At 35.3% G+C, this 144,179-nt stretch overlaps 1 protein-coding gene across 3 annotated transcripts; it reads left to right on the top strand.

The window, feature by feature from the left end:
* The first annotated feature begins 68,669 nt into the window (after positions 1-68,669).
* DAB2 (DAB adaptor protein 2) lies at positions 68,670-133,745 on the top strand. Of its 3 annotated transcripts, none has more exons than XM_031964453.1 (15): positions 68,670-68,752; positions 107,263-107,453; positions 108,881-109,020; positions 109,501-109,599; positions 110,416-110,547; positions 112,934-113,017; positions 113,789-113,815; positions 114,141-114,194; positions 114,394-114,456; positions 121,786-122,442; positions 123,624-123,786; positions 128,732-129,349; positions 130,220-130,332; positions 131,369-131,436; positions 132,549-133,745. In XM_031964453.1, the coding sequence occupies exons 2-14, from the start codon at positions 107,363-107,365 to the stop codon at positions 131,429-131,431; spliced, it is 2,304 nt and encodes a 767-aa protein (XP_031820313.1). In that variant the 5' UTR covers positions 68,670-68,752; positions 107,263-107,362; the 3' UTR covers positions 131,432-131,436; positions 132,549-133,745. The 3 variants fall into 3 exon arrangements, with proteins under 3 accessions (XP_031820313.1, XP_031820294.1, XP_031820303.1); XM_031964434.1 differs by having other exon boundaries at positions 68,685-68,892; XM_031964443.1 differs by having other exon boundaries at positions 68,685-68,912.
* The last annotated feature ends 10,434 nt before the right edge of the window (positions 133,746-144,179 follow it).

Genomic DNA, 144,179 nt, shown 5'->3' with positions numbered 1-144,179 from the left:
AACAGACCAGGAAAACAGATCTAGGAGAGATAATCTAAGGATTATTGGACTCTCTGAAAACCATGATGAAAAAAGAGCCTAGACACTATTTTTCAGGAAATCATCAAAGAGAATTGCCCTGATTTCATAGACTCAAAAGGTAAAATAGCCATTGAAAGAATTTGCTGAACATCTCCTGAAAGAGACCACAAAATTAAAACTCCAAGGAATATTGTGGCTAAATTTCAGAACTATTGGACCAAGGAAAAAAATAGTACAAGCAGACAGAAAAAACAATACAAATACTAAGGAGCCACAATAAGGGTTACTCAGGATGTAGCAGCTTCCACCTTAAAATATAAAAGGGCCTGCAATATGATATTCTGAAAGGCAAAGGAACTTGAAATGAAGCCAATAATAAACTACCCAGCTAAACTGAGCGTTTTTTTCCAGGGAAGAAGATGGGCATTCAGTGAAACAGATGAATTCCATTTATTTCTGGTGAAAAAACCAGAGCTAAACAAAAAATTTGACCTCCAAATATAGGACTCAAGAGAAGCATAAAAAGGTATAAAGAACCCTTGAGAACTGTATTTCTATTATGGGCATACATAGAGAGTATGTGTATAATTTGATTTTACTGTTAAAATATTAAAAAGAAACTAGAGGTGAGGGTAGGCTAAATAGAAGGGAATACAAAAATAGTAGAGGAAAGGTATAAGAAAGAGGAAGGGATTCTAAGGGGGAAAGATTCTAAAGGGGGAGAGCTGCTTGAAGCAAGTGATACCCCTAAGTTAAATACTGGGGAGGGGGGTAAGAGGGAAAGGAAAGCTAAAAGTATAATCTGGGGATAATAAGATGCAGGAAATACAGAATTAGTAATTTTAACCATAAATGTGAATGGGGTGAACTCTCCCAAAAAGGCGGATACTAGACTGGATTAAAAGACAGAATCCTACAATATGTTGTTTACAGGAAACATATTTAAAGCACAGTGATACATACAGAGTAAAGATAAAAGACTGGAACCAAATCTATTATGCTTCAGGTGAAGTAAAAAAAAGCAGGGGTAGCCATCCTGATCTCAGGTCAAGCAAAAGCAAAAATTGATCTAATTAAAGAGATACGGAAGGAAACTATATCTTGCTAAAGGGTACCATAGATAATGAAGCAATATCAATACTAAACATATATACACTAAGTATATAGCATCTAATTTCCTAAAGGAGAAGTTAAGAGAGTAGCAAGAAGAAATAGGCAACAAAACTATAAGAGTGGGAGATCTCAACCTTACACTCTCAGAACTAGATAAATCAACCACAAAATAAATAAGAAAGAAGTTAAAGATAAATAGAATACTAGAAGTTAGGTATGATAGATCTTTGGAGAAAACTGAATGGAGACAGAAAGGAGTACACTTTCTTCTCAGCAGTTCATGGAACCTATACAAAAATTGACCATATATTAGGACTTACAGATCTCAAAATCAAATGCAGAAAAGAAGAAATAGTAAATGTGTTCTTTTCAGATTATGATGCAATAAAAACTACATTCAATAAAAAGCCAGGGGAAAATAGACCAAAAAGTAGTTGGAAACTAAATAATCTCATGCTAAAGAATGAATGAGTGAAACAGCAAATCATAAACACACTTAATAATTTCATCCAAGAGAATGACAATAATGAGACAACATACCAAAATTTGTGAGATGTAGCCGAAGCAGCAATAAGGGGAAATTTCATATCTCTAGAGGCTTGCTTGCATAAAATAAAGAAAGAGAAGATCAATGAATTGGGTTTGCAACTAAAAAAACTAGAAAAAGAGCAAATTAAAAACCCCCAATCAAATACTAAACTTCAAATTCTAAAAATAAAAGAAGAGATTAATAAAATTGAAAGTAAAAAAATTATTGAATTAATAAATAAAACTAAAATTTGGTTCTATAAAAATAACTAACAAAATAGATAAGCATTTGGTAAATTTGATTAGAAAAAGGGAAAAGGAAAATCAAATTGTTAGTCTTAAAAATGAAAAGAGAGAAGTTTCCACTAATGAAGAGGAAATTAGAGCAATAATTAGGAGTTACTCTGTTGAAATTTATGACAATAAATTTGATAACCTAATGAAATGGAAGAATACCTACAAAAATATAGGTTACCCAGATTAACATAGGAGAAAATAAATTGCTTAAATAGTCCCATTTTAGAAAAAGAAATAAAACAAGCTATTAATCAAATCCCTTAAAAAAAAAATCTCCAGGACCAGATGAATTTACATGTGAATTCTACCAAATATTTAAAGAACAATTAACCCCAATAAATTATTTGAAAAAAATATGGAATGAAGGAGTCCTACCAAATTCCTTTTATGACATAGACACAGTACTGATACCATGTCTAGATGAAAACAGAAAAAGAAAATTATAGACCAATCTTCCTAATGAATATTGATACAAAAATCTTAAATAAAATATTAGCAAAGAGATTACAGAAAATCATCCCCAGGATACTATATTATGACCAAGCAGGATTTATACCAGGAATGCAGGGCTGGTTCCATATTAGGAAAGCTATTAGCATAATTGACTATATCAATAATTATATCAATATCAAATGGTTTTTGTTAAAAACCATATAATCATCTTAATAGATGCAGAAAAAGCTTTGATAAAATCCAACATCCATTTCTAATAAAAACACTTGAGAGTATAGGAATAAATGAACTTTTCCTTAAAATAGTCAGGAGCATATATTTAAAATCCTCAGTAAGCATCATATGTAATGGGGATAAACTGGAACCTTTCCCAGTAAGATCAGGAGTGAAACAAGGCTGCCCACTATCACCATTATTATTCAATAATGTATTAGAAATGCTAGCCTTGGCAATAAGAGTCGAGAAACAGATTAAAGGAATTAGAGTAGGTAATGAGGAAACCAAATTATCACTCTTTGCAGATGATATGATGGTATAGAGAACCCCATAGATTCTATTAAAAAGCTATTAGAAATAATTTACAACTTTAGCAAAGTTGCAGGATGCAAAATAAATCCACATAAATCCTCAGCATTTTTATACATCACCAACCAAATCCAACAGAGATACAAAGAAAAATTCCATTCAAAATAACTGTTGATAGCATAAAATATTTGGGAATCTATCTACCAAAGGAAAGTCAGGAATTATGTGAGCAAAATTACAAAATACTTTCCACACAGTCAGATTTAAATAACTGGAAAAATATTAAGTGCTCTTGGATAGGCTGAGAGAATATAATAAAGATGACAGTACTCCCTGAACTAATCTACTTATTTATTGCTATACCAATCAGATTCCCAAGAAACTATTTTAATGACCTAGAAAAAATAACAACAAAATTCATATGAAAGAACAAAAGATCAAGTATTTCAAGGGAACTAATGAAAAAAAAAATCAAATGAAGGTGGCCTAGCTGTGCCAGCTCTAAAACTATATTATAAAGCAGCAGTCATCAAAACTATTTGGTACTGGCTAAGAAATAAACTAGTGGATCAGTGGAATAGCTTAGGTTCACAACACAAAATAGTCAATAACTATAGCAATCTAGTGTTTGACAAACCCAAAGACCCCAGGTTTTGGGATAAGAATTCACTATTTGACAAAAACTGCTGGGAAAATTGGAAACTAGTATGGCAGAAACTAGACATTGACCCACACCTAACATTGTATATCAAGATAAGTTTAAAATGGGTTCATAATCTAGACATAAAGAATGCTATTATAAAGAAATTAGAACATAGGATAGTTTATCTCTCAGACCTGTAGAAGAGAAGGAATTTGTGACCAAAGAAGAACTAGAGATCATTATTGATCACAAAATAGAAAATTTTGATTATATTAATTAAAAAAATTTTATACAAAAAAAATAATGCAGACAAGATTAGAAGGGAAACAATAAACTGGGAAAACATTTTTACATTCAAAGGTTCTGATAAAGACCTTATTTCTAAAGTATATAGAAAATTAACTCGTTTATAAGAATTCAAGCTATTCTCCAATTGATAAATGGTCAAAGAATTTGAACAAACAATTTTCAGATGAAGAAACTGAAACTATTTCTAGGATATGAAAAGGTGCTCCAAATCACTATTGGTCAGAGAAATGCAAATTAAGACAACTCTGAAAAACCACTACATATCTTTCAGATTAGCTAAGATGAAAGCAAAAGATAATGCTGAATGTTGGAGGGGATGTGGGAAAACTGGGACACTGATACATTGCTGGTGGAATTGTGAACGAATCCAACAATTCTGGAGAGCAATTTAGAACTCTGCTCAAAAAGTTATCAAACTGTGCATACCCTTTGATCCAGCAGTATTACTATTGGGCTTATATCCCAAAGAGGTCTTAAAGAAGGGAAAGGGACCAAAATGTGCAAAAATGTTTGTGGCAGCCTTTTTTGCAGTGACTAGAAACTGGAAACTGAGTGGATGCCCATCAGTTAGAGAATGGCTGAATAAATTGTAGTATATCAGTATTATGGAATATTATTGTTCTGTAAGAAATGACCAACAGGATGATTTCAGAAAGACTCCATAGAATGATGACACATCAGAAAAAGGAAGTAAATTTGAACTCTTAGAAATTATGTCAATGAATACAACTCTCAGTGTAGTTTAATAAGGAGGAAATACTATATGTACAGCCCAATAATGCAGTTCCTATCTGGGGTGGTTTGTAGGTGTAGTGAGGAGTACAAAAATGGACTTTTTAAAGTAATCCAAAAAGAAAATTCTCCCTTAGTCATCTGAGAAACCCTGGATTCAGAAATGTATTTTTGATCTGTACCATACTCCATAAAAGTCAACTGCTAAAAATCTAATTGCCTTGGGAAAGTGAGAACCATCTTTACGTGAGATGGAGTTAAAGTGGATCCATAGAAAGTCAAGTGATAGGTGCTGGATGTTTGTAAAGGTTAGCTAAAAAGAAGTACAATGCTAAGATTTAATCCACAGAATATGATCATAGAGGATACCTAACAGAACTTGAAAACAACAGTCACTACTTGTGGGGTTCTGAAGTCATTTCCTTATCTTTATCAAAAAAAAAAAAAAAGAAAGAAAGAAAGAAAGAAATCCTTCCTGCTTCTAAACTTTCCCATTACTATCAAAGTCAGTAGTTTACTCCTACTCCCCCAGGTTCACAATGCAGAAGTCATCCTGGATTTCTTACTATCACTCCCCATAGCCAAGTTAAGTGACTTCTTGAAGAACAGATCAGAACATGCCTTTTCCCCACTTTGTACCTAATAAGCTCCAGAAGTTCCCTAACTCTGCCAAGAATAAATTTAAAATCCTCTATTTGGCATTCAAAGTTTTTATAATTTAGTTCTTCTCCCTACCTTGCCTTCATTTTATACTTTGCATTACCACCACTTCTTCCCTTCATGTGTTTTTTCTCTAAGCAAAATATTCTTGGGTCTTGGGATTTTCTCTGGCTGTTTTCCATGTCTATAAAACTTCCATTTCTCATATCCCCCTCCTACATTCATTGGTTTCCTTCAAGTTTTACATAAAATCTGAGCTTCTATAGGAAGCCTTTACTGATCCTTCTTGTTTCTAGTGCTTTCCCTCTGTTGATCATTTCTTATTTGTCCTGTACATAGTTTTGTTCTTTCATATTTTCTTTCTTCTTGTCTCCCTGCTGTGGTGAGTAAAAGATGAAAAGACTGAGGAAATGAAAGTTCACTCTTCCAAGCATATTGATTTATTAAGCAATGTATGGCAAATGCCTAACAAAGTAGGACCCATCTTCCTCATCTTAGATTCGATCTTGAATAAAAGGGGAGATGAATATTCTATACATTAAAAATAATTGATCAGATAAGGCCAACTAATTTTTAAAATACAATATAGCACTAGATTATCTTATTTCTAATTGGATGAAAAATTAGGGATTTTCCAAGTAGGATGTGGAAGAGCAAACAGGTACAATTTCTTGATATAAAAAAAGAAAGTATCCAATTCCCCAAAGTTTCTATAGACAATCAAAGAAAGTGGAAACAAGAACTGATTGATCATTCTGGGGCCAATTTTCAGATAAGACATATAAATTGTTTGAGAGGTACAATTGTGAGGAAACCCCTTGCACCAATCTTTAGGTCTGATGGGGTTTCTGGTCAGCATAATCTAGGTCTTTAGTTAAGAGTTTATAAGCAGCAGAAAGAGCTAGTCCAGATTCCTTTCTTAGGACTAGGTTCATATAAGTAAAGCTTTTTCCCAGTTCCCAAAATTAATAAAATTTTCTCACAAGACAGAGAAAGCTGGACTAGATCCATAATTGAATAGAAAGAGAATTGAGCTATCTCCAGAATTGAATCATAGATGGAGTCAGTATGGTTTTCTCACTTTTCACAATTAACCAGTTGCTGTTTTAATCTCCTCAATTCCCTTCATAATAAATATGCATAATCAAATGAAACAAATTGCCACAATTTGTATATCTTATTTGCATATTTGGTACATTGATTATCATCTGGAGGTAGATTGTGGGCTTGATCATTAAAAGTAAAATAAAATTAATAATTTAATAATTATTAATCATAAATGTTGATAATAAATTACAATAAATTAAATTTAATGAATTAAAATTTATTCTTGGAGTTAGTCATTTATTTTTTTTAAAAAGAAGACCATTCTTTGCCTTATTTCTTACCGAGCTTTAATCCCTGAATTAGTGGTTATTTCATCAAACTGAGACCTGTTAAAGACCTTGGTTTTAAAAAAGCCAAGGTCTCTCACTTCATCCAGGGTCATCTCCAGCCCTCCTGATCTATATCTTGGCACTACACTCAGGGGGCTCTGGAGGAGAAAGTGAAGTTTATGATTTTGCACAACCTTCTTTTACTTCAATCCAATTCACTTACATTTCATGGTATCAGCTACTTGATGTGATGATCCTCTTCGAGAATGAAGGACAAATAACAACTTGTAGTGAGAAAAAGTTTTTGAAGAAATAGTTCACTTTTCAGTATGAATATAAGAGGGTTTGCAGATTGGTATTTTATTTATTATGATCAGTGGCTCCCGCTTCCTTAAACTGGGGTTTTCTCATGGGGTACATAAACAATAGGAATCAAGGGGATATGTTATTTAGAATCTTTTAAGCCTTTCATAAAGTTTGCATTGAGGACTCATATTATAAGTTACATGTATATGTGTGTATGCTTAATTTAGTCATCATAAAATTAAAAATAATTTTTTAATGGATAGGAGATTGGTTCAGGGAAAAGAGACAAAGGATGGAGACAAATAGGCACGTTTCTAGATGGAGAAGTATATATAAATAGTGAGGTCCCTCAGAGATTAGTGCTAGAACAGGTCTTACTTAGCATTTTTATAAATGATCTGGAAGGAGAAATACATGGTGAAATTGTAGGCTCTGCATAAATATTTGCTGAGTGAATGAACTCTGCAAGTATGTAGATAATACTAAGCTATTTTTAATGAAGTGTCAAGGCAAAAGGGATAAACTCCTACATGCTAGAAGATCAAATGAGTCACTGGGTAGATGTGGACCAAAAAAACCAATGCATTTAGGGGAAAATAAACTATACCATATATGTGTGTGTATACACATATATGTATGTATATAAGTGTATATAGACATACACACATATATTATATGTATTGTGAATATGTTGTTGTTCAGTCATTTCAGTCATGTCTGGCTCTCTGTGATCCCATTTGGGGTTTTTCTGGCAAAGATACTGGAGTAGTTTTCCATTTTCTTCTCTAACTGATTTTACAAATGAAGAAACTGAGGCAAACAAAGTTAAGTAATTTGCCCAGGATCACACAACTAATAAATGTCTGAGATCAGATTTGAACTTGAGATGAGTCATCCTGACTTCAGACTCAACACTCCATCCACTGTGCCATCTAGCTGCTCTTTCTGTGGGTATGTATATATATATATATATATATGCACATGTGTAGATGATAGATAGATAGAGAGAGAGAGAGAGAGAGAGATAGATAACTGTGTGTTTCAGAGAGAGAGAACTGTGGAAAGACAGAGAGAGGGGGGAGGAGAGAGGGAAGGAGGGAGGGAGAAGGGAGAGAAGGAGGGAGGGAGAGAGAGAGACACTCAGGCAGAGAAACATAGGCATAGAGAGAAAGAGAAAAAACTGAGAGACAGACACAGATACAGAGATAAAGAGAGAGAGAGAAATACTTAGAGAAAGAAAAAAAAGAGAGAAAAACAGAAAAAGAGAACAACACTAAGAGAGAGACAGAGACAGAGACTGAGCAACCAGTTATGACATTCATTTTCATTAGTTTCATTAGTTACTATACATGTTCTCCTAAAAATATTGGATCAGTTTACTGCTACAGTTAAAAATAGCAACAAAACACTAGATATCATCAAAGATTATATTAGAAATCAAAGGGAACATATAATCTCCACCTACTACCAAGTCTTGCTGCATTTGTATCTGGAACACTGAGTGCACTTCTGGTCACTATCACTATAGAAGGACACAATGGAATTGGAAAAGATCCAGTGAAGTTTCACTATAATGGTAAAAGGTATAAAGGGGTTACCATGTGAGGCAGATCAAAACATTCAGGATACTTCAGGACAGAAAAAAAAAATTAAGGTTGCAAGCAGAAGGGATTAAAGTCTCCAGAAACTTATGAAGAAGGAATCCCCAACTCTTGGAAGTCAAAACAACATCAATTTACAATGAAGAACAACAGTATCATTCTACAGAGTAGATAATAAAATAGTGGTACCTGTCATCCCAATAGATAGAACAAGAAGAAAACAGTAGAATGTGAATCCTCTCTGAAGATATAGTCCTACAAATCTCCTCACTTTTACAGATTTGTAGAGGGGTGTGAAATAAAAGGAAAGTCATTGCTTCCACTTTTTTCTAAGTCACTAATTTTTCCATCCCTTGAAATTTGGTTTCCATGTCCATCACTTTGCTAAAAACTGTTTCCCCTTAATCATCAACAATCTCTTAATTGTAAATCCCATGATCTTTTCTTAAATCCTCACATTCTTCTTTACATCTCTCTCCAGCATTTGATACTATTAACTCCTTTATTCCTGAAGACTCTCCCTCCTTGGATTTTCATGACACTGCTCTCTTGATTACCTTCCTACCTGTCTTTCTTGGAGCTCTCTTTCCTGGTATTCTCTAATTTCCCCAAAATTCCATTAACATCTCCATGAAGATGACTCTCAGATCTACATAGACAACTTGATTTATTTTTCTGAGGTACAATTCCACATCACCAAGTGCCAGCTGGACACCTCTGACCAAATGTCCCATAGTCAGCCAAACTCAAAAATGACCATAATGGAAATGAATATCCTTCCTCTTCACCTCTTCTCTTTAATTTCCCTAGGGAGGAAAAATGATACCACCATCCTTCCAAACATCCAGGATTATAATCTCAAAATCTTCTGCAATTCTTCATGTCCCTCACTAATCACATACCCCTCCTCATCCAGTCAATTGCCAACTCTTTACCTCTTCAATTTTCCTCACATCTGTTCTCTTCTCTCCACTCATATAGCTAACACTCTGAAATCCCCACCATCTTTTTACTGGTCTCTTACAATAAACTATTGTAGTAGCCTTTGAATTAGTCTATCTCCTCTCTCACTCCTCTTATTGATCGATCAGATAGGCATTTATTTTTTTTTATTTTTCTTAATTTAATAGCCTTTTATTTACAGGATATATGCATGGGTAACTTTACAGCATTAACAATTGCCAAACCTCTTGTTCCAATTTTTCACCTCTTACCCCCCCACCCCCTCCCCCAGATGGCAGGATAACCAGTAGATGTTAAATACATTAAAATATAAATTAGATACACAATAAGTATACATGACCAAAACGTTATTTTGCTGTACAAAAAAAATCAGACTCTGAAATATTGTACAATTAGCTTGTGAAGGAAATCAAAAATGCAGGTGGGCATAAATATAGGGATTGGGAATTCAATGTAATGGTTTTTAGTCATCTCCCAGAGTTCTTTCTCTGGGCGTAGCTGGTTCAGTTCATTACTGCTCCATTGGAAATGATTTGGTTGATCTCATTGCTGAGGATGGCCAGGTCCATCAGATAGGCATTTAATTGATTATCCTAATGCACTGGCTTGATCATGTCATTCACTTGCTCAAAAATTTTCAGTGACTCCTAGCTGTCTCCAAAACAAAATAAAAGTTCTTCTGTTTGACATAAAAAGTCCTTCATAGTCTGCCTCTAACCTATCTTTGTAGATTGATTTTCTATTGATCTTTCTTATGCACGTTATATTCTAGTCTGTCATACCTATTTGCTCTTCCACATGCAAATTTATTGTTCCATTCTTGCCTTTACAAAAACTATACACAAAAACACTTCCTCTCACTCTGCCATGTTGGATCCACCGACACTGATGATTCCTGCCTCTTCACTGACTTCCAGTCTCCCATGTCTGCCTGTCTTTCTGACATCTCAGAATGGATGTCCAGCAGGCCCCTGACCCTCAGTAGGCCCAATATAGAACTCGTTCTCTTTCCCCACCAGTCTCCCTTTCAATTCTTGTAGTACCTGGATTTTTTTCAGAGCTCAGCTAAATGCAGCCTTTCCTAATCCTCCTAGTTATTGGTGTTTTTCCTCTCCCTACAAATTATTTTCCTATTTACTTATTTATGTACATATTATTTCTCATAATCCTGCCCCAAAGTTAGGTCCTTGAGGGCAGGGACTATTTAGCTTTCATTATTGTATCCCTGGCCTCTAGCACAGTGCCTAGCACATAGAGATATTTAATAAGAACTCATTATATTGAACTGAAATATTTTGATGACAAAACTATCTTTTTTTGAAAAAATCTGCCTTCCATTTCTTGTACATGGTAGGCATTTAATATTTGTTTAATTGAATTTTTGAATTTAAATAAGGTTTAGATCCTTTTCATTCAGAGATGAAAGACATTTATTGATTATTTGGAGAAATCAGAATATTGTGGGGTAAGCTTTTGAACTGATTTCATGTAGATCAACCCTGTCTAATCACAAAAAAATTTCTTGTTATAGAGCCAGACAGGGAATGTCTCTATTCATATTTCCTATTTGGAAACATGAATTTGACCCTCTATGGTAAGTCATAGTTTCTAATGATTATTATTTGTCTTTGGCCTTTTTCATAATCTCCAGAAGTCCAGTGAAAATTGGCCATTTTTGTACATGGATTCCAAGCTTCCTAGGGGCATGGTTAAAGCCTTGGGCAAAGGAGATGGAAGGTGAAAGAGCCTTGGTCTTCTTCCTTTGAAATTAGAACAGTCACGTTGTTCTTCTCTAAAGAAGGAGAGTTATAAGTATCTCAAAAATTGTATCTGGAAGGAGAATTTTAAGTGCCAGAACAGAGGGCTCCTAGAAAAATAAGAGGAAAAGAATGGGAAGGACATTAACCTCTCCTGTCCCCTCTACTTTAGAATTGTTTAGGTTGATTTTAGAAAGGCTAGAAAACTTTCCTACTTAAACAGGATATCCTTGGCTGTTTTGATTTAAGATTCCTCATTTCAGAGACCTTTCTTTCCCTACACTGTCTCCCACAAGCTCTTCTAAATTCCATAGTAACAAAAGTTCAACAAAATTAATGTAGTTATTGACATCAGTAAGGCTATAGCTGGACAATTAAATGTATAATGGATAAGTATTCACTCAATTCATTTCTGTTCAATTAAATTAAACATGTATTTATTGAGAGCCAAATGGGTCCAGTGCTGCACTAAGAGGAGTTGGGGAATAGGGAGGGGAAGAATCATAAGAGATAGTTTCTGACTTCAAGGAGGTCATTGGGAAAAAAATACTTATAACAGTATCCACGCTAATGAGCTGAAGGGACACTAAGCATAGAGAGAAATTAACGTGGACTTCAGTTCATACCAAAAGAATGCTGCACTTTAGGTGGTAAGACTTAAATTGGCTCTTGAAGGAGGAATAGGATATGTACTGAGTGGGGAGAAGAAGGGCATTCCAACAATGGAGGATAACCTGAGTAAAGCACACAAGAAATAGAAGTCAGTACAAAGCATATGCATGATGTTGAGACCAGTCTGCCTGAATCAGGAAGAGTTCATGTGGAAGAGCTAAGAAGCTAAGGTGGTCAAGTGTGGTTAGAACTAAATTCCATAGGAAATTGAATATCAGGATGAGGAGTTTGAACTTGAAGCTAAAGACAAGGGGGTCCACTTAAGGTGAATAGCATGATGAAAGTGGTATTTTTCTGGTGGTCATGGTGAGTGGGATGAACTGGAGGTAGAGGGACCAGTTAGAAGACAATTAACATAATTTAGGTATATAGTAATGTGTGCTCAGATCAGGAGCATAGAGAGACTAAAAAGTGTAAAATAAGCCATTGAGAAGGGGAATCAAAAAACTTAGTTTCTGCATAATAGAAGATAAAGGGGGGGAAAGACACTAATTATCTCACTAGTTCATTCATATCATTCCTATGACTTGAGGAAAACATTTTCAACAAATTATAAAATACTAAATACTTTTTTAGTTTGGGGGAATGAGAAAAGTAGACTTGGTTTTTCATTCACTTAGGTAACTCCCAGGATGGAAATTTCCTTTATCAATGCAAAGCCACATCTACTTGACATCTTGAGAATTTTAGAGGGGAGCCTAGAGTTGAGGGTCAGTTGTTGTTATTATTATTGTTGGTCCCTTATTCTCCAAGTGATCCAATAATATCACAAGATTGGTTCTTTTCAAGATGAGACAAACAATGACAACCCAAAGCCAGTACTAGAAGAGGTAGGAAATAAAATCAACTAAGGCCAGCTCACTATTTTCTCTGTTGTGCTGCCTCTTGGCGAGGCATAGTCATGAATAAATGATAGAATTTAGAACTAATAAGAATCTTATAGATCTAGTCTAAGCCCTCATTTTTAAATATGAAGAAACAGAAGCCCAGAAGGCTATGATGCATGTAGTACCATGTAATTACTAAGCAACAGAGCCAAGGATTGAACCCAAGTCCATTGATTTCAGATTCAGCATTGCTCACCCCATGTGGGCTCCAAAAGTAATGACAGAGTTAAAATCCAGGAGATCTGGAAATACAGGCAAAAATGAAGTCATTTCAGTATTTTGATAATGTCAAAAATTAATAATCATAAAAATAGTTCTGCCTACAAATTAAATGAAATGTCTTGGGACATTTTCAGACTTGATAATACCTATATTCTTCTGTTTTAAACTTCTGTCTTAATTTATATGTGACCTTGGGAAAGTTATTTAGCTTTAGTTTCTTAATCTATAAAAATTAATTGATAGACTAGATGATTTCTAATATCCTTTCTAGCTCTTAAATTTTATCATTCAATAAAATTCAACTCCCTCATCAGAGTGACTGCAGGCTCTATTTATTTTAATCCAAAAATTCATTGTGTGGAATGGGCACGGTTGTGATATGACTGTAACCTGAATATTTTAATAAATTAGTACTCATTTGATCCATCTCAATTATTGAACACAATATTGTCCCATACATGAACTTATTTAAATTATTTTTTCTACTTCTCAAATTTCACACAATTGTCTCTTAGATATTATTAGCTTTTCTTGGTATCTTCTAATTCAAAATAATTTGGTTTTGAAATAGAAAAATTTGTACAATGTTTCTCCATGTTGCTGAGTTTATGATATGAAACAGTAATCTTAATAGAAATTACCTATTAAAAATGCATATCTTACAGAATATAAAGCTATTGCAACTTTCTATTTTATGCAGTGATGCCCTGCATATATGCCTATATGCCTTGATGGCATAACCTAGGGTCCAAGAACATAGTTTTTCATCTTTTAATTAGCGTCTTTCACATTTCTCTGGATTTTATTTTATCCATCTGAAAACATTATTCTAGGAAGGGGTCCATAGGCTTCAGCAGAATGTTGAAGATATTCATGATATAAAAAAAGTTTTTGAATTTTTCTTTAAAGGCAGAGACTTTGTTATTTTTTGGTTTATTTATTTCATCTCCCAGCAGAATGACATCCAGAGTACTAGAGGCCTTCCTCTAGTTCTTTTCATCTCTGCAGGGTACTAATGAAGCGCTCTATTGAGGTTATCTAGTTATTTGATCTTTCTCTGTTAGCAACCAATCTTTTTTTTTTTTTTTTTTTTTTTTTTTTTATCAAACATGTCCTCAATGATATCTTTCACACCTCTCCTTACACATAAATCACAGCAGAATATTCCACAGCCCAATCATATCTACCATGAGTATTCCCAGGATCTTTTTGGCCACTTGTAAATTTCATTATTTCAGAGTCATAGGCTCATAAATTTATAGCCAGAAAGGGAACTTGGAGGTCATCTGATATAATATGATTTTTCAGATGATGAAACCAAAGGATAGAAAAGCTAAATAATTTGCTCAGAGGTAGAAAGTTCAAAACTCAAGTGGTTAACTCAGGTTCTTCAAATCTATTATTCTTCTCACCATGGCACACATTAACTTTAAGAACAACTTTACAAACAAACAACAAAGCAAAAAACCAAAAACAATAATGCATTTATATTGTGGGTTGAGTTCTTCAAAGCAATTTACTTCAACGGTCATCTTCTGAGATCAAGGTGTTCTTTGATTCTTGGCCACAGAACATTTCTAGGGAACATTAGCATTAAAAGATTAGACTTTCATAGCAGGTAAGCATGAAAAGCAATGTATTTGCCAAATTGCAATTCAGTTCTCCTACTCAATGTTGGAATTTGCTTGCTTATCCATCTATGGATCCCACAATAAATATTTAGAGGAGTGCATGAATTAAATGGATCAATAAATCAAAGGCATCATGGAATCTAATATTCTCTAGACCTTTCATCCAAATAGTTCTGGGACCATAAAAAATGTCCTATTATAGAATTTTTTCTTTGGAAGCCAACTTGTTCCCTTCTCATGATTTATTGTTTGTTTTGTTTTTAATCAGGAATGTCCTTGATGACTATGAAGATCATAAGATAATAGATTTGGAGCTAAAAGGGACTTCAGAAACCATCCGATCATATGTGTGAAAAATATAGTTTAAAAATCAGGAAACTTATGAATTGAAAAGGCTATTAAATACTAGACTAGGATAATGAAATCTGTCCTTCTCCAGTAGTTTTTATAGTATAGATAATTTAGAATAAATCTTGCTTTCACTGTAGGAAAGAAAGGTGAACTTCATTATTTCATTAATGTACTTTCAATCCTGTGATTCTATAATTATCAGTCTGATGACTCTGCTCCTGATTCTCCAGACTTTTCCACCTTTTCGCAGCAGCCTTCTGACTCTAGAGATACCTTCATCCCTGTGGCCTCTTCTTCTGACTGAGTTTCCATTCAGGATTGCCATTTTTAAAAGTGTTTAGGCCAGCTATGCTCACTTCTCTTCTTGATCAACTCCTGATAGTCCAGGCTCCTACCAACCTTCCCAACTTCCTTTCATGTATTGTAATGTAATCATTGAAATGTAAGTTTCCTGCTTATATCCCAAAGAGATTTTAAAGAAGGGAAAGGGACCTGTATGTGCAAGAATGTTTGTGGCAGCCCTCTTTGTAGTGACCAGAAACTGGAAACTGAGTGGATGCCCATCAATTGGAGAATGGCTAAATAAATTGTGTTTTATGAATATTATGGAATATTACTGTTCTGTAAGAAATGACCAGCAGGATGATTTCAGAAAGGCCTGGAGAGACTTACATGAACTGATGTTGAGTGAAATGAGCAGGACCAGGAGATGATTATATACTTCAACAACGATACTGTATGATGATCAATTCTGATGGATGTGGTCCTCTTCAACAATGAAATGAACCAAATCAATTCCAATAGAACAGTAATGAACTGAACCAGCTACACCCAGCAAAAGAATTCTGGCAGTTGACTATGAACCACTACATAAAACTTCCAAATACTCTATTTTTGTCTGCCTGCATTTTTGATTCCCTGCACAGGCTAATTGAACACTATTTCAAAGTCTGATTCTTTTTGTACAGCAAAATAATGGTTTGGACATGTAGACTTATTTTGTATTTAATTTATACTTTAACATATTTAATATGAATTGATCATCCTGCCATCTAGGGGAGAGGGTTGGGGGAAGGAGGGGAAAAATTGGAACGAAAAGTTTGGCATTTGCCAATGCTGTAAAATTACCCATGCATATAACTTGTAAATAAAAAGCTATTAAAAATTTTTTTTAAAAGAATGAATGCTGAAAACTATTTTTGCATGGATTTTGAAAAATAAAAAGCTATTATAAAGAGAAAAAAATAAAATTCAGATCAAGTTTCTTTTTTAATAACTCCTATAACCTTCTCTTCTCTTCTCAGCCAATAAGACAACTCTCATCTGTTCTCATCTTAATGCCAGTAAGTTTCTCTTTTAAAGTCAATCAAAAAGCATTTATTAAGCATCAACTATGATGTCAGACAAAGGTTATAGCTTATCAATGAAAAATTTTTTACAAGAATGAAAAATGTTCTACTTCTAAGAAGTTTATAAGTAATTTTAATCAGAGAAGCAAATACATAAATATATATGGAATAAACAAAAAGAATCAATACAAAGTAGTTAAATAGAAGGTAGATTTGGAGAGAAGGGAAAGCTAGGTGGAACATGGATAAAGTGTCAAGCCTGGACTCAAGAAGACTTGTGTTCCTGAGTTAAAAATCCAGCCTTACTAGCTCTGTGAAACTGAGCAAGTTACTTAACTTTGCCATCCTCAGTTTTCTTATATGAAAAAGGAGTTGGAGAAGGAAATAACAAACCACTCCAATGTATTTGTGAAAAAAAATTCCAAATGGGATCACGAAGAGTAGGATATGACTGAAAACAACTGAACAAGATTGGGAAAGAAGGCACTACCAACTGGGAAGCTCAAAACAGGCTTCATGCAGAAGGTAATAACTGCATTTAATCTTGAAGGAAAGTATTGTGAGTTTAGAGAAAAAATCTGCCCAGAATAAAAGGAGGAGTAAGGGACAGAGGAAAGGGAAGGAAAGAAAAGAGAGAAGAAAAAGGGAGGGGAATGAGAGGGAAGGAGAGAGAGAGAGAGAAGGAAGGGGAAAATACAGAGGAAAAGAAAGACAGAGAGACAGAAACAGAGAGACAGAGAGAGAGAGAGAGAGAGAGAGAGAGAGAGAGAGAGAGTGTAAGTTTTGGGCTAGCTCCCTGGAGGCCTCAGAACCAGCCAGAATCAGGATAAGCAAAAGTCAGTAGTTAGTAAGTCAACCCTGTTGACTTAACTTAGTAAGTTAGTAAGTTAAGTAGTAACTTACTTAGTAAGTTAGTAAGTCAGTAGTTAGTAAGTAGTAAGTAGCAAATACAGTAAGTAGTTAAATATGTATTTTTTAAATTATTTTAGCAATTGTGCTCCTCATTTAATACTGGCTTGTATTTTTTTTTTTTATAAAAATCAGAATTGACTAGTTCACATGTTCAGACTATCTGAGGAGCAAGGAACTGAGAAGCCATGTACTAGAGGGGTAAACAAGCACCATTGTTTTTGCTAGCAAATAGCAATTACTTGAATGGTAGGCATAGTGTTCCCAGCAGGCATGAGGCAGCTTCTATGGAATATGTCATGCAAAATCAAGTCTATTAAGCAATGGAAAATATCAGACTATGTAATCTCCTTCTGCCAGTCTTCCAGCTGACTCACTTTTCTTTTGTCATCGCAATGAATTTTAAAATGCTATCTCCTTCATGATACATTTCCTGATTGAGAGAAAAAGGAGTAAAAGACTTATTTTCATGGCATTTTAACTCTAGATTTTGACTTGAATGTTTAGATATCTTTCTTTTTATGTATCACAACTTAAAATGTAACACAGCTTGTTGCGAGTATAATAACCCAAGATTAGGCCAAAATGAAGAAGATTCTGGATTCAATCCCTGTCTCTGCTCTTGATTAGCTGAGTGATGCTAAATTGCCTACCCTCTTTGGGCCTCAGTTTCTAAGCTGAAAAATATGAATAAGAACAGTGGATTGCTGATGTGAGAAGTAACAGAGAAATTCAACAAGTATGCTTGGCTCCTAAAAGAACATAAGAAAAGTAAATTAACCTCTTGAAAATTTCTAGATGAGGCTGATCAAAGCAGAAATGCCTGTAAAGTCCTACATAGTAAAATCTCAAGCAAAGGGATACCCCATTTGTGGAAGGAAAAGCTAGATGTGCATATTGATCAAGCTGGAAAAGTCTTGAAACTGTCCTGCTACCTCTGTCCCATCCCCCATTTCCGCTAAACATGACCATGAATAAGTTAATTCTTTTCTGTCTTCAGGCTGACATTAGAGTTATAGAAGAATGAATTAACAGTCTTATGTGGCTTTATAGTGTCAGAGAAAATTATTCCTCACCCCAAACTTAGATATAAGGCATTTACATTCTTTGGACTACACTTGGATAACCCTCCCAACTTTTAAGGATCTCCTTAAAAGATAATATAAGCATGTGTGGGCTTGTGTAGAAAGGCCAGGTGGGAAGAAAGCAAGGGTTAGGAAGGATTCTATTTCTATGGCAATTCCATAATGTAGGCTATAACTACTATCTCAGTACCTTCACTGTAAAGACTGTCAATTTAAGGATTAAAGGTATTTCTCTCACTTTCAAATTAATATGCATTCAATTCATTTCAAATATTTATTAAACATATTTTGAGTGTTTAACTCTCTAGGAATTGAGGGAGATTCATCAATGAATCAGATAGAGTCTTTCCCCTCGTGGAGTTTATAGCCTTAATGGAAGGATATCATATAATGTTCTATTCTCTAAAATATAATCGTTCTCTGGGAGCAGGGTTCTTGGGGAGCTTCTGGATGCAGCCTTAGTTTCAGTTCAGTTCAATAATCACCTCAAATACAGTCAGCTATTAAAGTCCAAATCCTTTATTTTCTCTTTCCTTCACTTGGAGCTCGGCTCTTTCTGGAGGCCTTTCAGATCTTGGTTTCAGTGTTCTCCTCAGGACAGCCTGCCACCTCTTCTCTGTCTTCCTTCGTTCTGCCCAACTGAATCCTGGCTTCTCAATTTCCCAAAGTGCTCTTTGGCCCTGAGAGCTTCTTGCTTATATGCTGCATACTGAGTATACTCCAATCATTACATCACTAGGAAACCATTATTTGTTGTAGGATTAAATCAATGCTAAATTAGATTTAACCATTGTCTCCTCAATTCCACTGACTTAGCACCTTGTAAAAATTCTAACAATATCACACAGAAGAAAAGAACTATAAATCAAAGAATATGATGCAACTACAATATCAAAATAAAGGGAGATATAAAGCAAGATAGACATTGAATAAATAGACTAATTCGGTAAAATTGCCATTTTAAAAATTGTATTGGTGTCAGATAGGTGGAGCAGTGGAAAGAATACCAGCCTTGAAGTCAGGATGACCAGAGTTCAAATCTGGTCTCAGACATTTAACACTTTCCTAGTTGTGTGACCCTGGGCAAGTCACTTAATCCCAATTGCCTCAGCAAAATAAATAAATAAATAATTGTATTGACTTTGCCTACCCATGAACAATAAATATTACTTCAATTAGTTAGATATGAGTTTACTTGTATAAAAATTGTTTTTATGTTTATGTTCATATAGTTCCTGTATCTGTTTTAGCAAGTAAAAACTCAGGTATTTTATATTGTCTTAAATTTTTTAAATGATTTAAAATTAAATAATATTGCTGACACATAGTGTAGTTTCTCTGTTTTTTTTCACTTTTGACTAAATCTATTTAAAGTTTAACTTTATCTGAGATCATGATTACATCCCTACTTTTTTACATGATAAATTCTACTCCTGCCCTTTATTTTATCTTTGTGTATATCTCTCATTTTTACAATTTCCTGAAAGCAAATATTGTTGAATTAAAATTTTTAATCTACTATCATTTCCATTTTATGGGTAAATTCATCCCATTCATATTCTATGCTATATTTACTTGTGTATTTTCCTCCTTCCTCTTTTTCCTCACTGTCTTTCTCACCCTACTTACTCTATATCTCCTCATTAATTTTCTTTACTTCTACCCATTATCATGCTCTACTATTCCTTTTTTTTTTTTATAATAACTTTTTATTGACAGAACCCATGCCAGGGTAATTTTTTTACAACATTATCCCTTGCACTCACTTCTGTTCCGATTTTTCCCTCCCACCCTCCACCCCCTCCCCTAGATGGCAAGCAGTCCTATATATATTGAATATGTCGTAGTATATCCTAGATACTATGTATGTGTGCAGAACCTAACAGTTTTCTTGTTACATGGGGAGAATTGGATTCAGAAGGTAAAAATAACCCGGGAAGAAAAACAAAAATGCAAATGCTCTACTATTCCTTAACTTACCCATCATTCTAAAATTCTCTTCCTTCTCTCCCTGAACCCCATCTCCTTGCTTTTTTATTTCTTTCTGAATTTAGAAGACTTGTATATGTATATATATATATATATGCAAATGTATACATATATATTTCTTTAACCCATTCCTGTTAAAAGTAAGAATCCAGCACTAACCACCCTTCCCCTCCAGTTTATTCTGTATTCATGTTTTTCTTAAAAAAAAAAAAAAAAAAAGAAAGAAAAGAAAGAAAGAAAGAAAACCTTATTTGTATGAGATAATTGTTCCTTTTTATCTCTTCCTACGCAGTTTTATTTATTTATTTATTTATTTTTAGGATCACCCTGTCATAGCTTTAGGAAAGGAAGAAAAGCTATGATTCATTATCATCAACATTAGTACCTTGTGAGTGCTGTGGTGCAAAGCATTCTGCTCTAAAGGCTTCTCAACAGTGAGGGAGTTGTATAGTACAAAGAGGGATAAAGTTAAGAAATGTGAGTTCTAATTTTGGCTCTGCCTCAAAACAATCCAAACAAAGTCCTTCCTTTTTTCATCTCTCAAATGAAGACTATTCAACAGAAATAAATCTAAAGATCTATCCAACTTTAGAATTCTTAAAACTCACTTATGTGGTAGGAAGTTGGGAGACCATATAATCGAATAGGAGATAAAAAAAAGATAAAGGTATAGATAGGAAGGGTATGAGAAGAGCATGTTAGAATTGTAAACTACCTCTGAATAATTATTCCTTTATTCCTTGTTTTTAAATTCCCAGCACCTAGCACAGTGCCTGGCATATAACAAGTGTATAATAAATGTGTATTGTTTGATTACTTGTTAACATATACTATACTAAATTTTAAAAATACTAGTCTTAGAACCAAAAAGACCTGAATTTAAGTTAAGGCTCTACTATTTATAAATTTTGTGATTATGGGGAAGGCAATTAAATTGAAGGTCTGTTGCCTTGCCAACACATTAATGACAATAATCTTTGGACCATTCTTGTCTGAGGATTGTATTCAGAATAAAATGAAATAATGAATGTGGAACACCTTTATAAGGTGCTATACTAATAGAAGTTATGATAGTAATAACACATTCATTTACTTCACATGGGCTGCAGCAATTATGAAATTACTTTCTAAGTCAACACAACTCTATTTAACACTAAGGGAACTGACAATTAATTGTCTAAGCTACTTAATTTAGACCACGAGGTCCCTACTTTCAAGATTACATCTTGGGTAGCTAGGTGATACAGTGGATAGAGCACCAGCACCGGAATCAGGAGGACCTAAATTTAAATCTGGCCTTAGAAACTACTAGTTTTATGAATTTAGGCAAATGACTTAACCTTGGTTGCCTACTTCCAATCCTCAAAAAGAGGCTTTGTGGCACAGTGGAAAGAGTGATGAATTGAGTCAGAGGATGTGGCTTCAGATCCCAGCTCTGCTACTTCTGGTTTATATATATTTGGCAAAGTTGCTTAATTTCTCAGGATCATAGCATCTCCAGTTTCCTGGCCTATAAAATGAGGAGATTGGATCAGATGACCTGGAAGTTTCCTTTCAGCCTCAAATTTGTGATATAAATAACTCCCCACCCCACTCATTTATATCTAGATCTAAAGAGATGGCCATAGGAAAAAAAATCTCAAATTTTGTGATACTCTGTAGATGGATATTATTATTACTATAAATGCTTGGTATAAATAAATGTCACTTTGTGACCTTGTGTGTGTCACCATAGCAACTTTATTGCACTTTAATTTTCACAAAAGCAATATATACTAGAATCATTGTCACATGATTTCAAATATTAAATCCAGCTGCTAAGAGTACTGAGCTTGGAGTAGTGAAATACATGACTATAAATTCTGTCTCTTCTAACTAACTGTGCAACATTAAACAAATTCCTTAAACTCTCCAAGACCAAACTTTTTTCATCTACAAACTGTACTACCTACATGCCAGAGTTGAGAGTAAAGCTATTGATAAGGTTTAATTCTATATAATATATCCATAAAAGTAATTATTTCTTTTTTCTTTTCATTTTGGTTTTAGAGGCAATCAGCATTAAGTGGTTTAGCCAAGATTAAACACCTAGTAAGTGGTTGAGGTCAAATTTGAACTCGGGTCCTTCTGATTCCAGGATCAGTACTCTATTTATTGATTCATCTAGCTGCCCCACTTTTCTCTTTTTAATGATGATGACACTGAAATGGTAGATTAAATATTTCATTTTCCTTGAATTGTGATAATTCCACCATATTTTGCCCTGCTCAGACTATATCTGGAGTATGAAAATTCTGGCTACTGCATTTTAAAAAAGACATTGATAAACTGACATAGATACTGAGGAAGGTGACTAGGATGATGAGAGGACTGGAAGCCATGTCATGCCACAAAACTTTAGATGAAAAAAAGAAGTAACTTAAGGTTGAGGAGGACAAAGTCAAGGATTTGAAGGGGGTGTTTATATATCATGACATTCATTTAGGCATCAATGAGATCTCATGTAGAAAAGAGCTTCAATTTAATTGTTTGGCCCTAAAAAGCAGAATCAATGCTAGTACTTGGAAGTAGTGATGGGGAACCTGTAATGATCCAGACATCTCTGTCTCTGTCTCTCTGTCTTTCTGTCTCTCTGTCTTTCTCTCTCTATCTATCTTTCTCTTTCTCTGTCTCTCTCTGTCTCTCTCTCTCTCTCGCTGTCTCTCTCTGTGTGTCTCTGTTGCTCTCTCTCTGTCTTTCTGTATCTGTCTATCTGTCTCTGTCTCCATCTCTCTCTCGCCCGAGATGAATATACAAAGAATTCATCAAGCATATATTTTAAAAGAGGTATTTCAGGAAATAGAAATAAAAGAAGATAATTATAGTGAATGCAGAAGAGGGGCATAGTCTTATGACAGCAGTATCAGGAGCATGAAAGTTCTGATCAACCAACCACTTGGAGAGCAATGGAACTATATATACCCAAAAGGCTATAAACTGTGCATATCCTTTGATCCAGCAGTGTCCCCATTGGATCTATATCCGAAAAAGTTCATACAAAAGAGAAACCACATGTACAAAAAGGTTTGTAGCAGCTCTTTTTATAGTGACAAGGAACTGGAAATTGAATGGATGCCCATCAGTCAGAGAACAGCTGAATAAGTTATGGTATAGGAATGTAATGGAATATTATTATTCTGTTGGAAATGATCAGCATGTTGATGTCAGAAAGTCCTAGAGAGACTTATATGAACTGATGCTAAGTGAAATGAATAGAACCAAGAAAACATTGTACCCAGCAACAACAATATTATGAGATGATCAACTGTGATGGATTTGATTATTTTCAATAATGAGGTAATTCAGAATAATTCCAACAGTCTTATGGTGGAGAAAGCCATCTGCCCCCAGAGAGAGGACTTTAGGGATTGATGTTCACATGGATCACAACATAGTATTTTCACCTTTTTTGTTGTTGTTGTTGACTTGTTTGCTTTTTTCTTTCTTATTTTTTCCCTTTTGATCTGATTTTTCTTATGCAGCATGATAAAGGTAGAAATATATTTAGAAGAATTGCACATGTTTAACCTATATTGGATTGTTTGTTGTCTAAATGAGGAGGGAAATGGGGAGGGAAGAAGAAAAACTTGGAACACAAGATTTTTTTTCCTCAGGCAATTGTGGTTAAGTGACTTGCCCAGGGTCACACAGGTAGGAAATGTTAAGTGTCTGAGGCCAATTTTGAACTCACGTGTTCCTGACTTCAGGGATGGTGCTCTATCCACTGCCCCACCTAGCTGCCCCAGAACACAAGATTTTGTAAGAACGAATGCTGAAATTTGGAACTATGCTCAAAAAGTTATCAAACTGTGCATACCCTTTGATCCATCAGTGATACTACTGGACTTATATCCCAAAGAGATCTTAAAGAAGGGAAAGGGACCTGTATGTGCAAGAATGTTTGTGCCAGCTCTCTTTGTAGTGACCAGAAACTGGAAACTGAGTGGATGCCCATCAATTGGAGAATGGCTGAATAAATTGTGGTTTATGACTATTATGGAATATTACTGTTCTGTAAGAAATGACCAACAGGATAATTTCAGAAAGGCCTGGAGAGACTTACATGAACTGATGCTGAGTGAAATGAGCAGGACCAGGAGATGATTATATACTTCAACAACGATACTGTATGATGATCAATTCTGATGGATGTGGTCCTCTTCAACAATGAAATGAACCAAATCAATTCCAATAGAACAGTAATGAACTGAACCAGCTACACCCAGCAAAAGAATTCTGGCAGTTGACTATGAACCACTACATAAAATTTCCAAATACTCTATTTTTGTCTGCCTGCATTTTTGATTCCCTGCACAGGCTAATTGAACACTATTTCAAAGTCTGATTCTTTTTGTACAGCAAAATAATGGTTTGGACATGTAGACTTATTTTGTATTTAATTTATACTTTAACATATTTAATATGAATTGATCATCCTGCCATCTAGGGGAGAGGGTTGGGGGAAGGAGGGGAAAAATTGGAACGAAAAGTTTGGCATTTGCCAATGCTGTAAAATTACCCATGCATATAACTTGTAAATAAAAAGCTATTAAAATTTTTTTTTAAAAGAATGAATGCTGAAAACTATTTTTGCATGGATTTTGAAAAATAAAAAGCTATTATAAAGAGAAAAAAATAAAATTCAGATCAAGTTCAGACTAGCAAAGAGAATTAAAATGGTATCTTTAACTATATTAAGGAAAAGGGTAGGACTTTTTGAGATGATTTATTACAAAGAAAAAGTAGTGCTATTCAGTTTTCTTTATGTTTGTTCTACTTATATGGGTAGCATTCAGACTGGAATGGATTGCATCAAAATGGTTAATAAGAAGTCAAAACTCAAGGTAAGTAAATAGACTTTAAGAGAGCTCTATTGGAACCTCCTTCAATGAGTCCAAGTCAATGGGAACAGGAATCCTAAATTCTAAAGTACTGAAAATACTTGATGATCTGATTCCCAAGCCATTAAAAATCATCTTGTTAACAATATTGTGGAGAAAGAAAGAAGTATTCCAAGACTAGAGACTTTTAGTTCAGTAGGGGAGAGGAGTTAAAACTTTTTTTTTCAAATGAAAAACCATCAATTAATACTATCATTATTGATCTCATAATGAGAATATTTGGACAAAAGCACTATTAACTTTGAAGTATTCCTTAAATGTGAGTTATTATCAAAATCTTTGATAAGGCTTTCTTTATGTGGATGTCACATGTATGGACTATATCTCCCAAAAGATAAGAGACTCTTGTATTTTCTCTTCCCCCTCTCCTGACTTCTCATATGCCATGACTACACATATTTTCCCATGAAATGATGATTAGTCTTTCAATACTAAGTGAGTCTATGATATGGATGCTTCCTGAGACAGCTTAATTCTATACCTCTGATATGGTACTTAGCTGAAGCTATAACCCATCAACCTTAGGAATGTGTTGAGAGCCTCAGATAAAAAGGTGGGAAATATTATCCTTACTTTGATCACACCACATCTGAAGTAATATGTTCAATTTGGGGAGCCATATTTCAAGCAACATACTAGAGAATATCCAGAGGAAGGTAGTCAAGATGGTAAAAAGAGTGTGTCTATATCATTAAAAGAACTGGGAATGTTCAGCCTGTAGAACTGAAGACTTGGAAAGGTAGACATGGCAATAGTGCTTCAGGGATTTGAAGGCAGAGATTTCTTGTGCTTGAACCTAGAAGAGGATAGAATTAAAAGTAATGTATGAAAGTTGTAAGAAGAGATAATTAAACTCAATATAATGGAAAATATCCAATCAATAAAGGTTTTTAAAAATTAGAATGGGTTTCCTCAGGAAATAGGAAGTTTCACATCAGTTAAGGTCTATGAGTCTTATTGACCACTTACCAGGGACACTAATTTTTTTTTTAATTAATAAGGGAGTACTTTCTCTTCATCTCACTCCTGCCAAGGAGGGAGGAAGAGAGAGAGAGACAGAGAAAGTTACAGAAAAGTGAGGCAGCTAACATAACTATTATGTTAATAGTTTTCCATCCTTGAATTTCTGCCTAAGTCTCACTTAATCATAATGTATAATCTTTGTCGTGATCTTTTGCTAGTATTTTATTTAGGATTTTTGCATTTGTATTCATTAATAAAATTGGTCTACAATTTTCATCTCTGTTTTTACTCTTCCTGGTTTAGATATCAATACTATATTGTTTTGTGAAAGGAGTTTTTAAAAAACCCCTTCTTTGTCTATTATTCCAAATAATTTATTTGAAATTGGAATTAGTTGATCTTTAAATGTTTGATAAAATTTACTTAGAAAATCATCTAGTTCTGGTGTTTTTTTCTTAGGAAGCTCATTTATGTCTTGTTCAATTTCTTTTTTTAAAAAAAAATTCTATTCTGTCTTCTACTAATCTAGACAACTTATATTTTTGTAAGATACTCTCAGTTTGCTTAAATTGCTAAATTTATTCGTATTAATTAGGCAAAATAAGTTCATATAATTGCTTTAGTTTCATCATTGTTAGTGGTATATTCACCCTTTTCAGTTATGATATTAAGTAATTTCATTTTCTCTTTTTTAAAAAATGAATTTAAGTAATGTTTAATTCATGTTTCAAAGGTCCTTTATTAAAAATAATTTTTATTACTTTGTGATCTGAAATGGATATTTTTAATATTTCTGCTTTTCTATTTTTAACTATAAATTTTTTCTGTCCTAATATATACTTAGTCTTTGTAAAGGTACCATTAATCACTATCAAAAAGGTAATATTCCTTTCTATTCTCATTCAGTTCTCTCCAAATATCTATCATATCTACCTTATCTAAAATTTATTCACTTCCTTCAATTCTTTCTTATTTGAGGGGGCTTAGATTTATCTAGTTCTAAGAAGAAAAGATTAAAATCCCATATGCTTATAGCATTATTTTCTATCTTCACCTGTAATTTAACTTTAAAAAAATTTAGATGCTATTGTATTTGGTACATATAGGATTAATATTGATATTTACTTATTATCTATGGTACCTTTTATCAAAATGTACTTTAAGCAATACCACTTCTAGGTCTATATCCCAAAAGATTTTTTAAAAAGGAAAAGAACTTATATGTACAAAAAATATTTGTAGCAACTCTTTTCTGGGGATTGATGGAAAGAAAACCCATCAACTGGGGAATGGCTGAATAGAGTATGATATGTATATTGTGCAATAAAAAATGAGCAGGATGCTCTCAGAAAAACTTGGAAAGATGCCCATGAACTGATGCAAAGTGGAACATATTTTGTACAAAGTAACAGCAATATTATAAGATAATCAATTGTGAATGACATAACTATTCTCAGCAATACAAAGATCCAAGACAGTTCTGAAAGACTTATGATGAAAAATGTTATCCATACCCAGAAAGAAAAAAAAAAAAAAACTGATGATATCTGAATGGAGATTGAGGCATGCTTCCCCCCACCCCTTCTTTATTTTTCTTGAGGGATTATTGTTTTGTTTTAGGGGTTTTTTGGTCTATATATTTTTTTCTCAATGTAACTATTATAGAAATGTTTTGCTTGGTTACACATGTATAACCTGTATTGAATTGCTTGCATTCTCAATGAGGGGGGAAGAGAAATAGAAAGAATCTGAAAATCAAAGTTTTAAAAATGAATGTTAATTTTTTTTACATAAAACTGAGGAAAAAATAAAATACTAAATAAATTTAAAGGGAAAAAATGTAGTTATTCTGTTTATCTTTTTAAATTAAAACTACTTTAGCCTTAACTTTCTCTGAAATCATGGTTGATACTCCTGCCTCTGTTGGCATCAGTTGAAGCATAGTATATTCTCCATTTTAACTTTCTGCATCTCTCATTGTTTTCTTTTTTTTTTTTTTTTTTGCATTTGGGGTTAAATGACTTGCACAGGATCCCACACCAAGTGGTGTTAAGTGTCTGAGACCAGGTTTGAACTCAGATCCTCCTGACTTCAGGGATGGTGCTCTATCCACTGCATCACATTGCTGCCCTTAGCTCTTCTTCTTAAAGATTCCTTATAAACAACATATAGTTAAAATCTGATTTTTAATCTATTCTGGTATTCATTTCCATTTTATGGATGAGTTTATTCCATTCACATTCAAAGTTATAATTATTATTTGTGAATCTCCCTTCTTTTTTTCCCATACTATTGTCCTTCTCAGCCTCTCTTTTTGCCCTATCTCTATAACCTTATCCTCTTTCCTTACCCGCTTTTTCTGCACACTTTTCTAAGAGTACTCCTTTATCCCATCCCTCACCTTCCTAAAACCTACTCTGCTCACCATTCTAAAAATCCCTTCCTTTTCCTGTCCCTGATCCTCTTCTTTTTTATAAGTTTAGAAGACCTTTATACCCTTTTAGATGTATAAATTGTTCCCTCTTTAATCCAATCCAGTATAAGGTTCTGACACTACCAGCCCTCCATCCCATCTGCTTTCCCTATATCAGTTCTTTCTTTCATGTTGATTTTATTTTTATTTTTATTTTTATTTTTAATTTCTCAATTTTATTTTTAGTCACCCCATTTAGAGTCACAACTCAGCCCCAACATTTCTTTCAAACTGTCCTAATGTAATGATGATAGTCTTAAGAATACTGAGAACATTTTCATATATAAGGAATTCTTATTCCTAAGAAGGTACAACTTTAAAAAATAAAAAAAAGGATAGGAGAGGGCAAGATCTACAAGTTGATGACTTAGAAATTGTTTAGAAGAAGGAATTCAAAATTTTGAGTCTCATGTATTCCATAAGGAACACTGAGCCTAAAAGAATGAAGAAATAACTGCAAAGACCATGAATCAAAAATGAAAGGGTAAAATACACAAGAAGAGAGAAAAAATTTTAAAGAGACCCAGGAAAGGAAATCCCTTTAAAAAAAAAAAAAGGAACAGAAAATTTTCAAAACTAATTAAAAAAAAGAGGAAGCAAAAAGGAGGTACAGCAGTTATTTGTCTACTTCATTAAAAGAATAAGAATAAGAAAATTAGATAAAATGAAGAAAAATTTAATAAACTAAATAAAACTCAAAAATTAGGGAACTGGGTGAAAAATGGGAGAGTAAAGCATAAGGATGTAGGGGAAAAATCTGGTAGAAAAGACTTTATAGAGGAAAAGTAACAAGATAATATCAAATAAGAAATACAGACATCGAGATTTCACAATGAAATCCTAAATAATATATGAGTCAAAGAACAGATCACAGAAGCAATAATTATATTAAAGAGAATGAAGAAACCCAAGGACAAACTCAGACTTGGAACAAAGTTTACTCTTACATCTCTGTCTCCTACACACACACACACACACACACACACACACACACACACACACACTTTCAAGTGCTGTGAAACCCTTACTCCATACTGCAGAAGTTTGCCAGGGCCTTGACAAACAGTTAACACAACTGCAGCCCTTCTATAGCAAAAGCCTGCTATGGTCTACAACTCTTTAATACCAGTTCTGCAAAGCTCTGAATTACCAATATCAGGTTAGAGAACTGAAGAACAGGAAGCAGACCAGGACAGGACTCTATGTGCTGGAAAGAAAAAGAATACTCTCCTGAGCCTGAGGCAAAAAGCATACCATCTAGATGGGGAAAGTTGTGATAACCAGTTCTGGGACAGGGACCTAGAGAGGTAAAACATAAATTTCATGATATGGGAAGAAGTTGAACTATTTGAGTTGCACACACACATATACACGCATACACACACACACACACACACACACACACACACCACTAGAAGGGACATCTTCAGAAAGTGAATAAGGGAAAATCAGGAGGGGGAAAAAAATACTGAAATTAAAAAAAAAAAAAAAAAAAGGAAAATCAAAAGCCAAAAGCTTTAGCAGATAAATCAACAGGAAAAATATATAGGCATCTATGAATAAATACTAGGAAACAAAATAAAATGATCCAACACTTGAAGAGACAGAAGAGTTTGTGGAATGTGAGAAGAACATTGAACCACACTGAGTGATTCAAAAGAGAAGTGAGAATTATAAAAGCAGAATTTATGGTGTGCACAGTAAAAATAATGGGAACTAGAATTTTTGATGGCAAGACTAATCAAAGAAACAAGAGAGAATAATAGATTAGAAATACAATTATACAAAAGCAAAATCCAAACTAGAAAAAAAGAGAAGCAAAAAACAATAACTTTAAAAGAAAATATACTCACTATGCAAGCACAACATACTGATCTCTAAAATAAGATGCATAGAGACAACCATAGTTCATATATCTCCCAGAAGAACATGACAAGACAAAAACCCTTAACTCCATAATGCAGGAAATAGAGAAGTCCCCAGAACTTTTGAACTTAAAAAATGAAATGCTAATTGAAAGAATTCACTTATCATCTATAGAAAAAAAAATCAAGACTGTAAACTGCAAGGCATATGATTAAATTTAACAATTTAATTCAGAAACAAGTTTTGCAACTGATCAATGAGAAAGTCTTTCACATACAAAGAAAAAAAAATCTTAATAATAATTTTCTGCAACCTGCAGAAAATGTAAGGGGGAGTGGGGACATGGAATAATATGTTCTGAAAAGCAGTGGAGCTTAGAATATAGCCCAGAATGACCTATCCTACAAATTTCAGCTTAATCACACATTTAAAAAAGATATTCATTAATAAAGAAGCATTAAAACATTTTTAGAAAGGAAGTGAATTTTGCAAAATATAAAGAATCAGCATAAGCCCCAAAGGAGTGAAATAAAAAGACACCTCCTCCCCAGTTCTTTACAAGAAATAGGAAATTCACAGGTTTTCTAACTTGTTTCAGTATATTGGTAAGTTTTTCTGATTTCTTCCTCCAAGTCTTTTTTCTTTATAAAATACTTATGATAGAAATTTGTGATAGCTCTTTAATAAGGTAAGGAGGAATGAAAGAAAAAAAATGAGAGGGAGAAGTTCTGTTGATTTAAAAAACAACAGATATCAAAAAAAATTTATTAAAAAAGGATCGGTGAGTCCTTGAGTTATAACAAAGGACTTCTTGCCATCATTATTTACATTATTTACACAGCTGTTGTTGCTGTTGTTTGTCCTAGTTTTTAGAACACCAATAAAAATAAATTTTTAATGCAAAGTAGAAATCCATTTCTTCAAACCTAGTAGAACAGCTACTCACTTTGTTCAACTAAGTTATTTCTCTAATCCACATCCAATAGTCTTTCTTTTTTTTTTTTTATTTTATTTTTTTTGCTAAGACAATTGGAGTTAAGTTAGTTGCCCAGGGTCACACAACTAGGCAGGGTTAAGTGTATGAGGCCAGATTTGAACTCAGGTCCTCTTGACTTCAGGGTTCGTGCGTTATCCACTACACCAACTAGCTGACCCTCCAATGGGATTTTGATTGTATCATATCACCTTTCCAAATTTTCTGTACTACAAACCTGTGTACATTCCCTTAGTCAATATTAGGCACTAGTAATCATTCTTTAATGCTTACCTGTAATGTTCTGGTTAGCTTTCTGGAGGTCTTTGGAGCAGCCTTTATTTCAGCAGAGTACCACAAGAATAGCCAGGGATAAAATCCAATTCTTTATTATTTCCTTCACTGTATTTTCTTCTTGCCTGGGACCCCAGCTAAGCCCTTCAGATTGGCCTTGGTCTCAGTGGGGGCAGTAGCAGGACAGGCCAGCCGTCAAGGTGTTGGGAGATGGAGTGAATGTCCTTTGTCCAGTCCTTGTTGGCTTTTACATACACTATTGTAATTATATCATTGTAGGTGTGAATCTTGTAGAATAGATTAATTAATTGCCATGCTAAACTAGATAACCATTGTATCATCAATTACACTGAGTTAACACCTCCTTGGAAGGATCCTTGCCTAAGTATATTTCTCCAGAATTCTGGCCCATTACACTTACCTGGAGATTTCAGGCCAAATCTATAGCCCCTGAATAACCTAGATTCTTTTATTAGCTGTCCATGGTTTGGGGACCAAAGAGCTACTGGGGAGATAGGTTTGGCTCCTATCCAAATCAGGATAGTTTAAATGAGGAAAATTTTTAACAATATCTCATTGAAGATGATTCAAGCCAGTTCCAATGATCTTGTAATTAAGAGAGCCATCTGTACCTAGAATGCACTGAGTATGGATCACAATATAGTATCTTCACTTTTTTTGTTGTTGTTTGTTTGCATTTTGTTTTCTTACTCATTTTTTTCCTTCTTGATCTGATTTTTCTTGTTCAGCATGATAACTATGGAAATGTGTAATTCTTTAAGAAGAATTGCACATATTTAACATATATTGGATCACCTGCTGTCTAGGGGAGAGGGTGGGAGGAAGGAAAGGAAAAAATTTGGAACATAATGTTGTGCAAGGGTGAATATTGAAAATTATCTATGCATATGTTTTGAAAATAAAAAGCTTTAGCAATAATAAAAAGAAAAAAGTAACATCTCCTTGAAATGCATCATCGTACTGATGGGAAACAACCCTGTTCCTTAGGCAGTTTTATAGTAGCACAGTGTACAGCACACAGATACACTTCAATACTGTTAATGAGAATAACATCCTGAAAGATATTTCCCACTTCTGGAGTGACACAAACTCTTTTATCCTTTCCTTTCATAATATCTTACATTTATGTCAGTCTGCATTTTTCAGAGTATTTTCATGTATTATCTCATTAATGAGGATAAAATGTAGTCTTATGTGGGAACTGATGATAGTCTATGCATTTAGACAAACCTGCTTTCACTGATGATGAAGTAATATCACTTATTAGATGTTTCCCAAGATGATTAGGGAAAAGGAAAAGAACCTATATTTTCTAAAATATTTATGTCAGTTCTATTTGTGGTGGAAAAAAACTAGAAATTATGGGGATGCCCATCAATTGGGGAATGTCGAAACAAGTTGTGGTAAATAATTATAATGGAATACTACAATGATCTTAAAAAAACATGAAAGACTTGCACAAAATAAGGAAGAGCAAAATGAGCAGACCAAGAGAACATTGTATACAGCAACAACAATATTGTTTTAAGAAAAATTTTGAGGGACTGTGATGTTGACTATTATAAATACCCAAATTAACTGCAAAGAACATATGAAGAAAGAATTAAAGTAAAGAAATATTTACTTATGCATATTTGTATCTAATGGTAACCACCTCTAGTGTGGGGGGAGGGAAAGAAAAAAAAAGGGGGGGGGGGGAAAGTTATATAATTTTATTATATAATTAAAAGGAATTGCAAGTTGTACATAATAGATTTGGACTTTCATATGCAATTATCTTTTTTCTATTCTATTATATTATGAAAATGCTTGTTTTATCTCAAGTTCAGAATAAACAAATAAAAATAAAAAATGAATGCTGTGAAATTATCATTGAGCCTAATTCTAAAGAAGACATATAAGAAAGTATATATACTCCTTCCATACAGAGGTGAGCGGGGGGAGGTGTCCATGGATTGTGAACAGTTCTTACAGTGTCAGACTTTTGATGCATTGCTTTAGTTTTGATGAACTGGAGGATTTGCTTTCATTTATTATTGTTTTTAAAATAACTTTCTGGGAGGGGAATGTATTGGATACACTGAGAAATGTAAGTGATATAAATACAAAGATATCAACTTTTTTTATTATCATGTGTGTGTCAGTTATGATGTGCTGTGTCCATCTATTTATTATCCTTGCTCTTGCAATCTACCAGGTCCACCTCTTATTTTAATCATACACCTTTTTGGAAATTCCTTCCTGCTGCTTCTTGTGTTTAGCTAGCAATATGCTATAGTCTTTTTATGATCACCATCTGTCTCTCCATTACACTTTGGGTAACTCACAATTCTGATTCTTTGTAAGTGATGGTAGTCCATGAATCATAGTCACATAGCATCAAAAGAATAACCAATAATTTTTAAAATGGCTTTTGTTTCTTGGAGAATCCTAGGATATTGGAAACACTAATTCTCCAAATGCAAACCAATCCAATTTCTTTTGTGTAATTTTGGTCCCAATCTATGTACAGTATCTATCTAAGATGAACTAATGAACAAACTCAATGGACTATCCCCACACAAACACACCTGTCCAATATACTTTGGGAAATAGACATCCTTCAACTACTTTGTTTTTCCTATGTAAATTATTAAGCTTAACTAATCTGACTGTGAATTTCATTTAAGAAAATCTGATATATTCCAGGACTTGATGCATTAAGAACAGCATTAAGTTTGTGGAGGTTCATGAACTGAGGTTTTGAAAGAATGGTGACTTACAAAGTACATTAAACTGGGAGCTGCTTTTCTGTCTGCCAGTGTATGGGAAGAAGCCTCAGGCGCTACATCTGTTAAATGGTGATAATCATGCCTATAAAACCTATCTTAAAAGGTAGTTATAAGAATCCAACAGGATAATGCATTTTCACACCTAAAAATAATAGTAATAAAACAATTCTCCACATACATTTCAGTTCTTTTTGCTTAAAATCTAGCAGATCTTCATCTTTCCCCAGGGACAATGAAGGGCATTCATTATAAGTAAAAGGTTGTTGTTGCAAGGAAATGTGGTGTAATGGAAAGAATCCTAGATGGGTAGATAGAAGACCTGGACCAGAACATAATAAACCGTGAAATCCTGAGTAAGCCTCTTAATTTCCCAGTCCATTCTCCAGGTGCAAAGTGGGGATAATGCTTGCAATAGTTTCCTTACAATTTCCTTATTCAGAAAGCACTTTATAAACTCTGTAAGCCAATGTAGGTATGAATAACTATTGGTTCCCAAGTCTCATCCTCCTCAGCTGTGTGACTCTGGGTATGTCTCTTCTCCCTAGTTCCTTCTACTTAAGGCCTTGCTGATAGGGAGTTTTATTTTCTAGGTGGTTACAGTATCATTATCCAAAAGTATTTCCTTAGATGAAACCAAAAATTGGCTCTCATCTACTTACTTGCATCTTCTACCTACTTATTGCTCCTAGTTTTGGCTTTTTGGACCAAACCATTCAAAACAATGCTTCAAATCATGTGTAAGATCTCATAAGCCCATAAATATATTTTGGGAATTCTCTATCCAGTTCTCAGCATTTTGATGACTTGAATTTTAATATGGTTGAAAAGGGACTAATTAAGGGAGTGAAATAAAATTTAGGTCCAAAGGACTGAAAATGAAATAATAAATCATGATAGCAATTATTTCTGGAGAGGCAGAATATATAATACAAAGGAGAGAGAAATGGATTTGGAGTCCAGAGACGTAACTCCATCTGAAACTCAACTTCTTCCATTTATTATCTGTGTGATCCTGGGCAATTCACTTCATCTCTCTGAGCCTCAGTTTTCTCATCTGTAAAATGAGTGGAGAAGAGAAGACTTGATGGCCTCTAAGGTTTCTTGCAATGAAAGAAAGAAAGAAAGAAAGAAAGAAAGAAAGAAAGAAAGAAAGAAAGAAAGAAAGAAAGAAAGAAAGAAAGAAAGAAAGAAAGAAAGTGAAAAGAAAAGAAGGTAGGAAGGGGGAAGAAATGAAACATTACAGGAAGGAAGAGAGAAAGGAAGGAAGGAAGGAAGGAAGAAAGAAAGAAAGAAAGAATGAAGGAAGAAAGAAAAAAGAAAAGAAGGTAGGAAGGGGGAAGAAATGAAACATCACATTTTAAAATTTTAATCTGCATTATTATCATCTTCTCTATCACTTTATTATGTCTAGGCAATCAACAAAGCAATAAATCAAATCTTGATTTGTTATGTTTGCCAGTTTCCAAGAAATAAATGCTTATAATGAAAAATCAATAATCATAAGAGCTGGTATAAGTTGGCTTCAGCAAACCCCTGTGCTGTATACAGTTTTCTAATAAAATGTGATAATTAGATGCAAAGGATAAATGTAATATTTTTATGACTTTTTTTCTAAAGAATTTTAAAGATTCATTTTGGAATGTGTCCAGTAAGGTGAGTTCTCAAATGGGGATCATTTTTCACCAGTAAATTAATTCATTCTTATGAAAGGTTGAAAATTCTTTCAGCCTTGGGGAATGAAAGAGAAAATGTTCTAAGACTTTGGCCAGATGATTTTCTATCAAACATAAATGTTTCAGACAGCCTGGACCAAAACAAGGATTCCACATGTGACAGGATTCCATGAAATTGTGACAAATTGTCCCATTCACAGTCACACTGCCAGATTTCGTCACACAGTGTGGGAGACATTAATAAATATATGTCAGCCTGTCATCCCCTCACAAAACACTCCCTTAGCCCAAACAAATGGGCATTTTGTTGCCACAATGGTGATCTTTATGTGAGAAATACACATTCAACTTGTTTCCTTTAAACAGAGAATAACACAAAACTCTTTATACCTGGAAAATTCAACAACCATTCTTCACTGGAATCATAGATCATCTCCTCTGCCTCCCAGAATCTCTGCAAAAAAAAAAAAAGGGGGGGGGGCAATCCTCTTATCTTTGAGGCTTTCAAGAAGAATGACAGAAAATCAAACCTAATATATTGCAATATATTCCAACAAGATGAGAAATTGGAATGACTATCAAGTAATTTTAACTTTCAATGATGTGACAGCATAGCTCAATGATGTGAGACTGCTGATTTGTTATATATATTTTTTACTTTCAGAGAATCCTAATGCAAACATTAATTCTCTTCATAGTGAACTCATTTAATACTTTAAATAAAAATTCTCAGGAGAATTCTTCTGAAAGAAGAGGGGAACCTTTTTTCTGTGTAGATGGGCACTAAAATATTAAGTGACTCACCCAGAATCACAAAGCCAATATGTGGTAGAGATACTGCTTGAACATATCTTCCTCACTCCTAACCCAGAACTGTCTCCACTATGTTACCTGGAACACACACACACACACACACACACACACACAAAAAAAAAAAATTACAGGATATGGTTTGAGAGCTAATAGGGATCTCAGAGATTCACAAGAATAATGCATTCATATTACAGTTGAAGGAATTGAGGACAGAGAGATTTGAATGATTTGCTGTGGATCATACAGCTAAATGGTTTAAGGTGGAAAACAAAAGCTGATTTTCCTGATACCATGACTAGAATTTCACCAGCTATACCATGCGGTTCCTAAAATATTTCATATGAAACAAAATAACCCTCAAAATTTAAAAAAAAAAAAAATACTTGGCAGAATACCTTTCCAATAAAACTCACACTTACCTCTTGTGATGAGAAATAGCATTGAGTTAACTTCCATGTACATTAGTGTTAAGGCCCCCTAGCTCTACCTAAGCTCTCCTTTAGTTAATGGCTCTTTTAAGAGAACTAAATGGGACTTTCTTGTGCTGAAAGAGTCCCTTCAATGCATGTGGCTAAGCAGTGCTCTGCCAAAAACCTGCCTATTCACTCCAGAATGAAGACTCATTAATGAGCATTCACTGAACCTCATAGCTGCAGAGTGGTTTGCTCATCGTTTCTATCTTCCCTTTTATGATAGTGATGAGAGTAATACTGCTAATAACAAGAAATCTAGAACAGATGAAATGTGGAAAAAAATCTTTAGTCTTGATCTGCTTAATTGATTTGAAATCTAAATTAGAGTAAGGTGGGAGAGAAATCAATAAATACTAATGTTATAGGTGTGCATTGAAAGTTGTCCCTTGGATTCTTCTTCCAGTTCTACCTCCAATCCTTTAGGTGATAGACAAATTTCTTTCACCTATCTTTGGCTCAGTTGGCCCAAATTTCTCCACTGGATAATACTTTTTGCTTATTCAACTAAAAGATATTCCCTGACAACTCTGCCCTCACCCCCATGGGATGTATGTATCCTGCCAGAGTTGATTTGGGGTTGGGTTTTGCAAAATCAGGATTTTTACCCAACAATGGATAATTTGGGTTTTGGTTTTGGCGCCGTGGACTATAAGAACATGGAGTATTTACACTTTCCAAGTTTTCTTAGCTAACTGGTGACGCATCCTGAAACAAGAATCTCTTTTTCCCCTTTCCAATAATTCTTTCCCTGCTGTAAAAACAGCTGTATGTGAGTCTGTGTATCTGTTTGAATGCATTTTCCAAAAGTATTAAAAAAAAAAAAAAAAAAACTATAATCAAAAAAAAAAAAAAAAAACCATACAATACCATCATTGCAAAATTGTTCATCAGAATAGACACAGTCTCAATGTCCTCTACCCAGAGAAGAGCTAAGGGTTGGGACGAGATAACCATAAACAAGGATTCTTCACTTAAAAGCAAAATAGTGACTTCTTACTTTTTAAGCTAGTTATCCTTCCCTGACTTCACACACACACACACACACACACACACACACACTCTTTCTATACTTCAGGTTTATTCCTTTCCCCACAAGTTCATACCTCCTAAACTTACCTGTTCATGATTAAGGGAAAATAGGGAAATGAGGGAAATGGCATTAAACTCCTCTATTTCTCAGAGAATAAATAACTAGGATAGTTGACTTTTCTTCCCACTCCTAACTCTCTAATGATTTACTTTTTGTTTAATTTTTCTCACACACAACATGTTTTTATCCAAACCACTGCCTGGCCTTATTTAAGGTCCATTCTCTGTTTCTTCTGTTTTTATGATATTTAGCTAGGAAGTCATATCGTAAAAGCACAATAATTTACAAGAAACAGTTCAAACCATTCTATCCTGTCTTGCTAAAAACTTTTACCAAAGTCAACTATAAAATATACAACTCAAAAGCAGGGAGTTCTTAACCTGTGCTGTGCCACGGAGTTCTCTGGCAGTCTGGTGAACTCCTATGAAAACTCCTCATGATTTGTTGTTATTTTGTCATTTGTCAGTCTTGGCAAATCTTCACCTCTCCATTTAGAGTTTTCTTGGCAAAGATACTGGAGTGGTTTGCCATTTTCTTCTCCAGCTCCTTTTATAAAGATGAGACAACTGAGCTAAATAGGGTTAAGTGACTTGCCCAGGGTCTAACAGTTGATGTATCTAAAGCTAGATTTGAACTAAGGAAGAGAAGAGTCTTTTTGACTTCTTTATTCACTATGCCATTTCTTTATTCACTATGCCATTTAGCTGCCTTCTCAGTATAATTATATTTAATTCATAAAATAAAATACATAAGATTTTTTTAAAAAGTCTATTTTCCATTAGATTGAAAACTCCTTGAGGTTAGAAATTATCTTTATTTCTCTCTGTATTCCAAGTGGAAATATAGTATGGATTTTAAGAATGTTGATTGGTTGTTATTGAAATAAAGTTACCCAAAAGCTTTTTAAATAACAAGTTCATAGACCCAAGTTAATAATCCTTATAAAGACTTTCTAAAGCATGAAAAACATTCTCTATCTATATTCAGACTTTTCAAAGTTATCCAGTCATACCAAAGAAGGGTTATCAATTTTACCTTTTTTTCAAATGGTATAAAGAATATTGCCCATTTGTAACTATTCCCAAAGGGCTATCAAACTGTGCATACCCTTTGATCCAGCAGTGTTTCTACTGGGCTTATAACATAAAGAGATCTTAAAGGAGGGAAAGAGGCCCATAAGTGGCAAGAAACTGGAAACTGAGTGGATACCCATCAATTGGAGAATGGCTGAATAAGCTGTGGTATATGAAAGTTGTGGAAAATTATTGTTCTATAAGAAATGAGCAGCAGGATGATTTCAGAGAAGGCTGGAAAGAATTATATAAACTGCTAAGTGAAATGAGCAGAACCAGGAGATCATTGTACACTGCAACAAGATTATATAAAGATCAATCCTGATGAACATAGCTTTTTTCAACGAGATGATTGAGACCGATTCCAATGATCTTGTGATGAAAAGAGCCATCCACAACTAGAGAGAGGACTGTGGGAACTGTGTTGGTCACAACATAGCATTTTCACTCTTTTTTGTTGTTGTTTGCTTGCATTTTGTTTTCTTTCTCCTTTTTTTCCTCTTCGATTTGATTTTTCTTGCGCAGCAAGATAATTGGATAAATATATATGCATATATTGGATTTAGCATATATTTTTACCATGTTTAATATATATTGGTTTATTTGCCATCAAGGAGAGGGGGCAGGAGGGAAGGGGGGGATGGAAATTGGAGCCACAAGGTTTTGCAATGGTTAATGTTGAAAAATTATCCAATATGCTTTGAAAAGTAAAAATCTTTAATTAAAAAAAAAGAATATTGCCCAGCATTCTGCATTTATCAGGAATAGCATTGGTGTTGCCAAAACAAAACAACAACAACAAACAAACAAACATCAACAATAGATTTGGAGTTAGAAACCCTGAATTCAAAGAATATGAGTTTGGACAATTCTCAGAAGGTAGTGAATAGTGAAGGATGGAAGGTCCTGGTGTGTGATGGTCTACAGGATAGAAGACTTTGAAATGACTGAACAACTTTGAATTCAAAATCTTGTTTTGCCACTAAGTGCCTTCATGACTTTGGGAAAATTGATTCAATGATTTGATCCCCAGTTTCCTCTTCTGTAAAATGAGAGCTGAGATTCTACAATCTCTTTCATCTTTGATTTTTATTCTCCCATCACAGATAAATATCACCGAACAGAGGTCCTTACCTTTCTGACTGTTCCAGGAGAGAATGGAGGTCTTTCATAAATATTCTAGCCCTTTTGCTACCTCTCTCTCTACATTCTGTCTCCCTCCCAATAAAACAATGTAAGCAAAATATGACAAGGCTAAGATGGAGACACTTCCAAATAAATGCAGGGGACAAGGACTTTTTATCATGCCCCAACTAAATCGAGGTTTGCATGGACACTAATCTAGTAACCTGGAGCTACCCTGGAGCTGCCACTAAGCCAACCCATCTTTTGGGCTTCCAGTGGTTTTGCCAGTGGATTAATTCCATAAATAGTTCTTCCATTTATGATGCCTTCTCATAGTCTCTGGGACCCTTAGATCTTAAATTCAAGATGTACACCTGATTTGCAAACATAAATCAGGAAAAAATATGTCTAGCTAAAATGACTAATCTGTTATTTCTTCTTTCTTTCTATTGTGAAGCTGATGGTTTGGAAGTTAGCTTCTCCCTACCAAAAAAAAAAAAAAAAAAAAAAAAAAAAAAAAAAGCATTTAGAAAATGCTTGATTGGGTGGTCTGCTTTCCATGCTATGAATGAAACCTATGATCAAAGATAAACTCTATAGAATGCCTTATAATGTCTATTTTTTTCTTTTTTTTTTCTTCTTTTAATGGGAAAGTCACACTTACAAAATGATGTAGAAATAGCTGGAAAATATCTAGAAAATATTTATTTACTGAGTCTAAGTAACTTTAGGAAACATAAAAAATACTCTACTTTAAAGTTAAAAATTAAAACTTCATTCTCTCTCCTTTCCTCTCCCCCCTCTTCTGTTTCCCTCTCTCCCTCTCTCTCTTTCTCTCTTCCCTCCCTTCCTCCACTTTCTTAGCTCTCACCCTCTTCATTTTGAGTGTCTACCTTTCCTTGCTTTCTCTTGTTCTCCTCCCCCCACAATGAGAGTAAATATGATTTTCATTTCACTTTGGGCCTGCATTTTAATAGAGTCTGCTTTGTTTAGATGCCCCAGTCTCCCGTTCTTGCTACAAGTTGAATATTATAGAAATGTTGTTGCAAGCCTCAATCAGAATTGACTGCAATGTTTTTGCAGGGTGTCTACTTCCCAGTCTTCATTAATGTTTACAGTTTCAATAGCAATGTGCATTGCTATAGTAACTCTTAAAGAGGCATTCTTCCCCCCAAAATGAGACGAGAAAGAAAACAAATCCTGGTACTTAGACCAAAAATTCCTGACATATTGATTGGCATTTAGATAGCTCCAAAAAGTGTGGTCAAAAACCCGAGGGTCTCTTATCCCATTAAATCAGTTTTACATAGTGCTGGATGATGAAAGGAAGCAGAATTTGGACAAAAGCCTCATTTTTATTTTAAAAAAAATTTTTTTTAGAAATGTAATTTCTGTCACTGCTAAGGGAGGGTATATGAAAGAGGAAAATAAGGACTCCAGCCAGAAAAGCTTTTTTTTTTTTTTAATATGAAAGAATTAGCTGCTAAAAAGAGAGTAAATAAATCTATTTAAAATTTTCACACAATATTTCACTCTTGAATGGTAAGAGGAAAGAAAATTATACTGCAGACTATCAGTATTGTGGGTCCACATGTATACAAAACATTTGTATTATGTATACCCAAGATGATCTCGTGAACGGGAGGAAGCTATAAAGTAAAATGTGATATTGCATAGCAAATCATGACTGAGATGCTGATTTATTACAAGATTTCTGGAGCCACCCCCTTTACTTATCTAAGGATAATTCTTATTGCCAGGAGATTTGTCAGACTCACCCCTTCATCTACAATATGCCAGGAATTCTGTTTCAATTTCTAGATGTAATTGGCCCTGGGCATTGCTTACATCATCAATCCACGTTGGACAATAGTATGCTCAAAGCAAATAAACTTACCCTCCCTTTTTTTCCAACTTAAAAAACCGGATGGGGTGATGAGAAAGTACTTGCCCTAGGAGCTTCGGGAATTGCTGCTATGAATAATGGCATCACCTCCACAAAACCTTTGGAGCTCTGTAAAAGAATGAAGCTATCAAGGCATGTTCCTTTTTGAAATTATTATTTATTTAACATTATTTTAAAGAAATATTAAGTTATAAATTCTCTCCTCCACTGAGAAGGCAAGCTATATGATATAAATTTTACATGTGAAATAATGCAAAATATTTTTCCATATTAGCCATGTTTTAAAAAAAACAAGAAAAATAGAATTAAAAAATTATATTTTAATTTTTACCCAGAGTTCATCAGTTCTCTCTAGAGAAGAATAGCATCTTCTCATCACGAATCATTTGGAATTGTCTTGGATCAATGTATTGACCAGATAGCCAAGAATTTAACAACATCATTACAATATTGCTATTATTATGTACAATGATCTCCTAATTCTTCATTCACTCTACATTAATTCATATAGATCTTCCCAGGTTTTCCTAAAACCACCCTGCTTAACATTTCTTAATAGAACAATATTATTCCATCACAGTCATATACCACAACTTGTTTAGTCATCCCCCAATTTCTCAATTTCCAATTCTTTACCACCCACAAAAAGAATCACTAAAATAAAAAATACATATAAATCGTTTTCCCTTTTTTCATACTCTTTATGGAACAGACCCAGTAATAGCATTGCTGTACAATTTTAAAGCCCTTTGGACATGGTTCCAAATTGGTTAAGTCAGTTCACCATTCCATCAACAATGCATTCGTTTCCCACTTTTTCCATATTCCTTTTCTACTATGTTAGTAAATCTGATAGGTATAATAGCTTTTAATTTGTGTTTCTCTAATTAATAATGATGTAGAGAATTTTGTTACATGATTACAGATTATCTGGGTATATTCTTTTTTTTTTTTTTTTTTTTTTTGCTAAGGCAATTAGGGTTAAGTGACTTGCCCAAGGTCACACAGCTAGGAAATGTTAAGTATCTGAGGCCAGACTTGAACTTAGGTCCTCCTGACTTCAGGGATGGTGCTCTGTTCACTACACCATCGAGCTGCCCCATTATCTAAGTATATTTTTAAACAATTCTTAAGCCATTCTCAAACTATTATTTATTTGTAAACAAAAAAGCCATCTCTGTGCAAATAGATGGCATAAAAACTTCAAAATGGCCAATTGTTTACCCATCATTCTCCAATTTTATTGTCTAAATAATATAATGCACCAACTTTGAGTAAAGTTTCCCTCCTCTCTCCCTTCTAATTTAGTAGCTTTTTATACCTTCAACAAGAGGTAGGGTATCACTTTAGAAATAGAAAGGTTAAAACCCAGAGGGTTTATTTGCTAAAGATCACATAGTAGGTCAGCTGGATGGCCAAAGCTTTTGGATGTGGGATTTGATGTTAGGAAGACATCCTCCTGAATTCAAATCTGGCCTCACACAACATGTTAGTTGTGTGATCCCGGGCAAGTTTATTAATTCTGTTTGCTTTAGTTTTTTCATCTGTAAAATGTAGTGGAGAATGACATGGCAAACTATGCCAGTATCTTTGTCAAGAAAACCACAAATTGGGTCAAGCAGAGTCAGACAGAACTGAAAAATGATTAAACAACATACTAATTAGGTCTAGAAATTAGTCTGCCTTCTTTCCATTCTATGGTAAAAGTATTTTTTCCCACTGATAAATACCAAACTTCTGTTTTCCCACTAAGAAAAGCTATAGTTTTCAATTCTTAATAATATTGCTGTCAATTCAATTCAATAAATATTTTTAAGAGCTTACTTTATGTCAGGCACTGAACTAATTTCTAGGGATAAAAAAGACAAAAAAAGATAGTCATTTCTAACTATCCATGACCCCCTTTGAGTTTGCTTGCTTGTTTGTTTGTTTTTTGGCAAAGAGCCTTTGTTTTTGTTTTTGTTTTTTTGCCAACTCATTTTGTGGGGGAGGAAACGGAGGCAAACTGGACTGAGCAACTTGCTCAGGGTCACACAGAAAGTGTCTAGAGCCAGATTTTAATTCAGAAAGCCAGGGCTGCCTTTTGGATATGAGGGGTGAGAAATAGTGAGGAATCTAAGATTACTTGTTGGTTGTGATCCTGAGGAACTGGAAGTATAGTGTTGTAATCTACAGTAATAGGGAGGGTAGAAGGAAAGGATTTAAGGGGAAAGATAATAAATTCTGTTGTGAACATGTTGAATTTATGATACCTATTGGACTAGTCTGAGATTTCTGAAAGTGAAAGATGCAAGACTGGAGGTCATCTTGAAGTAACTAAATCTATGGGAGGTGATAAGATCACCAAGTGATAAAGTATAAAGGGAGAAAACATGACGACCTAAGACAGAACTCTGAGGGACACATTCAGTTAAAAGGAATGATCTGAAAGAAGAAGAGATCCAACAAAGAATACAGAGAAGAAATGGTCAAGGAGGTAGGAACAAAAAACAAGAGAAAATGGTGCTCCAAAAACTTAAAAAGAAGAAAATATCAAGGAGGCAAGAAGATTCAATCATGTCAAAAGCTTCAATGAAATCTTTTTTATTATTATTATTTAGTTAGTTTTAGAAAAAGAACATTGAATTCCGCAACTAAGAGAGTGGTTTAATAGATAAAGCACCAGACTTGGAGTCAAAGTGAGTCTTCTTCATGAGTTCAAATCTAACCTCAAACATTAACTGATTGTGTAACCATGGGCAACTCCCTTAACCCTGTTTGCCTCAGTTTTCTCATCTGTAAAATGGCAAATCATTCCAGTATCTTTGCCCAAAAAAAAAAAAAAAACCCACAAGGGGTCATGAAGATTTGGATACAATGGTGTCCAATTGAAAACCACCATTGAAAAACAACTGAAGAATAACTCACAGGTTATTAGTAATTCTGGAGAGAACAGTTTCAGTGGATTGATAGGATCAGAAGCCATTTATAAGAGGTTAAGAAGAGAGTGAAAGGAGATAAAGTAGACATATTTATTGTAGGTGCCCTTTTTTAGAAATGTACTTACAAAGGACAGAAGGATCAGATAACAACTAGCAGGGATGGAAGGATCAAGTGAGGGTTTTTTTCAGGATAGGGAGGATTTGGGCATGTTTGTAGGCAATAGAAAATGACTCAGTAGAGAAAAAGAGATTGAAAAGAAATGAGTGGGGATGACAGAGGGATCGATCTGTTGGAATAGACCAGATGAAATTGGATCACTTGAAGAAGCAGAGGGATTACTTTTGGCAAGGAATAAGACCACTTCATCACATGAAACAGGGGTGAAGGAGGAGAAGGTGGCAGAAGATACTTCAGTGATAGGAAATGAAGAAGAGGGGGAGGCTATCTTTGCCCAAACTTCCTTCTTTAGAACACTGGCATTTCATGAATGATGAATAGAGATACTATTTTTTAAAAATTATACCAGTATAGTTTTATCTAAAATATTTAAAATTAAATAATATGTATTATGAATACTTATTGCATGGAGAATCCTGTGGGATGAACTCATATTTAATTTTCCTTTTTTGCTCCAAAATTTAACCAATCCATCCTTTGTTCAGAGTATTTCACGCCCATACACCAGAATTTATGGGTTCTGTCCATAAAGTCCCAAAGTTTGGTAACCAAATTAGTTTGGGAAACAATCACGTAAGAGAAATGTTACTTATTACATGGAGAGAAGATCCATTAAGGTGAACTATGAGTGTCTTCACTTACCACGGTACTTAATCTACAATTTATTTTTCTTATTGATTAGAAATATTTCCTAAGATTTTATGATGGCTACACCAATGTAATTGTCTAGCCTGGAGGTTTGTTTGTTTGTTTGTTTGTTTTTTTAACAGTGAAAGGGGTAAAAAGTCTAAAACATTGCTAATGGAATGAGCAAGCATTCTCTTTAGTAGCATCTTTTTTCTAGACCTTTTAATCTTGTTTTTAACTGATGCACCTTTCTGATTCTAAAGAATTTCCTCGGGATTATTATCTGACAAGCATTTCACAACAAAGAGAAACAAGAGGGTAATCAAGGTAAGTGAATTTTTTTTTTTAAATTGACAACTAAATTTAATATGATTGATTTTCTTTGTAATCCTATTTTTTTATGTTATGTTAAAAGACTTTTCTTTGTAATCCTATTTTTTGTGTTATGCTAAAAGACTTTATTCTAAGAAAGGATACATAAAGCTATATCAAAGGACCAGAGACACTTAAAAAGGAGATAGCTGATTTTATTGCAAAGGGTAGGAGGGAATATCTATGAAGGAAAAGCTGAGGAAAGTCCTTGGATCTTTGAATAAAATCTTATTGATATATTTTGTTTTTCTATTACTTATGTTTTTCTTTGTAACCATATGCCTCCTTCCTCATTTTTTTCATGTCAAATTGAATACCAATTTTGTACCTAACACTGGGCTAAGAGCTGAACATAAAGGAGCTCACAGTATAATAAAACATTTATCTTTAAAGAAATACTTTCCTTAATGTTTGCATAACTTCATGTGTGCTTTCTTAATGGAGTCTGGGGGGGGGCAGGTAAGAAAGAGAATCTAGAACTCAAAGTTTTAGAAATAAATGTAAAAGCATTGTTTTAAATGTAACTGGGGAAATAAAAATATTAAATAAATTAATTATTAATAAATAAATAAAATTTAAAAATATTTTCCTTATGACAACAAATTTGTCATTGAGGAAAGTATTGAGTTCATTGAGAATAAAAAAAAATATTAAGAGTTTACAATGTGTACTACACTAAGCATTGAGATAACAAATGTAAACAAGTAAGATGATATCTGACTTCAAAAGGCTTATCTTCTAATAAAGGGAGTGATTGTCTATTTATTATTACATCTTTAGTTAGGAGCAGAATACTTAAGTTCTATCAAGGTTCAGGTTAAGCCACCTCCAACATGAAGCTGTTTTGGTTCCCCTCAGTGTCCTCAACTTTTGTATAGTTATTTGTTTTGTGTCTCATGTGCCTTGTGCACACAAATTATTTACCTCATACTCACAGTAGAACTCAAGCTCTAGAATATAACAAAAATAGCAAATATAACCTAAATTAATCTACTCATTCAGTGCCATACCAATCAAATGCCCAAGAAATTTTTTACAGAGCAAGAAAAAAATAATAACAAAGTTCATCTGGAAGAACAAAAGATCAAGAATCTCAAGGGAATTAATGAAAAAAATGCAAATGAAGATGGCCTAGCTGTACTAGACTTAAAACTATATTATAAAACAAATGTCATCAAAAACCTTTGTACTGGCTAAGAAATAGAGTGGATCAGTGGAATACTTTAGGTTTGCTGAACAAAATAGTCAAAGACTACAGTAATCTAGTGTTCAAAAAACCAAAGAGCCCAGCTTTTGGAATAAGAATTCACTATTTAACAAAAACTGCTGGGAAAATTGGAAATTAATATAGCAGAAATTAGGCATTGATCCACACCTAACACCTAAGATAAGATCGAAATGGGTTCATGATTTAGACATAAAAAGTGATATTATAATGAAATTAGAAGAACAAAGGATAGTTTGCCCCTCAGATCTGTGAAGAAGGAAGGAATTTGTAGCCAAAGAAGAACTGGAGGACATTATCAAAAACAAAATAGATAATTTTGACATTAAGTTAAAAAGTTTTTGTACAAACAAAACCAATGCAGGCAAGATTAGAAGAGAAGCAATAAACAGGGAATTTTTTTTTTACATTCCAGAGTTCTGATAAAGGTCTCATTTCTAAAATAAGTAGACACTTGACTCAAATTTATAAGAATTCAAGTTATTCTCCAATTGATAAATGGTCAAAGAATATGAACAGACAATTTTCAGATGAAGAAATTGAAATCATTTCTAGCTCTAAATCACTATTGATCAGAGAAATGCATATTAAGACAACTCTGAGATATCACTATATACCTCTCAGATTGGCTAAGATTACAGGAAAAGATAATGACAAATATTGGAAGGGATGTGGGAAAACTGGGACAATAATACATAGTTGGTAGAGTTGTGAATTGATCCACCCATTCTGGAGAACAATTTGGAACTATACCCAAAAGGTTATTTGGGGTAGCTAGGTGGTACAGTGGATAGAGCACCAGTCCTGAAGTCAGGAGGAGCTAAATTCAAATCTGGCCTCAGATACTCAGATACTTCCTAGCTGTGTGACCCTGGGCAAGTCATTTAACCCCAATTGCCTCAGGAAAAAAAAAAAGCCATGCATATCCTTTGATCCACAGTTGTTTCTACTGGGCTTGTATCACAAAAGAGGGAAAGGGACCCACATGTGCAAAAATATTTGTGGCAACCTTTTTTTGTAGTGACTGGAAACTGAATTGAAGAATGGCTGAATAAGTTATGGTATATGAATGTCATGGAATATTATTGTTCTATAAGAAATGAGCAGTAGGATGATTTCAGAGAGGCCTGGAAAGTCTTACATGAACTGATGCTGAGTAAAATGAGCAGAACCAGAAGTTCATTGTACATGGCAACAACAAAATTATATGGTGATCAATTCTAATGGATATGGCTCTTTCAACAATGAGATGATCCAGGCCAGTTTCAGTGATCTTTGATGAAGAGAGCTATCCATACCCAGAGAGAGGATTGTGGGAACTGTGTCAATCACAACATAGCATTTTTATTCTTTTTGTTGTTGTTTGCTTGCATTTTGTTTTCTTTCTCATTTTTTTTCCTTTTTGATCTGATTTTTCTTGTGCAGCAAAATAATTGTATAAACATGTATACATATATTAGATTTAATATATTTTTTTGCCATGTTTAACATATATTGTATTACTTTCCATCTGGGGAGGAGATGGGGAAAGGGGGGAAATTTTAAACACAAGGTTTTGTAGGAGTCAGCATTGAACAACTATATGTTTTGAAAATATAACATTTTAATTTTTAAAAAAAACCCTCAAGCTCTATCAAAAGAGAGTATATTTCAATCCCAGTACTTAACACAGTGCCTTGCACAAAGGTTTATTAAACAATAGATGACCTAAATAATAACTCACCACAAACATGTTTAGTAAAGGTAGGAAAGAAATTATATCCCATTGCTCACCTCCCTCCCCTGTGTACCTGGCAGACTAATCCCCAGACTAGAAGACTGCAGGGAAAAAGGGGGGTGGGGAGTGGGAAATGGACTCTGGGACAGGCATGAACCATCAGTTGAGCATGTGACAGGGAAGTCTCTTTCTTGTGCTCAGACTTTGTACCTGTTTGTCTTGCTGGTCTTGGTGATGTGAAACAGACAGAAAAGACAAGCTTATTAAGCAGATCATCTGACTTCAGCCTGAACTCAGCAAACCAAAGAAAAGGGGCATTCAAAGATCAGTGAGGCAGTTATCACTCACCAACACTGAAGAATGGTAGAGTAGAAGGGTCCATAACTGAGAAGTCTCCTAAGGGTTATAATAAATAGCCTCTTGTCTTTGGGATCACGCTCATTCAAGGCAATTGAGACCTACCCTTCTGCAATAATCTGTGATGGAAGCAATTTGAAACCTAAGCACGTTCTATTGGTCAGAAAGAATCAACACCACTGTTTGAAGTGAGGCATGTAGGTGAAGCACTGGGATTCAAAATTCCATTATTTGCTTTTCTACATGCAGTTCTGTAGACAACTTTCTGTTTTATATCACACACACACACACACACACACACACACACATCACACAAAAACAACCCAATATTCTTATAAAACAACTTATGATGGAGGTATTACAAAAAGAGAAACATGTGGCTTATCTGTATCTCCTGAGTCTCTAGGAAATTAGAAATGTAATGTCTTTTTTGTTTGTTTTTCATGTTTATTTTATTTTTACTATGTAAGATACACCTTTGTTGGATTTCACATATTTTTGGAAAAGGAAATTGATTATAGGTGGAAATATTCACTGTCTAGTGAGAGAAGTAGGAAGAGGAGATCTAGTGTCAGTCACTCAACAAGAATTTATTTACCCTTTACTTTGTCAAGCATCTTACCAAACAAACATAAAGTCTGAAATATGGTGCCTGCCATTAAGAAGATTTCATTCTAATGAAATAAATAATAAATAAGGAAGTAGGCTCAAGATATATATCATGTATAGAAGATATATAGAAGATAATCTCAGAGGAATGAGTTAAAGTGGGATGAAGTAAGTAAAAGCTGCATGAAAAGAATGAAATTGCATAAAGCTGATCTAAAGCTGTCTTGAATGAAATCAGGGAAATTAAAAGTTAGAGATGAATAGTAAAAACATTCCATGCAGTGCAAATGCAGTGAGGAGAAATGGTGTCCTGTGTAAGGAATAGGAAGAGAAAGAGAAAAATATAGCACTTGGTGAGGAAAAAGTCCCAGTTCTGAAGAAGGGGGAAAAAGAATCAAATTATTCTGTTGACTTCATCAACTAATCAACCCAGCTCTCTAAAGCAATATATTAAGATTTATTGAGTAGCATAGTGTCACTTTAAACCCTATAAAACTGCTACTTATAGAGCAATATAAGAGTTGCCATGGACTCTAGATTATGCAGTAAATAGAGTATTGGGCTCAGAATCAGAAATACTCATCTTCATCAGTTTAAATCTGATCTCAGATTTTTTTTACCTATGGTCAAGTCACTTAACTCTGTCTTAACTTCCTCATCTATAAAATGAGCTGGAGAAGGAAAGGATAAATCACTCAAGTATCTTTGCCAAGAAAACCTCAAAATAGAATCATAGAGAATCAGATACAACTAAATAACAACAAAACAAGAACTCTCTCTATATATATTATTTTATTCATATTATTGCCTCCATTTTACAGATCAAAATACTGACAATCAGTGAAATTGAACCACATGCCTGTGGGTCAGACAGCTATCAGATATGAGATTGAAATTCATGTCCTCCTCATTGTAAATCCCAAACCCTATTCACTACAATATTCTGACTCTCCAGTGCAATTGATATCTTTGTAAAAAATAGAATATTACCTTAATATATTCATCAATGTAGCCATTCCTTCCATTTAAAAATGACCAAATTCCTCCATACTTTCTTATGCCTATTTTTCCATAAATATTTAAAAAGGATGTGTCCACCTCATGGAGGTTTTCCTTTTGTCCTTTTAAAATCTCTTAGAATATTGAAATGCCTGGGCTGTCCATCTGTTTTCTTTCATTTTTGCTAGCATTAAAAAAAATCCTCAATAATGTCTCCTAAGCAGTTTTTTCTACTCATCACTGATATCTTACTATACTTAGAGACTGTGGCTATATAATGTCACAAAGAGGACAATATTGCAAATAATATTTTCACCAAAAAAGTGACCAAGGAGATATCAGCAAGTAACAACCTATAAGTTTGCTTTATCTTCATAAAATAAGGGATAAATGGCACTTTTAATATCATTAACTTATTAGTTTTCATTCACCTAATTTTGTCATGCCTTTTGTTAAGGTGTCAATTTTTTGTCTGTAATTTACCTTATAATTTTACATAGAAAAGATTTAAATCAAAAGGTACAAGAATTATCTTCCTCACCCCTTACTCTTGAATGTAGTTTGCTCAGGAAATGCAAATGAATACATAGTGCCAAATAAATCCAAGATATTCTTCTTTGTTTTCTGGAAGAATGGAAAATTTTTACTCTGCCTCCCACCCCCCAAATAAACTGGCCACTGATCTCCTGTGGAATAGTAGAGCCAGTATGATTATAAATTTAAACAAAATATAATTAGGAAAATCAATTTGCTGTGACAAAAAAAAAAAAGAAAAGAAAAGAAAAGAAAGAAAAGTAGCCACCTGCATTCCAAAACTGAGTAGCAATTAGTTGGGGACCATTTGCTGTTTGGGATTTCTCAGACCACTATTCCTCTTCATAAGAATAATAGTTGACATGTAAACTAGTTAACTTTAGCATAATTTGGATTTAATTGATCTCAGTTGCTCAATTTGGGGGGGGGAGGGGGGGCATTTTTAAAAATATTTTCCCTGTATGGCAAAAGCTATTTTGTTCCATAGGTTTTTCAAGCATAAAAGGAACAAAGGTAAGATTTTCTCATTAATAATTGTATAATATGAGATTTATCTGTCTTTGGGAAGATGGAGATTCCTATGCCATCTATAGTCCTGTCCATGGAGTTATCCCCAGGGCTTAGTTGTAATGTATATTTTGCTAAAATTTTTTATCATTGATCTTTGTCTAGTGTTATCTTTTTCTTTTCTTCTGGTTTTTAGTATGTTATTTCACTGAATAGAGGATCAGTGAGAAAGGTGAATGACAATACAATCTAAGAGAGATGTTTTTAGGAATAGAAGCTATGTATAGGGAAATATCATTAGGAGGAAAGGTTATTTATTAAGTTATACACACACACACACACACACACACACACACACACACACACAATATTTATATTCAGATTCCTAAGTGGAACTTAACTAATTTATACATTTAATTTTGATGTGTGCAATCATTAGTTGCACAGTATGCTGAATTTACCTTCTATTACTGGCAATATAGATTTATTTTTTCATCCAGAACTGTGATTTCAACTGTATATGAAATGCCTGGTATAGAAATTCTCTCTGTCAATACAGATCAACAAATTCTAGAATAAATGTTAGTCATGTTGAATTTATTATATACATTAAAAAAAAAACAAGCTGTCTATCATAAAGATATGTGGTAGTGTGTAAAACTCTCCTTTTTCAGTTCTTTATATGAAGAAATGTTAATATTTGTTATGGTTTATCAAGTTCAGAACAACAAAAAATTAAAATTATTTTTTGGGGGGAGAGACATAGTTGGTGAACTTGTAAAAAAGAAAATGAATCAATCAGCATGGTTTTAGCCTATCAGCATGCCAAGCTAATTTTATTTCTTTTTTTTTTATAAGATTACTGAACAAGAAGATCATGGGAATACTCAAACTATAGTTCATATTTCAAACTCCTGGACAAAATGGAGAGCTGTGAAGCAAACAATAGAAAATTTAGGTATATTAAGCTGAAGGATAAAATCAATAGCTATTTACTAAGTTCTTATTCTCATTGTGCTAAGATCTGAGGATATAAGAAAAATTTTTGTTTGTTTTTTAATAACCCTCTTCTTCAGTGAATTCACATTCTAATATAGGAGAGAACATGCAAACAGCAATGTATAAACAAGATAATTGATGATAATTTTAGAAGGAAAGAACTAGTAGCAGGGGATAGCTCTTAAAGCAAAGCTTCTTAAAAGTGTAGGTTGTTACTAAATGAAAAATTTGACAACAGTAAAAGTATCAAATGTTCTGCTAACATTTCATTCTTTATATAAAAATAAACAAGCAACCCATCTCATTGCTATGCAAAAATTTGCATACTAATGAGATGATGTGCTTGTTTAATTTCATTTTAATAAAAATATTTCATTGAATAGATGCTAAAATTATCTGAATATTAAAGAATTGTTTTCAATTAAATTAAATAAAAATTGTTAAAATTTCTTTTAAAATAAATTTCTTTATGATTTATTATCAGTAAATGTTTGATTTGTATATCTATTTTACATACTTATCTATGTGTGTGGTTCAGAAATGGTGAGGGATCAACCATTTTAATAAAAAAGCTAGAGAGAACTCTAGAAGCAAAGCAAAGTTTATTATACATTCTTTCTCCAGAAGGGTGCCCCACCCATCGAGCAGACAATCGAAGGGTCGAAGCCCTGTCCCAGGCAGGGTCAATACTTTTAATCCCTAACGCAAATACCCCCTCCGCCGCTGACCTTGCGGAACTATCCAAGAAATTGAACTTGACCAATAAGTACATAGTTGCCCATATTTGACTGAAACAGGGAGACACAGATGTCATGGGAGGATAGCAGGAAGGGGACTTAAGTAAGCCCTTGACTCAATGCTTAAAGTCCTTCAGGCCTACTCAAACTCTGAAATAGATGAAGCCTTACTCGATTTTCACAACTGTCTTGAAAGATCTCACCTCATCTCGTTCATCTGGAATCATATAAAAATTTCTCAAGTGAAAAGGGATCACAAGTAGAAAAAGTTAAAGAAGCTCTGTGTTAGAGAAGGTTGAATTTGAGTTAAGTCTTGTGGGAAGCCAGGAAAGCCAAGAAGTACAGACAAAGGAAGAAAGCATGTCTGGAAGTGGGGCAGCCAGACAGTGTCAGGGACATAAACAATAAATACTAAGCAATTTTTCCCTATGAACTTAGAAGATGGAATGATTTGTTCTTGGCTCTATGCTGCTTAACATTTTTATCAATGATAAAATCAAATCATAAATTGTATGCTAATCAAATATGCAGCATTCACAAAGCTAAGGGATAGCTAAGATTGTGGTTCTGGATTCAAAAAAATGTTCGTAAGTCAGAACATTGGATCCACTGTAATAAGATGAAAGTTCATTAAGAGGTTTTTAAAAATCCATTTATGTGTATAAAATGGGAGTGGGGACAACTTAGAAATATAGTGGTTTGTTTGAAGGAGGAAGGCTTTTTTTTTTTTTTTTTTTTCCAAAATGCCAACTCTCTGAATCTTCAATATTATTTGAAAACCAAAAAGCTAACATTGTGGACTACATTAAGAAAAAACTAGTATCCAGCAATAGGGAGATGACTATTCTTTAGTATTCTAAATCAGACCATACCTGGAGGGCTCTGTTTAGTCTTGATGCTACATTTTAATTATGCTATAAAATATTCGGGTAGGACCATGTTAAATACCTCAAGATCCTATCACATAAGGATAAGATAATAAGTTTCAACTAATTTTTAATTTGAACAAGAGAAGACTGATAAGGGCATGATAGTTATCTTCAAGAATTTTATGGATTGTCATGTGAAAGAAAGATGATAAGGAAGAGTCAGAAGAGGAAACATTTACATAGAGATTTAAGGCTAGCACTTTACAAATTTTATCTTATTTGATCCTCACAACCATTTCTGGAAAGGAGATTCTAAACCGAGGCTGAGAGGATCAAGTCTAAAGCACAACTTTAAGTCAGTTCTTCACTTAAAAGTCCAATATAACACCTGTTGAGTCATCTATCTCTCAGCTAGACTCTTGTTTGTCCTGAAGGTAGTACTGGGAAGATCATGTTGTAAAAAGGCAAATTTCAGATTAATATGAAGAAAAATTTCCTAAGATTTAAAGCTATCCCCAAATAAACTGGAGCAAAGAATCTTATTCCTCAACAACACTCCCTCTCCCCATCCTTTATTTTTTTGGAATCATGAGACGATTTTTAAGTATCAAATGAGATGGCATTCATAAAAGGACACTACCTGGTATACAGTAAGTACTTGATGATAAATGCTTGTTCCTTTCTCTTCTTCCTCTATCATGTGACAATGTGGTGAAGTCTATAGATCACTTTCCACACTAATGTTTTTAAAACAAGTTAAAATACTTAAGATTACAAAGGAAACCAATTATAGTAAAAGTAAAATTGTAATTTTTTTTTTCTTTCCCATCTAAATTCACTGACCTTCTGAATCTATCCAGATAGTGAGTTTCCAGTTGAGGGGTTTTCAATCTAGACATATTGCAAAAAACAATTTCTTACTCAGGTAGGAGCTGTAATCCATTGTGCTAATGGTGCTTTCATTGAGCCTACAAAAGATGAGCTTTATCATAATATTTTTATTCAAGTACAAAAAAGTAGTTATATTATCCACTAATGCAATAGTCCTTAGAACATAGCATATTGCACAAAGCAAGCATTCACATAGTGGTGAAAAGAATCTATCTAAGGACTTGCCTCAAGGTGTTTCTGAAGAATTCTGGAACTGATTGCATAATCTGGGAGATTATGGGACAAAGGATCACCCCACATGGTAGTCACAACAGAAATGGTGCTGTGTTTTATAAGCAAAGCAGAATTGAATCTCAAGATAATGTAAAATACACAAATTTAAAGATTTCATCCAATATTCATATGGATTTTTGTGCTTGACCTATGGTTGAACATTCTAAGCTTGTATTGGTCTGATCAGTCATGGATGTGATTTTGGTCCTCTTCTAGAACAAAGGATAGCAACCAACAACAACTTGGGTCACAATTTTTTCTCTCCTCCTCAGTTACTGCTCTCATGTTTCAACATACATATTAACTCTTCCTCAAGCACCTTATTGACTCAGCTCCTCAACCTATTCATTTCCCACAGCCATTCACAAAGATGCCCATATCCTTGATTTTGTCATCATTCACAAATGTACCATTTCTATTTCAAGAATTATGAAATTCCCCCAACCAACTATAATGCATTGACTTTTCATCTCTCTTTGTCTTCGCTTACAAAAAAAATACTCTCTTCTAAATCATCCAAAATCTGACTTTCACCTCTGTCTACCAAATAAATAATTAATGTTTGTTTAATTGAATTGAGTTTCCTATGGAATAATTTCCATTAATTGAAGACAGTTATCATGATTGCCTTACTCCCAAATCTTTTATTCTTTAGGTTTCCTTTTTTCCCCAGTGCTTTCAATAATTTTTTTTTTTTTATGTAATACCAGCTTTAATAATGTCTCCCACAGAGAATAAAAATATTGTTACTATATCTTTTAGAGACTTTGGAATCATGAACAGTGACAGTATAATTGATTTTCCTTGAGGAGTCAGTAAGTAGTGTGTGAGTTTTAACTTTGATCTCTAAGGAATCTGTGAGAAGACAAAGAGATTTAACTGTCATCTTTAAAGAGAATGCATTTAATTGTCATTCTGGAGAGACTGTTAACAGTGATGGATTGAGAGAAATTGTGAGTAGACAAAGAAAAAGAAGATGAATAAATATGCTTTCCTGAGACATCTTTCAGCTCTCATATTAGGAAGAAAGAATACTAAAGAATTCCTTGAGAAGTTTTGAATTCTGAGGAGCTCCTTTAAAAGATTGGAGAATTTCAGCTGTCATTCTGGAGAATTACCCATCTGAAGAGAATCTATGAAAGGATAGAGAAAAAAGGACTCATTCCCTGAGATGAGCCCCTTTAATCTTTATATATATATATTTAAAAGAAAAAAAAAAGCAAATTCCTAAGAGACTGACTACAATCTTGAAAGCTCAAAAGTGGGATTCTTTCAGGTGGGAGAAGTAAGAGTAACAATGATGGCTAAAGCTGACTCTAGCAGTGATCTTTTTTTTCTCAACTAAAACATAGCAAATAATTATTTATGTCACTGTTGTATTATGGAGTACATTGCCAGCAAATTGTATAGCCATAAACTTTAAGTATAAAATTTAAGAATTTATCTATTAGAAAAAAATGAGTGATTATTTATGAGTAAATCAATTTTTCTAGTTAATTAGATAAAAACTTTTTTAAGAACTTGGGATAAAGATGCTAGTTGAAAATTATAAAGATACTACCATTTAGTAATTAATAAATATTCAAATCTCCCCCTGTATTATCTCATAATTTATAATGAGAATAAATATGGTAATGAATTAAGTAGAAGATGGAAGGATGATCCCCCTTACCTAGAATACAAGTGAGAGCAGTCAACTCAAAAATCCTATTGAACTTATATGAAAGGGCTTTTAGAGCTCTAGAGAAGATGAGGTTGGTGACTTTACAAAGCCCTCCCTCACTTAAATGAAATCTACCTCCCAGATAATGATCCTTCTAGAAAAAAGGACAAACAACAACTTTAATCATATCACTGTATAGTTAAAAACTTTGAGGTCATCAGAAAAGGTCTTGTGGACTGGTTCCCAAGTTCATTTTTGTATAAGTGGCCAGAGTCAAATCCAAAGGGTTCAAACAAACCCCTTATGATTCCAAATCCAATGAGTATTCTTTGCACTCTGTCTCACTGAATCCAAAACTGATACTTCCCTGACCTTCACTGTACTGTGTAATCTTGCCTAAGCTATGACCCAGAACCAGCACTTGATGGGGTGGGTATGAGATAAATTTTTATATTCTGAGGGAAATATTCCAATTTGCCAACATTATACTAAGGACAGAACTTAAGATAGTTCTAAATGTGTGGCCCAGAACAGAATCCATTTGGCCTCCAGGGTTGTCTCTGACAATTGAATATACTAGCAGCTCTTTCTGCACAAGTTATATTACTCTATGATACAGAAAATCTCGATTTCAATACTTAATCTGATATTAAGTATGTGGCATTGGAAATTTACTTTTTATATTTCAATCTATTAATCTGAATAAATGAGGATGAGCTCTGCTTTCGGTTTTCCATAAATATAGTGATGAGAAAATCAGTGACACTTAGGACAAGCACTGTAGGACTCTCAGGAGAGAGGTTAGATCAACCCAAATGTAAAATAAATGTAGTAAAATCAAGACTCACAAAATGACCAAAAGAATTTTCCACTTTCCCACCCCACCAAGTGCTGGTTCTGGGTCATAGCTTAGGCAAGAGTACACAGTACAGGGAAGGTCAGAGAAGTATCAACTTTGGACTCAAGGAGACAGAATACAAAGAATGCTCACTGGATTTGGAATCATGGGGGGAGGGTCTGTTTCCCCTTTGGGTGTGGCTCTGGCCATTTATACTAAAATGAAAGTCTACAAGACCTTTTCTGGCCTCAAAGTCTTTAGCTGTACAATAATAGGATTGTTGTTTGTCCTTTTTTTTTTCTAAAAGAATAATTATCTGGGAGGTAATGCCATGACTCACTAGTAGAATGGATTTAAGTGAGGGAGGGCTTTGCAAAGCCCTTCTTCTCCTCCAAAGGCTTCTGGGTCTAGTAGCAAGATATAGATGAGGACCATTGGAGATGGCCCTTGTGCCAAGGTCTCCCAAGATTAAAATAGCTGATCTGGAAGGTCCCTACAAATTGTAAATACAATTATTCCCATGCTTCCTTCAAATGAGATTGTTTGGCTGGTCTATGAGGTCCAAAGCCATTTAATTTGCACTTTCATTGAGCCCACATCTCTCCAGCTTTTCCACAGGAACAGCATTAAGATATTTATGGGCTATTGCCCACACATTTGTGGAAAACTAAACATAAGTATGTTTGGAGGTTTCCCAGAGTAAACTTGGGTGGGAGCAGAGGAGAAAGAGAAGAAAAAGAGAGAGAAAGGGAAAATAGGAGGGAAAAGAGACGGAGACAAAGATAAAATGAGAGGAAAGAAAGAAGAGAAAGAGAGAAGAGAGACACATAAGGAGGGAGAGAGAGTAAAGGAATGTAGTGCAGTGAAAAGAAATCTATTGATCTTTAATTCTGAAAGAATTATTTCTACTTTCCACTCTTCTCTCCTCTCCTTATTCACTATGGATCAGTGGGAAAAGCACTAACTTAGAGTTTAAGGCAATTGAATTCTAATCCCACCTTTGTCACTCATCTGTGTGCTATTGGATAAATTATTTAATCTCTATAGATCTGTTTTCTCAGCCATAAAATCCTGGAGTTAGAATAAATGGCCTCCCAAATAGATTGTATGATTCTGGGATACTTTTCCCTCTAATCTGTCACTTGATTTCTATCATTAGTCCATCCTCAAATAATGAGAAATAAGCCTCCACTTCTACTCTGGGCCATGCTCAAAACTCATTTCTCATGATCAGTCTATTTTCTTAATCCTGGCTCGATTCAAGCAAGCTAATCACAGTTCAGTCTTCTGTTATCATTAATATCTTCAATATTCTTACTACCCTCATGACCCCCAAACACCTAGTGATACCCATTTGCCAAGATATCTCATGAAAATGCCCTGACCCTAATCTTTCTGTCCTTTGCTGTTTACCACAGTACCTTTTTCTAAGGCATTTATTTGTAATGGAAATGAGTATTTATAGAAACAACAATACCAAGGTTCAGATAGTCCCAAGAGTTTGTAAAAGAATTCTACCCAAAAATCACTCTAAGTGGCTCTAATTCCTGCTACTTTATCCTGTTTGGTTAAGGTCTACTCTGAGATTTCAAAGCTTTTTGCTTCTGGCTGATCACAAAAATGAATATGATTTCTTTTTTGTCAGGCTACTTCACCAAAGTTGGATCATTTCAATTTTCAAGTCACCATCAAGTCACTCTAAGCAAAATTCATTCAATCAACAAGAATTTGTTAAGTTACTATGTAGCTAGGTGGCAGAGTAGCTAGGATGTTGGACTTGGAGTAAAAAAGATCTGAATTCAAATTCAGTCTCAGATAGTGTAATGGGCTGAGGCTTGAGTTGATGCACTGAGGTCCCAAGTACATGAGGCTAAATAGTAATTGGACTATACTCTATTAATATACATGATTGGATAAAGAATGGTCCCTGCCCACTCTCTGTGCAAGTCCTGATGTGTTGTACAGGAAATGACGATTTTGGTGGGTGGAGGCAGAGAGAGGAACAGGAAGAGAAGCTGGGAGAGATTGGGCCTGGGTCCATTCTCCTGGCTCCTGGTCGTGTGGCTGGTGATCTAGCTAGGTTCTTGACTCAGCTGCACACATTGCTATTGCCGATTCTCTTCCGCCTCCGATCCTTCTTCACTGAGAATAAAGACTGACGATTTTCCCCTAACCTGAACTCCTGACTCCTGCTGATTTTGAAATACGCGATCTTCACAAGATAGTAGCTGTATGACCTTGGACAAGTTGCAGCATCTTGTAGCCTCAGTTTCCTCATCTGTAAAATAGAGATCATAATAGCACCTACTTCACAAGGTTGTTGCTTAAGAATGAAATGAAACAATATATGTAAAACACTTTGTAAAACTTAAAGTGCTATATATAAATGCCCTCTATCACTATGATGAGCCAGGCAATGTGCTGGCTAGTTTTATTTGACTCAATTATAAAGCCTCCTAATAAACAGTAGCTTTTGGAGTTTCAATCCCACCCTACCATCTAAATAAATTAGTTAATTAATAACCTTGTTCCCTACCTTAAGGGAGACTTCCCATAACCCACTCAATTTAATTCAACAAATATTTGGTAAGTACTCAATGGGAGCAGCATGATCCCCTAGGACCTTCTCTTCTAAAAGGCAGAATAAGATCTAGTACCAAATTACAGTTGTAACCCATGCTCTAATCCATTCTGTACCCATTTCAGGTTCATAGAGAAAAGTTTCTAATGATTTCTTATCTCCCTGGTTCAATTTTGCTCTTATCAGATTTGAAAAAATAGAAACTTCATAAATAACTCAAGAGGCCAAAAATCTAGGCAAGGAAGGACACTGAAACAGGATAACAGTTAATTGGGGAAGACATGACTATTAAAGCAATAGAAAGCAATCTCATTTCCAAGAGAACAAAATCTCTTTCTTTTTCCTCTGGAGCAGTTTAAGAAAGAAGCCCCTCTATACCCATTACTTTTTCATACATTTTTCTATGGTAAAGGAATTGGAGGTTTCAGTGTAGACAACGTAGGATCTTTGTAGGATCTACTGACTGATCTTACTATCTGTTCTAGTTAGTGTGCCTTCACCATCCATCACTAAATATTTCTTAAGCTCCTATTATGCCAGGCTCTGTGCTTAGCACACGAGTCACTGTGATCCTACTTGTCTGGTCACTTGCAGCTTCCATGGAATGCTTGCTTTGGCCTGCCACTAGTATTACTCGTTCTAATGTGGCTCATGGTACCCTTGAGGGTCCCAACTTGACGCTCCACTCTTGTAGCCCAAACCTACAAAGATTTCCATGAATCCTAAATCATATGACTCTTTCTTTCTAAAATCCTCAATCAACCTGGGTCATCTGTGTATAGGCTTCATGGAAATTTGAGTTCCTCTATGCCCAAAGGGCTATTAAACTGTGCATACCCTTTGATCCAGCAATGTATTTGGTATCCCAAAGAGATCATAAAAGAGGGGAAAGACTCCCGTGTGCAAAAATGTATGTAGCATTTCTTTTCATAATGGCAAGAAATTGGAAATTGAGTGTATGCTAGTCAGTTGGGGAATGATTTAATTATGGCATAAGAAGGTCCTAGAATATTATTATTCTATTAGAAATGATGAGAAGGCTGATTTCAGAAGTCTGGAAAAACTTGCATGAACTGATGCTGAGTTAAGTGAGAAGAAACTAGAAATCATTGTACATAGTAACAGCTAGATTATGTGACCAACTATAATACAATTAGCTCTTCTTAGCAATATAGTGAGAGATCTAAAATAATTCCAAATAAGTGGGAAAGAAAAAAGGAAAGGAGGGAGGGAAAAAAGAAATTTGAGTTTCTTTTCTCTGAAGGAATCATTATGCTACAGGCTCAGCCCTCCTGGAAATTGTAGTCTTTCCTGACTTTAGCCCTGGCTATTAAACTATAATATACAATAGAGAGAGTAGTGAACACATGAATTCAAATCTAATCTCTTATATTTAATAGTTATATGACTATGGACAAGATATTTAACCTCTCTGAATGTCTGTCTTCTCATTTATAAGATGGAGATAATAATATCTATATTATTATATATAATATCTATTATAATATAATTATTATATAATAATATATGATATCTATATTATTATAGATAGCCTTACAAATAATAAACAAACCACTCCTTTCTCCTTGGCTTGGAAGTATCCATCTCACTAAGTTGCTGTGGAGATCAAATGAGATAACATATAAAGTACTTTGTAGACTCGTATGTTCCATGTCCATGTCAGCTACTGTTTTTGGTATTACTATTATTGTTGTCATATGTGAATGCATGACACTAGATGTCTTAGTTCTAAAAGGAGGAAGAAGCATTTGGGTTTGGCCTTTAAAGAATTCAGTTGAAAAAGTGGAGAAGGGCCCAGGAAACAGCATAAATAATGTTGAACAACAGGGAATATTCAGGGGCAGAGAGCAAGCCAGTTTGGGTAGAACCAAAATGGATGCAGGAGAACACTGAGATAAAGCTGGTAAAGTGTGCCAAACAAATTGAAGAAAGTTTTTAACCTTCTGGCAAAGAAATCTAAATTTTATTTGAGAAAGAATAAGGGGTTAATGAAAAAATTTTAACAGAAAAATAAGATGACTAGATATATACATAAATAATGTTAGTCTAGAAATAAAGAAGTGATTGTAGGAGGAAAGAACATGTAGAAGGAATAACAAATATGAAGACCGTTGCAAAAATCCAGTTGGATGTCACTGAAGACCAATACCAGGCATACTGTCTGTAATGGTAGCAAAAAAGGAGTAAATAAGAGGGAGAAATGTTGTGAAGATTTAAATTACAAAACTTGATGATCAGTTAGATCTGAGATATGAGAAAGAAGAGCAAAATATAACTCCAACTGTTCAAACATAAAAGCCTAGGTAAATGATGATGGTGTGAATAAGAATACTGGATTTGTTGGGAGGAGCAGATTTAGGTAAATAACCCTTCCTAAAGGTGCAGAGGCACTCTTTTTATTAGGTCATTACAAGCCCTTAGGTGCAGGATTGACACATGGGGATGGGACAGAAGGTAGTCTTTACCCTGAAGAAGTCTTTAGTCTAAAAGAAAAAAAAAAAAATCCAAAGCTCAAGAAGATTAGGCTGATTTGTTTTCTTTTTTAAAGTGTAGAAAGATCCAAAGTGTTGCCTCCTCTAGCCATTAAACAAATCTCCTGGACATGCCCAATTTTGTACTATCTACCCAGCAGGCCAATTCATCTAAGGATAATAAGAACAATCTTGCTGTAATGTGAATGACATTCCATTTCTGCATTTTTTTGTGACAAAGAAATGAATTAATAAATGAAAAACTGAAAAGCACTTACTATATACATAGCACTGAGCTAAGTGCTAGGGATCCAAATATAAAAGCTCTCAAGGAGCTCCCATTCTAATGGGGTGGGGGGAGCACTTATAAGAGGTTTCAACTACAAACAGCAGGATGGATCAGTTCAGTGATGCTTAGGGATTAGTGATGACACATTGTTTAATGTCATTTGCATTAATAAAATCATTTCCAAATTAGGATTGAAGCATTTAATAGTGCTAAGGGCTTTGGTAGCAAGATTTTTCTTTACCTGGTCTTCAGGATTAGAAGTATTGAGAAGGTGGGGTCTGCAGGCCATCCTGAGGCAGGCTCCTTAATGGAAGCTTCCATGTATATGAACCTTGGCTGCAGAGGCCAAATTGGAAACTGGATCAGTGGTATGGGTAAGGGGGATAGGTGCTGTGTTTCCAAGGACTCTTGGCCTCTGGATTTGGAGCTCTCTCCATTGAAGTCTCAGAGAAGGTGACACTTAAAATGATAGTCATGGCCTTGTCACCTCCTACTTCTCCTCCAGGTTCCTTTCTACTTCAACTGGGAAGGGGTGGGAGGGGGAAGGTTATATTACCTGCTATATTCTCCAAATCCAGCCATTCATTCCACATTTAGCTGGAAAATCTGTAGCTGCCGACAAGGCCTACAGGAGCACAGACAAGCTTATCTTTTGATAAATTCCAAAGTACCACTTAAAAATTCACAAGGAGCTGAAGAATCCAAAGTGGGGATAGGGGGTTAGGAATGGGGGGATCAAGAGAAAAGTACCAGAGTTTTTTTTTTTAAGTAAAAGGGGAAAAAAAGTTTAATTATGGAAGAGAAGACACACACATAGTATAACCCACAAATGTAGCACTGCTGTGGAAGCACATTCCAGTAAAATCTTAAAAGATTACTTTAATAATAAACTATGCATTCTTCAGTAAGCCATCCTAGGATTAACTACCCCCTTCCCTCTGGTGGAAGCAATGTTTTCAGACCAGGGTTGTACAAGGGGTAATGTCATGCAAGGTCTATACTTTTAAAGTTTGCACTTAATCTTGACCACCTCCTTTTTCCAAACCTGAATTTCAATGTGGTAAGAAGAGTGGGGTTTAGACAGAGTTAACATCTGGAAAGGCAACCCCAGAACAAGTAGTGGTGAGATTTTCCAGATGTAAGGAAGATAATTTTAGACCTGCTGAAAAGTGATTTGCCTATTGTGACATAAAGCAATATTGCACCAAATCCAAAATAGAGTTAACTTTTTCCCCAAAACAACATGAGTAGAACATTGATCTCTACCAGAAGCAATATCAGAGCACCACAGATACAAAAAGATATTCTGAGAATCTCCATTATCAGCTCTCCACATTTCAATTAAAAAAATATTAAGATGCTCATTTTACATTGTTCGGGCGAGCCAAAATGAAAGAATTTTCAACAAAAACCTCTTGATATTGTAGTTTATTAGAGATTAAGTATGCTGTAATGAAAAGTGTTATAGACTTGGAGTCAAAAAAACTGAACTTTGAGTCTTATTAACTGTATGTCCCTAATCAAGTAATTTCCTTTCTCTTAGCCCCTCAAAATTAAAAATTTTCATTTGTAATATGAAAAAAATAAGAATAGATGATCTCTTCTTGCCATAAATTCTATCATCCTAAATTATTGTATTATTCAGGGATTTCTCGCTATACCTGACTTTGATTTTTAAAGAGAGAGAGAGAACAAAGAAAGAAAAATGAATTTAAATTGTATTATTCTGAGATTCCTTAAAATAATCCCTTTGTTATATCTTCTAAGAATTAATATTTTGATTTAAAAAATTAAAATATTGAATTGTTTCAAGAATATATTTCAAATTCAAGAAATGGGATTCTAACCATTAAGACAGTGATGTCATTCTATTTTTTATGAAATAAAATGGTCATCTTTCCCTTGTTCTTTTTATAAATCCAGCAATGAGGTAGTAGAAAATGCTACATTTTGGATCATGAGAATTAGACTTGGATACCACCTCCACCATGGACAAGGAACTCATCTTGTCCAGGAGAATATCAGACTATATTGTCAATAAGTATTATCAACATCAAAATGTTATTTAGAGAATCTATTTTACAAAGCTGTTGTTGATTAGGAAAAAAGAAAACATGCAAGAAAAGCTTTGTAAACCTTAATAAGTTTTGTAACCCTGTGACTATATACGCATGTGTGTGTATGCCATACCTACCATCACTATTATTACTTAAAATATAAAGAATATATAATGATGTATCCTGAAAAATAAAATAACTAAAAACCTCTACTATATTTTAATACCTAATAAGGTTAAAATTCCTATATTTATCGTAAAGGGACTAATAATCATTTTAAAACACAAAAATATTTGATATTATGAGAATACTTCTATATTTGTCTACCTTCTCTTGTCCTCATAACTGTCACCCCACTCCCAAAGGTGAAAGTTGGGGCCACTTCCAGCAAGTGGAAGGTAAACTACTCCACCCATTTGTGATCCTCCACCTCATTCCTGACCCTCTTCTCCACCCCTGCACCCTTGCTATTCCATGCCTGACCTACTTCAGAGAGGAGATTGCCAGTCACACTGAGCTACCCCAAATTACAAAGTGGTTTTATTGTCAGGACTAAGCTGAGACCACAAAACATATATTGCATGTGACTTGAGCCAGAATAGGCCCTTCTCCCTCCTCCCTAGTCTTCCAGAGATGAAATGCACATCTACTATCCACTGGGTTATTTAATCAATAAAACAAACCAATCCTCTCTTAGCAGGGTTTAAAATTATGTAATTTACCAAATACTGCTATGCTTGATTTTGATATGAAAGAGAGAATAAAGAGAGAAAATTAATTTTAAAACATTTTTTCATATGGATTGTCTTTTCAAATAATGATTTAATAATTTTAAATAAGTAGTGTTATACTGAAATAATTGTATGTTGCTTGTATAGATGTCACATTACAAAGTATTAACACTAGTTTGTGGCAGGGAGGGGAAGAGAGTATATATGGCACTCTAAACAAGTAGTATTAATTGAATAAAATTGGAAAGAATACATTTAACATTTTTTAAATAGTATGTAAAGCAATATGATTTATCACTGTTGCCTAAGGCATTGTTCAATTCAACTTCCAGTGATATGAGTTGTGTGACAACTTTAGGACATTTACATGGTACCTTCTATACTAATTTGCCTAAAGTAGAAAAGTCTTTTTCATACCTAGTATAAATCCAGCTTAGTCATAAGCAAATACATTTTAAGATGTATTGCTATAATGCTTCCTCTACACTATACATTATTTTCCATGGATTATTACACAGTTTCAAAAATCTCAAAGAAAAAGCCTACTACTATATGCATATATCAGGAGTGATCAGGAGAACCCTTTAGAAAACTGGTGTGTCCCCTGTTCACTCAGGGGTGGATTGGAGGACTCACCAAATCAATCAGAGGGTCCCCCTGATTGTTTTGAATGCACGTAACTTTATATACATTTTATACAGTAGAGTTCTATAAATCTAATCTTTATTGATATAGTGCATATATAATGTTTAGGCTATAAATAAGAGGGGAGATTGTTTATAAAGAATATGTGAGGAGGGAACTGTTTTCATACCTGCATGTATATTATTTTGTGCATACCCACAATATGGAGTATATCTTCTCTATTTGTGTGCTTATGTATAAATACATTTGCATAGATTCATATTACAAAACCACCGAATGCCTCCCCTCCCCTTAAGCTCATCCACTTCTGAAATAAAATGGATAGTCTTTCAAAGGGGTAGAGCCTCTTTAAAGACTCTAATTGTATTTAATAGCTGCAAGATCCCACTTCCACTAGCCAGAACGCCAGAATTCCAGACAGCCTTTTGTTGGAAGGGCCTTACAGCCAGCCCTAGGTTCAGCCGATTGCCACATCATCTCGAGCTGCCACAGAGGGGTACAAGTTGTCTTCCACTCCTACCTGCCCCCTCTCCAAAAGTCCTTATCTGAAATGTTGCCTCTAATATAAATCTCACTGTACCAAGAGCTAACTATACTGCTGGGATTTCCTCCCGCCCCTAGTTGGGTCCCTGCACCGCAGGGAACTAGATCCTTCGGTGGCTTAGGCAGGAGTTAATAAACAGTTAAGTTTGGAAGACTCGGCAGACACGTTGAGGGGGAGTAACCAAGCTGGAGCAGCAAAAACATCACAGCGCATTCCTGGGGAGTCCTTAGCTGCCAGCATCTGATTAGAACCATATCTCTCACTGTGAGTGGCTAGCTCCGCTCGGGAGCCTAGTGTACAGCCGAGTATTTAACCGGCCCGCGGGGTTGGCCAGTCCGCCCGGCAGAGGGTTTGGGGAACAGTGGGGAAAAGAAATCATGCTCGGAGCTGAAAGGAGTTAGTTTGTGAGTAGCTGAATTTTCTGGTGTGTTTTTTTTTTTTTCCTTTTTTCCCCTTTTTTCCTTTCCTACCTCTGCTCTCCGCTTTCACTTCTTGGAAGTCCAGAGCTGGATTTGGGCTAGGTTTTTCCGGCCCATAGAGAGTAGGCTGTGGGGAACTAGCTGAGCCAGAAGACTGAAGACGTGCGGTGGGAGCTGGTGGTCCTGGAAGCCTGCATAGAGACAGGGCTGGTGGTGAATGAACTTCCCTTCGGAGCTCGGGCTTAAACCCGGCTGTGTGGAGAGGGAGAGAGGGAAGGAAGGAAACTGACACCCCGACTGCCTTTTCCAGAGGACGGGGAGGCGGACGCCGGCAGCTTTTAGAAAGCCACCGTTGTTGGTAGAGGCTTTTCCTCCTCTCCGATGACTGCCTAATTAGCTCCCCGATGTATTTGTTTTTGCTCGCTGACTAACAAAGAGGGAGGACTTGGTTTGTGCGGCTCTGGGGCTGCCTAGCTAAGAGTGACAAGCGCGGGGACTGAACATTCTTTAACTTTGTCTCGCTCTCTCGTGCTGAGGTCGGTCCTAAAACAATAGCTGCCGGAGGAATAGGACCGACTAGTTAGAAGGGTTGAAAAAGCCTTATCGCCGGCGCCGCCTTTGGAATGGGGATGGCGCTGAGGCGGGTGGGCTCTGTGGGCTGGACTGGCTGGACTTACAGGGGGGACGGGAAATGGAAAGGATTTGGGGGGGGGAGGGGGGACAAAAAAGCTCAGTGGCCGGCTATGAATGTAGCGGTTTTCAGTGTTACTTGGTGTTAGGTGTCTCTTTTTTTAACATCCCCACGGGCTAGAGTGATTTCTGCCTTCGGTTTCTGGCTCAGAACTTTGCTGAGATTATTATTTTTTTAATGACTGAAGCCTTAGCTGGAGGGAGGGAATTCTGGCAACCCCTCCCAAATTTAACGTGAGGTTCAGAAACTAGCTTCTCTAAGCCAGTGAATAACTTTAATATGGCAGAAGGGAAAGGCAGGGAGTGACTGGATGGAGAAGAGGACTTTTTTGAGTTTTAAAATATCAGCATTGCCATAGTAATTTCTTGATGGGACTTCTTGGCCCGGGTCGTTGTGGGGGAAGGGAAAAACCAAGAATAGCTCGGCCAGAACCTGAAAAATGCTGGGGGAGAAATCTCCCCAAGTATCGGATTAACTGTCTTAAGTAGCTTTTCTTAGTGTGACACATAGTATGCTTTTCCTATGTAGCTTCTCCAACATAAGCTTTCCTGCCCACATAGGAAAGAACATGTGCCAGGTTGTTTTTCCCCCTTCTTTTTTTAAAATGGAGAGAGGGAGGAGAACATATAGAAACCACCAGACAGATTGCTGACACTTGGGATCCAAAACAAGCAAGCATCTTACAACAGAAGCCTTGTCGTGACTCCTCATTTATTTGTTCTGGGCCCTGTCACTACTCTGAGACAGATTTCAATCACAAGGAGGGAGATAAGTTTTTATGGAGCTTGAAAATTCAGGAGATCCTGGCAACTTCTTCTTTAATCCTTTTTGGAAAGGGGGAGAGAAAGTTTGGGAAAACAACATCAATACTCTTTAATTAATGAGACAAAATAGGCCAGTCAGTTTCTCCTAAAAAGGCAGTATGAAAAGATTACCATGCAGTTCAATCGTCTGTCCCTTTTAAGGAAGATGCTCTTTGTTGCTGACATTCTCCATTTTTCCCCCTTAAATTTCAAGTATCTTTATGAAAACTTGGATTTAATATCTTTTCTCTGAACTTTTGAACAGTTTTTACAAACCATTCACTTGTCACCTACTCCTTTAATCTCAAATATGGAGTGGATGCTTTGACTGTGTATTATGTGTGCAGATGTATATATGTAACACCCATTTCTTACAAATATGGGAAGAGAAGTGTTAAAAATGCAAGTTAAGTGATTTATTTAAAATACAATTATGAAGAATAGACGCTGATATAAAATAACTGGTGGGCTCAAGACCTAGTTTAAGATTGCAAATCTAAATTTCTTTGCAATTGCATTCTTCCCACGCTATGATGAATTCTGGGCTAAATGACATGCATCATTCTGTTCCTTTACATTCTCAATGGCTTCTAGGACAGTTTATTGATATGAAAGGGACGTTGAAGACTTCTGGGTCTGGCTGATTGGCTAGTTGGGAACATTACTGAGATGCTAAGTCATTCCTTCTTGTTTATTACTTAGAGATCAAGAGAAGGCAGAAACACATGCTTAGCAGTTTGGATTTTTGATTAGCATTATGTTTTGAGACTTGGGCCTCTTCAAAGGCAGTGACTATGTTGTTGTTTTTCTAATTTTTATTTTTCATTCCTGTCATTTGATGTTGGTAAACTTAAATTTAGCCTACTAACCTGCCTGCCCTTCATAGGTTAGCTTGTGGCTATATTCTCCTCTACTTTAAATCTCAGCCTTTCAGACTTTCCCTTTTTTGTTTCTGCTTAATGGAAAAAATTAAGATGTTGAAATGCTTACCCATTTGTAGGGAAAAAAATTATTCCTCAGTCAATCTGAAAACTCAGCAATGGTTGAACATTGTCTTACTGGTCTTTAAAATAAAGATAACTAGTTGCAGAGGCTTGGAGTCTGCCTGACTTGGAAGACTGAGCTGGTTGCTGCAGAAACATGCAGTTGTCTGTACTTCTGAGTGAGCATAAGCAGAATGTCAATATGAAACACCTGAGCTAAAGAAAGTGGTATTTTAAAATGTTTTCTGGCTCTGCGATGCAACACTAAGTTGAATCCAAGCCATTGCAATTCCAGAGCTGGAAGAAAGTCTGGACCAGAAACTTAAATTAATTATGATGGTATGGTTGATGTGTTTTGGATCAAAATCTTGTTTGTTTGTTTTTTAAATAGTGGCTCTGTACCCCAAAGAAAACTAATATATGCATTAGGAACATGAGAGGTTAAGTATTCTAATCTACTATGGAGGTAGGCATGAGGTAGGAGAAGATGTCCTTTGATTTCATAGTGGCTAAATGGCCACATAGTCATTGGGATCATAGAATCCTAGACATTTTTAAGACCTGGAAGGAACTTTAGAGTACTTGATTTGAGAGTGACAGGGTGTATATTCAAATCAAAGCCCTTCCTTTTTGATTTGGGGCAAATTACAATCTCACTGAGCCTCACTAGGCCTTCTCTGTAAAATAAAGGGATTAGATTGAATGACCTCTAAGAGATCTAAAGTCCCTTCCAGCTCACTATCTATAATTCAATGAATTAATTTTAAATATAAAGAAGCAATGGCCTAGAGAGGAAGACCCGTCCAAGGCCAGTCACTTAAATCTTGGCAGAGCTGAGAAACTAATCAGTGACATCTAACTCAAAATCTATTGCTCTTTCAAATACATCATGTAGTTTCTTAATCTGAATGCATACTTTTTTTTTAAATTATAGCTTTTTATTTACAAGATATATGCATGGGTAATTTTTCAGCATTGACAATTGCAAAACCTTTTGTTCCAACTTTTTCCCTCCTTCCCCTCACCCCTTCCCCCAGATGGCAGGCTGACCAATACATGTTAAATATGTTAAAGTATAAGTTAAATACAATATATGTATACATGTCCAAACAGTTATTTTGCTATACAAAAAGAATCGGACTTTGAAAAAGTGTACAATTAGCCTATGAAAGAAATCAAAAATGCAGGCGGACAAAAATAGAGGGGTTGGGAGTTCTATGTAGTGGTTCATGGTCATCTTCCAGAGTTTTTTCGCTGGTTCAGTTCATTACTGCTCTATTGGAACTTATTTGGTTCATCTCATTGCTGAGGATGGCCACATCCATCAGAATTGATCATCATATAGTATTGTTGTTGAAGTATATAATGATCTGGTCTTGCTCATTTCACTCGGCATCAGTTCATTTAAGTCTCTCCAGGCCTTTCTGAAATCATCCTACTGGTCATTTCTTACGGAACAATAATATTCCATAATATTCATATACCACAATTTATTCAGCCATTCTCCATTGATGGGCATCCACTCTGTTTCCAGTTTCTGGCCCCTACAAAGAGGGCTGCCACAAACATTTTGGCACATACAGATCCCTTTCCCTTCTTTATGATCTCTTTGGGATATAAGCCCAGTAGTAATACTGCTGGATCAAAGGGTATGTACAGTTGGATAACTTTTTGAGTGAATGCATACATCTTAATACAGTATGGATCAGGTCAGTGCCTGGGAAAGGTAATAGAGACAAACTCATCAGAATATGTATTGAGCAAGAAACCAATTTAACCTCCACCCTAACCAGAACCCCACATACACTATGCAAGTAAATAAATACTGTTCTTTGTAAAATATTCATTTTATTGAGGCTTCATAGTTAGGTATCATATATCACCGAATAAAGACAAGCATTCAGACCTTTTAATATAAACAAGGGAAGCAGATTTGTCCTCTGCATTGGTACAAACCAGACCAAAAACGTCTCTGCTTGTGGTTCAAAAGACTCTCCATGATCTAAATGATCTTTCCTACTTGTATTTTACCAACCTACTCTTTTCCCCTACACACCATGTCCATAACTACATAAAAAGAATAAAAAAAGCCCTTTCTCAAAAAATCTGAATTGGATGGAAAGAGTAAGGAAACAGGGACCACCCATATTAATTGCAGTGACTGGGCTAGCCATCTGTGGAGTGATGGGCTGCCTACACAGCAGGGCACATGGCCAACGATAGCTCCTTTTCATGAATCCTTTTCTGAGCCTTGAAGAAAGTCTGTGACTCCAGAGTCAGAGGGAGTCTGGACAAATCACTTCCTGACCTAAAATGAGAGTGACACTTTTGGCAAGGAGAACTATAATCTTCCTTTCCCTGTCTGCTTCCCCCGCCTCCTCCCCCTATCTCTTGTTTTATTACTCTTCATAATCTTTTTCCTACTAAAAAAATCTTTTAACAAACAAGATGGAAAGGATCACTAGGAGACTTTGGGGTTCAAAATTAAGGCTGGACTGATAAATGGGTTTAGGATAAGCCCCACTCCCATAATTTGTACAAAGTACCTAATGACTAAGTGTACCTTGTACTATAAGCACTGGCACTTAGGAAGAGGAGCTAGGTGCATGCTTGTATTTTGGAGTCAGGCAACAAGTTAAATTATATTAAAGGCATAAGGAAACAAAAATCTGAAAGAATTAGAGTTGAGCCAAGAATAATCCCTGGGAGAAGGTGGGAGAGTAACTTCCCAGAAAGTTAGGTAGGAGAGGTTTAAATTCAGGGAATTTTAGTGATGTGTCCTCAACAGGCCCCTTCTAATTGATTAAGGCCTCGCTCTATTGCATAACACTCAAGCTGGTGAAACTGGCTGTATCACTCTGAAGTAGATGTGTTGCCTTTATGTTATTTCATGGGATTGCTGAACTACCCCAAGGCATACAATATAATACAACCTGACTGCTTTGTCATGTTTCCAGAACTGTAATCTTTCTCACCTTGCTTCTTTTATGGATCAGCTGCAGTACTTAGTAATACTGACTGACTTCACTTCTAAGGAGAGGAGAGAAAAGGAGAGAAATCTTGTTAGAAAAAATGCCAAAGTATAAATGATAGCCCTAAATGGGATGAGAGAAGCAAACTGGATGAATTTAGATCACTAAAAAATGATGAGGCAATAAAAAGTGCATTTAAGGTGCTGGTTATTTTAACAAAAACCTAAATTAGGTTCTAAATTGTCCAAACCACATTTTCAGGCATCGACTTTTACCTCTTCTCTTCCTCTTCCCTTTCCCCTTTCAGTTCTTCATGATGACATATCCCTAGCTCTAGGGAACATGTGTGTTGCTTCATTTCTTAGTATTGGAGATGCCAGGCTTTGTTTCTCCATTAGGAAGTTGGAGTGGTGGTATTCGATATGTATTCATTCATGCTATGATTTTACCTTTTTTTTGGGGGGGGGGAGGAAGAAGAAAAGGTGTAAACTAGAATCATGATTTCAGGTGGCACAGGGAAATCCATATCAGAAAATTTCCTCTACTAGTAAAGATTGGCATCTATTATATCTTAAAGGTTGCCTAAGGTACTGAGAAATCCCATGATTTGCTCAGGGTCCCATAGCTAGTATGCTTTAGAATTGATACTGCAATTTAGGTTTTCCTGATTTGTCAGCTCTTTTTCCCTACTTCTCCATTGATTTTCTCTTTTTCTCTTTATTTCTTCCTTCCTTTCTTCTCTCTCTCCTCTCCTTTTCTCTCTCTCTCTCTCTCCTTTTCTCTCTTTCTCTGTCTTCCTTTCCTTCCCTCCCTCTCTCTCTGTCTTTCTGTCTCCTCCCAAGAGCTACAACTTCTCTTGTGTAATGATAAGTCTATTTAACGTCTGCATTGTACAGTATTCTTATTTCTATTTTATAGAACACAGATGCAAATTTAATAAGTTTCAAGGAGTGGGACCTAAATTTTGAGGATCCCAATCCCAGTACTAAAAATCAGGACATGGGTTAGGAAATATCCTGACCAATAGTCAGGTAGAGAGAGACACAGAATTTAGAATCACAGAAACAGCATTCAAATTCTGTCTCTGTGACCTAAAGCAGGTTATATAATCTTCCTAAAGTTTCAGTTCTTCTCATCAATAAAATTAAATAGGACGTTGGACTAAATGACCTCGAAGTTTCCTTCTAGCTCTAAATGACCTCTAGTAAAATAGATAACTAAATCTGCATCTCTGAATAGATAACTAAATCATGCTCTCTAATGTGCTTTCAAATATGTCTGGAGGGTAGGAGAGAGGGTGGAGTTTGGGTTATTTTTTTGATTGTTGTTTTTTTAAAGAAGGGTAGTATAATGGTCAAAGATTTGAGTTGTGAGACCCAACTCTTTGCTTTCTCCTGTCACTGGCTAGTTTGTGTGCCCAGGGAAAAATCATTTAATTGTTTTTCTTGCATCATCAACAACATTAATATAATACCCTGTGTACCTCACTGGGAGACATGAAAGAATGTATGTGAAGTTGTAGTACAAGCCAAAAGGTAAGGGGTTTTGTGTTTTGTTTTGTTTTGTGACTGTTCTGACTTCATATCAATAGGGATAATTACTCAGAGGTGGTATTCCATGTTAAAGTATGTACATTAGGAAATGGAAAATCTGGGAAAGTTTACTTTTCTAGAGAATAATCAATAAATCTTCTTTATTGTCACGTGCCAGACACTGTGCTAAGGACTAAGGATACAATTTGGAGTAATTGTTATTCTAAAGGAAGTAATGGAGGAGAATATTTCCAAGTGTGTCCAAAATCTGTTTAAAAACAGGACTCAGTACTTAAAGTTTAAAAAACAACAACAACAGCATTTCCAATAGATTTTCCACTATTACCTTCACAGTGGTCACTCATGTTCGAGCAAGGGAGATGTGCCAATTTCATACTCTATCAGATCTTGTTAGTGTAGGAATGGCAGACAAGAGAGTCAACTAAGCATCCAGCCTACACCCTAGCATATTTGATATTCAAGAAATTCTTTCTAAATGTCTACATTTTTCAGTACATGGTTCTAGGAACTAGAGAGATACAAAGTGTAGAAATTTTATGATCTCTGCTTTCTTGGCACTTGCAATCTAGAATTTAATTGCTAGGTCAGCTATCTTTGTAGGCTATTCCTGTTACAAAATTCATATTTCTTGTGTGTGGCGTAAGCATTCTTTTAAAGGGTGTGACTAAACTGGATTTTTTAGCATTATATAGAATAATCTGAGAACATTGCTAAGCTCCCCATTCCCCATCCCACTCCCCCCCAAAATCAAAACAACCAAAATCCCCCACAAATCCTTGGACCTTTTGGCATCACACTTCCAAAGAGGAATAAATCATCCACCCTTAGGAAAAAGATTAAATCCCATTAAGATAAAGGATAATGTCCTAATCTGCCTCTCCCCTCATTACAAGAACACCATTCAGGTTCAGCAGTAGGCTTTGCAGTAGTACATGCTTAACAAATGATTGTTGAATCAATAACTTTCATTGCTGAATATCTAATGACTCCAGTTGCAATGATTTGGGGAAGAATATGTTCTTTGCTTCCCAGGAAACACATCAAAATGAGGAACTTCAATTTTTTCATATGATTTAGACCAAAGTACTTATACTTAGTAAATAATCAACCTCATTTCTTATGACTTAGGATAAGGTTTCCTGATATAAAGACTCTTGAAATGCTATGGGCTCCTTTATCAAAACTCTGAAATGGCCTCATTTTGGACAGCATGTCATCCATATAGATGCTTTTTATGGTATTCTTCCAACCTTGCTAAAGCATACAGTAAATTAAACAGTTAAATTTTCCTTTTTCTTTGCCCTGCTTTTTAATAACAACTTATATGAAAATAGTCATGACACATGGAAAATGGTGAATTTTCATTTTCATTTGGTTTCAGGTACCTTGATCTTATTCATAATTTGTCAATTTGCTTTCATGAATTTTTTGACAAGAATGTTAGAAACCCCAGTATCCCACCTATACGTCCACCAAGTATTTTTGCTTTGCCCATGGAGAAACTTTCTCAGCTGTTTAAACTTTCAGATATATCTAGAAAGTAATTCCAACAAACCTCCCCTTTAAAAGCATTCAACAGATGTACAGTGACACTAATATCCTTAAACCACTGTGTCTTGTTAGAAGATAGGGAATTCAGCTTAATGTAATTTCTTTTAAGCTTCCTAAGTATCAGTCCAGACATGGCTGTGCATCCATATTATTAGTTCTGATGGAAAGCCATAATTGCCAAAAAGGTCATGTTTCCTGTCAAAAGTATTAATAGTCCTGCTGTACAAAATGTTCAGATTAACATCTGGGATAGGAAAAAATGTTTTGGACTGTAATGATACTTACATAATAAACTGGCAACTTAACATCTATAAAATTTCATTTGTGGCCTATTGGTGATCTATACCCATTTAACTCATGTGTGAAATACTCTATACAAAGACTCTGTGCTGGAGATGGAAAGAGGCATAAATAATTTAAGAAGGCTGTAATCTAATAGGGAGTAAAACATAACCCAAAGCACATATTATTTTGTTCAAGTGCTGTATGAATAGTATGTCCAAAGTTTTATGAGACTGCAGGCACACAAACTATACTTCTAGCTGGGATAGTCAGGATGGCAGTATTTGAAATGGAGCTTAAGGATAGGTTGACATCATGATTTCAATAGGAGGACTTAACATCATGAAGTTCTAGATCTTATCACAATATTCATTAGCAGAATAATTATGGGCAATATTTCTGAGTCTTAGGACTAGATCAGTGATTTCATTAGTATAAAAAAATTCTAGATGAAGAAATTCCCTTTATCAATGGAATTTAAAATCATCTCTTCAACTTCTCAGTGCCTTACATAATTTGCTAAGATTAGGCAATTTCCCCACCTGTGTGTCTGAAGTAGAATTTAAACTCAAGTATTCCATTTCCTTATTGGGTGAAGATGAGGGTAGTTTGAAAAATGGCATGAACAAAGGAACAAGCAGGAAGGTTCTAATGTGTTTAAGAGATATCTAACCATTTAGTTCAATTGGAGTATGAGAAGGAGCCTGGGACCATACTGGGGAGAACTTTAAATGCCATCCTGAGGCTTGTACTTAATTTTTGTAATAGTCATGGGGCTTATTAGGTACTGCAAAAAGATATGAAATAATTAATACCTTTCTCAGCAGCTTGTTTTAACCTTCTGAAATAGTCTTTGTGTAAAAGCCTTATTATCCCTTGAAGTTTTAAATGCAAATGAAATGCACATAGGAGATTCAGTTTTACATGAATGATTACTACTCAAAATACCTAAGTTTGTTTGAATACAAAATTAAGTAAAATTACTAGGGAATAATACAAGACAATAATTCCAAGATTGTGTGTAGACAAATGCTGGGCAAGATGAGTCCAACAGGAAATTATAGTCCAGACATCTCTTATCCAGAAAGGCTTTGTGAAAAAAACGATTTGAGGAGGACCTTGAAGAATGTATTTGAATTAAACCTGTAGAAAGAGACTGTGTGAACAAAGGCATAAAACTATGAAGAAATATGTTTCAGGTAGTGGATATATGTGTTGGAAGATGTGGTTCCATAATCAGGAGAGTCTGGCATTGAATTAATGAGGAATTATTATAGGTTCTCAAGTTGGGGAGTTAACTGAGAGAAGACATTGCCCCTCAAATTTTACTTTGGAATTGTGAACATGTTGTATCCCCCCTTTCCCTAATAGATTGTGACTCCCTGAAGGAAAGGATTACTTCAGGGTTGTTGTTTTGTGTGTGTGTGTGTGTGTGTGTGTATGTGTGTGTGTGTGTGTGTATACCATCAATACCTTACAAATAAATGATACTAAAAATTGTTATTACTCCTCATAATAGGAGAAATCAGGGATCAGGGTATAGTGGAATAATATATTGGGGTTTCTCTCTCCCTCCACTCAATCTGTTATGGCAATGAAAGCTTGAGGTGCTCAGGGTATACCAGCTGTATTGCCCTAAGGTTTTTTTTTTCCCTGCTCCATTGGACAAATTTCCATGATTATCTACCACCACAAGCAAAATCTCACCAAACAAGTATTTGCATGCCTGGTGGCACAAATAATACAAAGTTGTACAAGGCAATCTTTCTGCCTTCCATGGAGGCTTCATTCTAGAGAAGATACAAGCTGATACTGTAGTTAGGAACCATGAGTAAAAGTTGAACAAAGTACTGTCATTCCTGTGGGGAAAAAGAGGTCACTTTGTTACTGATTTAAGATAGCTGGATTTTGTGGAGAGGAGGAAAGGTTATATAACTATCTTAATCTAGAATAATGTATTGGAAATAGAACAGAATTAGTCAAAGTTCTATCACCCAAGTATGCTTTAAACTCAAAATTATACTTGAGTACAACCAACCAGACATTTGAAATAAGCCAAACTCATAGATTCTATTCCATCCCTCTCCCCATTTTTTGTCTATCCCAACAGATCCACTTGCTTATATATATTAAAAAGTTGGGACTTTGGTGTGTTTGTATACCCAATGTTCCCAATAATTCTCATATTTGGAAGAAAGGTTCTATAGACTTATCCTCTGGTACAACACAAGGATCCTTTCCAATATCCCTAACAAGTATGTCAGCCTTTTAAAAATATTTTTGGAGTCTAAGTTCATATCAAGACAATTTATTCCATTGTTGGATGTTTCTCGGAAGGGAAGGAGGATAACTCTTCCTTCTTTGTTAAATCAATATTTCTTTTCATCTTAAATTTTCCTTCTTGGACAAAATAATGGGTCTGTTTTCTTTTTGTGAGAGGCCACCAAATATTTAAAGTGGTCCATGACATCTTTGTTTTCTTAGCACATCTCCTGAATCTGTCTCTTCTTTTTTTTTAATCTCTTCTTTTTTTAGCTTTGTATTTTCAAAATACATGCATAGTTTTCAACATTCACTCTTGCAAAACCTTGTTTTCCAAAATTTTTCTCCCTTCCTTTCCCTCACTCTCTCCCTTAGACATCAAGTAGTCCAATATATGTTAAACATAAATAAATACATATATATATATATATATTCCCACAATTATGCTGCACAAAAATATATCAGATCAAAAATGAAAAAATGAGAATGAAAATAAAAAGCAAGCCAACAACTAAAAAAAAAGTGAAAATACTATATTGTGATCCACATTCAGTCCTCTTTCTGGATGTAGATAGCTCTCCCATCACAAATCTATTGGAATGGACTTCGTTACCTCATTATTGAAAAGAGCCATCACAATTGATCATCACATAATCTTATTGTTGCTGGGTAAAATGTTCTTTGTTCTATTCACTTCACTTAGTATCAGTTCATGTAAGTCTCTCCACCCTTTCTGAAATTATCCCACTGATCATTTCTTATAGAACAATAATATTCCATAACATTCAGCTACATAACTTATTCAGCCATTCTCCAACTGATGAGCATCCACTTAGTCTCCAGTTCCTTGTCACTACAAAAGGAGCTACTACAAACATTTTTTGCACATGTTGTTTCTTTTCCCTTTTTTATGATCTTTTTGGGATACAGGCACAGTAGAGACACTGCTGGATCAAAGGGTATACAGTTTGATAACCCTTTGGGCATAGTTTCAGTTTACTCTCCAGAATGGTTGGATCAGTTCATAACTCCACCAATAATGTATTAGTGTCCCAGTATTCCCACATCCCCTCCAACATTTATCATCATTTTTTCCTGTCATCTTAAACAATCTGAGAACTATGTAGTAGTACCTCAGAGTTATCTTAATTTGTATTTCTCTGATCAATAATGATTTAGAACATTTTTCCATATGATTAGAAATAGTTTCAATTTCTTCATCTGAAAATTGTCTGTTCATATCCTTTGACCATTTGTCAGTTGAAGAATGGCCAAGTCTCTTCTTTTTCAAGCTAAGTCTCTTCAGCTATTTCTCTCTTACTATTCTTCTGTCCTCTTACTTGACACTTTGAGGAAGGCAAATTTAGAACCATAGCTTTTTAAGTTTAGGATTGAGCACATTCAAAATATAATGTATATTCCAATGTTCAAGATTTTGTAATTTGCTTCTCCTTGACAAAGAGAATGACTTTTTTTTTTTGTATTGGAAATGATAGAACAAAAGAAAAATGATTATCAAGGAGTTGATGTCTAAAATAAGTGAGTAGGTAGCAATGGCTAAGAGATAGAAAGAGGTAAGTAAATCAATTTTGATCAATTCAAGTTACTAGGCAATAATCTACTACATCTTCCAATAAAAAAAGAAATGGTAGATGACCCTCTATAAGTGGTACTTTTAAAAACTACATAATAAAAAAGAAAACAGTAAGTCTAAAGAGAACTAAATGTCCCAATCTCTCTCTCTCTCTCTCTTTGACACAGACCCCACCCACAGACACACACAATTGGGGTTGAGTGGAAATGACATATCTGCAAATGATATGCCAGGAAGATTGGTTCTGATTCATGTAAAAGTTTCAGAATAGTTTATGAAAGTGACTACAAAGAAATCCAACATAACTGCATTATATTTCTTAATTTTCAGGGATTATCAAACTAATAAACAGTAGTGTGCCATGTTCATTCATTTCCTAGCAGTGACATCACATTAGGAAAATAATAACAATTAAAATAAACATATGGTGCTAACTATATGCCAGGCACTATGCACTACAACAATTATGGGAGCTTGGTGTTATTATCCCCATTTCACAGTTGAGACTGAGGCAAACAGATTAAGCAATTTGCCCAAAGTCACACAGCCAATAAGTTTCTGAGGCTAGAGTTGAAAGTGAGTCTTTCTTATTTGAGGCCCAGCATTCCATCCATTACATCATCCAACTGCATCAGTTTAAAAGTTGTTTTATGCTGATTGTAACAATCTTAAATTCTTACAGTTATTATGTAAATTAACATGCTTCAAAACATTCTTTTCCATTTAATTCACCCAATGTGCATAAGTAGATAATCCTTTAAGTGTAATTTCAACTAGATTTTTAGCAAAGTAATTCACAAAGTCAGTCATTAAGCATTTATTAGGCACCTACTACATACCACAGGCACTGTGCTAAGAGCTGGAGTTACATAGAAAGGAAAAGACATATAGGAGCTCACACAGCTATCTATAGAATAAATAGGAAGTAATCTTGACTGAGGGGACGCTTTAGAATTAAGAGAGACTAGGAAAGACTTCTTGTAGAAGGTGGGGTTGCTATGAAAAATTGTCATACTGATTGATGCTTTTGCAAAAATATGTGTCCTAGATAATGCTACAGTTATATTTGGATCTAGTTACATGACAACTTTAAATATAAATATCGTCATTAATGACTTTTTTTTTTTTTTTTGGCTAAGGCAATTGGGGTTAAGTGACTTGCCCAGGGTCACACAACTAGGAAGTGTTAAGTGTCTGAGACCAGATTTGTCTTCCTGACTTCAGGGTTGATACTCCACCCACTGTGCTACCTAGCTGCCCATCATTAATAATTTAATATCAACTTAACAAGAAGTCTCCAGTGAGGTATCAATGGGATCTGAATTCTGAACCTAATCTATTGAATATTTTTATCAAAATCTCAATAGGCTAAAATATTAGGCTGACTCTGCTATGATGATTTTAAACAAAGATAACTAAAGTCTTGGGTATAAAATAGCATCTTTTTCAAAATCACAAGATAAAGGAGGTATAATTAAACAATAGTTCATCTAAAAAAAATGATTTGGGGGCTTTAGTGGATTACAAACTCAATATGTTAGTACTGTAATGCAACCTCCAAAAAGGATAATGCAATCTAAACACTATATATATTTTTAATGTTAAAAATAATTTAATATATCAATTAACAGTCTCTTCACAAAAAAGTTTTCGGTGCCAAGAAAAAATACATAGTAGCATACATACAGTGAGATGTTAGTATTCAAGTGTTTGGAATTCGAACTACAAATAATCTGGTAGAAATAGTGACATACTTTTGTAATATACAAGGGAATTGTTTCCATGCCCTTTACCTCAAAATGAAAATACATAAGCACTGCAAATATAAGATGGAATTGAATTTTAATGAGAAAAAATAATTAAAAGAGTTTAAAATTTGTCTTAAAATTGCTTTTTTTCCGTGGAGTAGATTGCTATCTATATACAGATATTGCAGTAACTATTTTGAACCAATTTTGTAGGGTTAGTAATTTTGTCTATAAATCAGCACAGAAATCTAAGGCATGGCTTCTAGGAATGAAGAGGTAATAGGCTGTGGGTCTTGGTAATAAATAGAGCATTAGATATAGAAACATGAGTTCAAATCTTTCCTCAAATACTTAATAGTTATGTCACCCCGGGCATATCATTGATAATAGCACCTACTTCACAAGGTTCTTTTGAGAATCACATGAGATAATAAAGAATTTTGTAAACCTTAAGGTAATATATGCACCAGCTATTAGTATATTTTCTCTCACTCAGCCTAATTTCCCTGCATATAAAATGAGAACACCTCCCAAGGTTGTTGTGAGGACCATGTGTAAAAATACTTTGCCAAGCCTAAAAGCATTATTTAAATAATAATAATAGTTATTATATAATAACTATATAATATAATAAACATAATTATTATTATTACTCTCTCTTGGTCAAACCACATTTGGAAAGTATTGTATTCTGTTCTATGCACTACAATTTAGGAAGAATTTTGAGAAGCTGGAGAATGTCCATACTAGGATGATAAAGGGCCTTAGAGAAAAGACTGGGGAATTTAGTGATAGAGAGAAGGTAATAATATATCTTCAATCACATGGAAGAAGAATCTTACATTTTCTGTTTGATCCCAAGGGCAAATTCAGCAGTAATGGGTTGATGTTGGAAAGACATAAATTTGCAACTGATGTTAGGAGAAACTTTTTTCATAGTAGTTGTCCAAAAGTGGAATTTGCTACCTCAAGAGATTACTTCTCTTTGGAGATCTTCAAACCAAACAAAGATTGGACATCTACTTTCCAGGTTTGTGGGGAAGGGGATTTCTTTTTTTCATCTATACCTAATAGATTGGATTAGAGATCTCTTCCAACTCAAACTGTGAGTCCATGATTCACTTCAAATACCAAGCACCTGCTTTGTACAAAACACTATATTTAGTCAACAATACTCTTCAAAGTAAGGAAAGCAAGTTATTGAGGTTGTAGATAACTTGAGCATTTTTTTTTTAAGGTACTAAAACCTGAAAAGTGATATACTTCTTCAGTATTTTTTGGCATTGCTATTGACTCAATAGAACAAAAGATGTTGAAACTTGCAAAACTGCCTGATATCTCTTAGAATGTAAGATGATCGTTATCAATGTTCTGTCACCTAATTGCTAGGAGTACAATGAAAAGTAATTCCAAATTAAACTGTGTGGATAGTCTTAAATACAGTATCTTTATACCTACAAGACAATGTCATTGGGAGCATTTGCCACACTTGCCAACAAATTACTCTTCATTCTTATCAAGCCAGTGATCTACATAAACTGCAGAGCTCTCCACATGCTCTTCCTGATTCGAACAGATTTACAGAATAGTATTATCGAAATGCATCTTCATGCATTTAAGGTTATGAGTAAATGTGAAGGTCTGGCATTATAATCTGACAATTGAGGAGATAAGAGTTCCCTTGCCATATGTGGTATCTTTCCTTAATTAGTATCTCTTGGATTCACTTCTTTGCTTTGTAATAAAGAAAAGCAATCTTTTTGCTAATGCTTCCCTCTGTTCTTAAGAATCATCCTTAAATCAATGGAAGCATTTAGATGCCCTTGTGCTCCACTAAACTGGGAAACTGTAACAAGTGAAAACAGCATTAAGAAGCAAGAAGTAAAATTTCTGTATTTACAATACCACATACATGTCTTTTGGTACAACATTTCCAGGGGAAAGTTTGAGCTTGAGCCAGACTTTTGATTTTTGAAGCTATAAGTAACTAGTTAAACAGCTCTATCTAAACTTGCATTTAGTGAGGTAACATAATATGCAACATGCATGTGCTTTCCTAGTTTAGGTCACCTCTGAGCTTGGGAAAGGAAGACTAACTCTGAAAATGAAATTCTCCAGATGATATTCTATTTCACACCTGCAAACACCTTGAAATAGCTCTTTGTAGGGTAAACTCTTATCTGGCACATCTAGGATAGTGGAGTGTTGTGGTTATTCAGTTCTCATGTAAATTAGCATGATCATTCAAATTTTCTGGCAGCTAGAAAACTTTTTTCCCCCTTGCTCTCATTAGCCACAGATAGTAGAATGAAACTGTCAGATGTTGGGATGCCATCTAAGCTTACCCCATGTAGGCAAAGACTTTGACAGTGATCAAACATGGCTTCTGACAACGAAAATGAAGATGTCTATAAAAATTTCCTTGTGTTATAGAAGTGATGTTCTTTTGGATGCTCTGAGTTTGAGCAACATTATTTCCCCCCCATCCATACTATTACATTTTGTTTCAAGATGGACTACCTTCACAGAGATTATTGTGTGTGTATACACTCTTTAGTGAAAAATTTGATGATATGGTATATTTGCTACTCATGTTACTTATGCCATCTGTTCACTTCTAATGTGGAAGCTGATTAGCACCTTTATTCAAAGATCTCAAGGTCTAATGAAGATGGTTCTGCTTCAAAGTAATAGATACAAGATACAGCCACCAAAGGTGAATTTTTTTACTTTTTCGGCTGAGCATATATGTTTGTGTCCTTTTTGATATGCTTCCTACACACAGCACTTAATTTTCTTTCCTACTTGAGAACTTGACCACTATCTACAAGATAGTCAGAACAAGACAGAATCAGGTAGTTAAATGCAATTCCCTCATTTTTTCCATGTAAGGAAAAGTGAAAATTTTAACTTTTCCACACTTTCTTATCTAAGAATGACTGGTAAAATTAGAGCCTAGAGTCTAAAGCCTTCTTCACTAGTCTTTCTTCTATAATATGACCACAATTCAACAAGGATTTACTAAGTACTTGTTATATACTAGACTGTGCTACAAAGACAAACTTGAAACATCTCACCCTTAAGGAGCTTGTATTTTATTGGGGGAAACATTATGTACAAAGTTTAATGCATTAAGAGGGAGATGAGGATTAATTTCCTGTGGGTAGTGATACTTGAAATGAATTTTGAGGGAAACAGGGAATTCTATGAGGGAGTGCACTCTGTACATAGGGAAGTATAAAGGCACAGTAATGGGTTGATGTGTTAAACATAAGGAACAGCAATGTTCTATTTTGGCTGGCATGTAGAAGATGTGAAGGGGTATGATAGGAAAGGGATGGTTTAGAGACACATTGTGAAAGTTTTTAAAGTTCAAACACTAGAATTAATATTTTATCTTAGAAAAAAGAACCAGAACTCTGATCAGAACAGTGACATAATGTGACTTGCAATTTGGGAACTTTTAGTTTGGTGATTTTATAAAATGTGGATTAGATGGTAGTGACTGGACATAGAGAGATCGATTAGGAAATTAAAATTCTTTAAGTGAGAGACAATGGGCATCTGAACCAGAGTGGTTGTGGTATGAGTAGAGAAAAGTTTTAGAGGTAAAGTTGACAAAATTTGGCAACGTGTTAAATGCAAAGTGGGAGGGAGAGCTGAAGATGAGTCCTAGGTTATAAACCTGAGTGGTTTGGAAAGATGATGAAGCAAGGAAAATTAATAAGGAATGCATTTTGTTTTGAACATGTTAGATTTAAAATGTCTATGGGACATCTAGTTGGAAACATTGAATAAGCAATTCATGATGCAGAATAGTTTAAACGAGACCAGAGTTGGAGATATATAGATCTGGAAGTTGCCTGCAAAGAGATGATAGTTGAACTCAGGGAAGCTAATGAGTTTTCCAAGATGTGGGGTGGGGTGGGAAATAGGACATAGGACAGAGATCCACAATTTATCTTGCCAATCTAAAATCCTATTGTTCTTTCATATGAATTTTGCTCCAGACCAGTCTGATTATCCTTACCTGCCTCCTACTTCCCCAACTTGCCTTATATGTAGCTACACTCAGGCATCATACATTTAGGCTTATACTTTCTTCCCAATTATCCTGTGAATTAAGTAGTACAAGTATCTCAATTTAAAGATGGAGCTACAAAATCTAAGTTTAAATGTTTTACCCAGGCCTCCTGACTCTTCTAGCACTTTTTTTTTTTCTGATTTATTGCACCAATGCCCCCCTTCCCTATCCTATCAGTTCAATCCCTTTTTGAACTGCATTGCCAAATAATTGAGAAAGTGCTTGATTGTAGCCCATCTTGCATAATTTACCTGACTAAGCTAAGAGCCTTGGGAAAAGGCTGACAGGTGCACTAGCTGTTGATATTTACTGAATGAAAGTTCACTTTCATCTTCCTAACATATTCATGGACTGAAAATCGAAACTATAACTATAAAAGTTGTTGCCTTTTACTTTTAAGAACATACTTTTCCTATCCCAGCCCCTCCAAGTAGAATGTAGTAAACTCCTTGAGGACAGGAGCCTTTCAGGTACCCTTTCATTTCTAGTGCCTTTGAACATGGTAAATACTTGATGAGTACTTGAAAGACTTTTAAGGTGAAACAGTACCAAAAAAGAAAAATTAAACATGGTACAGTCTTTTCTGGCCTAAATTTAGGAAGAAATGGCTTCTTGTAGGAGAGTTAGCTTTCATGAAAGTTACCTTGTTTACAGGTATTTATTGAGCTCTTCAATTAGTCATTTTTTACCACGTTTGAGCTTAAGCTTAAGGTTCCCATTCCAGGTCCTTTCCTTATTCATTGGGAGTTGGAAACATATTCAATTAGTGCCACAAAAATGGTCTAATAGAATAATCAGAACACATGAGGTAATTTAGTTGGTATTCCAACACTTTCAAATGTCACACAACCACAGTGGTGAGAAATAATGACCATCTAATAACCTTTGACCTTTCCATGAAATTCTAAGAACAAACTGAAGAAGCAACCAGTCTATTTTTGCTAAATTTCTCCACAAATTAAATAGAATTCCCCTCAAAGAAACTTTTGTGAAGTTGAATTAGAGATCATCTGTTTATATCTCTATAACATTAACTTAATCTTAATAAAGTACACCATCCATTCAAAAAGCATTACTGTTCTAAATGTGGTAAAGCTTTTTTTGAGGACCAATAATTCATGTGAGTTTAAGCATCTATTCCTCAAACTATTGGATAGCTTCCCTATGGGAGATTTTTAAGATGACACAAACACCCACAATGAGACAGTGAGGGTGGGTTGTGATCTCTCATAGTAAAAAGTAGAATACTATGGGGCATCAAGGAAATGCTAAGATGACCTATTCTGCTTACTAAAAAAAAACCTAAGAACTCAATTTTGCAGACTCACTTTCTTAATTGGATTAAACAACTTTTGAGAGGATTAAACAACTTTTTGTCTTCCCGGGAACTAATGTTCATTTGGGGAAACAAATGATCTAATTAGGTCCTCCATTGCTATACATGTCTCACGATAGGTGACTGGAAAAACCCCGAAGCTCCAATTCATTGCTTAATCTCTGGTCTGAGGTCCAGTGTATCATCCTTTTCATTCAGTGATTGAGTAGGTGATAAACTACAGAATACAAACAGATGAACTCTAGCTTTGATTAGATAAAAGTCCGTTTTCTTGAAATATCCACTGTTTGGGGAGTCAGTAATCCCCAATAAACACTTTAATGGTTCAGATTATGTCTGAAAGGATGGAGCTAGTGAAACATCTCACTTAAACACTAAGCTGTTTATGAACCAGAAAAACTTTAGGATGACTCATTAATTGCTTCACTTAGTGCTTCCCATATTGACACATTCCTATGGTGGCTAACGCTGTTGAAGGAGGTCTGTGTCACAGTTCAATGGAAATAACCTGAATATGTTGTGTAAGGGACAAAAGAACTGGGTGATAAAGCCAACTTGGTGATTCAGAATGACAGTGTGGTCTACACATAGGAAGGAGTTTGCTTTTTGGTGTGTGTTAGCATAGTGTATCTGAGCACTGGCTTAATAAAAATACTACCTGTTGGAAGACTTGAAATCCCAAGGAGTAGTTTGATGAAGGTCAGAACCCTCAGTTCCTCTTGTTTCATCTGGGAAAGTTTCCCAGGAGTATGGGAAATCTTAACCACTATCTTGCTCCTTAAAATGAGTCATGTCAACTTAATTAGGGTATGTGACTTTATCAACCCCAAATATGCTTAGAAATTAAGTTTTTAGTGAGTAGGATAGGCATTTGATATATTCTAGTCTTTGAAAGAATAACACAGTAGAAAGAGTTCTGGAGTCAGAAACCCTGGATTCAGACCAAAGCTCTGATGTTTGCTTGTTTGTGTGACTTTGAGGAGGTCACATAACTAGTTTGGTCTAGGATTCATCTAGATTGTTCATCTTTAAAAAGAGGGAGATACACTAGATGGCTTCTGATGTCCTTTCTTCTAGATAAGAAATCCTTACCTTAGGGTCTTTCAAATAATTTTTTGTTACTATTAGGCTAACTATATATTATTTAAAAACATGATTCTGAGAAGGGTCCCCTAGGTTTCACCACATGGCCCAAGGGGGCTACTGTACCGAAGTTAAGAACCCCTGAACTAGATCTATAATCTATGAAGAGAACTTTCACTAATAGGTATAAATAATAATAGTTATGGATCAAATCACTCTTATGATATGTTTGGTTTTTTTAAACTTAAAGTAAGATAAAATGCATGGGCCCTGTATGGTTTGTTTTGTTTTTGTTTTTATTTTAGCTGGTGACTGCCTTTTTAAAAAAATATTGAAAATACATATTGTAATTTTTTTTGTTTTTAATATGTTACATGCAATATTTTACATATTTAAAATGTTCTGTGTGATTTCACTGAGGGAAAAGAACTTGATCCTTTTTAAATGCAGAAACCAACCATCCCTTGGGAAGAAATTAAACATTCTAAATTCATAGAATCAGATTTAGAACTAGCAGAAATGGGGATCATCTATTGCATTTCCTTCATTTTAAAGATAGAGGTACTTGGATCCATTGAGGATAAGTTATTTTTTCAAAGTAACAAAAGTAATAAATGGAAGGACCAGAATTTGAAGCCAACTCTTCTGTCCCTAAATCTATTTTAGGTCTTCTAGGCCAGAAGTATCAAAATCAGAACCAGCAACAGCAGGCGAAACTCTCAAATGACCTGGGACCATATTAAAGTGTAATTGGAAAATATTTAATAAAAATACAATATATCATAGATGATTTAATTTGGTTTTTTTTTTTCAAGTCAATATATAACTGACAATAGATCTGTTTTGGGTTAAATTTGACCTCATTATAATGTAGGCCACAGTTGTTCTTTTTTAGTCCTGCCATGTATTTCCTTATCTTTCTCCCTTTCAAGAGATAGGTGGTGACCCAGTGAATGGAGCACCAAGTCTAGAATCAGAAAGACCTGCATTCAAATTTGTCCTCAGATACTAGCTGCATGACCCTGAACAAGTCACTTAATGGTGTTTGCCTCTGTTCCTCATCTGTAAAAAAAACTGCAAAAGGAAATGGCAAACCATTCCAATCTCTTTGCCAGGAAAACACCAAGTGGGGGTCATAAAGAGCCAGACTTATCTGTAAAAGGATAACAACAACAACAACAACAACAAAGTGTTTTCCTTCTGTCTAGTCACAAAGACCAGAAAGAACATGCTCCCTTATTGCTACATAACAAAATCTTTTATTCAATTTCACCTACTTTCTCCTGGGAAGCCTTCCCTGATTTATCCTTCTTCCACCTTGTATCATACTTGTATTAATTGTTAATACTAGATAAAACCTTACTTTTTCCATCTGTAAAGACTAGATAGTTTTTGAGGGCCCCTCCAGCTCTGTGAGTATATGGCTTATGATCTACAATTACACAGCTAGCTTAGATCAGAGACATTATTCAAACTCAGTGTCAGGGCTCCTCCCCACCAGTATGTCATGTTATCTCTTACATTTTACATATTGACACTTAGTAAAATGCTTCTGTAATAAATAAGAAGCATCTTATTGAATGAAAGAGTCTTACTTAAAGTCATAAGTGAAAGTTCTCTAAAGAAGGTCATATTGAATAAAGTATCACTTATGAATAATGTTGAAATGGCTAAAAATATTCCTTTCCTAGGAATGATCCCCTTAAAATAGATCCCTCAATCCCTATTATGGGAATTGAGACCCTTTTCTAACTATGAAGAATTAGGAAAGAAGGATATTAGTCCTTTCAAGATATCAGTACATCAGACTATACCAGGAATTGACCCGCAAGGCACTCTTAAATGAAAGATAAAACTCCAATCTTCCAAAGGTCTTGCTGATATAATAAGGAGAGAATTCTTCCACTTCATGAATTTGGTACTTGTTAAAATCAAAATTGCAAAATCAAAGGCCAGGGAAGGATTTTAAAGGTCAGTCTCTCCTACTCACTATCTTTAGGGAAGAAAGTATTAGTACCATCTTAGCTAGTTAGCTTTAAAAAAAATTCTTTAAAACCTTCTATATGCAACAACTATAATAATAGATAAATTGTTGCTATCTAAACTCTTGCCTTCCTCATAAAGATAGTTTTTCTTTTCCCCTGCTGACAATAAAATAGTAACTTTTTGAAAAATCTGACCTCCCTCCAGAACACTTAACAATAGTTAACAAATAACCAACAATAGTTGGTATTTCTGGTAATTCAATGAGTATTTTTCTCATTTTCTTCTTCAGTTCATTTTACAGATGAGAAAACTGAGGCAAACAGTGTAAAGTAACTTGCCCAGAATAAGTTAATAATGGTTTTATGACAGACACTATGCTAATTTATGAAGATACAAAGGAAAAAAGCAAAAAGTAACTAATATTTTCAAAGAGCTTATATTCAAATGGGGAGATAATATGTAAACTAATAGATATATACAAAACACACAGAATAGATACAAGATAACCTTGGCACAGTGGATAGAGCACAGAGCCTGAAGTCAGGAGGACCTAAGTTCAAAATCAGAATCAAATGCATTCTAGTTGTGTGACTCTGGGCAAGTCACTTAAACAATCTGTTTTCCCTCAATTTCCTCATCTGCAAAATGAGCTGAAGAAGGAAATAGCAAACTACCCAAGTATTTGTACCAAGAAAATTATAAATTAATAAAAGTACCCAAACAAGGTCATAAAGACTTGGATTCAACTGAACAAAACCAACAAATCTTAGGGGAAGCCCTCCTGGAAAAGATGGTGTTGCTTGAACTGAGTCACCAAGGATTCCAAGAGGCAAATATGAAAAAGGGGAGCCTTCCAATCAAGGGTGAGGGCATGATAGTCAGTGCAAAAGGTATTAGCTCTCCACTCAAGTGCCTGAAGGGTAATAATATATTTTTTAAAAAACAAACAAACCTGGAAAGGAGAAAGAAATGAGTCATGTGGGAAGGGAATTTGAAATGCCTATAGGAGTTGACAGAGAGTCACTAGAGCTTACATAATAGGTGACATGGTCAGACCTGCACATGAGGAAAACTTACATTGGCAGCTATGTGAAGTATAGATTGGAATGGAGAAATATATATGAAATATGGATTGGAATGGAAAAATACTTAGGGCAAGGAGAATAATTAGGTGGCTGTTTAAATAGTTGGACTCTATGTCTTATGTTCTTAACTCTTTATCACATAGTTCCAAGACTAGCCTTTAGTAAAAAAAGATCCTGACTTTACTCCATGTGTGACCTTAGGCAAAATAGCTTACCTCTTAGGGCTCCTTTCCTTATCTGTAAAATGAAGGGATTAGCCAATGATCTTAGAAGTTAGAGCCAGAAGGGACCTTGGAGGTCATTCAGCTGTCCTCATTTTGCAGATGAAGAACTCCAAGCATGAGATTTAGTGATTAAATAAGCAAAGAATACCAGCCAAGACTGAAATCAGATCCTCTTACTCTAAATCCAGCACTCCTTATGCTGGGACACACTTTTTATTGATTATTGTGTGGAACAGACCTGAGATCCTCTAGTCCACATCTGTTCCCTTTCTCTTCATTTAAGTGTTACCAAAGGCACAGGTCTATTGGTACAAGAGTCTCTAACATTAGGAAAAATTGTTTATTTAATATCTTGTGCCTTAATGAGGATTTAATATCCTGTGCCTTTTGTAGGGACAAAAGGATAGAAAAAAAGGGAGGCAATCTACAAATCTCTTTCAGCTCTAAAAAAACTCACTCCAAGAAATATAAATACTGTAATCCAATTCACTTGTGTGTCATGGATTCTCCTGCCTGATATCATGATCCTATTCAAGAATAAAGGACAAAACAACAATGCATACATGTGTATGTGTGTATAGATAAATATAAATATGTAGATGAGGGTTAGTCCTACCAAGAAGCAGGAAAAAGACTACTGTATCCTTTTCCTCACCACTGAAGGGGTTTTCCTTACCAAAACCATTGGTTTTGTTTTGGTGGAGTAGTCAAGAGTTCTTGAATATTTAATCCATATAATGCTATTTGCTCTATGTATGTGTGTTTGCACACATGCATGGTGAGTATAATGATATGTTGGAGGAGGGAGAGGCTGTTCCAATACATATACCTGACTATACATTTTCCCCCTACATGCATAACTTTAGAGATATTAATTTCTGAAATGTATTTGGTGATAGCTATCAATATCTTTGATTCCTTACACTTCCTTCCCAGCAAATACCAAGCCATGTAGATATAAGCTTAAGCATAAAAATGAGAGTATGGTCCCAGGAGAACTGAGGCTATGTTGCTGTGATTCAAGCATGCAATCCTTCTTGTCTCTAGGTCTCAATCTGCTGTCTTTCTGCCCAGGGAAAGAAAGGGATATCATTTTAACAGCCTATGAAATTCACTAGGGAACCTGTAATAATGTAAAGCTTCAAATCATCTTATTTAACAGTCCAGATTTCTTTTATGCTTCAATACTTTCTCCAAGCTTTGCTTTCTGTTGCTACAAATCAGGCATGATTATGCATTTCTGATCACATTCTCTTCACTTCAGCCTGCCAATCAGTCACTCTTCTGAGATGTCCACAGCTTCAGAACTAACAGGCTAGCTATGCTCCAGAAGAATCTCTGCTGATCCTATCTTCCAAGTCCTGCAAATAAGACTGAGGTACTATTTCCTTAGATGATTTGTAAAGTAAGCAGATTTAGCCTCATTTGAAGTTAGATCAATGGTACCCTTGGAAGAAATAGCAGGATCAAAAGTTAAACTGTAAGGGATAGAGAACTGAAAACAAGTTAATTTCTCACTATGATCTAAAATAACACTTTACTTATCCAGGGATGACTTACCTGACAATAATAAGAACTATTTGAATGTCAAGGACTTTTTTTTTTTTTTTGGTTCTTTTAAAGGTACTTAAACAAGTGTCCAAGTTTCTGTGTGTACTTGTCAAAGACCACCTTGGAGTCACTTGGCTTACTAACTTACTCTCACAATTCAGACAACTTTTTATTTTTACCAGCCCACCTCAAATGTGGAGGAGCCTCGAGGATTGGGTACCACAAAGATTACTCAAAAAAGCAGCAAATATAACTGTCTAACAACCTGATAACAAAAGAAAAACTAGGCATTAAAAATATTACAGCCCAGGGCTAATTTAACACAAAGACAAAGGGTTTTATATATCCTCTACATAATTCCCCAAAATCTAAGCTAAAGACCTGTCTATATGATTTTCCTACTCAAAAATCTTCATTGGCTCCCATTGCTTCTAGGATAAAGCTATCTTCCTAAAACATGTACTTGTGAGCTCCTAGCAAAGATTTTGTGTTCACTTTTCTATCCCTTACAGGCTGACTTCTGATTCTATTTCTTCAAATGTTTTCATTAATCTAACTTCAAATGAGCGTAAATCTGCTCACTTTCTCCCCTAAACCCTTAGTTTTCTATCTGACTTGCTGCTGAAACCCCTTATGTTGGGCTTCCTCCCCCCACTTAGACTGTAAGATACATAAGAGCAGAGACTGTCCCTTCCCTTTCTGTTTGAATCCCTACCTCTTAGCACCATATCTGGAACACTGTAAGTGCTTAATTGTTCACTGTCAAAAGTCAAGTTTCAGACCAAGCAAACTATATGACATATCCCAATTTGCACCTGTTTTGAGATAAAAATAACTGGTACCTCCACAAAATTTCACATACATCCTCCTATTTGAATCTGACAACCCAATGAGGTACTACAGGAATCTTGATTTCACCCAGGTGGAACCTGAACTTAAGGGTAATCCTATAGAAACATAACTAGAAAGTTCTAGAAAAGGAATTCAACCCTCAGTCTTCCCGACTTTCAACCTACCAACAAATGCAGCATTTTATCCATCAGGCCTTTGCTTAGAAACAGGAACACAGACCAATCTTGGGCAAGGAATATACCTTGGACTCCTACTGAGACATTAACTATACTGAGGTTTAGTGGAGTTTAATTAAGATAATAAGGACAAAAACAGTATTGAAATTATTATTTGTTTTTGGATGAAACTAATTTCACCTGCCTCAAAAATTTTTATTTTGGTTCAGGTTTCTCTGCTAGAGGCTAATGCCATTTTAGTGTATTTAGTTCTCAAAATACAACTAATCTTTATTTCAAATACAGATGTTTCTAAACAAGATACTTTCTTGTTCTCTCCAGATGAATATAATGTTTTTTGAGATTACGCCATTGCAATGGCATTAGGGCAGAGAATGTGAGCAACATTCAGCAATTATTTTTGAGATTTATGTGCACAATTGTCACTATAGGTCAAGCCACACAGGGACTGATTTGAATGTCTCATTGTATCCCTAGACTTACATGCTCAAAGAGTATATGCTACATATTTAATGTAGTCATTGCCTAATGCTTCAGGATTATCTCATATTGGGGAGGGAGAAACTTTTTAATACTGATACATTAGAAATTCAAATGCACAGATACCCCACCTCCTGCCATCCCCAGTTCATTCAGCCTATAATTTGACAGTAATACAGACAAGAAAGTTCTGCATGCCTTTTTTTTAAAAAGATTTTTACAAAACAAGACTTGATCAGTATGCTAGATAGATAGATAGATAGATCTTATCTTTGTGGGTTGTTCAATACCATTAACTTTTCCAGAAGAAACTAGAGTTTGTGGCGATATCCTCTTGACCTGGGAAATGTAAACTGTCCCAAATGTCATTCACTGAGTTGTTAGGATTCAGGTGACTGTTCTAACATGTCAGCTGGAAGAAGGGTGTCCTGGAGCCAATTCCAAAAGACCATAACAAAGTTTTCAATATAAGAAAGGCAAATTCCTCAAATCTGTACTGGATTTATTGTTTTATTCTCTGCATAGATTGAAATGTTAATGCAGATAAAACTCACATGTCACACATACTTCTCTCACCTCCCACACCAAACCTGCTTTCTTTTCCTCTCCCCAAAAAAACCCTTTGTTAAATATTTACCTGAACACTACTGGCTAGGAGTTATGAGATTTGGTCAATGCTATCTAGGTGGCGCAGGAAAAAGTAGTGAGAGAAGACTCATCTTCCTGAATTTTAATGCAACTTCATATATTTACTTGCTGTGTGACTCTGAGAAAATCACTTACCTCTCTTTGCCTCAGTTTCCTCATCTGTAAAATGGCAAACCACCTCAGCATCTTTGCCAAGAAAATTTCAAATGGTATCAGGAAGAGTTGGACATGACTGAAATAAGTGAAAAACAGGGTTTTTTGCAGTCAAGTCAAGACGAGGAAAGGCGGTGGTTGAAAAATTATAGAACCTTTCATATTATCTTCATCTTAAGAGTACCTAAGATAATTTACATGCTATCTCCTCCATTAGAAAGTTGACCTTTTGAGGACAAGGACTATCTTTTTTTTTAGGTCTGACACATATTGAATATTTAAGAAATGTTTCTTAATGGCTTGATTAAGATATGAATATTACCAGGGTCCTACATAGGCACAGAGACCACTCTGTACCAAGTGATTTATTAACTTTTTAATACAGTCTCTATTCCTCTACAGAGCTCACATGGCACAACAAGAACACCTCAAAAGGAAATAGGGGTAGGGAATATGTGAGGAAATGAGAAACCAGAATCCCTAAATATCTAAGACCTGGATTCAAATCCCATCTTTGATTTTTACTTTCCAGTCCATGGGCAATTCACTTAACCCCTATGGGTATCTGTTACATTATTTGTAAAATGTAGAGTTTGAATTAGTGGCTTTCTGAGGTCTCTTGCATCTTTAGATATATGTTTCTGCATACATTTCTGCACTAATTTAAGGTTGTTGGTCTCATCTCATTTTCCATCCCAATAAATAAACTACAAGCAGCTTTAAAAGGAAATAATCATCATTTGGGTCTTTTTTTTTTTTCCATACCTCCTTATCCTTTGTATCAGTACTTAATACAGTGGAACTTCAGTTAGACTGGTCCCTATAAGATAATAACAGTGAATAGGGCAGTAGCTTGTTGTACAAGTTCCTGGCTTGGGCAGGTTTCCCTGGGAAACAGATATCCGCTGGTTCTACTCCACAAAATAAGGCCACAAGAGCCTAAGATCTAGGTACCCCTCAAGTTTTTCTGCTAACCTTAGAGTCATGCTTTAGAGGCCATTTGTGCATGGAAAAATGTGCGGCAAGGCCTGGGTCTCTGGCAGTACATATTCTTCCCTAGGGCTCTTTTAAGAGGAGACAGCCTTACTGGAAGCTTTTACTTAAAAATCATGGGTGGGGTCAATCACACACAGTGAGCCAGGAAGACTTAAATTGCCAAACTAAAAACTCAAACTTGTGCTTGAGAAGAAAGCCTCCAAACATCCAAGCACTGATTAGGAGGGAGTGTACAAAGTGAAATTCTTTGATCTCCAAGGAGAATCTCTGAGCCAGCCAAATGTTGTGTTCTGGGAAGCAACAACCTTTTTAATGGGTTGATTGGTACCATTCAACGTGTACCAAGCATGCCATTTACCACTAAGTGATTTTCCAAAGGTTATATTTGGATTGGTTAAAATTATAAAACTGGGTCTCTGTCCCCCTCCACCCCCCACCCCCATGTCTTTCTTTGTCTCTGTCTAGTGTCTCTTTCCCTATCTGACTTTCTCTCTTCCCTCTTACCATTAACTTTTACCTGATGCATCCATTTATCACAGGATAGTTTTACACAGGAACCTCATTTCTTCCTTCAAGATTTCATGGTCCCTGATTCTCAAGGAGGGTAACAAATTAGAGGTTTCTGGTGAGTGATTTCTGGAGTAGTTGAAATTGTTTCTACTATCTCCTCTTTCCTTGGAGTCTAGGCCCAGCTTTAAAACTAACTAGCTGGGACCTGAGGAAAAATCATTTGATTTCAGTTCCTTCATCTGCAATCCATAATTTATAAATTTCCATCCCACTCTGAGATACTCTGATTAATTAATTTTGAAGATTGGGAAGGACTATGATTGAGCTTTAAAACATTTATAGAGATATCCATCTTCCTTATTTGGGTCAGGTCAAACTAGAGACCTCCATCTGGCAATTTCTCATTACTGTTTGGATGCTCTGAATATCAACAGGTTGATTCAATCAGTCTCTAGTTTGGCTTGACTGAAATGGAATAAGTATTGCCTTAAAAGCTCTGCCCTCTTGTCTTTCACGTAGGATAACGCGAACAAACTCACCCAAACACTTTAAATTAGGGAAGTAATTATCTTTCCCCCTTCTTTTCCTCTATACCAGTACTTAACAATTGTGCATTAAAAGTAATGTTCTTCACAAATTAAGACTTTTTTTTATTTATAATTTGAAGATCCCATCTGACTTGGTCCTAGAGATGGAAAGTCATATCTCTTCCTCTTACAAATGTTCAGTAAAGTGAATGAAATATTCCCTGCCTTAGAGGGTTAAGTAATCAATGACACATGCTTCCTGTGAATGCATAACTCATGTGTAGCATCCTGGCTTACAAGCATGCTCTCCAGTTACTAGGGCCCCACAGCCAGGCAAAAAGTATTTTAACTGAGAGAAAATTGAATGTAGCCTATTCCCTTGTATGTTTGTAAATATGCACGTTTCCCCAAATGAACTATTGGCGGCTGCATTAATCTCCCTGCTCCCTAGACGTGGCATTTGCAGGAAGAGTGGAACAGCCCTTTCTAATGGGATCGGAATTTGAGCAGTTACAGGAGGAAAATATTGGCTCCAGTGTCAGGAACAAAATAACTCTGATTTTGTAGCATCTCTGGCAATCTTATTTCTAACTGGAGACTCTGAAGATGGTGATAAAAGGCTAGTTCTTGGCATCCACAGTTTGGCTTGGAGGTTAATATTTTACATTAATCCATCACTTCAGCTAAAACAGGCATAAAGTACCAAGGGAAAAGGAAAGCACATACTATAAAAAGGACAAAGTACTGGACATTCTAGCAAATATGTTTATGCTACTTTTTATAATGTTCCTAACTCTTGTTTTGCTTGGCCTGCCTCTGTTTTGTTTGGTCCTTCCTTGAGGAGCCAGCCAAATAGTTGGTATTTGAAAGTCAATAGGGTTACTGTAGCTAAGAGAAACAGCTCATCAAATACAGGTAAATAAGGAACTGGGGATGATTACCTCAGCCTGCAACATTCATTAGGATGCTATCCTAAGACTTCAAAAAAATAAAAACCCCCTTTATCATTAAACTCCATTTCCTCAGTTTCTTCATTTATAAAGTGGAGACAGTATTATTATCTACCTTCCAGAGTTATGAGGTCCAAATGAAATAATCATGGTAAAGCATCTGGCATAGTGGCTAACACATAGTAAGTGCTATACAGTATTCAGTCATTTTCATTTATGTATGACTCTTCATGATTCCATTTGGGATTTTCTTGGCAGAGACACTGGAGTGGTTTGCTATCTTCTCTAGCTCATTTTATAAATGGGGAAACTGAGGCAAATAGGGTTAAGTGGCTTACCCAGCATTATGCAGATAAAGAAGTGGCAGGTCAAATTGGAATTTAGGAAGATGAGTCATTCCTGACTTCAAGTCCAGCAATCTTATCTACTGAGCCACCTAGTTGTCCCAAATGCTATCTAAACGTTGTTATTATTATAAAGGGGGAAATAAGAAAATCTATAGAAGTCTCTAGAACATTGTTACCATTAATTGTATTCTTATACAATTCTTACAATTTTAAATTGTACTTCTCATCAGATTGTGAAACCTTTTCCTCCCCCCCCCCACCTGTTCTATATAAGTAATCTAATTAACCAGAGAATCTCATACAGTTTTATGATGGAGGAACTCTTCATCCCTTGATTTTTACATTTAGCAAAATGGAAGACCAGAGAAGAAAAGTAACTACAGAAATAGCAGAGAACTAAAATCCAGATATTTCTTAATGGATAGTCTTCTTTTGCCCTAATCCAACATTTGATTATAATACTTGTTCTATGGTAGAGATAGTTATAGTTGTAATGGATTAACATTCATACTTTAAGTAATACCTTGGAACTCTACCTAGCCTATCTCAATAATCTATAATTAATATTTAGTTAATGGGTTAGATAACTGACCTTAACTGTCCTCAAAAAATATTTAGTTAAAATGTTGAAATAAATTCTCCAAGTACCTTTTGTTTGCTCAACTAGTTAATAATACTTGGGCCCTGAAAGAATATGAAGAAAGGAATTGGGGAAGTGGGGAGAAATAGTTGGTTTGAGTCTTGTGCTTAAATCCCTGTTGCCTTTTGAAGTTCTGAAGCTATACTTTACTCATTGTATTGACCATTTTGCCATTGATTCCCAGAAGAATGATAAATCCATAATGAAGAGAATGTTCTGAATTTGGATTTGGAGAAGTCCACATGGAATTCTCAATCTGCCACTTAAGAGATCTTCATCAAGTTACCCTCTCTGGACCTCAGTTTCCCTATCTGTAAATTGAGGGAATTGGACCTCAGGGGCCACTCATATTACCTCCAAGTTCCCTTTAAGATCTAGAACCTTAATCACTGTCCAAAAAGACAATAGCCAATCTGTGACAGTGTAATGTGGCTAGGCCAGTGTTAGACTACAAAGACCCCTTCTCATCCACTTGAAGTTTAAAAATCATAGTGGCCCTTTAGAGTGTGACCAGGCATGAACCTGTGACAGGAGGCAAATTCCTACCAGAGTAAATATTAATGTAGTCTTCTCCTACACTCTGCTGCAAAAGGGGAAGAAAAGGACTTCTGGGACCCTAACAAATCATGTGGTTGGAGATACTTGGAAAAGAGAAGTTCCAAATTAAGATAAAAGGGATAATCCCCGACTTGGACAAGTTTAGAACCTAATCATATTAACTTTTAACCTGACACTTCTTAATATCAGAGTAACTGCTTGAATAAATGTGCAGAACAGTTACAATTTCATGATCTTGAACAAAAATAGCAATTTCAAAACCCTCAGACCTTTGGTGAGGGAACTGGCCTATTTTATCACAGAATAGTAATTTCATTTAAATTGGCTCTGATTAAAACAACAAAACAAAAGTCAGACTTAGCAGACAGTCTATTTTGCCTTCTGGCTACTGATTTGTCATCTCTGACCTCTTGATATCAGTTTTTTTTTTTTTTTTTTTTTTTTTTACAAAATAATTGGGAATGCCTTGGGTATGGTACAATGTTGGATATTAGGAAATTATCTGATAAATCGGGTCTTGTGCCTACCTTTTAGCTATAATGTACCAAGCTGGAAAAACCTAATAATTACTTATTGTATTTCCTCCTTAGACTTAAACTCTGGTCTATTAGAACTGGAAGAAACAGTCTATAAAGTTTCTGTCAGGACTTATTATTCTCTATCTTCCCCAAGATAAGGCAAATGCCATTATAACTCCAAACTTCCCTTTGGAATTTTTTTTTTTAAATCATCACTCCATACTGGTTTCTTATTTTAATTCATGTTTCATCCTCCTCCCTCTCCCCCTCTACTGTCCCCACTCCCAAGTTTATTGAAAGAAAATGAAGTTATAACACTTGAGCAATTTAATAAAAGGGCAATATATTGCAGCTTTAAATGCATAGTTTCTGGGAGAGGCTGCAAACTGGCATTTACTTGGTTTTCCTTGTCTGTCCACTATATGCTAGTTCTCTTGGATACTTAAAAAATTAGGTTCCTTTTTACCTTTTTGTTAATCTATATCCTCCCTTTCTGCTGATTGATCTCCATGTCTGGAATACTCTCTCCTTACCTTCAGCTTCTAGAATCTATTTCCTTGAAGTCTGAGCTATATACTCAATATGCCAAATTTGGAAAATCTATTATCCATAGATTTATTATCCTGTGTACCTGTAAACATCAATTCATACATGATTTTTTTTTTTTTACCCTTCTAATCCTAATTACAAAACTTTTTTTTTTAATGATAGCAAGTACATAACTAGAAATTCTTAGGTGAATCTAAGGCAAACTTAGTGACCTTGGATGTGAAAAGAATCCAGGTTGGGACTCCTCTCTCCCAGGGCCACTCTGCAGTTATACTGCGTATCTCCTTAGAATGAACACAGTATATGTGCACGAATGTTTGTGGCAGCCCTCTTTGTAGTGGCTAGAAACTGGAAACTGAGTGGATGCCCATCAGTTGGAGAATGGCTGAATAAATTGTGGTATATGAATATTATGGAATATTATTGCTCTGTAAGAAATGACCAACAGGATGATTTCAGAAAGGCCTGGAGAGACTTACACGAACTGATGCTGAGTGAAATGAGCAGGACCAGGAGATCATTATATACTTCAACAACAATACTATATGATGACCAGTTCTGATGGACCTGGCCATCCTCAGCAATGAGATCAACCAAATCATTTCCAATGGAGCAGTAATGAACTGAACCAGCTACGCCCAGAGAAAGAACTCTGGGAGATGACTAAAAACCATTACATTGAATTCCCAATCCCTATATTTATGCACACCTGCATTTTTGATTTCCTTCACAAGCTAATTGTACAATATTTCAGAGTCTGATTCTTTTTGTACAGCAAAATAACGGTTTGGTCATGTATACTTATTGTGTATCTAATTTATATTTTAATATATTTAACATCTACTGGTCATCCTGTCATCTGGGGGAGGGGGTGGGGGGTGAGAGGTGAAAAACTGGAACAAGAGGTTTGGCAATTGTTAATGCTGTAAAGTTACTCATACATATAACCTGTAAATAAAAGGCTATTAAACTAAAAAAAAAAAAAAAATGAACACAGTACAGAAAAGTTCAGCCGAGCTCCACAGTGTCCCACCTTCATGAGAAGTTCATTGTAGAGACATTACTTTCCAGGCAGAACTCTTGTGTACTAGCTGCCTCATAGCTACACACCCTCTCTATTTAGGAGGAATGAGTAATAAGAAGTAATAGTCTATTTCTCTGAAGGGCTCCATACATAAGACAGGAAAGAACCTAAGGGAACCAACCAAGCATACAAATGCTCCCTTGGGGACAACCATACCTGGTTTTAAATAACATCACTTCAGGGGATTTTGTTCCAACCTGTTCGCTATTTTGAGACCAACCTAATAGGGACCTGGAATTTCTTGCTTCTCCCTTTTGTACAAAATTGCCACAGGTCTCCCTTGACTGGCCTTCTGGGCAAAACCTTAATGACCTTACTATTAGCATAGTTTTAAATTTCAGGGAGTATCATTTATTGTGGGGAAGAGTTTTTGGAGGGGGACATGATACATGGTGGTTGAATGGCCTCAAATTCATTTTTGTTTTTTTTAAAAAAAAGTTCTACTGGCTTCAATAGGTCTCTTTCCCCCTACCCTTACATGATCTTTGCCCCAGCAAGACTTTAATTATTAGTATTTTTCAAAAGTCGATTACAGGTCAACCTAAGCATTCAAGGCACCAGAGATCACCTAATAAACACTCAGCCCTATAACAGTATCCTATTCTGTTTTAGGCAGGAAATTTAATGTAGTAACTGACTTTCTGATCTCATTTTAACAAATATCTAATGGCTTATTATCTGCTAAGGAATAGTGATACCAAAAAAAAAAAAATTCCTCAAAGAGCTCAAAGTATGGACAATACATGTAATTAAATTCTTTGTGGATGAAATGATGTCCTCTGGGAAAATTAAACCCATGATAATTTTTTTTCTTTAAGGACAAGACTTACCAGGAACTCTTCTTTTAGGCTGAATTAAGAACTCACCAAAACCAAGCTAATTAGCATGATAGAATAGAATAGAATGTGAAATTGTAATGTTTTGATACTTTACAGATTGAATTTAATTTAATTGAATATTGAATATAACTCTTATTTGTGTATTCTGTAATCAGGCCAACTTGCTTGTCCCCCATATTCCCCATATAAACATTCCTTCTCCAGCCTCTGTTAACTTTGCAAAGATTGCCATGGCCAACCTCCACTCCCTCTCTCTTCCCCACTCTGCCTCTTAGAATCTAGTTTCCTTTAAGACTGCTCAAATACTTCTTCCTTAAAAGACTTTGCTGACTTTTTTTTTAACCTTGCTCACACAATTTATTTTATTTCTTTATTTCTGCATAAATTGATTTCCACCACTTCCCATTGAAATGAATGCTTCTTCAAGGCAGGAAATGTTTCATTTTTGTCTTTGGTTTTCTCTCCCCCACAAATGAAAGACAATTGGAACTAACCCAAAACAACATGGATGTCTCCTGAGGTAACTAGTGGTTGGTTATCTACCTAGTGGTTGGACTACTTGTTGATAATGTAATGCCGAAGAAACTGAGCAAGACAGAGATTAGAGAACAATTCAATAATTTATTAAATAAAGAGAAATACTGGGGCCAATGGATCCATGTTGATCCCAGGGCTAGATGAGACTATCATCTCAAAGAGTCTAGCCTCAGTATCGGGGCAGCAAGCTTTTTATGGAATAACAAGAACAATGACATTACTGATATTCTAATGACATCTGAAATGGATAAACCTTTATCTTGTCAAACATTAAGGAATGTCTATAAAACCTTTATCTCAAACATTAAGAGGGGATGGTTATAACCTAAGGCAGAATTACGAAGTAGGACAATTGGAGGAACTGGTCACCCCATTAAAAGGGAACTTTGGCATAACAGTAATACAGAAATTAAGATTTTTGAGGTCTGGATAGGATGAAATGACCCCTAAGGTTCTTAAGAATTCAGTGATTACTATCAGTTATTTTTCAGAATTATGTTTATAAGCTTGCTATGTTAGTAATGGTCGACATCTACCCAATTCCTTAAATATAAGGGAACACTTTTTAAAAAAGCTATATGGTTATCATCCCTGAAAAAATCCTTTTTGGTGTCGCTCAATTACAGCGTCAAGTGAATTTAAAATTTGTTTGCTTTCTTCACTAATCATTGAAGTCAATTACTTTGGGACATGTGACTTCCTCTTTTTCCCAAAATGGAAGACCTGGCTTCAAGTCCAGTTAACACCATATTGCCTTTATGATTCTGAGCAAGTCATTCAACTTCTCAGTGTGTTAAACAACTCTCTAAAACCACAAGTTGCAGAGAAAATGTCTATTTGCATTGGGCAGAGAAATTCTCCACTTTTGAGCATTCCCTCTAGCAAGGAAATCCCCTCCCTCCCCTTCTAGTCCTTCCCTTTGACTTTATAATCAATATTCTTTCTCTCATACTAAACTATCTCAAATAATCAGTCTATTAATTGATCTCCTTGCCTCTATTATTTGTTAGATCTGACAATCATTATTCTGTGTTTAAGGAAAAAAAATTAAACACTATTGTCTATATGATAATATAAGCCTGATTTTCAATTGGAGCTATGATCTAGCTCCAATATGCTTTGCTAGCCTTGATGCATACCATAATTTCCATGTATTCTAAGTACATATCAAATTAGACTACCAGTCATTCATCATTTCATCCTGTACTTTATTACTTGGCATGAATTTATACAGGTTGGTCCATGTCTGAAATTCATTCTTATAGTACTTTTTCATGCTGAAATCCTTCTTTCTTTAAGGTCCAACATGGATGATCCTTCTGTGAAATTATTCCTCTTTTCTTCCCAAAGTATACCTAAATGCTTTTAGAATACCTTGGATTTTTCCTATGCCTCTAATTCTATTCTGACCTTTACCATTTGCACACAAGTCCTATTCATTCCCTCTCTCTTCCCCCCAATTTAATAAATCATAAACTCCTAAAGTGGAAAATGTTATCATTGTATTACTATTATCTAACATAGTGTCTTTTACATACAGAGACTTAGTATTTGGATTGAGTTGAAATGTTAATCTTATTTGGCCTTCATAGGGTCTTGTAAAATCAACTTAGTCCTAAGAAACTGTAGCCTATAAAGAAAGGGAGTGAGGCTTTTCATAGTAGATGTTTTAATCCAATTGCTCAACTTCAAAACAAAAGCATCTATCTAATAACCTAGGGGACTTAGAACTGCCAGGCAGAACACTGGATAGAGCAGCAGGCCTGCAGTTAAGAAGACACATCTTCCTCAGTTCAAATCCAGCCTCAGACACAAGTCACTTGGGCAAGTCACTTAACCCTATTTATCTTAGTTTGCTCATCTATAAAATGAGCTGGATGGAGAAGGAATTGGTGAGCCACTCTAGTTTCTCTGCTAAGAAAACCTGAAATGATATGATGAAAAGTTGTACATGACTGAAACAACTGAATAACTAACCTATCGAGATACTCAGCTACATCAATTTCTATTTAAACAACTGACCGTGTTAAACTTTTTAGTTATCATGGAAATAGTGTTTCTCAAATATCAAAATTCTGTCAAAAGGGAAACGGGGAAAATTAGCAACATAGAATTTTTCAGACTTAATGTATGCTAAGTTCTATTGTTATGTCTTAATTTTAGATAATTTATGTGGACCTATGCCTCTGATCTCTATTTACAGATCACCTTGGATTATGTCCATCTGAGATTTCCCAATTGTGAATCCTCCTGAGATCTCTAAGCATCTCCTGAAGCCAGGACTTGGAGCCAGCTTCTTCAAAATGTCTGCTGAAGTAGAAACCAACATGACCAATGGTCAGCCTGATCAACAGGCAACCCCCAAATCATCATCAAAGAAAGAAAAAAAGAAAGGTACAAAGGATCTTTCTGATCTAATGTTTTGAAAATAAAAATCTTTTTATTTATTTTGGTGAGTTTATTATTTTAATGTTAGGGAAATTCTCATACCATGGAAGAGCTGATCAAGTGAGAGAAGGTAAATTGGCTGAGTCCCCAATAGGTATAATATTAAATTAAATGTACTAGAATCTGAGAAAATTGAAACCTTTGAGGAAGACCGTCCAACTTAAATGGAAAAATAGAGGAAAAAATTATATAGTTTTTCAACTGAGAAGGTGGCCAAAGAAGTAGTAGTTAGAAAAGAGATGGGAAAATTCTTATACTTGATTGTCACAAGAAACAAATGATTGCTTTATCACTTGGGACACCATGAGGTTTTTTTTTTTTAATAAGTCTTTCTCAATTTTCCAAAATGAGTAAATTTAGATTTTAAAATCATCTGTGTTCATTATATCCAACATTTCTCTTTATATCTTCTCCTCACTCCATCCTAATACCAATAACACTCCTTTGAAACCAAGAAAAGAAGAACATTATGAATTAATTGTTTTGCCAGATCTGGAATCCATAATCATCTGATCCATATTAATTATTGACCAATATTTATTCTGACCTTGGATTTCTTCATCCACTTAATGGAGAGATGCAATCTTGCCTCTTAAAAAGAATTAGTATTTTTTAATGGTGAATGGGGAAGCGGAAGGTGAAAAGTTAGTACTCCTCTAATCTTTCTATATAAAGGCTCCAACATCTGAACAGCTTCCTTTTTTGTAGTGGTTTTATTATGGCATCTGTAATTACAGTTCTGCATACTTTAGCCTACATTAGCTTGTAAAAGTCTATCCATATTTCTCTGATTTTTTCATTCACCATTTTTAATGGCAAAATAATATTACATTATATTCATATGCCATAGGTCTGAATAATATTTTAAATTTCGTTTTAAAAAACACTTTCAGGGGAACATCATGACACCAATCTAGATTAGTTGGATAATGAGATCCTCAAGAACCATAGGTCTTTAGGCTCCTCTTGTCAAAGCACAAGAAAAAGAGAGGGAATTGTTAGGATTTAGATCTAAGTGAAATCTTTAGTTCTAAGATACTATCTCTTTATTTTTCCCCAGATCTTCTTAAAAGATAAGGAACTAATCCAAAGCATTCATTTTTCTTTACACTCTACCCTTCTCCTCCATTCTTTGGATAAAGTATTATTGAATATGACATTGCCAAAAGACAGTCAAGGTGGAAGAAAACCAAACAGTTGATTTGCTCAATTAACTGGATTAATCCTTGTGTAACCAAAAGACAAGAGTAGCCATAAATATTCCAAAACCTCATGGAGGTTCTGAAGCATATTCATTTCTGAATCTAGCATCAACTATTTCATATGCCCTTTACTTTTTAATCTATAAACTTTAATTTTCCTCCCTTCTGCAGGAACAGAAAAGACAGATGAGTATCTCTTGGCCAGGTTCAAAGGTGATGGAGTAAAATACAAGGCCAAACTAATTGGTATTGATGATGTGCCAGAAGCAAGAGGGGATAAAATGTGTCAAGACTCAATGATGAAGTTGAAGGTAAACATTCGACCTCTTCAGTATAGGGGATAGGCTATGAGATCAATGTGTGATGGCAGAGAAGGAAAATGGTTGGGTTAGTGAAGCTTGGTTAGATCTGGGTGCAGTTCATTTTATCAGGCTTTCCCCTGTTAGGACAGTGTAGCCTCATAGGCAGAAGTTCTAGTAACAGTAGAGGAAGAAGCTGGGATGGAAACTGACAAACATCAGAAGTTATTGTTTTCTATATTTAAAAGGAAGTCATTGATTATTTTGGCTATTAAAACTAGAAATTCTTTTAAGACATATTAATTTTTCTGGGGTGGTTAATTATATCTAGTTTCCTTCACTTTCTTTCCTCACCTCCTATTTAAACATGTAACCAGATTCTTAACATGCTACAGCTGCTTTATGGACAGTGATCCAATGTGAATATTAAAGATCACCTTGACATAACCTTCAGCTTTAAACCTCTCCTCTTTCCCAACCCCTAACTTCCAGGGAATGTCAGTGGCTGCTCGGTCTCAGGGACAGCACAAACAGAAGATCTGGCTGAACATTTCTCTCTCTGGAATTAAAATAATTGATGAGAAAACTGGGGTAAGAATCCATTAGTGTTGAACTTGGTTTATGACTTGCCTTGATGTGACTAGCTGGTTGGAAACTTAAATAAGTAAGCTTCCTTCACTCCACATGAAGCTCTGTAGAAGAAATGTGACCTTGCCCTTGGACATGCTAGGTATTTTTTTTTTTAAAACTAGAAAGAATGAATAAAGAAGATAAGAAATCAAATTCTAATCAATTCCTTTTGTGTGAAAATTTTCCAGCTTCATGAAATTTTGGAATAGTTCTTATTCTCAGTAACAGTGCCTAAATATGAACATTCCTTCAAATGAATTGGATAGCAGAGGAAGGGAAATAAGTAACTATTACTATAAAGGGTTGGACCTTCTCTCTAAACCACCATTAATGATTTTCTTCTCAAGACAAACTTCTATTGCCTTTTAGACTCCCCTATCCTCCTTATATACCCTCCTTTAGATTTTACTTTAGTCAAGAGACTATGTAGTCTTACTTGTTTCTTAGTTATTCCCTTCAAAAACTTCTGGTTCTCTAATCTTCCTTCCATTTAGTGCTTATAGTACAGTATCCAAAAAAAAAAAAAAAAAAAGCTTTGCAGAATGAAAATAGTTTTAACAGAAGATGCATTGTTTCCACTGAGGTTTTTTTACAACTTGCCCTGCAAGGGAAAATGTGGCTTTAGCAGTCAACAAGAGGCCAAAAAAATTTTCTTCCCTCAAATTCTAGCTCCTTGAAGAGACTTGTCTATTGTCAGTAAAAGCAAGAAGTGCTAGTAATGCTGGCTGGTAAATGGACTTTGTGGTTTTCCAGAAACAAGTTTTAACTTTGTCACAGGTGATTGAGCACGAACATCCTGTAAACAAGATATCTTTCATTGCCCGAGACGTGACAGACAATAGGGCTTTTGGCTATGTATGTGGAGGAGAAGGACAGCATCAGTTTTTTGCTGTAAAAACGGCTCAGCAGGTAAGTACCTTAGGATCCCAGGGAAATGAAGAGGAGAACATATGAGGGACAGGGAGGGGAACTGAGTTTAAAGAATTAAATGAATTTTATACATTACTTACCCAAAAATACAATTCTTTTCATTGGTTCCATAGAGTTCCACACTTAGCTATGGATACATAGGAAGGTAGGTGAGGTCAAGATGCATCTGACTCCATTTCTTCTCTCCTTTGCCCTGCTCCAAGGCAAATATAAACAATTCAGAACATGGCAATTAAGGGATATCTTTTTTTGTTGTTGTTGTTGAAGCATTTGGGGTTAAGTGACTTGCCCAGGATCACACACTAGGGAGTGTTAAGTGTCTGAGACCAGATTTGAACTCAGGTCCTCCTGACTTCAGGGCTGGTGCTCTATCCACTGCACCACCTACTTGCTCCAATGGTGAGGCTTATCTTGAATATGTTTTCATGCAAACATTGACAACCAAATAGAAATAAATTATACAAGTGAACTTTTTAGTCAGTGGGACTTTTTGGGAAGGTAAGGGGGTACAAGAACATCATTTTACCTACCATGGTAGTTATCATTTTCTCAGTTTTCAAATTTAAGAAACAAAAGTCAAAACTTGGATTCCTTTTTGGAGGATCTAAGCCTCTGGATTCTTTCTTTTTCATTTTGGACCATTTTCTTTTAGTTATGTTTTTAATTTTTAAAATTGCTGAAAGTATAACTAGTGATTTCTCTTCTATTCCCTCCCTTCTATAACAAAGAAGCAGAGCTAAGGAAAACAAATTTATACATTAGCCATATATAATAGCATATGACTTCTTCCACATCTAGGAGACCATCAGAAATGAGAGGCATGCTTAAGTGAGTCAATATTTCTAAACACAATTGGTTACTTCCATCGATCAGAATACTAAAACTATGGGACACAGCTTTTTATAAAACCTTTTTTAAAAAAGAGAGCTGAACAGAAGAGAAAAAAAGAACAGTACAGTATAACTCAATTTGAATGAGCTTTCTTGGCATTTTGAAAACTAATCTGTGAATGATGAGTGTCTTTGGCAGACTACCATGCACAAATATTCTTGTTACTCAGCTGGGATCTCTGTTCAAATTAACTGAGTGTGATAAAAATAAAAGGAAATCCAGAATGTCTTCATCTTTTGTTTGCTAATTTGAAGTAGTTATACTTTAACATTTATTAATTTATGACCATTTGATAGGCATATTGTAGCAAGCATCTCTATAGGGACTCGTCCTCTCTAGATTCTGGAATAATAGCTATATATAGACCTACATAGTTATCTAGATATATTTATATATTTTTATGTATATCTCTATATTTATCTCTATGTCACACAAATATGTGCATGTATCTGAGGATAACAATATACAAGGAAGACCTAGATGTAATTAGAATGGATAATGATAGAAAAACATTATCTTGTCAATCCTCTAGTATTAATAATGGAATCAGGAAGATCTAGGAAATCAGGTATTTGCTCAGCCCTATGACTCAGTAGGTTAACTTTGCTGAGGCTTAGTTTCCTCATCTGTAAAATAGAGGAGCATGTAATACTTGCTCCTGTTGTGAGGGCTGTTGTGAGGAGCAAATAAGAAGGTGTGTAAAGTGCTTTGAAAACCCTAAACGATATATATATATATATATCATATGTGAGCTGTATTAGTAGAATGGCATAGTGGATAGAGCACTGACCACGAGTCCAAGAAAATCTGGGTCAACTTCTGCCTTTGAGACATAATTGTATTGATCCTGGAGAAGCCACTTAACTTTTCAGAGTTATAAGCATCTTTGGTAGCAGAAGTGCTAACCTGCATTGGTAGAGGAAGTCTCCTAGCCTGGGATTTCTGGATGCCAATGAAAGGAAAGGTTTAGTCTTTATTCCTATCCTACTTGTTGAAAAGATCTACTGTTTGATAAGTGTGATTAATCCCTCTGCTGATGCTGATTACAGCTCCTCTATTCCTTAGTACTTCTGATTGTCCTTATGAGCTGCTGTGGCCAAAATATTTAATAACTGTTGGCCAACTTTTGAGTGATGATTCTTTGTACTCAACAAGGCTTATTCTTAGATAGCAGACATCCCATCTGTCACTAAGCCAGTTCTCAAAGCCCTTCCAGCTTGGCAATCCCTGACAAGGCTTGGTGTACCACTAGCCATAGCTTTTGAAAATGCCACAATACGATGAGGTTGTCTAGCAGAATTTCAGTAAACAGTTCACATTACCTGACTGATCCCAATCTATCTGCTCAATTTTCAGTTTTCTATTAATGGGAGAAGGTATTGGATGAAAGAAGAAATTGGTTCTAATCTATAATGTTAACTACAAGGGGAAAGTAGCAATTTAGGAATCACTAAATTTTTGTTTGTTTTTTCAGGCAGAACCATTAGTAGTTGATCTTAAAGATCTTTTTCAAGTCATCTATAATGTCAAGAAAAAGGAAGAGGAAGATAAGAAAAAGGTAAGTAGCAGAGTGTGACAGATTGACAGGAATAGATAGTTTGATAAGTTGGAGTTTGGGGTTATTGTGTTTGTTGTTTTCATTCCAATGGTAGAGTATTTGGGTGATTGTATTTGAATGTATTGCTTATCACTGAGAAACTTGATTTCAATCTCTTGTCAGGATAGCCATAGACCATGGAACTATTTTAATGACCTTCTGAGATGACACTTAGAGACTATGAGGTTAACACATATCAGAGTTTCCAGGGTAACCCCCACTTTGGCTTTAAATCCTTGTTAGCTTAAATCCAAGAAATCTCTTCTAATCTACAGGAGGGAACGAAGGAATACATTTCCTTTTCTTTCTGGGCTAGAGAAGACAAGGGCAGGTCTCTTTTTCCATATTTCCTTTTCTCCTTTTCCTTGAACAACTTTTCTGAATTCTGAATGACATTCAGAATCAGCCCATGTACTCAAGAGATCTATGAGCTAGGAGCACAGCTCTAGAAAGCCATGAAAGACATTGCTTATCTTTTGGAAGAGGCAAGTAAATTTTACTAACCTATTAATGCCATGTGGGATTATGTTAAGTTCCATGGAATTTTGAAAGCCACTTCATTTTTCTGAAGTTTTATTTTTTTAGGATAGAAAAAAGTAAGTTTCCTTTTTTGTTTCTTTGCTTTAAATAGCTACTAGTGGGTAAAAACCAAAGGGGTGGTCCAGATTTCTGGAAAATCTAGGGATTTTAGTAAATGCAGCTAACATAATTTTACATTTTTTAAATTTGTAGACTGCAGAAGCCAACAGGGCAATTGAGGTAAAGTTGTTTCTCTACTTACATACTTATATAAACAATTTGATCTAATACAAATGTTCCACTATACCTCTCTTCTTCTGATTAAAAGTATTCTCCAATACAAAGTCCAAACTTTTGTTTAGTGAACCATTAAAGTTGACAATAAATGCTTAATTAAACTATAGATTTGGAGTCAGAAGACCCAAATTCAAATCTGAGCTCTGTTACTTACAACCTCTGTGACTTTGAATAAGACAATGATTTTTCTGGGCTTTCTCTAAAAGAAGAGGTTGGATTAGGGGGTCTCTTCCAGCTCTGACATTCTCTGATTCTGTGATCTTTTCAGAATGGGAGTAAAGACCTTCTGACACTTCATGATCCAGTTAGCAGAATGAGACTGGTATGTCCATCAAGACTTCTGATTCTATCCTATCTGTATCTATTATGCTTCGTGGATAATGCTGATGTAGCCATGAAATTATCAAATCTTTTTATCATTAATAATTCAGCATTCTTCTAATGTGAATGATATGCTAATGTTAATGCAGTAACAAAATACTGGTATATGTCTGAATCTAATCAAAATTGCTTTTTTAAAGGGTGTTGACCAGATGGATTTGTTTGGGGACATGTCCACACCTCCTGACCTAAATAGTCCAACAGTAAGTATGTGTAGGAGCAGGCAAGGGGGGAAATTTTGTACCATAATAGCACTTAGCCAGTAATTTTTTTTTTTTTTTTGGTTTACTCACTTTATTTATTCATTCATTCATTTATTTATTTATATAAATTTATTTTAGTCTGTATTTTTATTTTAAAATACTAATAGTCAAGAGACTTATTTTTCTTAGCAAGAAAAACCCCAAGTTGCCATATGGACTTTCTATATAAAAGATAGCGACAAGGGATAGGTAGGTAGCACATTTCACAGAGTACAGGCCCTAGAGTAGAAGGACCTATATTCAAACACTTGATAGTAGTTATGTGACTCCAGCCAAGTCACTTAACCTGATTGCCTTGAGGAAACACACACACACACACACACACACACACACAATCACCACCAAGAACAAAAACCATAAAGACATTGTACTATCATTTGTTAATCAAACCAGACAGTCAGAAAGAAGGAGCCAATTAGCCAGAATTCCAGAATTCAAATTCAATTCAGAATTCAAAGCCTCTCTTTTCTGTTGACTTTTCCTACCTAATCAATTTCATTTCGTTGACAAGTTCAAAGTTTTGAAAGTAAGAGAAAGCACCAAAAGAAACGTGAGACTGGAAATTAAACTAAATTTATTTTTTTCTTGTTCCATGCCTATTGTTTTCTGTTTGTGATTCAGATTGAGAAACTAAATAATTTCAGTCAGTCAGCAAGTATTTATTAAGCACTTATTATGCATCAGTCATGATGCTAAACACTAGGGAATTCAAAGGAAGGCAAAATCACTGACTATCGTCAAGGAGCTCTCACAGCCTAGATACAAACAAGATATGTACAGAATAGATGAATAACACCTTGGGATGTGATCTTTTATTCTTTCTCTCTGCCTCAAACTACCACTCATGTAAGAAGGTCTGGTTCAGCTGTTACCAGTAAAACTTGTGTAGGTCAGTGGTTCCATGTCACTTAAATATCTGGGAGTTTCTCTCTCTCACCCACACACTTCCCCTCAAATTCCTGTAACCTGTCTTTGTCCTCCCCTTTCCATAGCTATTAGTCTAGTATTTATTGAGTGTCCATAGATTATGTATTAATATCTGACTGTTGTCTTTTATGGAGTACCCCACCTAATTGATGTTTTATGCAATCATTATCAGTCTAACTAAGAGAAATGAGATGAAGGCAGACAAGATGTGTGTAAAAGTCAGAAGGATTAGAGGAAGGAGCAGTTGGGAGAAGCTTCTTAGAAAAACTGGGTCTTAATCTGTCTATGAAAATAAGGCAAAAAAAAAAAAAAAAAAAAAGAGAAAGAAAAATACAACGAGAAATGACAAAAGGCATTTCTTTGAGAGTAGCATCTGGACCAAAATGTTCTCAGTTTAGAATTTTAGCCCAGTGCCTATCAGTTCCTCAAGGCTAAGCCTGGCTCTTTAACAAAGCATTCTCTTATGAGTAAAAAAAAAAAAAAAAAAAAAAAAAAAGAGAAAGAAAAATACAACGAGAAATGACAAAAGGCATTTCTTTGAGAGTAGCATCTGGACCAAAATGTTCTCAGTTTAGAATTTTAGCCCAGTGCCTATCAGTTCCTCAAGGCTAAGCCTGGCTCTTTAACAAAGCATTCTCTTATGAGTCTCATCAGAAGAACTCTTCTTTCTCTGAAAACAATTCTCATTTCTATCTCACTTCAAAGTTTACAGAGTAGTTCCTGTGAAACAAAAAAATGGGGGAGGGGGGACACCTTTTCCCTCACACTAATGAAAGAGAACAATAGTATAGCCTGTTTCATGCAGTAGGTAATTCAGATATCTTTATTTCCTGTGGCATAGATAGTAAAAATATCCACAACTGAAAGATGAGGAAACTGCGTCTCAGATTAACTTAGCCAGGTTCACCCAGCTAATAGGTATCCCTGTCCTGTTGAATAGAAGTTAACGTTCTTTTTATTCTTCCACATTTCCTCTCTTCTTAAATGGCACCACATGGAATAATATTGTAAGACTCAAGAATGTAAGGGATTAGGGGCAGCATGGCATATTTGGAGACAGAGCCGGCTTCAGAAAAGGCAGAGTTTTGCTTGTGTGATCCTGAACAAGTCATTTTACCTCTACTCTGGTACTCTCTAAGACTATAAATTATAAACAGTTATATTGGTAAAATATTATATTAGTAGAAGTTTTCTTATCCAAGAGTTCTCTTGTAGTAATGAAAATACTAGTTAAGTATCAATAAAGTATTTATAGACATATCTTAGCTTTTGCTTCTAGATCTAGGGTGGAGAATGTCCCACCCACAGGCTATATATGGCCCACAAAATCATTTGGAAAGACTCTGCCAAGGCACCCCAGGCTGGGTACAACAACCTCCCACTGCTTCAGCTGATAATTTTGTATGAAGTGAATGATGTTATAAATATCCAAATGGCCTTTGGCAATAAAAAAAAAAAAGCTTCCTTACCTTTGTTCTAGATAAATGTCTTTAAGTTCTATCATTCTGTCTTTTATAGCTTTTAGTATAATACTTTATACATCCTAGATGTTCAGTTGTTTAAAATACTAAGTAAATTAGGGTGGGTAGAATGTAGGGTCCCATAAAGAAAGAAAGCAGCTCCAAAGGAACTGCACAGGTTAAAGTTGAGACTAGAATTCTAGATACGAAGAGGTTAATTGACTAAATGTTTAAATAAGAGTCAAAAGAAAGGCTCAGGAGGGGAAAAATATAACCTGAACCAAACTTAAACTATTTATAAGAAAATAAGTTTTATAAGAAAAAAGTTTTGTACTTTAAAAACAAAAAGTGAAAATACATGGCAGATGACAGCAGGTTACTAGGCTTGAAAATCAGATATGCTTTATCTCAGTTTTTGTAGAGTTAACAGAGTTTCATCATTCTGTTCAAGTGGACAAGGTAAAGAGCTAAAAACCATAAAGATTTAAAACTCAAAACAAAAGAATAGTAATGGTTTAATCCCAGCTTAGAAAGAGGTTTTAGGTGAAGGACTTCAGAAATCTCTGCTTGGTTTTGTGTTATATACAGCTAGTCCCAGATCAGTGTGAACAATGATTTCTCTGAAGTAGGCATGTCATTGGAATTCACACTGCATATTTCCATTGGGCTGAAACCAGTTGTTTTACATAATTATAACTTCAAATAATATGAATTGGAATACATGGGACCACTTAGGGAGGAATGCATCATTTGCAGTAATCCAGACCCTGCTGTAAAAATGCTTCCTTCTCCTGATGACTTTAAATAAAGGCATAGGTATATTTTATCCATGTTTAAATACAGCTAGATCAGGGATTCTTAAACTTTTTCCACTCCTGACCCCTATTCACTTAACCCTAGGTATAAGGTATATGAAATAGGTACACAAATTAAACATTTACTGATAATAAATCTTAATTTCTCAATTCCACATTCAGTTATGTGACCCCACATGGAATTCACCCACAGTTTAAGAAGTTTTGGCTCAGATTACCAATATAAAAAAATAGAGATAAAGGGACAGAAATGACAGAATTGAGGAGATTTTAGAGATCAGAAGGGGAGAAGGGGAGGAAAGGGAAATAAGAATTTACGTAGTACTTACTTTATACCGGTCACTGTGCTAAGTGCCTTATAAATATGATCTCATTTTATCGTCACAATAATCCTGTGAGGTAGGTGCTGTTTTTCTTGTCACTTTACAGTTGAGGAAACTGAGACAAACCAAGGTTCTATAACTTGCCTAGATTTACAAAACTAGCAGTGTCTGAGGCTGGATTTGGACTCAAATCTTCCTGAAAGATCTATCTGTTGTGCTACCTAATTGTCTCAGCTTGCCTATCATAAACAGGAACTGAAGATATTGTTCCTAGTCTTGGATGACCAGAAAAAATACTAGTGATGGAAATAATGAAGCCAGGAATAAGCAAATAAGCATGTGTGTGTGTTCAAGGCTGAGAAGTAAGAAGAACTAGATAAATTTTAAATAAATTATGTGTCAGATGTTGGCAGGTTATGTAGATGGAAATGCTCAGTAGGTAAATAAAGACGAAGATATGGAGATTAGGAAAGAAGTTTGAGTTGGAGAGTGATTACTTAGAGAAGCTTTTAAGGTAGAGTTGGCCCTGATGGCATAAGAGGAAGATCAAAAGTATTAGGAGATGTAAGAAGATAATCAGAAGAGTACAGTGTCACAGAAAACCCAGAGAGAAGAGAGGTGAAAATATTGAATAAAGTAAAAGGTTTGAGGAGATTGAGGATTAAAATTATTGGATTTGAAGCCTCATGACTTTTTGAGAAAACAATGTCAGTGGAGGAAGAATAGTGGTGAGAAATGATTTAAATACTGAAGAAATTGAATTAGCGTATGATCATTCTAAATGGTTTTAGGAAGAAATTAGGCTCTTATGTACTTTATATGAAATTAATTTTTTTAAAGCCCTTTTAGTTTTCCAAAGCTCTGTCTTCACATTATCCCAATAGTACAAAAATTTTACCAGCTATAAAATAGGGACAATGAACATGAAAATCTATTTGCCTATGGTCACAATAATAAAAATGAAGTCCAAGTTTGAAGCATTTTCTGCAAGTATTTAAGATTGTAAACTTACCATTTAACTTCCAGTACATCTTTTCACTTCCAGTTTCCTCATCTATAAAATGGGACAACTAAAATATGTTCAATATCTGTTCCAACTCTACATCCTATGATCCTGAGGCAGAACCAGACTACCTCTTCTAAACAAATTTTACTTATTTCAATGTGCCTTTCTTAACATTGATCTATATTTACCTTTTTTCTTTTTTTTTTTTTTAAATTAGTAAAATATCATAGAAAAAGAATTAGGATTGAAGTCAAGCCCTGCTACATGTGAACTGTGTGACTTTTGCTTTTATTTCCTCATCTGTAAAATGGAAGGGTTTGGGCTAGATTTCAAAAGTCCCTTCTAGCTCTAAAACCTCTTACTTAATGTGCTCTAAATATAAGGCACAAAAGGGTCCGAGAAAATAATCTGTTACTAAACTACATGATTATGAAAAACAATCTAGAAATAATGAATATAGATTAAAGAGCTGACTTAATTTTGGTCTTTTTCAGACGATACTGGGTCACAATCTAAATTTTGATACTGTGGAAAGACCTTTGTTGTCTTTGGACTATGAAGACTCCCAACTTATTCAAATTCCAATTTATTACCTTTGATCTTGAACAAATCACTATACTGATCTCCTATTTCCTCCTTAATAAAATGAGGGGGTGCTTTGACTAGATGATCTTTGATCTTTCTAGCTCCCAATCTTTGATACTTTGTCAATAGTTCTAGCTTTCCTTGCCTATGTGTATTAATACTAGTCATCTTCCACTCCCACTTTTAGTCAGTGGAGGCCAAGATTGGTACCATGTAATCCAGATTATAAAATCTATGGTTAAAACCTGAGCAGGTTATCCTCAGATGCATTAGCATAACTTTAATATTTCTACCATGTATAATCTAAGAGGTAACTTCTAATACAGCTGACTTGGCAAGTCAACACAATTTCAACTATTACATTTTTTAATGTAAAATCAGTTGGGTATTTCTCTTCCTACCTCATCGTTGCAACACCAAAAAGACCAAAAATGTCATCTCAAATTCTGAAGTATAGATCTCTTAATCTAAGAGCAATGTCACTGAGTAGTTTAAGAGCTTCATTCATACTTATTACCATAAAAAATAATTCAGTTCAAATATGGTCCAAAAAAACTTCTCTACATAAATTCAGATTAAAACCAAAATCTTACTCTGTATTAAAATCCTTTGTGTAAAGGTAGATGAAAAGGGCTACACAGATAATAAGTATAAAAGGTAGAATCTGAACCTGGGTTTCCATACCCTAAGGACCAGAGTCTTTCTATACTACCAAAATATGTACAAGAAGAAACTTGTATTGAGAGAGCTGGGCATATTGTTCAGATATAGGGATTTAGAATAAGGTTCTCCACTCCTCCCATCCCCTCCCCCATTGTGTGTGTGTGTGTGTGTGTGTGTGTGTGTGTACTCTACTTTTCTGCCCTAAACTTAACTTTTTCTTACACTTAACATTTCTGCCCTAAAAATATACTTCTAAGTGTTTGAAAAGGGCAATCCCACTAATATTGAATATCCAGCTAAGCTAACCATGAGTGGTTTGTGTTAGAGGACCTACCACTTGAGACATCAAAGATGTTCCCGTAGTGATTCTATTCATGTCCCCTAGCAGAATCCTATCCCCACTATTCCCTCAGAGATGTTGAAACACAAATATTCTTGAAAATGATCAAGCTCCCTTTCAGTTAGAATCCTCTTTCTGCTCTGAGTGCTTCCTTTAATTACAGCTTCTGACTGCAGAGGAAAATGGGAGAAAGCTAGGCAAAAAGGAGGATACAACAAGGGTGCTTACTGCTAAAGAAGGCAGCAAAGTAGAATAAAAAACCTAGGCAATATGAAGAATTTTATCTTACACACTGCCTGACTCATCTTACAGGGATTAGACAAACCAAAGACCTAATTTCTTACCTAGCTCATCAAGAAACATCGAATTCCTGCTGTTGGAACTCTCAAACTATTCCCACAGGAGAACCCTTGGTAGTTATGGTTCACTCTAATTTTATGCTAGGATTGTTTTAGGACTAAAAACTATTTAAGGATGCCTCATGGTATCAAGAAAAGAACATTATCCTAGATACAAAAAGACACAATCCTAGTCTACATTCACATAGCTAATTAGTGTGAAACTCTGAACAGGCAAAGTATTTGACTTCTCTGAGCCTGATCTTTGAACTGGAAAGAATTTTAGATATAAATTTCTGGAAATTTGTTTCTCATCACTTTAAACCTTGGAGATATTTATAAGGTTTTGATGTATTATACTGGGGAGTCAGAAAGTCATGAGTTAGAATTATATCTGAGACAATTAGATGAGCCTGGATAAGTCACTTAACCTCTCAACCTAAATTTCTTTATCTACAAAATAGAAACAATAGCACCAAGCCCACAAGTTATTGTGAAGCTCAAATGAGATAAGGTATATAAAATGTATTGCACATGGAGTTATTATTAGTTGAATGAGAAGCAATAGCCTTTAGTCAAGAGAATCACAATAGAAGAGGATCTTACTAAGAACTCTCATGAGCAAAAGTGGGAGTTGGGGAAAGAAAGCATATGTGTGTTGAAGTTAGGAGAGTGTATCAAGAACTGGCTTCTGAGTTGATAAAGAGAAAAGCTACCATATGAGGTATGTCATCAATAATAACCATGATACCGCCCACATTTAAAACCACAATATTGACTAACACTGTCTCTTTTCTTTCTAAATTTGATAGGAAAGCAAAGATATCCTGTTAGTGGATCTAAACTCTGAAATCGGCACCAATCAGAATTCTCTAAGAGAAAATCCCTTCTTAACCAATGGCATCACCTCCTGCTCGCTTCCTCGGCCAAAGCCCCAGACACCTTTCTTGCCTGAAAATGCTTTTTCTGCCAATCTCAACTTCTTTCCCACCCCTAATCCTGACCCTTTCCGTGATGATCCTTTCACACAAGCAAACCAATTGACACCCTCTTCATTTGATTCTCTCAAACCTCGAGATCAGAAGAAAGAGAGTCTGAATAATTTCTCACCGATTACACTGAGTAATGGGTCTCTGAATGGCGATTTTGATTACTTTGGGCAACAGTTTGACCAGATTTCTAATCGAACTGGGAAACAGGAGGCTCAGGCAGGCCAGTGGCCCTTTGCAAATTTGCAAACCCAGCCTACAATCAGAACTCAGAATGGGGTGCCTGAAAGAGAACAAAATGGCTTTCTTGTCACATCTTCCCTCAATTATTTTGTGGGAACCCCTTCCAAAGGACTGTCACTACCCAACGGAATAAAGCAGGACACAGAAAACTCTGCCCAGTTCTCACCACATGACTCCATAACAATTAGTCCACCTCCACAAAGTACCAAACCTGGAAGAGGCAGAAGGACTGCTAAGGTGAATTACCTTCTTCACATATCCATTGGCAGAATGCATGTTCGGTACCAAAGGGTGGCTTAATGCAAGCTTTTTTTTTTTTTTTTTAAACTCCCTCTGCTACTGTAATTCCCAGTGTGGCATTCAGGTAGAAGGTGGGACCAGTCACATCAGTTCTCCAGGAATATTTCCCTCTAATCATTCGTCGTTTTTAAACTTCCCTTTCCCTTTACAGCAGTGTTTATCACTTGCTTTCCACTTGCATGCTTTATCACTTAATATATTTAACTAAACAAGTTTTCCATTTTAATGCTGCCGAGCTTCTGTATCTCTGGTAAGTTGATCTTTACCTACTATGGGGCAAGGGAAGGTCAGAGTTAGCTTTGAAAAAGTGTTGCCACAGTAATTTGTGAAATGGGGGTTTCATTTAGAAAAAAGAAATAGATGTTCATTCTAAGATTTATGAGTGGAAATCAACCCAATACTATTTTAAATAGCTAATTCATCCTTTAGATTTGTATGTCTTAAAGTATATTGGTCTTCATATCTAACATAAGTGCTATGGAATGACAGGTATTTTCTTGGTCAAATGTTTCCATCTGCACATACTTTTCCAGCTCTTAGGCAGATTACCTGACAAACTGGGGGGGGGGGGGGGGCACGCAGGGTGTAGAGGGGATGTGAGGGAATGGGTCCATCTCAAGCAGGTATCATCACAGTTTTAAAAAATACAAAGAAATTAAAAGTACAAGGGGCGTGGGGGGGGGGGGGGGGGGGGGGGGGGGGGGGGGGGGGGGGGCACGCAGGGTGTAGAGGGGATGTGAGGGAATGGGTCCATCTCAAGCAGGTATCATCACAGTTTTAAAAAATACAAAGAAATTAAAAGTACAAAACAACAGCTGACTGGGAGTTACATCTGATGTATAGTTTTGGCTCTGACTTTAACTTACTCTGTCTGCTCATCTATAAAATGGGAAGTTTGGATAAGCTCTTCAAGGTTTTTTCCTCCTCTGATGTTCCATGATTTAACTAGCTAGTCTCATTTTTCTCTGTCAACAGACTTCTGGGTTTTAGGAAATTTAGTCTTTTCTTCTGAAAAGTGAAGAATGAGAATAGTTATGATTATTTACAGTTATCAAACTGATTTTTTTCTGTTTTTCTTCCCTCCCTTTCCTTCTTCCTCCTCCTCCTACTACCGCCAGTCTCCATTGAATGATATATTTGGGTCAGATCTTTTTGCCACTCCTACTACAGAATCCCCATGTCAGACTTCACCAACAGGACAACCTCCAGTCTTGCAGAATAATCCTTTGGACCTCTTCAGCAGTAATGCTCCATCCTCAGCGGGTTCCCTGGCTGGTCTAGGTAAGTCCATCAATTTCCTGACCCTTATTTATTCAAGGCTTTATTCAAGACTCAAGTCTTCTAATTATGAGAGATCTAAAGAACTGGAAGTGGTTTTATTATGCCCAACCTGAATTTGAAAAGTGTCAAGGAAGGGTGGGGACAGGGGAGGAGAGGTGGTTTCACCTTCATAAAGGCAAGGTATATATGTAAGTGTGTACATGTGGATTAAAATGTACTATGTTATCCAGAATATGGATAGCTAGGTGGTACAGTGGATAACCTATCGAGCCTGGAGTTATGAAGAGTCATCTTCTTGAAGTTCAAATCTGATTTCAGACATTTACTTACTAGCTATGTGACTCTGGGCAAGTCACTTAACCTTGTTTGCCTCACTTCTTCATCTGTAAAATGAAAAAAAAAAAAGAAGAAGAAGAAAAAGAAGAAAATAATAAACCAAGAGAATCCTGAATGGGGTCACACAAAGTTGGACAATACTGAAAATGACTGAATAACAAAAATCCAAAATATATTCTCACTGATCTACAAGTTTCTCAGGGCATTGTATTAAAATTACTTGCCCCCATGATCATACTATCAGGTTGCAGCAGGGGTGAGACTTGAACCTGGATCTTCTTGCCTCGGTTTCTGTAGCCACATTTACATGATAAACACAGCCTCAAACCTTAAGACTTAAATCAATTCAGTCCCCAAAAACAAATTAAAAATCATTTATTGGTTCATTTATGTACGAGAGAGAGAAAAAGATTGAGGAGAGCTAATTTATCTGATCTTTATTTAAAAGAACTGATAGGTAGCTTGTAAATTTTGTTTTATGCAGAAGTTCAGAGAGCATGTTGTCATTGGTGATGGGGAAGGATTGCAGAACAGTAATCATAAAATCATAAGCCTGAATGGGAAAGGGCAGAATGCTTCGCAAGGAGGGGAGAGCACAGAACATCACAGCTCCTTCACAATTTGATTCTGGAATGGCTGGCTCAGCAAGACCATTCTGAACTAGCCTCCCATCATTTTCAGATTTGTTGCTAATTTCAGTTCTTTCAACCAATATCTGTCCTTTGGGGAGAGGGAGAGACTGACATTTGCTGTTTGGCACCTGTATAGCTTCCCACCACTTAGGAGTGGGAAGGTTCCAGGTAACATTTTCCTCCTTATAGATCTTAAACCAGAAATTTGGATTTCTCAAATCTCAATACTGGCTCAATCATTAGATGTGCCCTTCTTCTGTAGGAAAACATTTTGATGCTAATGTATTAAACTTGTTGAGTCATGTCTGGGTGGAAGCAGTGGCTGAGGTGGGGGGGGGGGGGTTGTTACCCAGCTGCTGTGTGGCTAAAGATTCTTTCTTCTGCATACTCCCTAACTTCTGATTCTCCTTGATAACACATATGCTAGTACTCTTTGTAAATGTAATATGGTCTTTCCTGGGCTTCATTGTTCCACTTCTTACCCTGAAATGGTAATAGAAGACATCACGAACCCCTTTATAGCAAGAAGGAAAATGACTGCTGTCATGGCTGTGATTAAATAACATCAGAGAGCTTGTCCTCTGGATATTAATCCATGCCTTGAAGAATTTTTATAGCCAATATTTTACTAGTCAGTCTGAAAATACAGCTGGACCCAATAACTGTTAATTTATTCAAAAGAAGCGAAGCTTTTTTGGCAAGATGCCCCTGTTGAGGCCTTGGAATGCACAACAGCAGAATACTGATGATTCTTCAGAGTTTGGCCACTGCTGTAAAATGAGCTCTACAGTATAGGCCCTGTCCACTAGCTGTGAGCCTCCGCCAAGCCACAGAAGGTTGTAGGTCTGGCTTCCGCCACCAGCTGGGTGATCACATCCTTTGGTGAGCTGATGGGGGTAGAAGCTTAGCACTGATGCAAACACACAGCTGAGATTTGGCATCAGGAGGACAAGAGACTGATCTCATATATACCTTCTTCCTTCCCTATCTCTCCTCTGCCTTGTGTGCCTCAGACAAACACACACACACACACACACACACACACACACACACACACACACATACCCCTGGCTTGGAGGACTTGCAAAATAGCCTCCTCTTGTGAGTGATGAGGAAGGAAGGCTGAAAGCTAAAAAACTCTTAGCTCTTGTTTAGAACCCTTTTGTCTTCCTCCTTGTCCCTCAAGCCTCATGATCAAAGCCACAAATTTTGCTCCTAAGAAAGTAAGAATAGATAGTACAAGACACAAAGTTTGTGAAATGCTAGCCTGTCTTTTTGCTATTCTACAAATGATTTTTTAAAAAACCTAATTAGTAAATAATGAGGAAAAGAAAAGCCATTAATGGACTAAAATGACAGATCTGCTCATCTGAGTGGGTTATTCTTTCTAACATCTTTGAGTCAATCCAGTTTTTAGGATTATATAAAACCGCTACTTCAGAGAATCCCAGATTTAGAACTGAGAGGACTCTTGAGGTCAGTTCCAATTCCTTTATTTTGCAGATGAGGAAATAGAAATTTAGAAGTATGAAGGCTCATGCTACTATCTAGGCAGGGTTTGAACCTGAGTTTTCTTGATTCCAATATAGCACTCCATCTAACATACCCTGCTCTGTCTCATGCCAGAGGATCAGCTCTTCTCAAATTATGCAGTGGGAGATCCTCTAGCTGAGGAAAGCAGCAGAACATATCAGTACTCTCTGGATCTAAAGTCAATTCCAGTCATCCTTATCTATATCTTACCACTGGACTTAGATGGTTTCAAAGGAGAAGGTGAGGCTGGTGATTCTGCATAGCCCTCCTTCGCTTAAACCTAATTCATTTGCAACTCATGGAATCATCTTTTTGGATGTCATGGTCTACTTTGAGAACAAACAACAACTACAGAATTTGTCTACATTCTATAACAGAAAGCTTTAATTATATGGCCATACTATGGTTAAATTCTTATAAAGTAAAGGAGTTTAAAATTTTCTTCTTCTGATTTTCCCACTATCTCTAGTTTAATAAGTACAATGATCAGGGAATGGTAGTTGAAAACAATTTATTAGTGTGTTGGCTACAATAGATATTTATTTGGTATCCAAGAAGGAAACAGTGATCAAAATGGAAGAGGGTAATATGGAGGCAAATATAATTTCCAGACTCATTAACTTTTTGAACTTGGACATCTGAGCCTGTTTCCTTTTCTGTAAAATAAGTTTAGACTGTTTCTAGGGATCCTGTCAGTTCTAACATGCTCAGTTTTCTTTACTTAGCAAACAGGTACAATTTGCTAAAAACCTGCCAATTTTTTTTTTTTTTGTCTTGTCTCTACTAGAGTTTTGTTCTATTTAAAATGTAGAATCCATTCTTAGTTTAGTCAGTACAAAACTGGTAGTCGGTCAGATTTGGTTGAAGGTTATGGTTTACTGATTCCTGGTCTTGATCATGGTGATCATATAAAAATATCAGAATTAATTTAGATTATCCTATAACCTTGCTGTGTGTGTACAAGCAGGGTATAATATACTGCTGCTAATAATAAATTCAATTTATCAAGCACTTTTAAGATTGCCAAGTGTGGCAAGATCCTAAAAAGTTGTGTGATTTCTCCTCCTCCCCCCATATATCCTTCATCTGATACAGAAATAGCGTTACCAAGGTCTCTTGTTCTATTCTAGTGGGACTAGGAAACTTTGAAGAACTTAGTGTCAAATAAGTTCAAGGCAGGTGGAGTTTTGAAATTAGGAGTTGGGCTCTTTGTTTTCTTTTGAATGTATGTGGAGATGAATTATAGGTATTAGCTTAATAGTGGCTAAGAAGGTACCCTAAATTTTCAGTAGTCCCCAGAAGTGAAAGAAGCTGAACCTTGCTAAAGGAAGCAGTGATCACTAGAATTAGAGAAACACCTTTATTCTAAGGAGAAGCTTATATGATATCACATGTTTAATAGCTTGTAGGAAAACATGTTTAATAGGATGGAGAGTTCATGGTAGTTTGAGGAGAGTACCTCATAAATACCTTTACCTGCTTCTGCCTTTCTGATTAGAGGGCTCAAGAGCATAGGAAAAAGTTCCTCCCATCGCCTTCTTGTAGAGAGGCCTCAAAATCATAGCTATCTCTTCATTTGCCACCAGTTGCTCAGCTTGGTTTTGACTCCACTGCCATCCTAAATGTGTCCTATGGACAGATTTATCATCAGGAAATTCACCATGGTAGACACTGCTTCATCTTTGTATCACATACCTTAGCAGTACTCTCTGTTGCTTCTGCCTCTTTGAAAGTTATCATATAGAGTAGAAAAAACTCCCCCCCAAAAGTCCTCTTAAAAAGAACTCAGAAATCCTGCCATCTCTTCATTTCCCACCATTACCTCATTTCCCTTAACTGCTTTTCAGTTTCCTTTTGTTGTCTTTCCCCATTAAAATTTCTTGAGCAGAGATTGTCTTTCTTATGATTTGTATTCCCAGCACTTAGCACAGTGCTTGGTCTATAGGAGGCACTTAATAAATATTTATCATCTGTTACATCTCACCATTATCCTCAGATTCCTGGTCAAAAGTAGGTTGGATGATACAATGTAGAAAATGTGATTTAAAGTAGTTTTCTCACTCTCTATGAACCTCCCACTACATTCAACAAGTTTCCCATCACAATCACAACTAAAAAATTTTTTAGATCTCCTTCATATCAAGATTTGATGTGTTAAAATTGGTAGAAATTATGAAATGGTCCCCTTGGAATATGAGGTTTCATGAAAATGGAGTGTCACAAATGTATATGAATTATCTTAAAAATAACTGTCTAATGTGGTATCTAGCTTGACTTTATGTATTGGCTTTGTTACATTACATTTGTACAACAAGAGTGTCCATTTCCTCCTATGTTTGGGCACTTAATAAACTACCATAGGATTGCCAGTTGAAGATTTAATTCTTCTATCTTTAACATTTCTCATTTAGTGAAATTTAATATTTTTCCTTTTTATTCCTTAGGTGGCTTACCAGTAACAGCACCTCAGACAGCATCATGGAACCCACCATCGTTAGTTTTCAACCAGTCCACCTCAGTGCCCATGATCAGTTCTCAGCCTTCAGGATTCAGTCAGCCTCTTACCTTTAGCACAACCCCAACAGCCTCAGGCTGGGATCAGCCAACATCCTTTGGAGCCCCAACATCATCCTCACCCCCTCCTCTCTGGGGCTCTACCACAAGTGCGCCAGCTAATACCTGGCCATCACAAGCCTCTATGGGGAATCCTTTTCAGAGTAACATATTCCCAACATCTGCCACACCTGGCCAACAATCATCTGTGCTTATCTCAAGCTCACCACCTCAGCCTCCTCCCCGAACTGTCCCACAAAGGGATATCTCTTGTGATGCTTTCACTGCCTTAGACCCACTTGGAGATAAAGAAATCAAAGAAGTGAAAGAAATGTTTAAGGACATCCAGTTGAAGCAGCGACCAGCAGTGCCAGCAAGGAAAGGGGAGCAAGCATCCTCTGGGCCTTTGGGAGCCTTCTCCAGTTACTTCACTAGCAAAGTTGGAATTCCACAAGAGAGTTCAGAGAGTGATGATTTAGATGCTAATCAGTTGTTGGCCAAGATAAATGGTAAGGTGTTTACCCCTGACAACCTTGTCCAAGTGTAATCAGGTCCAGAAGAATCTAGTGCTAGCTTCTTTGTCATTTCATTGATCATTCAATAGCTGCATTAAAAGTTTAACTATTTATGTCTTGGAATATCTTAATGAACATGATTATTATCTTTGAAAAATTGGCCTGATATTGCCCCCTAGTGACAGGTGTCTTAGCACTGGTCACACTAGTCTTGAGAAGTATTGGAAACAGTTCTCGGGGCTGACTTATAATTCTGGTCCTCTTTCAATTTCTGCATTAATTCTATCTTAAACAGCTTTTAAAGAGATCTTAAAAGCCTCTTACTTCATAATAATAAGGAGCTCTTTTATAAGGGCGGGGCATGAAGTAGAAGGGGAAGAATAAACATTTATTGAGTCCCTATTACATGCCTGGCATTGTCCAAAGCAGGGAAACGGATTTAAAATTCATCAATCTAGAGAACTGTCAATGTGATTGAGAAGGCTCATCTGTAACATAGCCTTAATCACTTTGCATAGTCTTATATGCTGAGGTTAAAATAATTTGCCAGTTAGATAGCCAGTAGGTATCAGAGGCAGATTCTGAGCCCATGTTTTCCTGAATGCAACCCTGGCCTTCTATGTACAATATTGCATATGGATTCTTCCTCACAATTCTGAGAAAGAGTGTGTGAGTGTTTTTATCAAATCAAATGTGATTAATACTTGTAAAATAATTAGCACAGTGTCTGTAACACAGTGAACACAATAAATGTTTGTTCTCCTTTATCTCATTAGACAAATGTTATCAGGGAAACTATTTAGATAAGAAACCAATCTACTAAGTAGCATGTTTTGGATTTTTGTTCTTTTTTTCTTTTTAAAGAAGCACCAAAGCCAATTCCCAGGCAAAGCACCCCATTAGCATCCAAGCCAGTGGAAAGATCATTTGAGAACCTTTTTGCAAAAGATCCTTTCTGTTCTCCATTGCAAGCACCCGTAAGTATGATTAGGAGAGAAACCTGAAAACTTGACAAATTATTATTTAGTAATAATAACACTAATGTTCAATCTAATTGGTAGGATCAGTTTTTCCATCTTAATTTTTAGTGAATCTAACTTTTAATTCTTAATTCACATTTCTGTCATACATACACAAAAAGATTAGAGATTCAACTTTGAGAACTACACTCATCTTTGGCACATTGCTTCTCCTAGTCAAAGATAATACAGCTATCCCTGCCACATTATGGAGGTTAGAATGCCCCTACAGTCTGGAAAATCTGCGTATGATTTTTTTTGGTTCACTTCATACTACAGAAGAAATCTGAATCTTCTTTTTCTTTTGTGAGGTGTTTACAGTATTATACATATATCTTAAGTATTTCTGAGTTTCTAAACCTTTTCCGTGTCTTCTACTGGCTTTTGTGTATTTTCTGCAGCTTCCACAAAGCTCCCTCAAAATTCCCATTTAATTTCTTATGTCAGCTTATTATGTAGTGCATCCTTAATAGGGAACCTCAGATGTGAAAAGGATAATTACTAACTTTCAGTGGTCACCACATGCTTTCAACTGTTATACTTGGGCAAAAATGGATACTTTAAAGTGCCTGTCCCTGGAAGTATTTATTATGTGACATAAAAATCTGAATTTAATTGTTTTTCCAGGAGAAACTCAGTTATAATTCTACCCTAAAAAGACTTGATTTTTTAATATGATTACTTTAATGGCAACAAATCTTAGAAGTTACACCAAATAGTATGCTTAGGAAGCAAACTTTCTGTTATAAGTTTGTACTTTCACTTGGATCTAATTATCATCACTATTTCCATGGAGTTCAATGGAACCCAGAGATGTAGTCTCCCAACTATTTTCTCACACATCTCTATAATCCAACCAAACTTCTTTTAAAAAAAATTCTAGAGATAATTTGATTTTTTCTTTATGATCAAGACTACTTATAGATAAAATACAGATCTACATTCAAAGATAAGACTATTTATAAGTTTCCATTTGGATGTTATATCTCCATAGACTGTGTCTCATCAGCCAACATCTCATCTATATGGGGATCCTTTTGGAAATCGGTTTGCATAATTTCTGTAAGTAGAAGGTTCTATAAAGTTAATTGTCTGAGGGGGAATTAAATTTAGAATAAAGTTAAGTGTGCCTTACTTGGAGGTAACAAAGTTGGGATTCCATTCTTAAACAATAGCACAATGTTGAGAATTCAATTATAAATATCAAAGTTTATTGGTGGTATGCTAGATAATTCAATTTCTTCTACCCATAAAATCTACACCTTAGTTCTTATGAACATGGAGTTCTGCATTCCTTATATATGCTAAAACATCAAAAAAAAAAAAAAAAAATGGAGGACTTAAGAATTTCCCCAAAGCAAGCAAGCAAAAGATGATGCTTTATTGGATAGTTTTGAGGGATATTATTTGGGAGTTTGAAGTATAGCTCTTGAAATTTACATTGAGCCCAAGAATTCCTAGTTAAACCTCCAGTCACACAAGCAGGAAATTCAGGCTGAAGACCAAGAGAAAGATATTTTTGATTCTACTTATCCCTAATTCCTGTTGTGACAGAATTGTGTGTTTACACAGATCCCCAATCCTTTACCTGTTACATGAAAAGAAATTGGTAAATAGCTTCATCTTTGGTTTCAAGCATGACTAGCCCACACCGGTTAACTTTAGACATATCAGATGTCATCAGTGTATATATATACTGTATATATATACAGTGTATATAGTGCTTTTTATTCTTAAAATATCAGGTGAGTTTTGGATAAGGATTTGAGTAGGGAAGGAAGAAGAAAATAGGAAGTTCTTTATAAGATATATGGAAAATAGCTGCTAATTTACAAAATAATCAAATTGGGCTTTTTAAATTACTTTTACTTGAAAGGTATACATCATAATAGATTTGTCTTATACTTCTGGACAATTAAGGAACAATTTAATGGACTAAAAAGTGAATGCAATTTCCCTGGGAGTAGCACAGTTTACCTTCAAGGAGTGATTTTCCTACTGGGGATTATAGATTATTTCCCATTTGTGGCTTCTTCTTATTTAATGATATCTGAAACTATTCAATTTTCAATTCCCCAAAAGCCGCATTTTAGTCCCATTAATAGTGAAACAATTTATAATTATTTTTCTCTGTTTGTAAAGACTTGTGACTTTTTTCTCTTACTCTTCATTAGGATTTTGGTGCATTCCATATCAAGATGGCCACATTTGCCAAGGACAAATGCTACTAGTGGGACAGACTACTTCTTGTCTTGCTCCAGCTTCAACATTCATTACCTTTTGCCTAATTCCTTGATGACTTTTTTTTTTACTTATAGAGATATCTTTTCACTTTTTGCCCAGACATAAAGCTAAGCTTCAAAGCTGTGGCTTGAAACATAAGATATAAGAATATGACCTTCCAAATCTTAAAACAAATGAAGTCAAAAGAATTTCTCCAATGTGGAAGGGATTGGGGGAGGGGGAGGAGGAGAATGTGTCTACTGGAGACCCTATCACTTTCCTTTCTCAAAATACTTGACATCTCACAAAGAACAAATGGTAAATAATACCATCTAAACACACACTCCTTCCAGAACTCTTGCTCTGCTAATAAGTTTTGAAGTTACTTTTATTTAACAAGTTTAGAATTTGTGTGGAGGTCTTCTCCCCCCACCCTTTTTTTGAAAGGCTTACAAACTTAAAAATATCTCCAGACCTCACTTTTAAAAGGATGAAAACCCTTTTTGAAGCTCACTTTTGGGAAATTCTGCCTGACCTTATTATAGGACTGACTTTGGGTTTTTTGATTGCTTGTTTTTTACTTTGATGTAAAAACTAAAGCAAATTGTCAGTAAGCATATTGAGGGGAGGTTAACATTTTTTCTCTCCTACTCCTAAAACATTCACTATATGATCTAATTCTTTAAGTTTCCCTTACTTTGACCTTATATTTCCCCCTTTTTAGAGCTGGCAAGATTCTCTTGGTTTATGAGAAAATAATCTCTTTACCAAACCACAGGTCTGACACTGTTTTGAGGCCTTTTGGTTAAAAGAGGGTATAGTCACTTAATCAGAGTGACTCAACTAGTGGACACATAATTCTTTTTCCTTAACTGAATATGAGGCTACCATCTTGAATTCAGGTTCCAAAATCTAGATCTTTTGATAACATTTTTCAGTGAGACTGCTAAAAGTCTACTCATCGTGAAGATAATTATACTTAAAAGATTGGTCTATTATTAAATGAAATGATTGATCCAAATGCTTCTGGAGTTTTAAGTGGTTACAATGGACCCTTTAAAGTAACTAGGGAATTTTCTTCAAACAATGACTAGGGGTTGAAAAAGACCAAAAAAAAAAAAAAAAAAAAAAAAAATGGATGAAAGATGTCCAGAATCTGAACTTATTAGTTATAACCATGATCATATTGACCTTTTTTTCCTCTCCTTTTGAAAAACCAAAAACAAACTTGAACACTTTCCCAGTATATTTTATCTCTCTATTTTTAGCACAATTATGGGAGTGAATTTTTGCCAAAATGAATTTTGTATTGCGTGTGTGTCTTTGTTATTGCTTGTCTTTGACCCTTAACTCTCAGGTTCTTGTGGGTGTTAAATATCCACATTCAATGTTAATTTTGGGTGGAGGAAAAGGATACCTGCCTGCAGTGTCAACCAAGTGGTAGACTCATGCACTTCTTTTGATTTACCCCTAAACCTTAAATAATTGTGTCTACGGTAAAGTTATGGTGACTTATCTAATGGTAGTAGCTGATCAATGTATAGGCTTAACCTTTCTATCTAGCTTTCTGCTCAACCATTTATAAATATGAACTTGAAATAGTATTTTAATGTTCAAATACCTAAACTTGTGCTAAAACTGGAGACAATTATTTGTAGGTAACTGGGATTTTTGAAAGTAATTTCTTGAAACTGAATTTCAGCCACACATGTCCTGTACAGATCTATTTTTTTTCTCCTGTGCACTTTTCTGTAATGCAAATAAAGCTATGAATTTACTCCTTCTCAATAAACTGGAAATATAGAATCAATTGCATCTTGTCCATTTATTCTACCTTCCTGAAGTCCTCTTCAGATAACTTGTGGAGTATTTTGTACTTGAAGGTGGGATTGAAAGAAGATAAAGATAGGTGAAAATCAGTAGTGCTTAAATTTTTTTCCCCCAAAACTAGCTCATCTGACTTCATTTTCTGGCATTACCTGTCCTTCACTGAAAAATGGAAACAGATTCTAAAATGATTACTAAATGATACTAAAATGGCTGTGGATGGACAAGAATAACCCTGAACTATCAATAAGCTGACTTTAAGGGACAGCTAAGTGGTGTAGTGGGTAAAACATTAGCCCTGGGATCTAGAGGACTTGAATTCAAATCTGGATTTTAGACACTAGCTGTATGATTCTGGCAAGTTACTTAGAACTGATTGCCTCTCTCCCAAATTGAATATAATAACTAATATTTGTGAAGTATCTACTTGCAGTCAGTCACTGCTAAGTGTTTGTTTTGTTGTATTTCAATCTCATCCAGCTCTTGGGAGTTTTCTTGGCAAAGATATTTAAATGATTTGCCATTTCCCTCTATGGCTTGTTTTACAGATGAGGAAACTGAAACCTATAGGGTTAAGTGACTTACCGAGGGTCATATAGCCATATATACCAAATGTCATATAGCAAGTGGAAACTACCTCCTGTTAACTGTTTGAGGTGGGATTTGAACTCGAGATGATGAGTCACTATCCAGTGTGCTATTTAGTTGCCCTCTATATCTCAATTAAACACAATACTTAGAGGGAGATTCTATTATTATCCCCATTTTACAGAAAAGGAAACTGCAATTAAGTAACAAGCCAAGATTCACATAAATTATAAGTGTCTGAGTCCTCATTGCCAGCACACTATCCACAACCACACCTAGCTGCCTTAGTCTGATTCTTCTTAATCTTTTCCATGCTACAGTATCTAGTTCATTTCTAGAGTCGAGCAGGAAAAAAAATGTTTAGGCAAGCTTTGGTTCTACAGACAAGCGTCAGGGTTAAACAAATTTTATTACAAGAGCACCATGCAATGAGGCTAACTGAGGAGGAAAGAGATACTATTTCAAAACAAACTAATATAAAGTTTTTGAAGGTAGACATGACCTACCTCTGGTTGTTTGCCAGCCCTTCATTTAATGCAGCTTTCCCTTCTCCACCCCCACCTTTCCACCCTGATGTCAGTAGGTAAGAATGCAGGAAAATAGTTCACACTTGGAGACTGTATTGCTTTGGACTGCAGAAACAGCTATACCTGAACCAGGAGATTTGAGAAGTAATTCTCAATTGTGCAAATTCTCTGCAATATCTAGATGCTTGGAGGGGGGATAGGAAGGGGGAGTCAAAGAAGGCAGTGGAGAGGAGGGAGAGAAAGGCAAACCCTTCTAATAGACTGCCTATTTCAGCCTTCTTGCTTAACCTTTTCAGCTCTTTCTTTCCAAGAAAGTTTTTAACCTTCATGCTTTTATCAGTGTTGTGAAGAGCAAGGACTTTTAATGAAGTGGAAACCACCTGCTGTTAACTAACCCAAGAGTAAAGAGAAATGCTTACTCAAGCAGTTTTTCCAAGAGAGGGAGAGGGAGTGGGGGGAAATAAGGGTAAAATGACCTTGTCCTTGACTGGACACTTCAAGCTGGAAGTTATTTACTTACTAACACCATTCTCATCTGTTCAGATTTTAACAGTCATCATTTTGTTTGTGACAGGGCTTCTTTTTTAGGTAGTAAGAAAATGTGACCTACAAAGTATAAGCACATGAGGAGCTTTTTAAAAATACAATAAATATAAATCTAAAAGTAAAAGTTAGTATAAAAATATGTAATGGGGAAATATGAGACTTTCATGAAAAATGCAAAACTAAAGCAGAGTCTCCTTTTCCTCTGTAAATAAGAAATACAATTCTGAAAATAGAAACAATAGAAAAAAAACAAAAAAAATTAAAGGCATTAAAAAAAGAGGAAAATAAAAATAACTTTGTTAATGATATAGTTTACTTAGAAAATTCTAGAGATTCTGGAAAAATGTCCTAAAAAAAGTTTGGGGATACAAAACAAACCCATAAAACATAACAAAACAAAATATAACATTTTTATATAACAATAACAAAATTTAGGAGCAAATAATCAAAAGGGAAATCTCATTCAGACCAACAAAATGTATAAAGTATATCTGGGCATTAATCTATCATGGCACATTCAAGATAAAATGATATTTTTAAAAAAGACCCTTAAAGTAATAACATTTAACTGGAGTACTTGTTGGTCTTTGCCAATATAATAAAATGACAATATCTAAATTAATTTACATTTTTAAGGATAAATCTCAATCCATCAAGGGAATATTTGTTAGAGTTAGGCAAAGAGATTTTTTTGAACGAACAGAAGATATAAAATTTCATGAGAAAATAATGGGGGGAAGAAAAACAAAGGGGAGAAGCACTTCCAACATCTCAAATTATAATTTAATCACACATAGTATTTGGTACTGATTTACGAAATAGAAAAGTGGATCAGCAGAACAGACTATATGAGGAAGAATTAGAAACAATTGAATTCAAAAATCCAAAGCTCAATAAACCTGGGTACATAAATTACTTGAGAAAAGATTGCCAATTTGACCAAAGTTCTGTTTGGTCACTGTTGGACCACAGTTGGACTACAGTTTATTGGGAAAACTGAAAAGCAATTTGGCAGAGATTAGATTTAGAATAACATCTTACACTACAATAAGCTTCAAAAAGATATACCCAAATCACAAAATTAAGAGAACCAAGTCAGGGGAATTAGGGAGAAATTGTTAATTAAACAAGCTATTTAAGATAAAATAATTACCTAAAATGGAAAGGCTTTTGCACAAACAAAATCAATGCAAGTAGGATAAGAAGGGAAATGAATGATTGAGGGAGGAAATTTGCATCATACATAAGGATCTGAAATATAAGATTTATAAGAAAGTAATACCAATAAATGAAATTAAAACCCATTCTCCCAATGGATAAATAGATAAAGGGTACAACCGATTCTTATTTTATTTTATTTGCTGAGGCAATTAGGGTTAAGTGACTTGCCCAGAGTTACAAGCGAGTGTTAAATATTTGAGGCCAGATTTGAACTTATGTACTCCTGACTTCGGGACTGGTGCTCTACCCACTGTACCACTGAGCTGCCCCAGTACAATCAATTCTTGAGAGAAAAATTGTCAATTAACAGCTATATAAATTTTTAAAAAACTTTTAAATTTCACCTGAAAAATTTTAAAATACCATATGGTTTGGACAATCATCCATTAATAACAGTAACCTGTGATGCTATTGTTGTTATTCAGCCCTTTCAGTTTTGTCCAGCTCTTCATGAGTTGTGTTTTTTTGGCCTAAATACTGAAATGGTTTGACATTCCTTTCTTCCAGCTCATTTTACAAATCAGGAAACTAAGGCAAACAGTCATGGTACTTACCTAAGGTAAGTATGTAAGGACAGAATTAAACAGACTTGACTAGTGTCTAAGGCCAGATTTAAATTTAGGAAGAGAAATTTTCATGAGTTAAGGGGCCATACTCTACTGTTCCACCTACCTGCTATCAGTACTAGCAATCCCTTAAAATAGTATCCCAGCTCTGCCACTTGCTACCTATATGACAGGGTAAGGACAGTACCTCTTTGGGCTTATTTCATTATCTTTAAGATAAAGGAGTTAGCCTAGAAATAATCTCTAGGCTTCTCCTGTCTATTATGAGGCAGCTAGATAGCTCAGTAAATAGAACAGTAGACTTTGAATACAAATCCAGTCTCAAGCACTTGCAAGTGTAATTCTGGGCAAGTCATTTAACCTCTGTCTACTTTAGTAACCTCATCATTAAATGGAGATAATAATAACACCTAATTTTGAGGATTGTGAGTATACAATAGAATTACATTTGTAAAGTGCTTTGAGTACTATAATGTTAGTAGTTATTATTATTATTATTATTGTTACTTATTTTACCTTATGTCATATTTTCATAGACCCAGTTGATTCCATTAAACATGTTATTCTTCCAGTTGCAAATTTATCCTTACCCTCACCAAAAAAAAAGAAAGAAAGAAAAAAAGAAAAAAGTAAAACTGATTGGGTTTCCAATTCTTTTTCTTTAAAGGGAGGAGTGCTAGGCCTGGATAATTTCCAGATTGGATTGGCCTTTAAATAATCCAGTGGTCAAATAAGTTATATTTCCAGAAAAATGCCATAAACAGCAGGAAACACAATACAAAGTCTTATTGCTGAAATAAGATCTTTCTCTTTTTCCCTGCCCCCTTTCCCTTCTCATCTTACCCTCCAAGATCTCTGGTTAATATTTAAGCTATGATTATTTGAGGAGATTGCTAAATAATGAAATATCTGTGTTTCTTGCTGGGAAGTGTTTATGCAACATTATCCTTTTATTCTTAAAAAAAAAAAAAACTACTTTGTTCGAATGTTGGAAGTGTGTTTTCTGTGTTGTTAGTCTGGAAAGCTCAGAATTAGGAACCCCAGCAACTCCTTTTAACATGATAGTCATTAGCATGTTGCTGATGGACAAGCTCCAGCAATTTGCCCATTTACCTAATCAGTTACTGAAGCTCCTCCTAAGTTCTTGTTTTTCTGAACAGTCCCAGGTTTTATTTACTAGTCACATGCAACATACTAGGTAGACTACTGAAAATATGTCCTGCAGGCCTTAGTCACCTTTGGCTGGAGGGGATCCTGAGTTGAAGGACATTCTGTTTCTCTACAGCCAGGTGCCAAATAGTCAGCTGCAGAGCCCTAACCAGTTATACCTTGGTTCTGATAGGCCAATTCTAGTTTTATCCTGCTGGGATTCAAGCTTCTGTGCTACTTGGATCCTGCTGCATAGCAGCAATATCACTAACCTCCCCTTCACTTTCCCCCTTACCATTTTGCCTATCCTTTTTATTTATTTTTTATTTTTTTCCTGAGGTAATTGGGGTTAAGTGACTTGCCCAGGGTCACACAGCTAGGAAGTATTAAGTGTCTGAGATCAAATTTGAACTCAAGTCCTCCTGACTTCTGGGCTGGCTCTATCCGATGTGTCACCAAGCTGCCCCCTTGCATATCCTTGTTATGTATTTTTTCTCCCCCTTAGAATAAAAACTCTTGTAATGACAGAGAAACTGAGGGAGACAGAGATTAGAGACCAATTCAATAGTTTATTAAATGGAGAGATATACTGGAACCAGTGGATCCATGTTTGGTCCCAGGGCTGAAGAGTATCAGAGGGCAAGCTTTTTATATAGGATAACAAGAACAGTGACATAATGGGGGAAGTACCTGAGTGGGGATAACCTAATGGGGAGAGGCACCTAGGATGACACAATGGAGGGAGGTTACTGATATTCTAATGACATCTAAAATGGATAAACCTTTATCCTGTCAAACATTAAGAAGGAATGTCTATAACCTAAAGACATAAAACCTTTGTCTCATCAACCATTTAAGAGGGAATGATTATAGCCTGGGTTTGAGGGCAGAGCAACTGAGGTAGACCTTTATCTCATCAAACATTAAGAGGAAAGGTTATAACCTGAGGCAGAATAACTAAATAGGACAATGGGGAAACTAGGTCAGGATATCAAAAGGGAATTTTGGCACAACACTCCATGAAGGTAAGGATTGGCTGGTTTGCTTGTACATAATTATATATCAGAGAATAGTACCTGACTAATAGTAAGTGTATAATAAATGTTTTGTTTTGTTTTGTTTTGTTTTGGGGGGGGGGTGTTTTTTTATCTACTGAAAATAAAACCAGTTGACTGGGAGGGAAGGGTACCCTTCCCAAAATTAATGCAAAACTGAAATTTGAATTCAACTCTTCTAGCCATCCCTGATGATTTTCTACAATAGCAAAGTGTCTTCTTTTACAGATATAGAAACTGAGACTGAGAGAGGTAAAATCCACTCCTAATAAACATTCACTAAGTACCTGCTATGTGCTAGGTTGGAGATACAGCTAATAAAAAGAAAGTCTTCACCCTCAAATAATTTACAATCCAAAAGGAGAAATAACACACAAAAGGAGGGAGGAAGGCACAAGGAAGGGAGGGCATCTTGTTTTGTGGAGCTGAAATCCAGGAGAGTAGCAGATAAAGAATGGTCTGTACTAAGTGGAGTCTCTGTTTCTTGGGAGGTATTCAGTAAACCTCCTTCCAGTCCTACAATCAGAAGGAAGTGGTTATCAGCCAAGGGTTGGGTTAATATGGTGGTGAGATTAGAAGTGATGAGCTTATTTTAAGAAGATTATCTTGGTCTGTGGAGTTGAAAACTAGCAGCACAGTAGATGCAGAGTAGAGTGAATGGGGTTTTCTTTTTAGAAGGTAAAATGAATTTTTTAGAACTACAAGTCAAGGATAGACTCAGTGCAACAGCTGCTTTCACATATGTGAAGGATTGTCACCTAATTGTTCCTAGAGGTTCAAAAGGGTCAAATACAAAAAAAAAAGTGTCTGTCATTTAAAGCCCTTCATGTTCAGGGAATAGGATTCTTTCCAATCTTCTTTCATTTTACATGTATTCTCTTCCCTATATTTTATAATACAGAAACACTTGCCTTCTTGCTATTCTTTCCATACAACATGGACTCCAAACATATTCACTGATTAAGTCTCATGCTCAGAATGCTTTATTTCATAATCTGCTTGGCTTCCCTGGTTTTTTCAAGACTCAGCAGAGGCTTTTACTCCACCCAGTCACTATTGCTTATTCCTTTGAGATTACTTCTATTTTATGAGAGGGAAAGAGTCAGACAGACAGACAGAGACAGAGACAGACAATGACAGAGACAGACCAAGAAGAGATACACATATCTAATATGTATAGTATTTTGCATATTGTCTCCCCCATCTTCATAATGTCTCCCTTGTTAGAATGTGAGCTCCCTGAGGGAAAAGAATATGTTTTTGTCTATCTTTGTATACCCAATATGTAGCATAGTGTCTGGAATATAGTAAAAGCCTTGTAAATGTATGTCCTTCAATGAGTCCATTCATACTTTACAGACATCCAGACCTGAATAATAATTACTTCTTCCAAGTGAGAGCTTTGATCTATTGAGAAGAAAATGATGGACTAGAAATCAGAAGGCATAGGTAGGCTTAGTTTTCAATTCTGCCATAATTTAGTTCTGTGCTTTTAGGCAAAGTATTCTTTAGTCTCAGGTTTTCATTTTTGAAATGAGAGGGCAGAAAACATGAAAATTCAACGTGGAAAAGTAGAAAGAATATTGAATTTGGAGAAAGAAGATCTGGGATCATATCCACTTGCTACTTCCAAGACTTTGGCAAGTCTCTAAACCTCAATTCTTCCTCCATAAAATAAGAAGATTGGACTAGATAGTCTCTGTCTAGAAGAGTCCCTTCTAACTCTACATGTGTGATCCTATGATTTCTAAGGTGATTTTTCTATTCTAAAATTCTATGATTCTATTCTAGCAAATCATTATAGGAGCCATACTGTTCTTGCTCAACAAGATTTCCATGCCTTGATTCTAATAGATCATGATGTCTAGTTGATCATGGATCATTTCAAGACTTTGATTCAGAACAGATCAGAGGCACATAGACTCAATGACCTAGAACTAAAAAAGACCTCAGAGGCTAAGAAATCTAATTTCTTCATTTTACAAATGAGGAATTCAACATTCAGGGAGGTTAAATGATTCACTCAATATCACTGAGAAAGTAAGCATCAATTGTCTATGTGTAGGTTTGTGTGTGTGTGTGTGTGTGTGTGTGTGTGCATGTAAAGGTTACTTGTGAAAGTTTGAAAAAGCAAGAAATATTACATAAATATCAACCATCCTCATCATCATTAATATTATTGAATATTTATCCTGCCCATTAATTTGCTATAGGATTTTTTTTAACCTTTAACACAACAGCAAAGCATAGCTAAATTTCCAAGTGTATTTCAAAACAGTTCATCATTCAAATTAACTTAGCCAAGAAAAAACTACGAACTTTTCTAAATATATTGGATGAGTCAGTTTCCAAATGGGTAAGTTGCTTACAAACTCTGGTCACGCCTACTTATAATTAGGCTAATTAGTATAAAATATTCTTAGACTTTGTATAAAGGCTTTGCCTTTTTTTATATTTGCACTCTCAAAATGGGCCTCAAGAATGAAACCCATTAAAGAGATGCAAAAGTATGTGCTAACATGTTACTCACTAGGCTGCACAGGAAGTGACTTGTGGCCATGGAATCATTCAATTATCTAGTTATAATCATTTCCCACCCATTTCATTTGCCATGGAAAAGTCTGCTCTGCCTTTGTATACTGCAGTTCTGCACCAGTGAAACACCACTCAGATATGTTGTTTTCACAGCAGTCTGAGAACTGTTGAAATCAAGTCCTTTCTGTCCTTAGGAGCCACGAATGATGGGGGCTCTGGGATTCTGGTGCCTTTAGCCTCTATATTCAAGCTATCCTGATCCCAGCTGTGTTGTATATAGGAATTACTTGCACTCCACTTTCTTGAATTCTGAAAGCTCCTGATAAGCATTTACTTTGTGCAAGGCATTGAGCTAAGTGGTGGAGATTTGAAGACAAGTCTCTCCCTTCAAGAAACCCACATTCTACTAAAAAGAAACAATATATATATATAGATAAGTATAAGTATAAAATACATGAAAGATAACTGAGGGCCGGGGTGATAGAAAGCACCTACAACTGAGAGGCTGCTTGTATTGACAAGCCAAATTGATACCCCTGATTAGAAGAATAAAAATCTTCTTTTTGTACTTAATTGTTTCCATTACTGAATTCTATTCAACAGACATTTGGCACTTACTATTAAAGAAGAAGAAAAGGAAGGAAAGAAGGAAGAAGAGAAGGAAGAAAGGAAGAAAGAAAGGGAGAAAAAGAACAGTTCTTTCTTCTGGAATTATAAATAAGATTGAGACCTTCATCCTGCTTCTATTTTCCTTTCAGGTTCTCCTAACTCCAAAATAAAACCAAGCATTAATGGAAAAGCACACCATATTGGATCAGTGTGGGAAATGGTTTATTTTTCTAGTGGTAACAAAGGATTTTTATATAGTGTTTGGGGTTTGCAAATCCTTCTCATCTTATTCGGACTGACAGATGTTATCACTCTCTAATTTACTGACAAAATTGAAGCAGAGATGCATAGATTGAATGGCTAATCCATGGATTTTGAACCCAGATCTCTCCTAATTTTAGGTGTCCTTCCCAATGCACAACAGTATCACTACCTTTTTTCTATGTTTTAAATTTTTTTCTCTGTATATATCTAACCAAAATACAAAAATATTCCATTGTATTGAATCCTAAAATTGCAAACATATCTTATAGAGTTCTGTGATTGCTCTGAAATAATTTTTTTAATTTGCTGTGTTCTAGAAAACATACACACATACAAAATTTGTGTGTGTGGGGGAGAGGTTGTGGGTTTTTTGTTTTTGTTTTTGTTTTTTTTTCTCAGAATTTCAGTTTTCTTAACCATAAAGTGAGGAGAGGGATTTAAACTCAATTCCTCTAAGGTCACCTGGGCTCTAAATCTATGTTCCTATGACATTTGCCATTCCCTAAAAGTGATAAAGCTATGAGGGTTAGGATCTGAAAAAGAGTAAGAAAAAAAGAACTAAAGTTTCTGATCCCTGCCATTCATTGTTGTGGTTTTAGTCCCATTTGAGTTCATCTGGGGCTTGCATTGCAAAAATATTGGAATGGTTTGCCATTTCCTTCTCTATTCATTTTACAGATAAGGAAACTGAGGCA

This window comes from Sarcophilus harrisii, chromosome 1, assembly GCF_902635505.1.
Source record: "Sarcophilus harrisii chromosome 1, mSarHar1.11, whole genome shotgun sequence".
NCBI lineage: Eukaryota > Metazoa > Chordata > Mammalia > Dasyuromorphia > Dasyuridae > Sarcophilus > Sarcophilus harrisii.
This window is presented reverse-complemented; position numbering and strand designations above follow the sequence as displayed.

Bases quoted from the DNA above. Each gene is read 5' to 3' on its own strand.
- DAB2 (XM_031964453.1), top strand. From the start codon at position 107,363: ATGTCTGCTGAAGTAGAAACCAACATGACCAATGGTCAGCCTGATCAA. The intron at 107,454-108,880 runs GTACAAAGGATC...TCCCTTCTGCAG, and splicing joins AAAGAAAGAAAAAAAGAAAG to GAACAGAAAAGACAGATGAG. The intron at 122,443-123,623 runs GTGAATTACCTT...TACTACCGCCAG, and splicing joins GAGGCAGAAGGACTGCTAAG to TCTCCATTGAATGATATATT.